Source organism: Schistocerca serialis, chromosome 2, assembly GCF_023864345.2.
Source record: "Schistocerca serialis cubense isolate TAMUIC-IGC-003099 chromosome 2, iqSchSeri2.2, whole genome shotgun sequence".
Classification (NCBI taxonomy): domain Eukaryota; kingdom Metazoa; phylum Arthropoda; class Insecta; order Orthoptera; family Acrididae; genus Schistocerca; species Schistocerca serialis.
The window spans coordinates 742,869,401-743,013,579 of NC_064639.1; the positions used below are offsets into that span (position 1 = coordinate 742,869,401).

General features: G+C 42.4%; 1 protein-coding gene, 1 long non-coding RNA gene and 1 other non-coding gene across 3 annotated transcripts; all 3 read right to left on the minus strand.

The window, feature by feature from the left end:
- Positions 1-15,061: 15,061 nt before the first annotated feature.
- Trnat-ugu (transfer RNA threonine (anticodon UGU)) lies at positions 15,062-15,136 on the minus strand. Its single transcript has one exon. It is a non-coding gene; the product is annotated as a tRNA-Thr (tRNA).
- A 32,026-nt stretch (positions 15,137-47,162) lies between these two features.
- On the minus strand, positions 47,163-102,462 carry LOC126457947 (macrophage mannose receptor 1-like). The gene is made up of 6 exons (XM_050094678.1): positions 102,382-102,462; positions 91,259-91,417; positions 81,911-81,941; positions 63,786-64,037; positions 59,107-59,499; positions 47,163-47,546 (listed from the first exon to the last, which is right to left on the minus strand). Exons 2-6 carry the CDS (start codon positions 91,394-91,396, stop codon positions 47,380-47,382), a joined length of 981 nt encoding a protein of 326 aa, XP_049950635.1. The 5' UTR covers positions 91,397-91,417; positions 102,382-102,462; the 3' UTR covers positions 47,163-47,379.
- A 7,557-nt stretch (positions 102,463-110,019) lies between these two features.
- LOC126455684 (uncharacterized) lies at positions 110,020-110,598 on the minus strand. Its single transcript, XR_007585354.1, has 3 exons — positions 110,474-110,598; positions 110,283-110,353; positions 110,020-110,138 (listed from the first exon to the last, which is right to left on the minus strand). It is a non-coding gene; the product is annotated as an uncharacterized LOC126455684 (long non-coding RNA).
- Between the last annotated feature and the right edge of the window lie 33,581 nt (positions 110,599-144,179).

Genomic DNA, 144,179 nt, shown 5'->3' on the forward strand with positions numbered 1-144,179 from the left:
TGAGAAAAATAGGGATCAGCTATAGGGAGAGGCGGATATACGTACAAGAGCCAAGACATAATAGTTTAGCAAGAACGAAATACTCGGATTAAGGAGGGTGTAGGACAGGGACATAGTCTTCCCCCCTACTGTTCAGTCTGTACATCGAAGAAGCAATGATGGAAACAAAAGAAAGATTCAGGGTTATAATTAAAATTCAAGGTGAAAGGATATTAACGACACGATTCGCTGATGACATTGCTATCTTCTGTGAAAGTAAAGGAGAATTACTGGATCTGCTGACTGGAACGAACAGTCTGATAAGTACAGAATATGGTTTCAGAGTAAATCGAAGAAAGACGAAAGTAATGAGAAGTAGCAGAGATGAGAACAGCGAGAAACTTAACATCAAGATTGATGGTCACGAAGTAGATGTAGTTAAGGAATTCTGCTACATAGGCAACAAAATAGCCAATGACGGACGGAGCAAGGAGGACATCAAAAGCAGGCTCACACTGTCAAAAATAGCATTCATGGCCCAGTGAAGTGTACTAGTATCAAACATAGGCCTTAGTTTGAAGAATAAATTCTGAAAACGTACGTTTGGGACACTACATCGTATGGTAGTGAAACATGGGCTGTAGGAAAACAGGAATAGAAGAGAATCGAACCATTTGAGATGTGGTGCTACAGACGAATGTCGAAAGTTAGGTGGACTGGTAAGGTATGGAATGAGGAGGTTCTGCGTGGAATCGGAGAGGGAAGGAATATGTGCAAAACCACTGACAAGAAGGGACAGGATGATAGGGCATATGTTAAGACATCAGGGAATGACTCTCATGTACTAGAGGGAACTGTAGAGGGCAAAAGCTGTAGAATAAGACAGAGATTAGAATACATCCAGCAAATAATTGAGGACGTAGGTTGCAAGTGCTACTCTGAGATGAAGAGGTTGGCACAGGAGTGGAATTGTTGGCGGGCCACATGAAACTGATGACCCAAGATTGGTGACTCAAGAAAAAAATAAGACTGGAATTCAGGATTTTGTAATCATCAAAATAAGCTAACGAAGAATTTGGGGTAGCTTCCTAGATCGCACTTCCTTACTGAGTGAAGAATTTTTTCTTCATTCTTTCAAATTTTACAAATCCTCACTCCGTAACTGCGTTTCAACGAGCACTGCGCTGACACACACTGAGGTTTCGAGTGAGGATACCTTTTCATAATGCGTCCAAAAGCTTAGCATCATTCGTTATTCATTGAAAAATTTTGTAAGAAATATAACAGCGTAACCGCTCTTGCTGGAAAATGAACATATCTTGAAACAACAACTGCGAGAAAACCACATAAAACAATTCATATGCTTCTGTAATTCAACATTTCTTCAATCCATTGTTCATGAACGAAATAAGATTCGCTGAAATAGGCATCCTTTCTATATTGTTAAAAGACGAAGAAGAATTTGGGGCGGTTGTGTGTTATCTTCGGCTGGTATGCAACTATATTTGTAGATTGCGCAATAATTGTTACAAATATTGGCAATGCGCGAAAATTTCATTCTGGATATGTCCCTCTACCGACGTGTGTTGGGCATGTAATGCGTCGTTGGCACGTTTCTTTGCTCGGGTCGAGAGCCGTGCATCTCTTAAAGGAGAACAGCTTACAAAGCAATACGTCGACATTAACTCGCAACGTTTATTTGTGTGTTCGTCTCTATTATACGGTTATCTCTCTGTCTGAAGAAAGGCACCGATCGTTGGCGGAGGTAGACCAAGGCCGTAACACAAACCTCTTCTTCTGCCGCTGACATAGCCATTCACAAAATTCATGGTACGTAAATGATTTACGAAAAGTCAGTAACCCTTTCTTGTTGTATTCGACTTCAGTAAGGTGTGACAACATACCAGCTTTAGTCTGTGAAAGCTGGCAGCCAGCGATAAAACTACAAGGGGATACTGACGTGCGCTTCATGTCGATGAACCAAAATGCGTACTCTAGCTTCCACTACCAATCTCAACCCAGTTACTGTCGTTCAGCATAACAAGAACTGAAGCATATCCCATTATGAAATGTTCAGATGACGGGCTCAAACTGTTAGCTGGACCGGAAGCGAAAACAGAGTTCCAGAGTTCCTGTCCTACTTTATCTGTTAGGCGAGTTGTGAGCCGAAACTGGATAGCTGAGATATTAGCGATAGTGATCTCGTATAGTGACACCTAGTAAGTATTCCGGTCTGGTACGCGGCCAGGGAGCTTCACAGCAGCGCGCGTTCCAATATGGAACGAAGGCTTTATTACAGAAATAAGTCTTTGTTACTTGGACGAAGAAGAAAAAGGTCGTTGAATGTTATAATTATGCTGCAATAATATCGGACACTGTGGTTCTGCCGGCACAGTTCCACTGTGGTAACATGTGAATCCCCGACTCATCAAAATAAACAGTGAGCCAGTCTTTTCCTGACTCTCAGTTCTGCTGTGGACACCAAATTTGGAACTACGTTGTGCCGTTCCCAACAGGCCACTAGTCGGTTCTAGATTCCAGTTGTTTATGACCGAAATTGTTTTAGTTTTTCTAAGGATTAGTTTTAATATTGATAATGATGCGTTTCTCTGTATATGATAAGAAAAACTGAGTTCATATGATAACATATTTCTTAAGCACGTATTTCACGTTACGAAGCCACCCGCAATGAGTACAGAAACAATTTTTGGGTAAAAAGAACCACATAAACGTTAATTATTCATCGTGGTACATTAAAGCATGTTCCATCTTCTCATCATAGAGTCAACACTCAACATTACACAACGACATAGTCATGTAACCCTCTGTGCATCACCTGAAGAAAACCGGTTAATGGAATGAACAAATATTTCAAAATAGTGGCTGGGTCCAGTTTCCCCTACTTATATTGAAAAAAACAGTTCTTAAATATCCATAATGGATATGCTTAATATATAGCACGTATTTTGTTTCCAAGTGCTTCCGGTATCTATAAACTTGTGATCGATTTGAGTCTCGCTCACACAATCATCTGAGTAACGTGAACGAATAGCGCGATTTCTCCCTGAAGATGACAGTGCTACAGGAGGTAGCAACGTTGATTACTTCTATGTCAGTAAATGAGACGCAGTGGCTGTGCTTCGTGTGATTTGGTTGGGATAGTGTTCTTTTTCCCCGTTGCAAGACATAGGTTCTCAGATGCATCTCTCTGAATAATCCTTAAATGTGTGTTATTAATGTCTTCAAGTCCAGCAATCGATTACGGTACCAGTCATCTGAAAAAAAAAACTATTTACTACTTTTGTCCGATTCTAGCAGACGTAGCATCTCCTACATACACAATCTGTACGAATACACGCAAGAGATTTCAGTGGGGAGACCATAAATATCCTGCAGCCGCTACGTGCTACCTGTAAGAGACGATAGCGTAAGATCAGTAGCACAGTTTGGAGGCCACAAAGCATTGCGACTGCTAATGTACGCTACAGCGGCTGTACTCACGTTCCAATACGGACTGAAGGCGTGTCGTTGTCACCTTCGTCGGATAGAATTCCCCTCGACGCTGAGCCGTTCTGGCGCACCGAGTTTTTCCCCGCCGTTTCGAAAGCGCTATCTCGCTACCTTTATCTCGTACTACGTACGTTCGGACTGTGGTCAGAGAGCTTCCTCTACGTGTCTGAGAACTGGCTTTATTGGGAATTCGCAGTAGTGAACATTTCTTTAAGCAGCCGAAGGTTTTCGCAATGTTCTTACTCATTTTATTTCTGTTTAGCAGACTGGTCACCTGTAGCGCTAGTCGCCAACACCAAATTTATTTTTCCGTCATGTCGGATTCCAGCGTTCCATAGCTAAAAACCAGTATTTGGCAATTTTCGTAGTACAGTTTGCGTACTAATAAAATGCCATATGTGGATACATTGACCTCCTAAGGTCCCACCGAAAGATCATTTTTAATTTCTTTTTAATTGGACAGAGTTAAAATTTGTAAACGCGACGTCGACATACCGGGTGATCAAAAAGTCAGTATTAACTTGAAAACTGAATAAATCACGGAATATTGTAGATAGAGAGGTACAAATTGACACACATGCTTGAAATGACATTGGGTTTTATTAGAACCAAAAAAATACAAAAGTTCAAAAAATGTCCGACAGATGGCGCTTCATCTGATCAGAATAGCAATAATTAGCATAACAAAGTAAGACAAAGCAAAGATGATGTTCTTTACAGGAAATGCTCAATATGTCCACCATCATTCCTCAACAATAGCTGTAGTCGAGGAATAATGTTGTGAACAGCACTGTAAAGCATGTCCGGAGTTTTGGTGAGGCATTGGCGTCGGATGTTGTCTTCCAGCATCCAGGTGTCGGTCAATCACGATATACTTGCGACTTGAGGTAACCTCAAACCCAATAATCGCACGGACTGAGGTCTGGGACCTGGGAGGCCAAGCATGACGAAAGTGGCGGCTGAGCACACGATCATCACCAAACAACGCGCGCAAGAGATCTTTCACGCGTCTATCAATGTTTTTTTTTTTTTTTGTTCTAATAAAACCCTGTGTCACTCCAAGCATGTGTGTCAATTTTTACCTCTCTATCTATATTATTCCGTGGTTTATTAAGTTTTCGAATATATACTGACTTTTTGATCACCCGGTATATCTTCAATCTATCGTTTTTGTAGTGCGACTCAAACTGTATTCTCCTTTAACCTTGTACACTACGAATCCTGCTCTGTCTCTTACATCACGATCATAAAATACCTCGAGGAAGCACTTGCAATATGTAGAACAAGTATTCTGTTCAATCGGAGCGGCACGATGTTCCTTCTTATTGTTTTTCTTTTAGTTGTCCAAATCTTTTTCGGAGCAGCTATGCATATCCAGGTGTTTTATGATATGAGAGATGTGACAGATGGCACTCGCATAATATGTTACAGATTGTATGTCTTCAGTTGACTGAAAATTAATGCTAACACCCTCACTCTCTTTCAGAGGTTTTACGTTTTGCTTATTTCTCTTACTCTAACATTGTTGACGACATATGTAATTGAACTAATTTGTAAAAAAAATGTAAAACCACTTACCTAATATACCTTTCAAATTCTCGCTAAACAAGGAAAACACTTTATTCTATGTTGGCAAATTTATAATGTAATTCCTTGGCAAAGAAGGGCTCTTTTCTATAAAAGAAGGTTTCTGTTATAAGAACGTAGGGAGTCATTTTATTTATTGTACTTCGAGCGCGAGCATTGATTTTTTTGCTGTTACTTCCAACAGACGTGGTTGTTCTCAGTACTTGTAGACATTGTCAATATTTGAAATAGAAGAATACTAGTATTGTCTTCTACATGCATCTGTTGGCAATGTATTGTTCACTGCGCTTTTCCGAGTGAGAACATCTGAGCTAGATGGAGAGAGCAATCACAACATGAATTATGGTGTTAAACCATAGTACAGTGTCAACTGTCTCCGATGACGTGCTGTGTTATGCACTGTATTACTCTTAATGTTTGTTCTAAGATATTAAAGTTGAGGGAAGTACTTCTGCAAATTTTCAAATTGAAATTAATCTGCTGCCTCATTAAATTTTCAGCATCCCAGTACAATGCCAGTCGATTATGCAGAACAGCAGCAGCAGCAAAACAACTCTTAGTGTGTGGTCCTTGCAAAGGTTTCAGGCACGGCAGGTGAAATGACAGAGAAGCATACCCTGCCGAGGTTGACACTGCATCTTAATGGTCGCCGTCGGCTACTGCGACAGAGCGGTTCTTAAGATCAAAGCCTATATCCTACTGGCCTCATGAAAATCGTCAAGGTTGCCATTAAACTACTACAGTGAGAAAGTAGTTTACTCATTACACTTTTAATGAGCAGAATACAAATCATCAAACACGCACAGTCGATAAATGGGAAACATTTGTTTATCCTCCTTTCACAACCTCCAGCAGTGGAAAAGTGTGCATTATACGAGACGCGTCACTCGGTCCAGAAGCCATTTAAAGAAGACCTCAGATGACTAGGAGTCGCCAAGTGTATGCTACCTGTATATACTTTACATACATTAAACATGTTTCTGCAGGAGGTCATGTGTGGCCTGGGGTTGGCGATTACTGAAGGGGAATTGCTAGTTTACTTTCTAATTCAGGGGTAGTCAAACTTTTTTACCTACCACCCACTTCTCTACCTTTGGTAACAGTTGACCGTTCTAACCGGCCATCGGTACCACTGTAATGGTGACATAAAGTAAGGTATTCGGTGAACTTGATGAAGTATGTAAAACAGAGTTACATTAAGTTAAAGGATATAATCATTATTATTTAACATAGACTTTATATCAAAATTTTATGAAAATCAAATGCAAAAAATTTTAAAACCTTTGCTTTATTATAATTCCAATCCTGGATCACAATGCTAATTTTTAATCATGTTATTAATTTTGATTGGTAATGACTATCTTCAGACGAAGAAAATTTAGGCATATAGAGGTAAAGTAATTTACTAAACACACATAACGACACGAATGTAAATCAGAAAAAAACTATAAACCACTGTGTAGCATGTCCATACCTAAGTAAAAACGTGTTATGTTATACATATCACGCTACTACATATGATGGAGTATTCAAAAGCATTAGTCATTTCGGCTTCGCAAAACAAATAAAATTAGATTTTGTAAAGAGCACCACTGAAGAGCACATACTTCACATGAAGAGAGAATAAGTTACACGCCTGTGCAGCAGCCAGGAAACGTGCCTCCATCCGATCCGGATGATGACGATGCTGTTATTTACCATTTTGTAAAGTTATCAGATGATCAAAACCAATTGTAATATGCTAACTTCCAGCATGCTCGAGTAGCTGTGGGTCAGGAACTTGTGTTAATCAGTAGAACAAAAAACCAGTCAAAAGTTGCAAATTTTAGTTTTCTTTATTCGCTCGATGACTAGTTTTAGGCAGAGAGCCATTTTCAAATCATCGTAACATAGTCGAAAGTGGCATTCCCTAAGATGTCAAAACCATGTCAAAAACGTGCAACGAACAGTTACATCGTATACAGATTCTGCCAATTGTAAAATGATTTTGACCAGATATCTCAATGGTGCGAAAAGTGGAAATTGTCTCCAAATAACGCAAAGTGAGTGCCGAAATGAATCCACTAAATTTCGGTTGCGCGATATGTCACACAAATCTAAACGCTGCGATTCAACTACTCTTAAATACTTTGGGATTACAATTATGAATATTCTGCAGTCCAACAGGCCAGATTGTTTGCTAAATCTACTAAAGAGATCAGGAGTACCAGGGCCTTTTAAAACATCCTTGGGGAACTCCATATATTACATATGTATTAGTCTTTGACTTTCCGTCAATTACAACAAACTGTGAGCTTTCTGACCGGAAATCATGAATCCAGTAGAACAGCTGACACGATTTTCCGTAGGCACGCAATTTGGTAAGAACTCGCTTGTGACGAACGATGTTAAAAGCCCTCTGGATATCTAAACATAGGGAAATTGATCCAGTGTCAGCACTTAAGAAAGAAAAAAGAAAAAATATCTGCAAAACTGCTCACTCTCATCTGTCGTTGATTATGACACTTCTTGACACTAACAGATCTGCTCGAATGGATGAATGGCTTTAGTGGCTACCTTTGCTGGCTGGTGTTGTAGAATTTGCAGGTGAATTCATGATGACCACTTCAGACGTTCTGTGATGGAAACAACCTGTTTCACTCAGCTTCTTGAAGAATAGTGAGAGCTAATTTCAGTAAATAAGCTGTGGTATTGAGGCAAAAGTTTCCTAATTAAGTGGCATCAAGTTTAAGTGTTTGCAGTAGGCAGGTCGCTGTACATTTAGTTATTTAACTGGTAAGGTATATCCTTCATGAGAAGATTGAATCTTTTACTATAGTGAATGCGTGGACTGGTCTGAAGATAAACAGAATTAGGTTGTGACTTATCCACAATGCAAAAATTTTGTAGTATCCTTTGTAATAGCATATAGTTCACTGAGTAATTAAGGAAAATGGAATTTCTGCCAGAGAAAATAATTTTCAAAAAAAAAGAAATTTTTTGAAAGCAGCATTTAAATTCACTGATATGTTATCTGGAACTGTATGTATTCCGAAAACAAAGGAAGTAGGTTACAGTACACTTGTTCGCCCACTGCTTGAATACTGCTCACCGGTGTGGGATCCGTACCAGATAGGGTTGATAGAAGAGATAGAGAAGATCCAACGGAGGGTAGCACGCTTCGTTACAGGATCATTTAGTAATCGCGAAATTATAATGGAGATGATAGATAAACTCCAGTGGATGAATCTGCAAGAGAGACGCTCAGTAGTTCAGTGCGGCCTTTTGTTGAAGTTTCGAGAACATACCTTCACCGAGGAGTTAAGCAGCATATTGCTCCCTCCTACGTATATCTCGCGAAGAGACCATGAGGATAAAAGCAGAGAGATTAGAGCCCAACAGAGGCATACCGACAATCTTTCTTTCCACGAACAATACGAGACTGGAATAAAAGGGAGAACCAATAGAAGTACTCAAAGTACCCTCCGCCACACACCGTCAGGTGGCTTGCGGAGTATGGCTGTAGATGTAGATGTATATGAATCAGTTTGACATCCCATGCGTTAGTGATAGGAAGAGATTTTAGAGAATTTTCGTTTGGAACAGAGCATTGTATAGCAGTGAATGATGGAAGGTGGGAAAAGGGGAACAGAAGAGAAACGAAACGTTTGATGTGAGGTACTAAAGTAGAATGTTGAAAATAAGGTGGACCGATCAGGAATGAAGAGGTTCTCCAAAGAATCGGTGAAGACAGGCACATTTTTTTTTTAATTTTACTTTTATTTGGCAGGGAGAAATGACAGAACGATAGGACACACGTGAAGGCATCTGTGATTAACCTGTGTGGTACTAATGTGAAGTGTAGAAGGTAAAAAGCGTAGGAGAAGACATAGATTGAAATACATTCAGCAAATACTAGAGGATATGTTTGTGAAAGTGATACTCTGAAATGAAGTGATTGGAGCAGGAGACGAATTTGTGGCGGGCCGTACCAAACCAGTCACCTTCTGACACACAAAAATATTCTAAATGTGCCACTTGTTTTCAAACTGTGCAGCTATAGTTAAGATATCTCACACTAGTTCCCACGGCATTACTTTCTCATTCAACTCTCCTGTAAAATCTCTCAAACCTCTCTCCTCTCTCTCTCTCTCTCTCTCTCTCTCTCTCTCTCTCTCTCTCTCTGTGTGTGTGTGTGTGTGTGTGTGCGTGTGAGAGAGAGAGAGAGAGAGAGAGGTGCGATTTGTGATTTCAAAATTATTGCATCGGATCGTTTTGTTAAGTACCTGCGTTGTGGTGAAGGCAATATTTAAGCAGGACGTGCAAATTCAGTCTCATAAAATTTCCGTCCACAGAATAGCAATTGGGACTGCCCCGTCTTCCGAAAATCTGCTACAGTTAACAGACTCCAAAGGCTAAATACACTGCCTGACAAAAAAAGTGAAGCACGCAGAAGGTCAGGAGAAACGGGAATCAAACTTCCGTTCTTCAGAGGGTACCTGATGTTATTTCGTTGATTACAATTTAAAGTCAAAATTACAAATAACTTGGCAAATGAGCCCAATATTATCAGTATGAGAGTGCACCCTTCGTGGCCTGAATGTAAGTACTGGTTCGGTAGGTGACGGTGTCATGAAGTCGTTGAATCCTCTCCTGAGGCAAACCACCCCACAGCTGCGGTAACTGGTGCTTCATGTGCTGGATACTGTTACTGGGACGGAGTCGACGTCCAAGCAAGTTCCACGCATGCTCTATAGGTGACAGATCTGTTGATCGCGCTGGCCACGGGAGTACCTAAGACAATTCACAGACAAGCAATTCATGTGTGGACAACCACTGAAAAATTACTCCACGACATTATCAAATGTGAGCTAACCCATGACGACGCAGGATGTCCACGAAGTACCACTGTGCCGTCACAGTTCCCTCGGTCATTGCAGTCATGACATCTCCATTACGACTATTCAGCATTAAAAGAACAGGTACTTCTACTCATGAGATGGCGTCTTTACATATCCGACGTCCAATCTCATGAACATCGAGTCCTGTTTATTCTTTTTATGTTCAGCCGTTCTTTTGGGGCTGTTTTACCTTACTGATACGAGATCACATTATACGTAGACAATATACGAGGGTAATTCCAAAACTAAGTACTCCTATTTTTTATAAGTACATAGACCTGTTTATTTCTACAGTGGTTTACATCAGTTTACAGCTTGAACATTTGGCTATTTTTCGACGTAATCAATATTTCTGTCGACGCATTTTTGTAGACGCTGTGGCAGTTTTTGTACGCCCATGTCATACCAGCTCGCCGCCATGCTGTTCAGAAAGATATGAACCTATTCTTTCACCTCGTCGTAGGAGCTGAATCGCTTTCCGGCCAAATGTTCTTTTAACCTGGGGAACAGGTGATAGTCACTGGGAGCCAAGTCAGGACTATCGGGTGGCTGAGTGATTATGTTCCACTGAAACCCAGGAGAACAACGGTTTGTCGAGCGATGTGTTGGCAAGCGTTGTCATACAGAATTTGTACGCCCTTGCTCAACATTCCTCTTCTCCGGTTCTGAATTACCCGTTTGAGTTTTTTGAGAGTCTCATAGTACCTGTCAGCGTTAATTGTAGTCCCAGCGATTCAGCTCCGGGGCATACACAAACTACCATAGCGTCTACAAATGTGAACCGACAGGAATGATGATTATGTCGAAAAATAGCTAAATGTTCAAGCTGTAAACTATTGTAGAAATAAACAGGTTCTTATAAACAGGTACTTACAAAAAAACAGGAGATCTTACTTTTGGGATTACCCTCGTATGAACTTTTATACCATGATGATGGCTATGAAACTAACCTGGTAATGGGTCAATAGGTACATTACTGGCATTCGAATTCAACCGATGGCGGTACTCTCATCAGGCACATTTCCGACAGTCTTCTTAAACTGTGCATGTACAATAATTATATGCAGACGACTTGCTACGGAAGAATATCCGAATTTCTGTTTGTCGAAATTATTGTCTCAAGCCCATTTACAGACGTTAAAAAGTATTGGTGTTCATATGGAGTACTCGTAATCAAGTCAGAAGGAACAGGGCCTGTTCTGGGTCTCAAAGGGCTGTATAATTGGATAAATAAAGCATCAAAAACGACTGGTTATGCTCCTGGAAAATCGAGAATCTTGTATAAATTGGAGTGAAAAATTTGCAGCACGTCTTATACGACAGCTTTTTAGTGAAAACCAAGAAAATTGAAGCTATCTTACAAAATCAACAGTGTCGGGCAAACTATGGAGTATTAGTTACATACGAACGTCATACGTCTAACTAATGGCTATTTTGCTCAGAAGCTTTGCCGCGACTAACAGAATCACACCTGCTGTACAACACAAGCACATGCAGAACTGAGTTGTCTCCAGGCGTCCTATCGGTACCGAACAATGGCGGTTATGTGGAATTGTCAGAAAATAAATTGAGGTTTCTGTTTCAGCGCAGTTCTGGTAAGGTCTGCATTTCCTTTTAGTGTATGGCACAGTAAGGAAGCGTCTGTGAAGAAGAAAGCAGAGTAGTTTCCACTGAACGGCGTTACAATCAAACAAACGTTAAGTTATGCAGCGGTTGTTGTGGCCATAGTACTTCTCATTGAGGGTGGCCACGTTATACTAGAACTTCCTAAACCTGCGAATCATGTACTGTTACACCAACAAACGTACGAATCATAACTCTGTTCTCCAGTTTCCAGTGGGAGCATACGAAGGGGGCGGGGAGGACACAGAAGCCTCCTCCTCCCCCTCCTCTTTCCAGACGTCCATGTCTTCAAACACTGTTATGATGTTTGGTAACAGACGAGAAAGGCTTGTATTGTTATGTATATTGTAAGCTGTCTACTATGCCAACTGATAATAGGCATGCAAAAATTAAGGGGGAATGCATCAACACCACAGGTGCGTAAGCGGAGATCTCAATACCGCGGCATTGTAAACCTATGGAGTATTCAGCGTCCCACAAGCGACGGAGTAGGGAGCGATTTTCAACAGGCCAAGATTCGGCTCCTATGTCCCAGAATCTACTACGGCAGCGACGGCAATAGTGCCTCCGCCGACTGGGTACCGCAGAGTGGCGACTCTTCCCATCAACTTAGCATATCACTAATTTAAGTTTTAGATATACAGCCGTGACACCAGAGTAACATACATTGCTAGCCACATTTCATGAGGCCACACTCAAACAGTTTCTGGAGTAGGGACTCTAAAATTGCACAGTCAGTTAAGCTGGTTGGCACCAGGACAAGTCGAGAATATTTATCCACGCTCACCCCGCCATCCTCTCTTCTCCCGATGACACTAGTTGCCTTTTCTTGGGCGCTTGTTGAGACATTTAAAAACAAACCTAAATCTAGTGATCATGGAAATGGGTTGTCTTTCTCCTTAAATAGATCACAGAAATAAAGTTCTGAATCTGATTCTAGCTATTCTGTATGAAAAAGCAGTTCATTTCCATCTCATGTAGTTCGTGAGATCTTTAAAAGCTTTCAGTAAAATCAGAAAGAATTAGACCTCTTACGACGCTTGTTCAAAAAATTCCGGAACATTGTTAATTTCACGCCAATAGTGTGTTGGAGCGATATGCGGTTGGCAACCCTGCAGACGCCTAAGTTTAATGTGTAATTGTCGGGAGTTTCATTGGTGTATGTCTGGTTCAAAATAGTTCTAAGCACTATGGGACTTAACATCTGAGGATATCAATCCCCTAGAACTTAAAACTACCTAAACCTAACTGACCTAAAGACATCACACACATCCATGCCCAAGGCAGGATTCGAACCTGCGATCGTAGCAGGCGCGTGGTTCCGGACTGAAGCTCCTAGAACCGCTCGACCGCAGCGGCCGGCTAGTGTATGTCTGTTAGTTATTGTCCAGTGCTGTGTTGAGTACAACGATGTTCCGCGCTGTTTGCGAATCTTGAGATACCAGAGTTAGAGGAGCAACGCGTCTGTCTTAAATTTTGCATGAAACTCAAGAAAACCTTCACAGAAACACACGAAACGAAGCAGGAAGCCTACAGTGATGAGTGATTAAGCCGTACTTGCTGTTACGAATCGTTCACCCGCGTTAAAAATGGCCAACCGGAAGTTATAGAAGACCCTTGTTCAGGACGCCCTTCGACATCCACCGAACACACTGAGGTCAGGAACGGCAGCGAAACTGTGCGTCCCAATCGAAGACTGACTGTCCGTTCAGTTGTATCATGTCATGAAATTCTGACCCAGCATCCTGAAATACATCGTGTTGCCGCCAAGACCGTCCCACGGCTCGCAGGTCAACACTAGAGAGACCTTCGCCTCGCAACCTGCGAAGAGCTTTTGCATCGCACAAAAGAGAACGAGATGTTCCTTAACAGAAACATGACTGGTGATGAGACTTCGGTGTACGCTTATTATGCTGAAACTAAGATTCAGTTTTCACAATGCGTCGGAAAAGGTTTCCCGAGACCAAAAAACGCTCATCAGGTCAGGTCAAGTGTCAGAGCCACGTTGATTCATTTCTTTGACTTTGAAGGATTAGTTCATCACGTAGTCGTGCCACAGGGACAAACTGTTAACCAGTGGTACAATCGCGACGTGTTGGGACGCCTGCGTGGAACTGCGAGAAGAAAACGGCCTGAGTGAGGCGAGACAATTCATGGCTCTTGCAGCACGCACCCGCACATTCATCCCTGTTGGTGGGTGACCATTGCACAAAAAACGAAATCACTGTGCTGCCTCATCCTCTGTATTCTCCAGACCTGCCCCCTGCGGACTCTGTTTTTATTTCTAAAGTTGAAAAAACCATTGAAAGGACGAAGATTTACAACGATGGACGAGATAAATGAAATTTCCCAGACGGCGCTTCGCGCGATTCAGCAAGAGGAGTACCAGGACTGCTTCCGGAGCGAATGTTTAGCCTGGATTGAATGAGATTGTTTTGGAAATTAAAGCTTAGCCGTAAATTCATTTTTAGCCGTTAAAATAATTTTTTAGATGGATCACTACAGCCGATTGTTAATCTAGGGCTTATCAGCGAAGTGCAAAGGAGGACAGCTACCCGCACACTCAAGGCAGGAAAAATTTTGATCTTCATAAACAGAAATCGCACCATCCGCCGCCCCACAGTTCAGTAAGAGTCTGAAGTATCTCACGCTGTCAGAACACGTAATGAATGAGGTCTGGTAGCAAGCGTGTCCAGAGTAGGATTGTCATCCGTCCAGACACATGGGACCGTCACCGTTGTGGACCTTCTTGTCCCGCCATTCCGACAACAAGCAATTTTTTTCCCGATTTTGCAAAATATTGTTGCGAGCTTGCTCAAGTACTGAAGTAAAGCCATCAGTTAGCACAATACGTAAATAAAGCCTCAATTTTATTTAAGTCAACAAGTTTATGTTGACAAGGCCATCTCACAGATGACGTTGCATGCTGCGTATCCTGTAGTGACGATGCAGTCGTCTTCTAGATACAGCGCCATTCTTCGACCAAATACCAGACTTCTTCAGCTGTACGGGACTGGACTATTTAAGGGGCGAGGCGTGGAAGACTCGGGCAGTTATGTTAAGTCGATTCCTTCTAAACGTAATACGAACAACGTGTACAAGTTAGTAAGGTTTGAAGTGTTTCCTGCTGGTATATAGGGCGTGATAGGTACAGTGACGTGTAATGCGGTGACTAAGTGCTATTGTCAACTGTTTATCACTAAGAAATTATCATAGCTTACGAAAATGTCTGATTGAAAGAGAAAGTGTCACTATTCGAATGATACACAAAACAGTGGTCTTTTGTCAAGAGAGGACGTACGGATCAGGCAGTGTCGTGTGTCATTTATAGTAACTATATATATGACGGTAGTATCTGTTCCCGAAAGAACAGTTACCGTGGATGACCATGCAGCTTTGCTAGAAATGAAATGGTAATTAAATAGACACCCTAGCTGCAAGCAGGCGTTGATACACTTCATTGGGGACATGTTGAATATGTGTGCCCCGACCGGGAGTCGAACCCGGGATCTCCTGCTTACATGGCAGACGCTCTACCCATCTGAGCCACCGCGGGCACACAGGATAGTGCGTCTGCAGGGACTTATCCCTTGCACGCTCCCCGTGAGACCCACATTCTCAACATGTCCACAACACTACATTTGTAGTGCGCCTAATAGATGTTTGCCCATCATACATGTGGGTCTCACGGGGAGCGTGCAATGGATAAGTCCCTGCAGACGCACTATCCTCTGTGCCCGCGGTGGCTCAGGTGCAGTTGGCCTTTGGCTGTGCTGCGGTGAGGACGCGCTGTTTGTGTTCCTGCCGCGGAGCGAGCGCTCGTGTTGTTTACATAGTACTCGGCCGTTTCGCGCGTGCCGTACTCAGCATATAGATCACTATGGCGCACCAATACAGAAAATCGACGCTCAAATTTACGTTCCGCAACGAATTTGCACGGCCCAAAGCACTCGAAGTCGAACGATTTCTACGAGAAGAAGTTAAAATCCCAGCGAGCGACATTCTCGGCATTCACTTGTCCATTGTGAGTAGTATCGTATATGTGAAGATCATCAACGACGCAACATGTGAACGGATCCTTCGGGACACGAAACAGGGCCTCCGTTTCTGCCATGCTGATGGCAATGTGGGGACTGTGCACGTCGATTATTCTGGCATGGGACTTCGCACGATCAGAATTTTCGAACTTCCTTTCGAACTACCGGCGGAGGACGTCGTGACAGCGCTGCGCCCCTACGGCACGGTCCATGATCATGTTGCGGAAAAATGGACGCAATTCCAGACATATCCTGTGCTGAACGGCGTCCGCCAGGTCCGAATCGAACTTAAACGACATGTCACTTCATATCTGACTATCGGTGGCTGCCGTGCCATCGTCATCTACGATGGGCAACCGAAGACCTGCTCTGGTTGTGGGAAGGAGGGACACCTCAGATCAGAATGTATGCAACGTCGCATCACTCAACTGCCGCCGGCTGAAGCGGACCCGCCATCGCAGCCGACGCTGCTTCCTGTGACTTATGCAGCAGCCCTCACGACAGCTACTACTTCACCACGACAGCCGACATCCATTGCTGTGTCGCGGCTCCATGCTCCAATACAGGGCGATGATGCCGCACCCGTTCCACAAGCTACGGATTCAACTCCGACGCCGCCGCCTCCGGCATACAGGAAGATAGCATGGCCGTCGATTCGCTTATCGTGCCTACGGCTGCCTTTGTGCCGGAACGTCGTAAATCTTTGCCATCGTCTGACGCAGAAGAACACACCAGGAAGCAACGCTCTCCGAAGCGACGGAAGCGGAGGCGTAGAGCAACTTCCGAACGGGATGCGACACCGCCTCCAGAGGATGACGATTCCACCTTCAATGACGACGCTACCACAGAGGCAGCCGCCATTTGCTGCAGTGTGGCACCATCCAACGATACTGAGGACCAACCACATATATCTACAGTGGCACAATCGGATGCCGAGATGCAGGACAGATGCTGCCCACCACCTTCTGGAGTGCAAGCACCAATGCCGTGTCCTAAGGACGCTAGGGAAGCCGATCTTGCTTTCAGTTCCCCGACGTGGGCGGATGACCACGACGACGAAGGAACCATGCAAGTTACGCCAACAGGGCCCACGGCGTTGGCGCCGGCTCTCTAGAACAGCCTGCAGGTGAGGTTTGGGGTGATGCGGAGGTGTCAATACAGTCAGAAGCGTCATAGGTAATTCCAGTCTTAATGAATAACTTAACACCTGCGGTTCGTCAACAAGCTTATCGTATCGCCACGCTTAACCTCAACACGATACGAACGGCAGTGAAGATCCAGTTGCTGCGTGAGATGCTTCGTTCTTCGGATGTTGACATTGCCCTGTTACAAGAAGTATATATAGCGGCCCTCCCCGTTTTCTACGGTTATGTGACATATGTGTCACCGGCGGACCGGAATGGCAGCGGTACGGCAATACTAGTGCGCGACGGCATTGCCATCGAAGAAGTGACTTACCTTCCGTCAGGAAGGGGGCTGGCGATCACAGCACTGGGCACGCGCATCATTAACATTTACGCTCCATCAGGAACTGACCAACGCCGCGAACGATCGCTGTTCTACTCGGAGGATATCGCCCCCCTCTTCATCAGCCGCGTCGATCAATATATCTTCGGCGGCGACTTTAACTGTGTGCTCCATCCCAAAGACCAAGTCCCACATTTCTCGACTTGTCAAGAACTTCGGCTCCTGGTTCGAGACCTGCTCCTCACCGACACGTGGGAGACAGTGCACGGTGACCGTCCCGGGCCGACATACCTTACTAGTCACTCAGCCAGTCGCCTAGACCGCATTTATATCTCACGAGCTCTAGCGCCGGGAGTATTGGACGCTGAACGTTGGCCGCTTGCCTTCTCCGATCATAGCGCTTTCATATGCACACTCACTCTACAACAGCAGCGGATATGGCGCAGCCGAGGACCCTGGAAGCTGAATGTGGCACATCTTCAAGCCCCGGAATGCCGTCAGATTATCGCCAACACTTGGCTGGATTGCGAACGTCGTCTTCCCCGATACCCATCGACTCTAGCATGGTGGGTGGACTGTGCAAAACCAGCTTTTCGGCGTGTGCTAACACAATTTGGAAAAGATACCGCAGCTTGGCATCGTTACACATTGGACTTTTATTACACGATGCTTCGCGAACTCGACAGCCAACCACCATCTCCAAACCGACAAATGGAAAGCCGCCGAATTAAAGGTAAAATATTGTGTCTTACGAGGAAACGTTTGGAGGGGGTCGTAGTGCGATCGCGACGTCAAGACCGAGTGGAAGGAGAAAACCCGTCTATGCATCACATCGTGCTCGACAGCCGCCGACGCCGACAGCAGCTGATCACGGACCTCGTATTGCCGGGTGGTAGGGTCGTAACAACTCAGGCGGCGGTTACAGAAGCCTTCGCAGATCACTATCGCCGGTTTTACGACGAGGTGAATACAGAGGACGAGGAAGCGGACGATCACGACATACTGCATCACGTGTCGCACACCCTCGACAACGCAGCAGCGGCGACGCTTTTAGGTGGAATTACACGAGACGACATCGAGGACGCGCTTAACAAGGGAGCACTCAACAAATCTCCCGGGCCAGACGGACTGCCGCTCGAGTTTTATCGTACTTTCCGCGATCTCATGATGCCCCGATGGATCATCATGTACCAAGAACTGATGACCCCTGGTTCCCACGTGCCACCTGCATTCGTGGAAGGTCTCCTTATACCGATACACAAGCCTTCCAGAGGTCGGACGGTCGAGGACTACAGGCCCATTACAATGCTTAACTCGGACTATAAAATCTTCGCCCGATTACTCGCCAGCCGCATAAAGAAGGTTCTGCCCCTGCTCCTCTCAATGGAGCAAACGACACAGGGCGGAGTGACCAACATGCAAACGGCAACCAGTGAATGCAGGGATTTAATAGCCATCGCCACATCCTGTCGCCTTCGAGCTGCATTGATCTCTATTGATTTCGACCACGCCTTCGACAGAGTTCACCACAAGTTCCTTCTGTCCGTAATGGCCCGCATGGGCTTCCCGCCTGACTTTATCGACATCTTTTAGCGCCTTTTCCGTGGAGCTGCATCCCGTGTACTGGTGAATGGACGGATTGCGGGTCCCTTTCCGATCCGACGGTCAGTTCGCCAAGGATGCCCACTCTCCATGATTCTTTACGCGATCGCACTCGAACCACTTGTCGGAGGGTTGAAAAACAGGCTCTCGCGCATTTCATTGAGGGATCATACCTTTCAGTGCAGAATATATGCTGATGACCTTCTATTACTTGTCCGATCTGATGACGAGGTACGCTCGGTGATACAATGGGTCAATCGCTATGGTTTGGCAGCGGGCAGCCTCATGAATGTGGCCAAGTCGGCAGCGATGCCGATTGGGAGAGGTCTACAGGAGGACGCTTTAGCCCCACTCCCACTAGTTAACAAGATCCGGTTCTTGGGCATAACATTTACACAGGATGTGCGCCGCACGGCTGCCATGAACTATGCGCGATTACTACAGGCAATACACACAGAAGTTCGCCGGAACTTACTTCGACGGATGGACCTCCAACAGCGTGTGGAATACCTCAACCTTCACGTGGCGACTAAGATGATCCACATGGCCCAGGTCCTACCGATATCGACAGCGATGGCACACAGACTGCAAGCAGCGTTTGGATATTACCTTACCGCCGGACACCTATTCAAAGTCCACTACGAAACACTCACCCTCCCTCCGCTTGATGGCGGACTGGGACTTATAAATGTACGAGCGAGGGCTACAGCATTATACTTGTGCACAATGATGAAATTGTGGACCCACCAAGATGCTTCCCTTACGGGTCGTTTGTTAGAGGAATTGCTGCCGGCGTCTCTTATGCCACCTGTCACGGTTGCACACATTACACCCACACTCTCGCACCTCTCGGCATTTATTCTTGAGTATAGTTACGTGCACCCAGACCTTCCCAACACTCGCACTCCCAAGGCGAGAGACTTTTACAGACTGCTGCTAAGGTCCACATCTCGCAATGTGATTGAGAGGAAGAGCCCTACGACCCTATGGCCTGCAGTGTGGAGAGCGGTCCAGAAGTCGTTCCTCCCCACGCGGGTACGAGCCGCGTGGTACCAGGTGGTGAACGGGAAGGTTGTAACACGACAAAGGCTGCACGCTATTGGGATGGCGGATTCCCCCCTTTGCCCACGTTGCCACCTCGTGGATACTGACGAACACCGTTTAACATGTGGATCGGCGTTAGAGGTATGGCTGCTAGTGCAGAAGATCCTCGCCTGCTACCTCCGTATCGCGCCTCGCACAATTGAGCCACGGCTCCTCCTTTGTCCAGAGGATACTTATTTCCCACCTGCGAAGACTCACGCTCTCACATGGTTTAAAGGCATGTCCATATACTACCTCTTTCGAGATGATGAGAAGATGGTGCTTGATTACTGGCAATTCTCCAGGACAGTCATAGCACACTTGAGTGTACACCCCGATACCGACAACTATTTGCGAACTATTTGCGCAGTGTCTTCGATAACTCCCTCACAGTTGGGGAGTACCGGGCAGAGGATGACCGCCTTCAAGGGGCTCCACACGCTGCGAAATGTTGTACCAATTTGGAACATGGAATCTGTACACAGATGGGCCATGCACATGGAATGGCGTGCGGGATTTGGTTACTTTTTTCTTTCTTTATTATCTATCATCACAGTCTTGGTTTCAAATTCTATTTCATAGTATAGAAGGAACTCTTGTTCTGTTGTTGCTACGGATGTACATTCTAATTTTGTTTGTCAAAGAAAAAAAAAAAAAAAAAAAGGTGGATCGAGCGTCTGCCATGTAAGCAGGAGATCCCGGGTTCGAGTCCCGGTCGGGGTACACATTTTCAACATGTCCCCAATGAAGTGTATCAACGCCTGCTTGCAGCTAGGGTGTCTATTTAATTATCATTTCATTTCTAGCAAAGCTGCATGGTCATCCACGGTAACTGTTCTTTCGGTAACAGATACTACCGTCTTATATATAGTTAAAAATATAGGTTCCCGGCCTTTGACCTTCTTGTGCGAACGCACACGCTGTGCCCGAACTCGTACGGGACTTGGTAGATTAATCTGCACGAGTAATGAGTATGATGGGCAAACAACTATTAGGCGCACTACAAATGTAGTGTTGTGGACATGTTGGGAATGTAGGTCTCACGGGGAGCGTGCAAGGGATAAGTCCCTGCAGACGCACTATCCTCTGTGCCCGCGGTGGCTCAGACAGTCAGCCTTCGGCGGCGCAGCGGTTCGGACGGTGTTTACGTCCCTGCCGCACGTCTGCGCGAGAGGTGTTTACGTTACGTGTGTAGCGGTGTGTCGCGGTAATACATAGAACGAATCATGGCCTTGTCCTTCCGCAAATCGACACTGAAATTTAGTTTTGTTAACGAATATGCTCGACCGAAGGCTTACGAGATCGAACGTTATTTACGGGACGAGGTGAAAATCGAACCTGACGTTCTAGTTGGAATCCACTTATCTATAGTCAGCAGCGTGGTTTATGTCAAGCTTATAACTGAAGCGGCATGTGACGAACTACTACTTCGACACCGACAAGGACTTTGTTTCTGTCATTCGGACGGGAATGTTGGAGCGGTAACAGTTGCACACGCCGGCGTGGGACTCAGAACGATCCGCGTCTTTGAGCTTCCATTCGAAGTGCCAGAAGAATTGGTGACAGACGCCCTGCGTCCTTACGGAACGGTCCTATCCCACGTGGCTGAAAAATGGGCGAGCTTCAAGACGTATCCTGTCCTCAATGGCGTCAGACAAATACGGATTGAACTCCGAAAACACGTCCCGTCATACTTGTACATCGCCGGTTGTAGGGCGATTGTCATTTACGACGGACAACCAAGGACGTGCTCTGGATGTGGGAAAGAGGGACACATACGTTCTGAGTGTGCTCAACGAAGGCTATTACAGCTGCCACGGGATGATCCGCCCCTCACGCCGCATCCGACTGTGCTCCCCATGACTTACGTTGCCGCATTACGCGATGACGTGGGCCGCGAGACAGACGCGTACCAGAACACACAGACAGCGGGGGATCGTGGCGAGCCACAGAAAGACGACGTTGCGCTGAACCGCCTGCAACAGTCACAGGACGCCCTCTCTTCGGTTCCGCTTGAGGCCCCTTCAGATAAGGCACTTGGAGACGTCGAAAATACGACGGCGCACGATTCTGACGTCCCCCACGAACAACTGGAGACCATGCTGACCTCTGATTCCGAGGCCCGGCAACGTAAACAGCGCTCACCAAAACGCCGGAAGAAGCGCCGCCTCACGGTGGAGAACGATCACTCTGATCTAGTAGATAATTCTGAGAAGTTTACGGGTACAGAACAGACGACCATGGATACAGAAGAACAACCTCGCGTGGATGCAACGGTGGCCAGCGGGACGGCGGCACGACCTAATGCTGGCGATGCTCCAGACACAGCGAAGGAGCTCGATAGACGGCAACAGGATACTGAGGAGGCTACGGCGCCTGCATCGCACGACAACGATGGGACACTAGGGGACTGGTCAGAAGAGCCACCCCCTTGGGGAACAGATGATGCCGGAGGAACTGCTCCCACGCACTCTCCCGGTGTAAGACCGGCAGGGTGCACGGAATAATGGCAGACTATATGAGGGGACGGCGGGGGACGTTAGTCCGACAGCAGCCTATGTACGGCAAAATTAGCGACCGTACGGTACCCTATCTACGTTGACCGCCATGCACCAAGCTTATCGGATAGGGTCTGTTAACATCAATCGCATTGGGACGCCGGTGAAAATCAAGATGCTCAGTGACATGATAAAGGCTGCGGATTTAGACATCGCACTATTACAAGAAGTTCGGGTACTTCCCCCCTCGGACTTTTACGGTTACGACATTTACTGTTCCCCGTGTGACGAGAGAGGCGTTGGTACAGCTATACTATTAAAGGAAGGGATACGTGCAGACGAAGTAGAGTATTTGCCTTCTGCCCGTGGTACGGCCGTGACCATAGGAGGAATACGTTTGATCAACATATACGCACCGTCAGGTTCGGATAAGAGAAGGGACAGAGCAGATTTTTACGCCCATGAGGTTGCACCGTTGTTCCAGGGACGATACGATGGTTGCATCCTCGGCGGAGATTTTAATTGTGTGCTTGACAGAAAGGACCAACAACCTAACTATACTACTAGCCAAGAACTTAGGGAGCTGGTCAACGGGATGGAATTAGTCGATACATGGGACCTGAAGTATCGCAACCAACCAGGATATACATTTTTTACTAGCCACGCCGTGGGCCGTTTGGATCGAATCTACGTTTCAAGGGCGTTAGCAGTGTCGACGGTGGACGCAGAAATATGGCCGACAGCGTTTACAGACCACGAGGCATATATTTGTACACTTAACCTTGATAGACAGCAGGTGTGGAGACGGAGGGGTAATTGGAAGATGAACGTCTCCCACCTGCGAGATGCAGAATGCCGACGCATGGTGGAGGACGCGTGGCATGGCTGCCTCCGTCGACGAAATTCTTTCGGTTCTATCCTGCAGTGGTGGATCGAGTGCGCGAAGCCAGCTTTACGGAGGACGTTAATAGGTTATGGGAAGGAGGTTTCTCAATGGCAGCGCACGACCACTGAGTTTTACTTTACGGCTCTCCGGGAACTGTTAGCTCAACCACCTACACCAGAACGCCAGACGGCCGTCCACCGAGTTAAGGCGAAGCTGGTACAACTTGCGACGCAGAGGATGGCAGGTGCGATGATACGCGCGAGGTCGCAGGATTTCCTGCCCAACGAGGTTCCCTCGATGCATTACGTGATAAAGGAAAGACGAAGAAGACGCAGGAATTTAATACATGAGATCGATCTCGGCGATGGACGTCGTTATACAACACAAAGGGGCATAGCACAGGCGTTCACGGATCATTTTAGCAGATTCTATGCGAGCAACGGGGAGGGTCAGAGGGAGCTGGGGAACGTCCTGGAAGAGATCCCTGACGCGACGACTGTGAACGGGGAAGCAGACGGGTTATCCGAAATTACGTGTGAAGAGCTGGAAGAAGCGATTACACGAGGTGCTTGCAACAAGTCCCCAGGTCCAGATGGATTCCCGTTGGAATTTTACCGTGCCTTCGTGACCATTATGACACCGATGTGGCTATGTATGTTTAATGAGCTTCTGCGGCAAGAAGTACCGGTTCACATTCAGTTCACGGAAGGACTCATGATACCGATACCGAAGCCCCGTGGTGGCAAACGGCCTTGTGATTATCGCCCCTTGACCCTCCTTAATAGTGACTACAAGATCTACATGCGCATCCTGGGAAGTCGTATCAAAAAGTCGCTGGAGCATCGAATACATGCCGATCAGACTTGTCTTGGCGGCATCAGTAATATCCACACAGCCTTGGGAGACTATCGTGACGTCGTCGCCCTCGCGGCTGCATGCCGCCTCCGAGGGGCCATGGTTGCAGTAGAGTTCGATCATGCTTTTGATCGCGTGGATCATGTGTACCTCGCGGCGGTGATGAACAGGATGGGTGTCTCGCCATTATTGACCAATGCTGTGATGCGGCTGTTGCACGGCGCCAGATCAGCGATGGTGGTCAACGGAGGGAGAACTGAGTATTTTAAGATCTTAAGATCAGTGAGACAGGGTTGCCCCTCGTCGATCCTCCTTTATGCGATTGCCTTAGAACCGTGCCTCGCAGGCCTTCGCCGCCGTCTTACCGGGATCTCCCTACGGCATTTATCATTCAAATGCAGAGCATATGCGGATGATATTGTGTTCCTCGTACGGCATGAGAGGGAGACTCAAACAGCACTGGATTGGCTACAGACGTATGGGATGGCAGCTGGAAGTGTGGTCAACTACCGAAAATCACAATTCATGCATGTGGGGCGTGGCCTAGAACCAGGAACGGAAGGACCCTTACCTGCGGTGGAAACCCTTCGCTGTTTGGGTATCACCTTTCATAAAGAGACAGCGGGAACGGCTGCGGACAACTACCGAAGATTGTTACTCAGAGTCCGCACGGCAGTACGACTAAACGCCCTACGGTCGATGGATATGTTGCAGCGAGTGTTACTCGTCAACCTTTATCTCGCGCCCATGATGTGCCACCTGACACACCTTCTCCCCTTGACGCGTACGATGGCTATGAGGATTCAGGCGGCTTTTGGGTACTATGTGTGCCTGGGACAACTCTTTAAGGTAGAGTACAACACGCTTACCCTCCCAGCGCGAGAGGGGGGCGTTGGTTTAGTGAACGTGCACGAGAAGGCGCGTGCCATGTTTATTAATACTATGCTCAAACGGTGGCGCAACAGGGACCGCTTGCTTACGGGGACGATCATCGAAGAACTAGTACCAACATCGCATCTTCCTCCAGTCAGTGTCGGCCACATATCGCCCCCGTTAACGTATGTGCGCACGTTCATCGTGGAACACAGTTACGTTCGAGAGCGTTTACCGACGACCCGACAGTCGACATCGAAGGACGTGTACCATCTGCTCCTTCGACAGATCGCCCGGAATAGGGTGGAACGCAAACATCCAGCTGTTAATTGGCACGTGGTGTGGCGCACGGTCCACCACCCCCACCTACCTACATCAGTCAGATCAACATGGTACCTTGTCGTCAACCGAAAATACCCTACAAATGATAAAAAGTACGCAATACATTTGGCGGATTCGCCCTTGTGTCAGCAATGCGGCGTGCTGGATACGGACGACCATCGGCTGGTCTGCGGCGAGGCATTGGCTGTCTGGACTCTCGCAAGAAAGATAATAACGTTCATGCGGCGCACTATCTATACAGCAGTCTCTTCTGACATAGTATTTTTTCCAGAGGAAACGTATTTTCCGCGTCATAAGACGAACGCGGTGGCGTGGATCACAGGTATGACGGTCCATTACATCTATAGAGACACACGTACGAACTTACTGAACGTGTTGGATTACTGGCAATACTTGCAAGATGGACACACAAAACTATTACGGCTACAAAAGTACAAGGATTGGTATGCCAATTTCCTAGTAACGGTTTTTGCGGACCCGCCACATACCTGGGGTGTGCCGGGTGCGCAAAGATGAGCGGCGGTGCTGTCTTGTGAAACCGACCAAGTTAAAGTGATCGACTAAGGACACTATGCGAGTATGCGACTTGCGAAAAACTCGCGCTTGAACAGTTATCAAATGGATGTATTTCAAATTTTGTTTTCATATCCAAAATACTTTTCTTTAGGGTGCCGGAGGTGGCCCCACTTCGATTTTGTTGTTATTTCATGCTGCATGGTAGGACGGCAGCAAGGATCCTTCCAGAACAGTTATCATGTGACAGGACGTACTATGTTTATTTTGTGAATAATAAAGGTTTATGTTTCTCCTACCTTCCTTCATATAAATAAATAAAAAAAAACCCTCACTCAAAAAAAAAAAAAAAATGGATAGACCGTCTGCAATCTTTCTAAAAAAAAAAAAAAAAAAAAAAAAAAAAAAAAAAAAAAAAAAAAAAGATGGGTAGAGCGTCTGCCATGTAAGCAGGAGACCCCGGGTTCGAGTCCCGGTCGGGGCAAACATTTTCAACATGTCCCCAATGAAGTGTATCAACGCCTGCTTGCAGCTAGGGTGTCTATTTAATTATCGTTTGATTTATAGTAGTTTCATTCAAGTAACTCACGGAGGTAAGGCAGATGTGAGGCATCACATTTCTGCGAAGAATACTAAAAATAGATTCACTGTAGCATCTACATCAAAGGCTATTTACACAATCATGATTAAAGAAGATCCCCAGGAAGCACTGCTCCTTGCTGCAGCAGAACTAGCAACTTATAAATTTGTCAAGCATCTACAGTCCTTCAGTTCTCTTGACTGTACCGTAAAACTGAATGCCGCAATGTATTCTGACTCCGAAGTAGTTGATTGAAGCAGACGGAATCCAACAGAAGCTGATGAAGTTTGATTCACTGAATCACGAAACATCAGAGACAGCTGCAAAGTTTTCCCTAGACGCTTTAAGATAACTGCAGTTTCCATTAGATGAACAGTTAAAAGCTTTTCGTGGAGACAATACCAACTTCGGAGGGCTTCACCAAATTAAAGAAGAACTAGGAAAAAATATTGAAGGAATTGGATACTCTGCCCACATTCTCCACAATAGTATATCAAGCGGAGCAGGAGGCTTAACTGCCGACATTAAAATAATAGTCATGAAAATATTTTTCAATATACTCGAAAAGAACAGAGAAGCTGAAAGCTGCTTAAGCGTTGCTGTCAGTCATCTGACGCTTCCATCTCACTCAAAAGCAAGATGGCTGTCGTTAGTGCCCGCAGTTTACGGTTTTCTTTAGCTCTGGATTCCATTAAAAGAAATTTTGACGTCGAGGACAGGCCACCTAAATTAATTTCAGATTTTTTCAGTAGTCTGATCAGTGAAATTTACCTCAGGTTCCTGCAGTTGGTCCTGTTTGAACAAAATATAAAGTGTGGAAAAGAATAAAGTCTCGATAACTTAAATAAGAAATATATTAATATACACATGTCTCAATGAAAATAAGGCACCCAATTTATTGGCATGCAAACCAAGATCAATTTGAAGAAATTAAAGAATGAGAACCTTAATCAAGAAATAATTAATTTGATTTCGAAATATGAGGGAGAGAAAATGGCTTTCTGTACCACAGAAGTTGATTACTTAGCGAAATGGGCTATTTCTGTTAACAAATATCAAGTATTTGATTGGATGATGCTATCTAAACCCCATACTGGGTGGTGACTAAAAACACTTTTATGCAACTGACTAAAAATGGTGTCAACATTTCAGACTACAACTGTTTACAGCAGTATATGTATCTGAAGAGATGTTTAAAAAATAAGCGTGACTCGATAGAAGAGAAGTCTAAACACTACGTGGAAGGATGGTGGATGTACTTCCTTAAGGAAACCGAAAACCCTGAACCTAAATGCCAACTACTAAAATTGTCCGAGCACTTGTTTTCTAGCCGGCCGCGGTGGCCGTGCGGTTCTGGCGCTGCAGTCCGGAACCGCGGGGCTGCTACGGTCGCAGGTTCTAATCCTGCCTCGGGCATGGGTGTGTATGATGTCCTTAGGTTAGTTAGGTTTAAGTAGTTCTAAGTTCTAGGGGACTTATGACCTAAGATGTTGAGTCACATAGTGCTCAGAGCCATTTGAACTTGTTTTCTATTCCCGCACACAACGCCGCTGTGGAAAGAGTACTTCCGCAGATGTCAGACCAGTGGAATTATGAAAGAAATCGACTTTGTCAGAGACTAAGGAATCAATCTTACAGTGCAGTTTAACTACAAGCTGACTTGCATTGAGTCTTATAAATATGTAAAACCGAAAAAAGATTTGTTGAGAAACGTGAAATCTTTCGAAAAATGTGATGTACCAACTACTTCTGCCGCAACAAGTTCTATGTAATTGTATTCTAAATAAAAAGTAAGCACCTTAAATAAATATTTTACTTCATTTCTCCACCCCCATCTCAGTGTCTCGACGGGGCCCCAGCTAGATATGGCAACCCTGCTTGCAGACGTTGCTGACTAACATCAATTGATCACGTCCAGTGTCAAAGGTAACTAGCGCTCACGACCGTTACAACGTGCATTGAAAGCAAATTTTATTTGCATCCTCATAGTGGTGCTAATAGCGCCACTCTTAAGCGACTGTCGGAAATCTGAATAAATATCATGTTTCAGATGTAGAAATACGACGACCAACTTTAGTTTATGTCGCACAACTCCTTCTTGGTGTTAACGTTTTTCTCGTGTGTGTAAAACAAAAAGCGAGTTAGGCTCAACGGTTTGGTCTATTGTGTTCTGAAACGAATTCGTAAATTGGCATGTTTACTGGATATGGAAGAAAGTTTTGAAGCTATTGCTATACTTACGGCCCACCACTTGCGTGTTAGTTTTTCCAGGTTTCTTGAAGAATGTGACTCGAATAACGAGCTTATTATCAAGGTTATTAATGTTAAGAGGGCCATTGGTGCAATGAGAAATGTGTATAGTCATACCATTTCTGAAAGTATATTATTCTTGTCACCAACTTGAATGCATGAGCAGTTAAGCTGATTGTGCGATAATTCTCGCACTTGTCAGCTCTTGCAGTCTTCGGAATTGTGTGGACGATAATTTTTTGAAAGTCAGATGGTATGTCGCCAGATTCATACATTCTACACACAACCCCAACATGAATAGTCGTTTTGTTGTCATTTCCCAGAATGTTTTTAGAACTTCTGACGGAATGTTAATTACCCATTCTGCCTTATTTGATCTTAATTCCTCCAAAGCTCTCTTAAATTCTGATTCTGAATCCCTTTTCTCTTCTAAATCGACTCCCGCTTCTTCTCCTATCACATCAGACGAATCTTCCCCGTCATTGAGGCCTTCAGTGTATCCTTTCCAGCCTTCAATGTACTCTTTTCACCTTTCTGTTCTCTCCTCAGCACTTGCCAGTGGAATTCCCGTTGCACTCTTAATGTTACGATCCTTCCTTTTAATGTTGCCGAAGGTTGTTTTGTCTTTCCTATGTGCTGAGTCGATCCTTTCGACAATCATTTCTTCTTCGATTTCTTCACTTTCTCCTGCACCCATTTCGTCTTAGCTTGCCTGGACTTCCTATTTATTTCATTCCTCAGCGACTTGTATTTCTGTATTCCTGAATTTCCCTGAACATCTTTGTACTTCTTTGTTTCATCGATCAACTGGAGTATTTCTTTGGTTACCCATGGTTTCTTCAGTTACCTTCTCTGTACCTGCTTTTCCTTCCAACTTCTGTGACTGCCCGTTTTAGAGATGTCCATTCCTCTTCAACTGTACCGCCTACTTCGTATTTTTTCTTAGCAGAACAATGGGCTAAGGTCATGAATAAATCTAATTTGTCTCTGAATGTATGTTGGTTCCTGTAGTATGCAACCTGCACTAACAAACTGTGCTGGAATTGGCTTTTCCCTCCCCCTCTCGCCCCCCCCCCCCCTGCCCCCCTACTGGCACTAACCCCTACTTAGTGACAAAGACCGCTGGGTTTCGTGAGCTTCCATCAGTGGCGACTTGACATGCACAAGCTAGCACAAAGCTTTGAATGCCCATGACACACCCTCCGCATTCAGAACAGTCTGCAGGCTTTGCATTTTTCACATATTCACAGATTGTAACTATTAGACCCTTTACAGAAGACCGTAGAAATCTTATAAAATACATTTCTCTGTAATAAATCTAAAAAATGAGACATTAAGTGGGCGTGTCCTTCCTCTCGCCAGTCGTGACAGGGGCAGATAAATTTAGTACCAATAGAGGGAGACAAGGCAGATAGCTTGTAATCTTCAAATGTGTGTGTGATGTTTACTGAATAATACAGCCGGCCGGAGTGGGCCTGCGTTTCTAGGCGCTACAGTCTGGAACCGAGCGACCGCTACGGTCGCAGGTTCGAATCCTGCCTCGGGCATGGATGTGTTTGATGTGCTTAGGTTAGTTAGGTTTAATTACTTCTTAGTTCTAGGCGACTGATGACCTCAGAAGTTAAGTCGCATAGTGCTCAGAGCCATTTGAACAATTTTTGAAGTAATACAATGAGCAATATCTCTCATGCAAACTGCTAAACGTTGAAACTTTATATCTGTGATCCCAAAGATATGTAAATACCGGAAAGTCAGACTTCGTCCTGAACATGATTGTGCTTGCAGATTTTTAGCGGCGTCTTCCACGGATTTCTTGGAAGAATCTGGGACTTAAATATCACTCAGGACAACCGGAAACGGTAGCCTCATTAATTGACCAGTCCACAAAAATCTTTGGACATGGTCAGTATTTCCCCGTACTCGACGTTGAAAGCCATATTTAAACCCCGCTTGCACATCTGTAATTGCCACTTCTTTTTACAGCTACACCGTATATGCTAGTTCGCGTTTCATGAGTTCTATGTCATGTAGCTTTAGTTTTCTTTTTCACGCACGTAGCACCTCAACTGTACTTAGAGGAGGAATTTCTTTATTAGAGAGTGGTTTAAGTCTGTTCGACACATTGGTTCCTCTCGTTAATACTTGCAGGAACAAACAGTTTTTGCTCTAATTCGGTGATATCTACATTCGATGGTATAGTGGAGAACATTGTCCTGGGTTTGGCGGAAATATATATCACCTGTTTTAATATACACTTGTATATTGTTGTAGTCGGTGTTATGAATCCCAACGTCGTCTACAGGTGGAGAATTAAAACTGAATACAGACAGAGCATAATTTATAATCTTTTCTCGGTCTTGAGTGTCTGGAAGGATGACGTTGTATCAAAAAGCTACCAAATCGCATGAATATGTCTATAAAAATACATCCGAACTGCAGTAAACTGTTTCAGTCATCACAACTATCGGCTCTTCCACCACTACAAGAAACTGCCATACTGAATTGGTTTTTCTACAGTACAGGTAACAAAACTTAACACAGCTCTTCGATACATATACGAAAACGATTTCTGTCACAGACCCATACATGCAGCATGTTAGGTAAAATCCCAAGCAGTTATTCTGTGAGCTGACATATTTTCACTACACAGCACCGTTGGGCTATTTTGTGTGTTGGATCCCCAAACAGGGACCTGCTACACCCCTCTCCCTCACTCCATTGACACCTGAGGTGTCTTCATCCTCGTCATCTGCGATGCATGCAGCTCGCAGATGAGTACCGAGAAGGATCCGCCAGTGTTATGCATGACTTTGGAAATATTTTACCTGGTGGATCCGTGGATCCACTCGGGTGTACTCTAGGGTAACAGTTGGGGTAGGTACATCCGTTCAATGATTCACAGATAATGTTTAGTATTGACCCATTCCACATATGATCCGCGGCATTGCCAGAGAAGTGGCTCCACCAGTGTTACGTGTTCGGAAATATATAACGAGGAAGATCCATCTGCATATACACCGGGGTGATGATTGGGGTGGATCCATCTGCACGATAATTTGCGGATATTGTTTAATCTGAATCCACCCCATGTATGATTCAAGGTATTGAACGAAAGGTATATGCCTTTACATTTGCTCTGATGACTCAAGAACCACCACCGACAGCCCCAATGATGTCTACACAACAGTAATATGTGCATATAGTTCTATATTCATCGAATGTGGGATGTTATCAAGTAATCTAATTATTTCTTTCAGCTGTGTAAGTTTTTTAGTCTTCTAAACTTTTCGTTTTTATTATGCCCGCTCATGTCATACCTTTACCACTTTTATACCCAGAATATAATGTACGAGGGTCACTCCAAAACAAATACACACAATTTTCTTTAAAATCCATCTTTTATTCCACATGTTTGAAAGTTTTACAATGTGTAGATACATCCTTTAGGAACAACATTTTCATTTCTCCACACAATTTCCATCTGTCTCAACTGCCTTACGCCATCTTGGAACCAGCGCCTGTATACCCGCACGGTAAAATTCTGGACCATTAAGTTGGAGCCACTGTTTGGCAGCGTGCACAAGGGAGTCATCATCTACAAACCCTGTTCCACGAAGAGAGTCTTTCAGTTTCCCAAAGAGATGATAGTCACATGGAGCCAGGTCAGTACTGTAAGGCGAGTGTTTCAGTGTTGTCCATCCGAGTTTTGTGATCGCTTCCACGGTTTTTTGGCTGACATGTGGCAGTGCATTGTCGTGAACAGCAAAACATCCTGCTTTTGCCGATGTGGTCGAACACGACTCAGTCGAGTTTGAAGTTTCTTCAGTATAAGCACATATCCATCAGAATTTATGGTGGTTCCACTTGGTATGTTGTCGACAAGCAAGAGTCCTTCGGAATCGAAAAACACCGTAGCCACAACTTTTGCAGCAGAAGGAGTGGTTTTGAATTTTGTTTTCCTTGGGTGAATTTGCATGATGCCACTCCATTGATTGCCTCTTGGTCTCTGGTGAAAAATGATGGAGCCATGTTTCATCACCTGTCACAATTCTTCCACCTCCACCATTCTCGTACAATTCCAAAAGGTCGCTGCATGCCATTTTTCTTCTTTCTTTGTGAGCCACTGTGAACATCCTGGGAATCCACCTGGCACAAACCTTTTTTAATGCCAACACTTTCAGTATTCTGCAAACACTTTCTTCCCCTAGTGCAGCGTGACAATACGTTCACTGTGATGCGTCTCTCACCAGTCACCAAATCGTTAACTCTCTGCACATTGTCTGGAGTGTGTGCAGTATGAGGTCTGCTGCTGAGAGGACAATCCTCAATATTGCCGTGCCCGCTTTCATCAAGTAACGTGCTTACCCACCGACCAACTGTACTGCGATCGACAGCAGCATCTCCATACTCCTTTTTCAACCTCTTGTGGATGTTTCCCACTGTCTCGTTTTCACAGCACAGGAATTCTATGACAGCACGTTGCTTCTGACGAACATCAAGTGTAGCAGCCATCTTAAAGACATTCTGTGACAGCACCACTCACGGGAACAGGTTGAACTAAGTTTTAAAACATGCGGGAAGGATGTATCTACACACTGTAAAACTTTCACACATGCAGAATGAAAACTTTATTTTTACAAAAATTGTGTGAATTTCTTTTGGAGTGACCTTCGAATGTATTTTCTTACTTACTGTAATATAACATGACATTCGAACTTCCATCAGGCAAATTAATATAAAGGCAAAATAAAAACAAAAGACAAGTTGAAACTGTTGTATTAGAGAACCAGGAAACGCATAACAGTTATTTTGAAAATAAATGTATCTTACTAAGGAACATCAATTAGGTACAATTTAAGGAACACAATTTACAAAAACATAGAATCGTAAGTGGACTTACACAATATAGAAATAGTTTTCGCTGAGAAAAGGGATTAAGTATGAATTTTCTTTACAGCAGATTCTTTTTCTTTATTTTTTTATTTTTAATTTTTTTTGTACGCTACAATGCACTATATTTCGTAATATTAAAACAGCGGTGTTATGTAACGTAAGACACTGTATAAACACAGACACCATAAGAATCAGTGATATTAAAAATTACATTCAATGTATTTTATAAACGTAAAGTTTCACAACTCATAATATGCCACTCGTCTTGAACGACCCATGCACACCTGACAGTTGCAACGCTGAAGTGTCCCTGTTCTTGAAGCAGCCCTACAGTGAAACTTGCACATCTGTCCTGAACTGGACAAACTGCGACACAAAGACGTGGTTTTTCTTGCACGGTGAGCCACTTAACATTCATTTTTCATGACAAAAATTAAAAACTGCTTGTATTTTCTTGTGTCACTTTTGTTGTAGTGATGCGGTGTCGAAACGTGAATCTTTGTAAGATTGTCTGAATACTTTGCTTTGGACACCTTTTATAAATTGTACTACTCACACTTCTGACTTCAATAAGATCGACGAACACGATGAGACACTTGACTTCAGTCCACTCTCCACAACAGCTTAAGCAACTTCCTGATCATAGATAGAAAATAGGCGACACAACGCAATTATTCTGAAATGGTTAAGTCCATATTGTGAATTAAAACGAAATAGGGGAAGAAGGTAGATATTTCTCATTTTCTAAGAAGGGAAATGGGTGCACAATACTGAGAAGTGTAACGTGGAAGGAAGAGTTCTCAACAGAAAATTATTTTACTTCTTGCAAGAGTGAAAATCTAACCGATATTACTCACTAAAATGTTATCTGTCAGAAAGAAATTCCCATATTTGCGTAAATAACTTAACAAATGGCAATTAATGTTATTTTTCGTAACAATAATTTATATGTATTTAAGGAAAACCGTATGCACTATCATAAAAATCGTAGTCGTAGTAATGAGAGTGTCAGTGATGTTTGTTGCTGGGTTCTGCCGCTTGTGCCATTCAACCTGCATAGTTGCTAGGTGCGATGTTACGTTTGCTTACAGTGTGCTTGACTGTTACTTGAGTGCATTAGGTCGTGAGTGGACGATGGGACTTAACCAATGCAGAAAAAGCTGACATGCTCGTGGTTCATAGGGACTGTAGGAAGAATGCAGTTGATTCTCGTACTGTGTATGCCACGAGATACCCCAACAGATTTCAACCATCTAGTGAATTATATGTCAACCTCTTCAACCACTTACGTTAACGTGGCAATGTAACACCTAGACAAAGTAACAGAAGAAAACAAATAACGACGGAAGATGGGGAAATTAATGTTCTTACTGCTGTTGCAGTTGATCTGCAGGTTAGCTCCGGCGCGGTCGCACGGTACGAGTCAGGCAAGTGTCTCACTCATTCTCCATCGACTTAGGTTCCATCCCTATCACGCCGCCGGCCAGAGTGGCCGAGCGGTTCTAGGCACTACAGTTTGGAACCGCGCGACCGCTACGGTCGCAGGTTCGAACCCTGCCTCGGGCATGGATGTGAGTGATGTCCTTAGGTTAGTTAGGTTTAAGTAGTTCTAGGGGACTGATGACCTGAGATGTTAAGTCCCATAGTGCTCAGAGCCATTTGAACCTATCACGCCTCTCTCCATCGAGTGCTGCTTGGAAACTATTATGTGGTAAATGCTGTACATCCCCATCAAAATAGAACACTCCAGACGTATCACGTGTCTTGTTTAGTTGTGAAGGAGATTTACCAATCATGGCCAAGTAAACCGCCGAAACATGCACTATTGGTCTGTTGACATTCGCCCTTGGCTTTTCAGGTGTAACGTCAGCGTCCATAGAGTGTAAGCGTATGGTATGGGATAGTGAACTATCAGCTCTTGGGCTCGTGCTTCATAGACGGATCACCGTGCGTGCACAAGTATTGCAGCCTCTTAACATACCGACTTCCAAGGATGATAGAAAACGTTCCTGTGCAGGCGAGGAGGAACCTGCGCTGTCAATGTGATGGCAGCCCAGCCAATACTGCACTAAGTACTACAGCATGTCTTCACGAATGGGAAGGAGAAGACCTGTTCCTTGTGCGGCCCTTTCCCTGATTTGACACCTGTAGACATTTTTGTGGGTCAAGTTGAAGGACGCTTTCTACAAGGACATATTAACTACACGCGATGATACGCTACGTCGTATTACTGCAGCCTGCTCGGACATCTCCGTAGAAATGGTAGCACGTGTGCAGCAGTCTTCCCATGCTGGACTAGTAGTCTCTATTACCGCTGCCGTGGTTAATTTGAACACAAACTGTGATGGCCGACTGTCTCGTTAGCAGGGTGTATATTTGTGTTGTTCTTTAGTGTGTGCTATCACTGTTCTTATTAGACCTCGGACTTTAAGATTCTAAAAATCTTAAATTAGGTGCCTAAAATAGGTTCTATCACTTACAAAAATGGGTTATAAAAATCATAAAATATGTGACCAAAATCTTATTGTCTAGAAAGATAAACATATAGACAAAAATCCACATTATATTATTGTCCATGTCCATAGTCACTGTAAATAACTACCACTTTCTCCTGTTTTTCCGTTGAGAAACAGCATCTCTTGTCTGTTAATAGCACCTTATATGCCCAGAATGAGCGTTCCACGTCAACAGATGTCACTGGAGCGTATTTAAATGACAGTATTAGGCACAATTAGACCGCACATTCATGTTCTGTTGATTTACCTGATAAGATGTCAGCCACTGTGCAGAGGGTGGTCAGTCCTGGATTTTTCTGTAGCACTGTCTTTAGTTTCTCAATAACTTTCAAACCAAGTTGATTTTTTTCTGCCGCGCGGGATTAGCCGAGCGGTCTTGGGCGCTGCACTCATGGACTTTGCGGCTGGTCCCGGCGGAGGTTCGAGTCCGCCCTCGGGCATGGGTGTGTATGTTTGTCCTTAGGATAATTTAGGTTAAGTAGTGTGTAAGCTTAGGGACTGATGACCTTAGCAATTAAGTCCCGTAAGATTTAACACACATTTGAACATTTGATTTCTTCTGTCACCTCTTCTGTCAATATCATTAACTTGTAGACTGGTTTCCCTGAACACTCCAGAGCTTTAACAGTAGGGACTAAAAATGCGTAATGAGATTTTATGTATGCAATGTCGCTGGAAATTGTTGGGCCCTTTAGAAGATCTTTAGCTGAATTAATGCTCACTGCTTCCTCCCGCAATTGAAATGCAATGTTCTCAATGTCTTCCAAATCCTTCCTGTAATATTCCACGGCCTCTAACCACGTTCCCCAGCGAGTAAGTATGGGTTGTGGCGGAAGTGGTACGCTAGGAAGTTCCTCTCGAAATAACTGGATTCTTGTAGGTGCTTTAATAAAAACCTTTTTGACGGTTGAAACTAGCTTATACACATGTGGAAATTCGAGACGTATCGTGTCAGCTACACGATTCATGGCATGGGCAAGACATGTGGTATGGAGCAAGGCTGGGTAAAATACTTTCAACAATTTAACAGCAGCAATCATGTATGCAGCTGCATCAGTGTAGACTGCAAGTACTTTATTTTCATCTAGACTGATGGGGCAAGTATTTTCAGGGATTTATTAGCAAACTGAGCAATTGTGGAAACAATTAGTCTTTAACTCCTAGCTGCAGATCAGATGAGGTACAAAGCGAGTGTCAGGATCTAACTCTCCAACAAGCAAATCAGCCACATATCTACCTTGTCTGTCAGTTCTCTCGTCGACAGAGATCCACATGTATGATTCACCTATATCGTCCCTAATCCTGCTCAATGTATTTTCATATAAAGTATCCAAATAGTTCTTTCTCAGTGTGGATTCTGATGAAATGGCTGGTTCAAATGGCTCTGAGCACTATGGGACTTAACTTCTGAGGTCATCAGTCCGCTGGAACTTAGAACTACTTAAACCTAACTAACCTAAGGACATCACACACATCCATGCCCGAGGCGGGATTCAAACCTGCGACCGTAGCAGGCGCGCGGTTCCAGACTGTAGCGCCTAGAACCGCTCGGCCACCAAGGCCGGCTCTGATGGAATGCTGCGGTGACAGTATTTCTCTACAAAAGTTTTGAACTGACTGTTTTCAACTGCATTGAATGGCATGTTTGCTGCAACAATGGCTAGACACAGGTCAGGATGAATTTCGTTTTTGTTTGTGGCATTTGATTCAATTACAAACTTTTGTTTCAAGTCTGATTTATTAAATTTGCCTGCAACATGTTGACTTAAGTGCGACCTCTGTACACAACGTACCTAAAAACAAAAAGAAATGAGAAATTCTTTGTGGAAGAATTAACGTACGAGATCTACTTAGCAAAATTAACCTATATTAAGTGTTTAGAAACATTATTTTTGGATTCGCATGTGTCTGGTCCAAGTTAACCCGGGAAAATCAGTGGCATCACTGTTCTATGAGTGGGCGTAGTAGATAAAAGGTTAACACTTTAGTTACGCCTTTGTAGCACACAGTGCAGTGAATAACTCTTCCTTCTGTAGAGAAATCATAAAATTCTTGTAAACACTGGCGAATCAGAGATTATTCAGAGTTGGCTACCTTCGGCATGCTTGACTTTCCACAAATATACTGCCACTGTGAAATATTTCACCACATCTAAGCAGCACGTTCCCACTGAATGGAGACAGTGCATGTGTTTTAAATAGGCTGTTCCGACAGGAGGGGAAGGCGCCGGAGACAGATCACAAGGCTCGTCAGTGGCCTGCCGGCCCATTTGGCGGTGCACAGCGAGCGACGAGGCTCTGTGGAGCAGGTCGGGCTGGAACAACCTTGCTTATGGTGTCGTCGTCTGACGCACTATTGGCGTTCAAGCATGCAAACAAACCGGTTATCATTCCATTACTGTTTTCTTAAGTATCTGGGCCGGCCGGTGTGGCCGAGCGGTTCTAGGCGCTTCAGTCTGGAACCGCACGGCCGCTACGGTCGCAGGTTCGAATCCTGCCTCGGGCATGGATGTGTGTGATGTCCTTAGGTTAGTTAGGTTGAAGTTGTTTTAAGTTCTAGAGGACTGATGACCTCAGATGTTAAGTCCCATAGTGCTCAGAGCCATTTGAACCAATCTTAAGTAGCTGGGAAGACCAGAAGAGTAGTTTTAGTCGTACAAAATTTTATTTGTCTGTATTTTTAAAAATCAGATACAGTCAGATTTTAACATGAAATTAAGTATTTTTAGGACTTTTAAAAATGAAGTACAATCACGAAATTACATATTTTAGGTACTATAAAATTACAACCTTCGATTAAATATTTGGGAAGACGACGAGAGAATGTTAGCCATAAAAAATTTATTTAATTGGATTTTTAAAATTTAGGTACAATCAGGTACTAACCTGGTGGTTTTTTTACGTGCTATAAAACTATAGTTTTCGATATTAAACTGGCGTATGTACAATTTCATTGCCTTTACTTAATAAGGAACAAAATAGGTTTTTACTTTAAATCCGATGTCTAGTTATTATTCAAGTGGCAGTGTGAAATCTTTCAAAATACGGGATCTCGTAAACGACTCGCAAGTGAATCCTGCAGCAGACGCTGATATTATTATTCACCCCACTTTTAGTTTGTCAACATCAGTAGACATTGTCCCATTTACACAAGAATTACACTTTCTAAGTATTATTAAAGCCTGGTGATTGGCTAACAATAAGAGCCCCTGACTACCAGTCATTCTGTGTAAACTACCTGTGCAGTACGTTTTAGGTGATTTACCCTGTGGTGTCTATTTTTTCAGACTTGTCCATGCTCGAACTCTTAAAGAATCGGCGAGATTTCGCTAATAACAAGGCTAATGAATAGGAGCAGTACATCAATAGTGTGCCGTATAAGCTGAGAATCTGGGTCTGATTTGAGGCGTGCTAGGGTAGTCCATGCGGTTGTGTAGACCAGTGCGTCCGGATGGTATAGTGGTCAGAACATCTGCCTAGTAAGCAGGAGAACCAGGTTCGCATCCTGGTCCGCCACAAATTGTCAACTCTCCGCTTTGTTATAAACCAATGCCCACTGGCCGCTGGCCGCTGATGTCTTTAATTCCCTTGCATCTTTATGTTTTTCATTCCTGTTTTGCTTCAAACTTTTTTTCGTAGATAAATATTCCAATTAGAGTAATGGTTTGTAAATGCTACGAATCTAGAAAAGTACTTCTGTTGTGTCCGTTTCATTTAAATTCATTTTATTCATGTTAATAGTCGTGCCATAATATAGGCAGGTATACCGTAAATTCTCCTTTATAATAAGGTGTATATCAGATATTTTCTAATAGTTAATAAATTGAACTCATTGTTTTAATTTTTTGTATTCTGTTTCTCGTCTACCTGTCGTTATCTTCATAAACACGCTACCAACTGTAACAAGTCTTGCACTATCATCTCCCAGTTTCCCCTAGCTGATTTCACATATTCGTGCCATGTGTTCCAGACGCATCTCTAAGCGCATTACCATTGACAGTTCTAGATTTCATCGGAGACAGGACTAATCACAATGTCAGCTGTCCAGGTATATAGCGCGTTTCCCTGTGACCACGTTTCTCACTGGAACATGCTACCACAGCCAGCATCAATGAACGACGTTCAGATCACGTTACAATGCGAAGGAGAATAAGGTCGCCTTCCACAGTTGAAAGTAACAAGTGTTCTATCAGGCCGCGCGGGATTAGCCGAGTGGTCCAAGGCGCTCCAGTCATGGACTATGCGGCTGGTCCCGGCGGAGGTTCGAGTCCTCTCTCGGGCATGGGTGTGTGTGTTTGTCATTAGGATAATTTAGGTTAAGTAGTGTGTAAGCTTAGGGACTGATGACCTTAGCAGTTAAGTCCCATAAGATTTCACACACGTTTAAATTTTTTTGTTATATCAGGCATAATGGTAGGTGATGAAAGATGTAAAATGTGTAGGGGCGGTGGGGGGAGGTGCGGTACGATTCCTACTCCAGAATAAAGGCTTCAAATGGCTCTGAGCACTAAGGGACTTAACATTTGAGGTCATCGGTCCCATAGAACTCAGAACTACTTAAAACCTAACTAATCTAAGGACATCACACACATCCATGCCCTAGGCAGGATTCGAACCTCCGCCGGGACCAGCCGCACAGTCCATGACTGGAGCGCCTCTATTCCAAGAATAGAGGGACACGAAGTTTGACAGTGCTGCAGGCATATATGTTGCCTCCTACACCATTTTTTTCACAAGCGTCGGGCTGAGCCCTTGGAAGTATATTTTTTTGTATTTATTTTTTATTTCGCAACCCCTTCTTTGGACCACGCCACACAGTAACAAGTCGACACCGGCAGAGGTGCTTAACATTTGCGTTAAACAATACATTACGGATGAAAACGCTGAACAAGTGCATTGAAATATAGCAGACAAACATACTATAAAGGTACTTTGTGTCTTAACACGAAATTCGCAAAATAAACGTGAAACAGGACCACAAAAATAACTCTTAGTGAACAAGATTACCACTAACCTTAATTAAAATGCTTAGCAGTTAACGTCCTTTGGTTCAATGGAACATCAATAAACAATTTTAGGTGAACATTGTTGGAATGTGAACTCTATTATGGCGCTAGTTCTTAACGTATCCAAATTCTTCCATGTACAAATAAAAAACGTTTTTCCGGAAATACTGGTGGAAATCATTAATTATATTTGGGACATATATCAATTATAAAAATTGTTATTTTTCCAGAATAGCATTAGTGTCTTAAAATAATAATTTTCTATCATAATGCTCACATTGTCAAAAATAAGAGAAATGACAAGTACACTTATAGTGTTTTAATTTTAGTTGTAATGTATAGTGTGCTTATATGCTATTAGACCAGACAATGTCCATTCGAAGCATTCTTCATTACCGAAGCACATTTTACGAAATGGAACAATGTATTCCAAACACAAGAATTTACTGCACGTCTGGCACCGAGTTTAGTTTTTCTATCTATGGGTCTAGGACATGTCACAAACATGCTTTCTGCTGTTCGTTAGAGGAAGTTACATTGGAATATGGGAAATTAAAATATGAATTTGTAAAATTATGGGAAACAAATTTAGATGAAAATTCCATAAACTATATAAATTTTCTCTGTCAACTTTTTTGAGAAGTTAGCGCTCAAAACTACTTACTGAACGACGCACTTATAAATAACCAACACAGTTTATATTACAATTTCAACTCATCACATTTGTGAAAACAGAGAGATAAACCCCAGGCAATAACACGCACTTTCTTCGGCCGCAAATTAAGCTAACTGGCGTTACCTACAATAATGCAATCTAGAGGCTGCTAAAGTAAGCTACCGAACCGTGCAAGTACGAAAATTGCCTTTCGCATGACAACTTTGTGAAATACATCGACTGGGACCATGTGTAGGCCAGCAAAGTGACGAAGGGTTCACAATGAACAGCAGACCACAAGCAGACCACATTCCAGCAAAAGATGTAGATACAACACTCTTTACAATTTTGGTTTGTAAAATATTGACTGAGGAAGTAGCATTACAACGAATTTATTCTTCGAACTTTCGTAAACATCAACTTAAATGCAAGGATGGCGATTATCGCTGAAATATCGGGTTTTCGTTATATCGGTTTCTCTCCACGCCAATTGCTCAAAATAACCGGTTTCTGAAATAAATGATTTTCGCTTTTTTATGCCGACTTCGGTGGCCGAGCGGTTCTAGGCGCTTCAGTCCGGAACCGGGTGACTGCTACGGTCGCAGGTTCGAATCCTGCCTCCGGCATGGATGTGTGTGATGTCCTTAGGTTAGTTAGGTTTAAGTAGTTCTAAGTTCTAAGGGACTGATGACCTCCGATGTTAAGTCCCATACTGCTCAGAGCCAACTGAACCATTTTTTCACTTTTTTATTGCTACAATTTGTCGTAGTAAACACAGAAACTGAACAAGCGTTGAAAAATTTTGACTCTGTTTCACGATACATAGAATTAAAATGCTACATAAAATAGGCAAATGAAAGAAAACTTAGTGCGTCCTGTTCGCTGCTGATTTTCTCGAAAAGTGATAAGTGGTTGATTACTATAAAAAAATCACCGTTATTCTCCTATTGACTCTAATGTCTTGGAACTCCGGTCAAAAACAATGATGTAATCGGCACTCATAACACTATCGGGGCATTATCTACATTGAATGTTAAGGAGTGAAAACTGAGTTTGAAGAACTCTGCTTTTCTTGTTGCTTCGTTCTCCTTTTTCAAGGGCAACAAACAGCTAAAGGCATATTACGTAGACACAAGTAGCAAGTCAGCTGCTTTCTATTTTTATTGTGTACTGTTAATGAATTGTTATTAAGTTTTTGATTTATTAATGTCACGATAATTTCCTCTGTCTTTTAATATTTCCTAGAATTTGCAGACAAATCTTTAAGCTTCTAAAGCAACTGAAGCATAGCACTTTATTGCAACTCTACTTCGCGAAGTATTTCCAGGCTAGCGTTGGTCTCATCCTGCAATACAACTGATGTGCAGCAACGACAGCGATGAAGTACCGTACAGACAGGGCGAGGCGTGTCTTGCACACTGCAAGTAGACGCGTGTCTTAACACTAGAATGCCCATTCACTAGAATGCCCAATGGAGGTCAATTGACTGCTGAGGTTTTTGTCACATTTTAAAAAGCTTCATTTTACAAAATGTAACAGAATTTGGTATTTCTTGTTCTTAAAAATGAATTTACTATTTTTCATATCAAATTATAATGTGGGCACATTCTTATCTGAACCTAGTAAATTTTATTTTTATGTTACACAATACAAAAATAAGTCAAACCGTATTAGTGTTAGGTAAAATTACTTAAATTTTCAATGCTTGTGTGTTACTCGGTATAACGATGGTGACAAACGTTATTATCTTAGGATAGCTTAGCTATTCACTGATTATACTTGTATTCTGTAACAGTGCTAGACAACTCAAGTGCACTTTTTGCTTATCCTTTCACTTGGACATGAACCACACAAAAATTTTTTACATATAAAACAACTATCTCCAGTTTTCTTATTGTCGCACATTCCAGGCTGGTAAGTTTTGCATGTAGTTCTCTTGGATGTTCCTTCCTGTCAGCAGTGGAGTCTGAGGTTGCTGAGGGCGACAATTTCTGACATATCACTAATTCTTCTACGACGTTCATTACAAAATACTATCGAGAGATGATACAACCAGTTATCAACTCGTACAACGTGTGCGCGTTGGTCACAGTCAGGTCCAGAATGTTACAGAAGACATGTACTGGTCAGCGCCTTGTTATGGTTTTGCACTATATTTGCGTGACATTTGATCTACCGCGTCTCTGTCGAATTTGTCATTCCAAAAATCGACTGTTTCTGGAGTGTTCGTTTCTGCAGCCTCATTGGCTGCTGCATTGGAGTGCATGGAACTAATAACAAGCAGATTTTTCTTACTCTTCCCTGGGTAAGATGTTATGGCAATGCCGTCACATTTATAAACAACACCTGAGTGAAGTACATCTTGTCCCTTCCTCACACGTGGTGTCATTTCCCTTCAGATCCTGTTCAAGGCGCCAAAAATGCTCGTATACCTCTTTTTCAGCTCTTTTGCCCGCTTGACAGAAAAGTTCTCCCCTTTTGCACAAAAGGTTCCTTGAGATGTAACGTTATATGTTCATCCAGGCTAGTACCCACAAGTATCGTTTCATTTTTCCGCAAATAAGGAAAAACCTTTAGAATATATCTAACCTTAGCGTTATGGGCAACAATACTTAATGCCGTTATTATCAGGTTTGTCACTCGTGTAGTGAGAAAATGGACATCGGCGTTTCGTCGCATATAACTTCTCATTCACAGTAAGGAATTCGGCTGGTTTGTAACATGCAATACGGTCATCTATAAACATGTACCAAACTTCAGATGCTGAACAAAATTTGTCTGCTTCTTTACGTTGTTTACGGGTAGCTATGATGTCACATGATTCCTAAAAATCTATTTCTTGCCATGTTTGAGCAAAACAAGTAGTACCCACTCACGACTCCACAAAACTCTTAAGACTCGAGCAGCATTTGCCCCTCCAGCAAACAATACAGCTACAAATGCTTCCACCTCCTCCAAATTCAAGCCGGCCTCTGTGGCCGAGCGGTTCTAGGCACTTCAGTCCGGAACTGCGCGACTGCTACGGTCGCAGGTTCGAATCCTGCCTCGGGCATTGGTGTGTGTCATGTCCTTAGGCTAGCTAGTTTTAAGTAGTTCTGAGTTCTAGCGGACTGATGACCTCAGATGTTACGTCCCATAGTGCTCAGAGCCATTTGAACCATCCAAATTCAAGTGCCACAAACTGTCGTTGAATACAATGCGTTCTTTTGTTTCAGTGCACTTTTTCAACAGACGCAACGTATTTTTGCTAATGAACAGACGAAGTGCACTGGCTGGGGACGTTTCCGTAACAGTGCGTTTTGCATACCCTGAAGGTCCAGCAATCTCTCGAATAACATTTTGCAGACTCTTCCCTCTTCCAGAGTTTGGAGAAGTAACTCGTGTCCGTGACGTTCCATCAGTCCCAAACTTTCGTTGACCAATGTAAGCTCTCATTCGAATATTCTTTTTTACTGTAGCACCTGCAAAAATTTGGATGCTATGAGATAAAATCAACGTAAATACAATAAAAATAGTTTATAATTATAGCTAAGACAAAGAATAAACGCGTGTAATATTAATAAACCTTTATATTTGACAATTATTCATACTGAAAAATTTTACTAGCCTCTTTTTCTCCCCCTGCGACGAGTCGCTGTACTTACATTTCGAAAAGCAAAGCCACATCTATCTACAGGAGTTACAGCATCATTGTGGTCATAAGAAACTCTGGGTTGGTCGTTATCATCACTGCTTTGTATTGAGACACTGGTGAATGCACATGGGGACCATATTCATCGTCCGTTGTGCCACTTTCATTGTAATTAACCTCAAACTCTACTACTTTGGACTGTGTTGGTAATATCCGAAGAGTTTCTATAATTCCAGTTTCAGAAACTTCGCGACTACGATAGCAAGCCATTATAGCTGCCAGTCAGTATACCCCTGACAAGTAGCAGAAGTGTAATACCCGTTATACGCAAACTGATCAGTGTTGGCTAGGAAAGGAGCCAAATAAATTGCAAATTGCATAGTCGTGAGAAGTGGTCAATTGACCGCCACTGGGAACTAAAAGATATTTGAATAAATTGTAGTTCCAAAGCAAAATTATTATGGAAAATTAAACAGTGTCTAAAACTATTAAAAGTCAGAAAATACAGGAACGGAGTATTTTTAACACCGATGACATTTACATCTCAAAATTTAAAAATGGTCAACTGACCTCTGTGCGGCATTGTGGAGTTACGCCATGACACACGGCAACAGGGACAACAATGCTGTACCAGTTCTTACGCCGTGTGTTCGTTGCTCGTTTCTGTCATCGTTATCATCAAAACAGCACCGATCATTTTTCCAATTTTTTTTTTTATAATGATACCATATTTCAAGTTACTGCAAATTTTATGAACAAAACTTTCTCCTTTTTTCAAAAATAAGGCTTTTTAGAATGAAAATTGAAGCACTACTGCTATGGCTAATTGATATTTCGTTTCTTTACTCGGTTATTACTAAAAACTGCCTGTTATAAAGAAATACTGAAAAACACCGCTTATTCAGAATTAAAATATGGGTTCGGTTTTAACTAGTCGGTCTTTCTCATTCCTACGTCAATGTCGATAGCGTATTACTTCCAGTGCCTTAAAAGTAGCTCATACGCATACAATCGTTAACAATATTATTATCAGCCACAGAGACCTAATTATTGTTTCTATCGAATAGCATCCGTGACCTGTACAGTATTAGTTTCTTTCCCTGTTTTTCATGATCAGAAATGGCCCGAACGATTTCAGAACTGTTATAAAGCAGAAGTTATTTTTCATAGTTTATTTTAATTGATAGAGGTCCCCATAATGTAACCAAGAAGGAAACATTTAAAAAGATAAAATCAAACATTGACTGAGATACCTTTCTAGAAAAAATAAAGATATGTTCAGGCATTAAACTTTTCTTAATTCCTCGCGTTGGATTCACGGTAGTTTAACAACTATTTTCTGTGCTATAGTGCAAACATTTGATCATCCGTAGAATTCTCTTAAGAGCTAAGGATACGTTTCATCGACCCGCGCAAGTGCACTTATTTGACGTACACCACGCAACTATACACCTCGCAACTGCTAAACAATAATGAGGTATCTCTTTGTTGATACTGCCGTTGGAGAAAATTTACAATAATATCACGAGATCGTATCAATATGTTTACTTCGGACATACAAATGTCAATACAACATCTAGAAGTAAAATAACATGTTGGAAACAGCAACAATGTTGAAAACAATTTGCTTAACATAGTGTCAATAAGATCTACGACTTTTATAAAAAACTTTTGATAATAAAAGTCAAGCTGAAACAAAATTAATTTAATAGCCTTTTTTGTTGGCAATTAATATCTTTATAGAAATACGGAGTTTTCTATGTGTGTTCGAGAGCGAAAACTATTACTTCTTCCTGAGAAATCCACAGAATATATCATACATACAATTCGTACTTTAATATTTCGACTTATATTTTATGGAATTAAAGAGGGGCAAAGAATATTAGTAAAAATGAGGTAGCTGATACAGCGGATTATATTTCACACAGTCGTAATATGAACACTGCACGCGATACACAGAGCTAAGAACGTGCTACAGATTACTGAGATATAATTATTCTCATTTCAGCTGTACAACTGTTCCGTCCTTCACTCGGCTTCGCAGCTTTACCGAGATCGGGACGGTCCCTTCTTTTCATTGGTGATATGACCTGTGTTCTGGAAACACCAACTTATTATACGGGCGCAATCTCACAGATGAAGAGGAACTTCTTGTCGCACAGTACGTCATTGTAGTAGCCTCTGCCCGTCAGAGTTAGGCAGTTCTCGGGTTTCCCACCGTCGACGTTGTTCGGCTCGTTAACGCCCCAAACCTGGAACTCCATGTCTTTTAGGTGCCTGCCTGTAAGAAGTAAACGAAGAGTCACAGACTGTAGTAACCACTTCTGTTACTGCACAAAGATGATATCACTAGGATGCTTCGAAAACGATTGTTATCTGCAAATTCATGAATGTACACAACACACACACACACACATACACACACACAAAGTCAAGAACGGAAAGAAAGAGGAGCACAGAAGAACTATGAGACGACACGCATACTCTCACAGTAGCTACAGTCAAGATATTACAAACATCAAAATGCAATGAAATAGCAATTACATCATCACATTTAAAAAAGTATGGAAAACTTATTCTTAGTAATTATAAAGTATTTAATAAGACAGGTAAGAAAAGCCATCCTGATGTATAACTGCATTAGATGAACTATGGGTGCCATCAGAGTTCTTTTCCCGTATTTATTAAGTTACTCTTCTTAGTAATCTTTGCAAATACTTCAAACGTAGCTTACTGCCTACTATCAGCGATGCAAGTAATAAGCTAATATTGGAGGTAATCGACATTATCATATTAAGACAATATTAATTGCGAGTCGCGATAATGATTGATCGAAAAGCTAAATATTCCTTCTCATTCGCACTGTTACATACGTTATTACTGAAGTTAACTTTCGTCACTGAAGGTATGTTCAGTATTCTACGTAATTTCATACCTCTAAATTTATATAACCTCGATTCAGCAGTTACCTTATGGCCAACATAAGACTTATCATCAGTTTGTAGTATAAACAACAACAAATGTTGGTATGATATTTGTGAAATATTTTGACTAAGTTCGGCCATCTATGTCTGCTTATGTACCAATGAATTTGACACAAGAAATAACACGGAATATTTATACTTGCTCATGAATAATCTTCAACACATACGAATTTACACGCATAATGAAATGCAAATTGTCGTTAACATGAACAATGGCCGAAATTAGGTACTTAGCGTTAATTATCGACTTAACATTAATTAACTGCTTAGACTACCAAAGAGATGCTTTCCTTAGTCGAATTAGTGACACAACATCAACGGCGTCGCAGAAAGCTTCAGATGTTCAACGAAAATAGATACTTAATAACGTATGGCACAATGTAACCAAAGGTGCTCCTCCCCTGTTGAGTCATAATCGCTTTTTATATGTGAATACAATTATTACCGGTGAACTGTAGCGAAAGCCACCTACAAAGCTTGAACGATGTAGTTCATGCAAAATCAGTGTGACAACTAAAAGAATAAGCGCACTGTGGAAGAAGACGCTTGCAATAGCATTGCCGTTTCGATATATCCCGAAGAGATCAGAACACGGAGAAGCTATGAAATATTTTTCAGCAGCTTACTGTAATGTGCCGTTGATATTCTCCTCTCCTTGTCATTGTCATGAGAGATGTAGAGACCCAGAGAAGACGGGGCTTATTTTGCCACAAACACACCCCACGACGGAAGGGAACCCGTTTGGAATGTCAGCAGTTTCAGACGAAGTACTACATGCTTTCACGTACGCCTTACTGAAGTTAGATGTTTACTGATACCAAAGATCAAAAATTCAAATCTGCAGTTACACATATGACATCGTATGTGAGAAAAAGACACAACCTCTTTGTATTGTCTTGTATGCTAGTTGTAAAGCTTTTAAAGAATCTGCGAAACTATTAGTAGGATTTACAGTCCCTGTGCTCAAACATTTGAAACATACCGACATGCAGAGACGGAAATGCGTCAGAAAATGTAGTAAGATACTTGAGTTTAAAAAAATCGTGTACTACTCGTCCGTGAATGATTTCATTTCCTGCTCAGGTGGACAGGGCGGTACCAATCTTTTGTAGAACATCAGTTCTACTTTCCCTGACCAGGAAATGACTGTGACAACCGTAATTCCGTTTGGGATAATAAGATGAATTAGAGATTCAGAAATTTCTTGACAAAGGAAACACTCGGATCGTAATATTTCATTGTGGATTTCCATTCCTCGCCGAATGGACAGGACTGACCATTACAGCTCTTGATCTCTCTCTATCTCTTTTTTGTGTGTTTATGTGTGTGCGTGTGTGTGTGTGTGTGTGTGTGTGTGTGTGTGTGTGTGTGTGTGTGTGTGTATGAACTTAAAAAACTGAGAGCTAGGCAGTGGACTTACGAAGAAGAACTAATTGAAAAGGAATTTCATACGATGGCTATTACCTTCAAATCACGTATAAAAACTAAAATTATCGTCAACTCGAAGATTGGCTTTAAGACGACAATGCTTTCCTAGGCGTAGTCATATTGCAGGTGGTACACCGTTATCTTCCTCTGACCTGACTTACGCAGCCAGTTGTAGGAGGAAAATACAGATTAACGTCAGCTTCAAACCACGTCCTGACTGGCAATTTTCCACATTAACTGTCATTTTCACAGATGAAAGATGCGATAAGTGACAAAAATCCTCGATTCACAGGATATCGAACACGAGACGCTTGCATCCGCATTCTGCTTTTTGCCAACATTCTCCTCTACATCTTTGGCATCACATACGTATTGCGTTCGTCGGCCTAGCCTGTGAGGGCTTACACTGATCAGTGACAACATTATGACCACCGACCCATTATCGATATAATTCCGTCCAGGCAATAGCAGCGTCACCTGACGAGGAATTACTGCTAGTCAGACACACGCACGGTGAATTTCCCGCAGTGTGAGTGAACATGCTGTTCTGTGTAGAGCGGGGAAGGGGCACGTTCTACCTGATGGCCCGGAGGCTGGGCACGAACATTTCGGAAACTGCACGGTTTTTCGACTGTTCCAGGAGTGCTGTGGTGAGTATTTTCAACACATGGTGAAACCTAGGTCAAACCACGTCCAAACGTCGTGGGGCTGGGCGGTCGCCCCTCATTATAAATGTCGGACGTCGTAGGCTCGGCAGACTGGTAGAACAGGACAAACAGGACAGGCTGCGAACTGTGGAGAAACTAGCATCAGATTTTAGCGCTGGACAGAGTACGAGTGTGCCTGAACACATAGCGCACTGAATACTCCTAACTACGGGCCTCTGCAGCCGAAGACCCATGCATGTGCCAATGTTAACACCATGACATCGGCAACTACGACCGATATGGGCATATGACCATAGGCAATGCATTTTGACACAATGGCAGAGCGTTGCATGGTGTGATGAATCCTATTACCTTCTTCGTCATGACTATGGGAGGGCGTGAATCCGTCATCTTCCAGGGGAAAAGCTCCTTGACACATATACTGCGGAACGGAGACAAGATGTCAACGGCTCCATTATGCTCTTGGGAACTTACACGTGGACATCCGTGGGTACAGAGGAGCTCATGCAAGACACCACGACGGCCAAGGAGTATCGCAAAGTGGTTGGGTTGCAGACCACGTACACCCCTTAATGACGATCATGTTTCCCGAAGGCAGTGGCATTTTTGAGCAAGGTAATGTGCCATGTCACAAGACCAAGAGTGTGATGGAGTGGTTCGAGGAACACAGTGGCGAGTTCCACTTGATGTGAAGGTCATCCAGAGTGCAAGATCTGAACCCGCTCGAACACATCTGTAATGTTGTAGAACGTGTTGTCAGAGCTCATCGTCCCCCTTCTCGTAATTCACGGAATTAGGTGACTTGTGTGTGCAAATGTGGGGCTAGCTCCCTCCAGCCACCTATCAAGGTCTCATTGCTTCCATGCAGCGACGCGTCGCCGCTGTTATCCATGACAAAGATGGACATACTGGCTATTAGTTAGGTGGTCATAATATTCTAGCATATCAGTGTACCCTTCATTGGCGTTACCTGTGCAGTTATTCCATCCGTTAAGTCCTTGTATTGCTTAGATATTACGTAATAAATAAAAGTAAAATTTCATCTTTAAAACCTAATGACTCCTAGAAACTCAGAGGTCTCCTTAAAACGGTTGAAAAATAAAAGTTTTCTAGTAAATAAAATATCATTCGAAGATTTATCTTTGAGGTTTCGCTATGAAAATAACACTATATTCCTAAACATTAAGGGGAACTTTCGTTTATTTCCTTCTTTTGCTTGTGCCGTTTTTCCCGCAGGGTCGGCATGGTTAATCGGATATGGCATTGTTAGTTGAAGGGATGGCCGGATGCCCTTCCTGCCGCCACCCCGTACACCCCCCCCCCACCCCCCCCCCCCCAGGGGAAGGAATTAGTGTACTCCAACTGTCTGCGACTAGTGCAATACATGAAATAGTGCGAAAGTGTGCAGATGTCTGCGAGCTGTGTAACTGAGGTGGTACGTGGGGACCAGCCCGGTATTCACCAAGGGGGATGAGGAAAACTGCCTAAAAACCACATCCAGGCTGGCTGGCTCACCGGCCCTCCTCGTTAATCCGCCGGGCGGATTCGATCGGGGGCCGGCGCGTCTTCCCGAATCCAGGAAGCAGCGCGTTAGCGCGCTCGGCTAACCTGGCGGCTAAACATAAAGGTGAATTATAGGTTCTTTATTCCTAAAATACCTGGGAAAACTAACCACTGAACCATCAAGCCACATATCATTCCAAAATCTTAAATAACAAGTCTCATTTGTTGAGCAACATCAAGAAAGATGTTGACTACTATTGTGGTGTAAAAATTTGACGATAATTGTACAGGGTGCACATAACGTCCGGGAACACTTTCAATTATTTATTGCACAGGAACCAAAGATTGTACAGATATCAACATATTTCGTTTTGAAGAGCAACTCTGAAAGTTTTTTTCCGTGTATACCGCTACAGCGTGGATTGGTAATTTGCCGATGGTCAGCGATAGTCGCAAACAAGGCGAGTCCAGGTGTGCTAGAGTTCGACAAAAACAAGTCTGCTACAGCTGTTCAACGGATGTTTAGAACCCAGTACTGTAAGGAGCCACCAACAAGGAAGCCTATTTACCACTGGCACAACAAATTCGTTACGGCGGGTTGCTTGTGCCCTGCAAAGAGAAGCGGACGTCCCAGTGCGAGTGAAGTGAATGTGGAACCATGTTTGCGACTGACGCTGACTATCGGCAAATTACCAAATTACGCTGTGGCGATATACACGAAAAAAAATTCAGGGTTTATCTTCAAAATGCAATATGTATGACATCTGTACAACGTTTAGTTCTTGTGCAATAAATAATTGAAAGTGTTCTCGGGCTTTACGTACACCCTGTATTTTATGACTTAAAACAAATGGATAAACACATTCAGCTACATGAACTAAAGATATTTGCGTCGGCAGCCCTTGCTTCGTTTAAGTAGAAACTCGATACTTAGTAGATAGGCATGGTCTTCATCTCCAGGAGAAGAAAACAGGTACGAAAGGAAGGTAGAGCATAATTATTTCAGAGCCATCCATTTTTCTGTTTAAACATCCACCAAAGTTCTCTTGGAAGCGGCGTCTTAATAAAAAATAATGCACTTCAGAATTTTAGAAATTCAAATCAAATATCGTTAAGGAACAGGAGCAGTTACTGAGGCTATCTCTCCAGTACATAAGCATGTGTTGTGTCATAAAATAAAGATTCTACAAATTGTGTTTTGCAATAGCAGAACGGTTAACCTCATATCGTACAAGCACGCAATCGATACCCCAACTAATAACCTCCACGATGATGATGTAACAAGGTTTACGCCTTTCTCTGAGTCCACTGGAAGTATAAACTTTGTATAGTAGATATTGATACTACGCATAACTTTCTTCACTACTGGAAGTGTGTTACCTCAGTGTAATAAACACAAGTAATACTTATTCTCTCCTCTCACTGCTGCTGTTGAAACCTAATGGAAAATTTAATCGACATTGGATTGACCTTATATGTCAAACAGTTCAACTAACAACAACGTTATTGCCCCAAGATGAAACGCATTTCTTTGAAATAACAATTGGTTTCGTTAAGTTAGCCCAAGATTACTTTGTTTAAAGAGCTGCTGTGATTTATAAAGACTTGTCTGTTTGTTATTCCCACAAATTTCAGACTTTTTTCAAAGTGAAACTAGTTTGTGCCTTTTTAGGTTGAGCCTATAAATTTTTATTATTGAATTCCAGATTGAGCCCGACACATACGTTTATAAAAAAAACATTTTTCTCGAAAATAGGTAACTATTTTTTCTGGCAAAATTCCACGAAAATAAGGAAAGATAGTCCTAGAAAGTACCAGAATCATTTCAAAACGAATGGCTCCCTTTATTTTCATGGAAACGACAGCTGATACAGCAAAAACAATACAAATAACAAACTTAAAGTAAGATTTCAGGTACGTACTGTTATTTATCCACATAGTCACCACTATTCGTTACGCACTTTAGACAACGCTCAGTAAGAACGCTTCATGCCGCGCTCATAATAACCTGAACCAGCTGAGGCTAGCCACAGCTTTGTCGACAGCAACCATGCAGGGAAAATTTAGGGGATGTAGTTTGTCTTCCATGAAGCCAAAGAGAGGGAAGTCTGAATGTCCCAAATCAAGAGTGCACCTTGAATGTTGTACGACAGTCTAGCTAAATTTCGTATTGAATCCAACGATATCAGTACTGCTGTGTATCTTCTTCTTTGTCATGACTCTGGAAATTTGTGCTTTACTCTTAGTCATATATGCCTTGTATCATTTTAAATTGACATTTGTCTTATAGACTAAGAAATCCGAAAGAAGAAAACACCTCCTGTTTCAGAGGACTGTGCACATCACGTCGCCTGCAGCGGCGTGGGTATTGAACTTCTCAGTTACCACAGAATTCACATATCGTCATTGCATGGACTGTGTTTTGGTCTGCAATGGAGCCACGCCGACGCATATCCAGTGATGCTGACATTGAGATAATTTTCACTACTAACCCCATATTGGTCCAGCAGGTCCAGATAAGTTTTAGTTCGATGAATTTTTTGTCGCTTGTTATAACTGAGGGAAAGTAACACACTAGCTGAGGTGTTACAGATGACAATGATCTGTTCATAACAAATCATCCTAAATGTTTTGAGACTGGAGTAAAGAACAAGAGAAAAGTGAAGGTGCTTCTGGTGTTCTACGTAGTCTCCCCCTCCTTCCAAAGAATGCTTACACAACTACGTTAAAAACTATCTAAATTTTCGTCTGGGATGTTTATCAACACACAGGTCACATTAATATGAACGTCGTTTATGCCACCTAAGCGCTGACTCGACATGTGAATTTCGGAAATTTCATCGTTTTATGGTAGCTTCGTGTTGACAACAGAGTCTACATCTACATTTATACTCCGCAAGCCACCTAACGGTGTGTGGCGGAGGGCACTTCACGTGCCACTGCATTACCTCACTTTCCTGTTCTATTCGCGTATAATTCGCGGGAAGAACGACTGCCAGAAAGCCTCCGTGCGCCCTCGAATCTCTCTAATTTTACATTCGTGATTTCCTCGGGAGGTATAAGTAGGGGGGAAGCAATATATTCGATACCTCATCCAGAAACGCACCCTCTCGAAACCTGGACAGCAAGCTACACCGCGATGCAGAGCGCCTCTCTTGCAGAGTCTACCACTTGAGTTTGCTAACAACTCCGTCACGCTATCACGCTTACCAAATAACTCTATGACGAAATGCGCCGCTCTTCTTTGCATCTTTTCTATCTCCTCTGTCAACCCGACATGGTACGGATCCCACATTGATAAGCAATACTGAAGTATAGGTCGAACGAGTGTTTTGTAAGCCACCTCCTATGTTGATGGACTAAATTTTCTAAGGACTCTCCCAATGAATCTCAACCTGACACCCGCCTTACCAACATTTAATTTTATATGATCATTCCACTTCAAATCGTTCCGTACGCATACTCGCAGATATTTTACAGAAGTAACTGCTACCAGTGTTTGTTCCGCTATCATATAATCATACAATAAAGGATCCTTCTTTATGTGAATTCGCAATTCAATACATTTGTCTATGTTAAAGGTCAGTTGCCACTCGGTGCACCAAGTGCCTATCCGCTGCAGATCTTCCTGCATTTCGCTGCAATTTTCTAATGCTGCAACTTCTCTGGGATGATTCTTTCCCAGAAAAGAGTTGTTTGTGTTTTGCATTTCTATCAGACTGTGTCAGACTCGTTCGGGAGCCAAGGTGTGCAAGGCAAACTTTGCACAGACTGTTCTTTTCTTCGAAACACAGTTGGAGAATTCGAACACTTCGCTTATAAATGTTGTTCCGTCGTGATTTTTTACACGACAACGTTGGCACACTACAGTCACACGTCCACTGCCTGCTCACATCTGACGGGTGGACCGTGTATTTGTTGTTCATACAGTCGTTAGTTCAAACTGCTGTAGGTACTGCGCTGACGTCACTTCTGCTACAGGAATAAAATCAATCTCGGAACTATTTGAACAGACGGTGTACAATTCCCTTATCGTAATCTGGAAGATAAACTGATCTAGACGCCGTTCATTACGAGCCATGACTGTTGAGCAAGGCAGACTGGAACGTGGTTTATCGTGCACATCGTTTTCACCGCTATAGAAGTGTCATTTTGGAATCCTCTGCTGCTTCTGCTGCTGCTGCAACACTACACTACTGGCCATTAAAATTGCCACACCAAGAAGATATGCAGATGATAAACGGGTATTCATTGGACAAATATATTATACTAGAACTGACATGTGATTACATTTTCACGCAATTTGGGTGCATAGATCCTGAGAAATCAGTACCCAGAACAATCACCTCTGCCCGTAATAACGTCCTTGATACGTCTGGGCATTGATTCAAACAGAGCTTGGAGGGTGTGTACAGGTACAGCTGCCCATGCAGCTTCAACACGATACCACGGTTCATCAAGAGTAGTGACTGGCGTATCGTGACGAGCCAGTTGCTCGGCCACCGATGACCAGACGTTTTCAATTGGTGAGAGATCTGGAGAACGTGCTGGCCAGTGCAGCCATCGAACATTTTCTGTGTCCAGAAACGCCCGTACAAGACCTGCAACATGCGGTCGTCCATTATCCTGCTGAAATGTAGGGTTTCGCCAGGATCGAATGAAGGGTAGAGCCACGGGTCGTAACACATCCGAAATGTAACGTCCACTGTTCAAAGTGCCATCAATGCGAATAAAAGGTGATCGGGACGTGTAACAAATGGCACCCCATACCATCACGCCGGGTGATACGCCAGTATGGCGATGACGAATACACGCCTCCAATGTGCGTTCACCGCGAGGTCGCCAAACACGGATGCGATCATCATGATGCTATAAACAGAACCTGGATTCATCCGAAAAAATGTCGTTTTGCCATTCGTGCACCCAGGTTCGTCGTTCAGTACACTATCGCAACGGTCCTGTCTGTGATGCAGCGTCAAGGGTAACCGCAGCCATGGTCTCCGAGCTGATAGTCCATGCTGCTGCAAACGTCGTCGAACTGTTCGTGCAGATGGTTGTTGTCTTGCAAACGTCCCCATCTATTGACTAAGGGATCGAGACGTGGCTGCACGTCCGTTACAGGCATGCGGATAAGACGCCTGTCATCTCATCTGCTAGTGATACGAGACTGTTTGGATCCAGCATGGCGTTCCTTATTACCCTCCTGAACCCACCGATTCCATATTCTCTTAACAGTCATTGGATCTCGACCAACGCGGGCAGCAGTGTCGCTATACGATAAACCGCAATAGCGATAGGCTACAATCCGACCTTTATGAAAGTCGGAAACGTGATGGTACGCATTTCTCCTCCTTACACGAGGCATCACAACAACGTTTCACCAGGCAACACCAGCCAACTGCTGTTTGTGTATGAGCAATCGGTTGGAAACTTTCCTCATGTCAGCACGTTGTAGGTGTAGCCACCGGCGACAACCACGTGTGAATGCTCTGAAAAGCTACTCATTTGCATATCAGAGAATCTTATTCCTGTCGGTTAAACTTCGCGCCTGTAGCACGTCATCTTCTTGGTGTAACTACACTCCTGGAAATTGAAATAAGAACACCGTGAATTCATTGTCCCAGGAAGGGGAAACTTTATTGACACATTCCTGGGGTCAGATACATCACATGATCACACTGACAGAACCACGGGCACATAGACACAGGCAACAGAGCACGCAGAATGTCGGCACTAGTACAATGTATATCCACCTTTCGCAGCAATGCAGGCTGCTATTCTCCCATGGAGACGATCGTAGAGATGCTGGATGTAGTCCTGTGGAGCGGCTTGCCATGCCATTTCCACCTGGCGCCCCAGTTGGACCAGCGTTCGTGCTGGACGTGCAGACCGCGTGAGACGACGCTTCATCCAGTCCCAAACATGCTCAATGGGGGACAGATCCGGAGATCTTGCTGGCCAGGGTAGTTGACTTACACCTTCTAGAGCACGTTGGGTGGCACGGGATACATGCGGACGTGCATTGTCCTGTTTGAACAGCAAGTTCCCTCGCCGGTCTAGGAGTGGTAGAACGATGGGTTCGATGACGGTTTGGATGTACCGTGCACTATTCAGTGTCCCTCGACGATCACCAGTGGTGTACGGCCAGTGTAGGAGATCGCTCGCCACACCATGATGTCGGGTGTTGGCCCTGTGTGCCTCGGTCGTATGCAGTCCTGATTGTGGCGCTCACCTGCACGGCGCCAAACACGCATACGACCATCATTGGCACCAAGGCAGAAGCGACTCTCATCGCTGAAGACGACACGTCTCCATTCGTCCCTCCATTCACGCCTGTCGCGACACCACTGGAGGCGGGCTGCACGATGTTGGGGCGTGAGCGGAAGACGGCCTAACGGTGTGCGGGACCGTAGCCCAGCTTCAAGGAGACTGTTTCGAATGGTCCTCGCCGATACCCCAGGAGCAACAGTGTCCCTAATTTGCTGGGAAGTGGCGGTGCGGTCCCCTACGGCACTGCGTAGGATCCTACGGTCTTGGCGTGCATCCGTGCGTCGCTGCGGTCCGGTCCCAGGTCGACGGGCACGTGCACCTTCCGGAGACCACTGGCGACAATATCGATGTACTGTGGAGACCTCACGCCCCACGTGTTGAGCAATTCAGCGGTACGTCCACCCGGCCTCCTGCATGCCCACTATACGCCCTCGCTCAAAGTCCGTCAACTGCACATACGGCTCACGTCCACGCTGTCGCGGTATGCTACCAGTGTTAAAGACTACGATGGAGCTCCGTATGCCACGGCAAACTGGCTGACACTGACGGCGGCGGTGCACAAATGCTGCGCAGCTAGCGCCATTCGACGGCCAACACCGCGGTTCCTGGTGTGTCCGCTGTGCCGTGCGTGTGATCATTGCTTGTACAGCCCTCTCGCAGTGTCCGGAGCAAGTATGGTGGGTCTGACACACCGGTGTCAATGTGTTCTTTTTTCCATTTCCAGGAGTGTATTTTAATGACCAATAGTGTATGTCCCACGAGAACAAAACCAGCGACCAGATTAGTCCTGCACCGACATAATCTGGCTCGGACAATCAACGTCGACGCTAAACGTAGGAGGCATCGATTCGGGGTGACCTCTATGCGACAGAGGTTTTCATTTTAACATTTGGAGATGTATACATCAAGAAACGAACAGTGTACGATGTGTGTTTATGGCAATAACTCCGATGCGACAACTTTAACGGACACTGAATGTGGTGCTTACCTGTTTCGGTGACGAAGTCGCCTTCAACAGCTTCATCCGTGAAGCCTATGAAGTAGCCATCATACTTCGGCTCGACGAGTCTCAGCAACGCCTCACCGCGGCGCCACGTGTCAGTGACAGCGAGCGTCGCGTTCTCTGAGTGACACACCTCTGCTGCGTCCGCATATGCTCTTTTATCCGTGTGCACCTTGTAGAAGCGCCCTGCGTCCGCCGACCATGTGTAGCCATCGGGAAGGCCCACCGAAAGCCGACGCTCACACAAGAAAGGCGCTGGATTCTCGCAATTCACGTCGTTCAGCAGTCCGTCGTTGCGGACGTCGACGCAGTCTTCTTCTATACCATTACCGTTGTTGGGCTCATTAGGCTGCCATGGCAGGTACCTCACTGGACGACCTGGTACAGTACAGGGGGTTCAATAAGAAACAGGATTAGGTTAACTATATCGTAAACGGATCGGCACGTATTACATTAGAACCAGCCAAACTTGGGCACAGTGTAGAGGAAAAAAATAATAACGGTAAAGTGCACATACGGGAAGTAGCTCATTAAAACTGTAAGTAGAGTCCGTTTTGCAGACAACGCGAAGTAAACATATGCATTTTGTTTGAAAAATATCATAGGTTGGTTGGTTGGTTTGAGGAAGGAGACCAGACAGCGTGGTCATCGGTCTCACCGGATTTGGGAAGGATGGGGAAGGAAGTCGGCCGTGCCCTTTCAGAGGAACCATCCCAACATTTGCCTGGAGCGATTTAGGGAAATCACGGAAAACCTAAATCAGGATGGGCGGACGCGGGATTGAACCGTCGTCCTCCCGAATGCGAGTCCAGTGTCTAACCACTGCGCCACCCCGCTCGGTGAAAAAATATCATATTATCGCCTTGAGTTTCAGTAGGTTCAATAGTCTGGCCATCATCGGGTGCATAAGAATATTCACAGCATCATGTTAGTCAAAATATAATCATACAATACTGGCCATTAAAATTGCTACACCACGAAGATGCCGTGCTATAGGCGCGAAATTTAACCGACAGGAAGAAGATGCTGTGATATGCAATTGGTTAGCTTTTCAGAGCATTCGCACAAGTTTGGCGCCGGTGGAGACACCTACAACGTGCTGACATGAGGAAAGTTTCCAACTGATTTCTCATACACAAACAGCAGTTGACTGCCGTTACCTGGTGAAACGTTGTTGCGGTGCCACGTGTAAGGAGGAGAAATGCGTACTATAACGATTCCGACTTTGTTAAAGGACGCATTGTAGCCTATCGCGATTGCGGTTTATCGTATCGCGACATTGTTGCTCGCGTTGGTCGAGATCCAATGACTGTTACCAGAATATGGAATCGGTGCGTTCAGGAGGGTAATACGGAACGCCGTGCTGGATCCCAACGGCCTCGCATCACTAGCAGTCGACATGACAGGCATCTTATCCGCATGGCTGTAACGGATCGATCCCCGAAGCAACAGATGGGACGTTTGCAACATAACAACCTTCTGCATGAACAGTTCGACTACGTTTGCAGCAGAATGGACTATCAGCTCGGAGATCATGGCTGCAGTTACCCTTGACGCTGCATCACGGACAGGAGCGCCTGCGATGGTGTACTCAACGACGAACCTGGGTGCACGAATGGCAAAACGTCATTTTTTCGGATGAATCAAGGTTCTATTTGCAGCATCATGATGGTCGCATCCGTGTTTGGCGACCTTGCGGTGATCGCAAATTGGAAGCGTGTATTCGTCATCGCCATACCGGCGTATCACCCGGCGTGATGGTATGGTGTGCCATTTGTTACACGTCCCGATCACCTTTTATTCGCATTGATGGCACTTTGAACAGTGGACGTTACATTTCGGATGTGTTACGACCCGTGGCTCTACCCTTCATTCGATCCTGGCGAAACCCTACATTTCAGCAGGATAATGGACGACCGCATGTTGCAGGTCTTGTACGGGCGTTTCTGTATACAGAAAATGTTCGACTGCTGCCCTGGCCAGCACATTCGCCAGATCTCTCACCAAATGAAAACGTCTGGTCAATGGTGGCCGAGCAACTGACTCGTCACAATACGCCAGTCACTACTCTTGATGAACTATTGTACCGCGTTGAGGTTGCGTGGGCAGCTGTACCTGTACACGACATCCAAGCTCTGTTTGACTCAATGCCCAGGCATATCAAGGCCGTTATTACGGCCAGTGGTGGTTGTTCTGGGTACCGATTTCTCAGGGTCTATGCACCCAAATTGCGTGAAAATATAATCACATGTCAGTTCTAGTATAATATATTTGTCCAATTAATACCCGTTTATCATCAGCATTTCTTCTTGGTGTAGCAATTTTAATAGGCAGTAGTGTATATAAATACATCGGATTACAGTTTTGACATGAATGAGTACACTACCGAGCACAGTTTTTATAGATTCACGACGTATTCTATGTTATCATGTAATGATAGCGTAAAATTCACTGTTTCATCACCTGACAACAACGAATTCATATTTCGCCTAACATGGTGCTGTGAATACTTGTATGAACCTGATGATGGTTAGACTACTGAAACTGACCGTGGAAATAAAGTACTTTATCAGTAGATCAAGGCTATAATAAGACGTTTTTCAAATACATAAGAGCCGCGGGGCATCAGTTGCTGAAACTGTATTGAGATACATTTACAATGACAGGAATAACGAGTACTGGGACATTTACCATTTGTCTTACAGAAAAAAAAAATCATTTGGAAAGGAACTCTCTATTCTAAGCCCGGATTAAATTGTGAAAACAATTATAAGGTTTTAATGTACCTTCATTGATGAGGTTGTAAGAAATGAAGCACATGCTCATATTAGACGAAGAGGTGCCCGGGAAAAAGCCGTTTCCTTTTCAGTGGTACCATGCCGACATTCCTCTGAAGTGGTTTTGGGAGAGCGAAGAAAAACCCGTATCGAGGTGGTGGTACGAGGATTTGAACCCTGACCCTCCCGAACACCAGCCTCGTGTCTTAGGCAGTGGGCCATCTCGCCCGCAAAAAAACCGTATGAATTATGATCTCTATAGTATGATTAAGAACAAAACCCGTGATATTTGTGTTATTTCCCGAAAGGTGTTCGATATGCAGGGTGAACATTAATAAAACCGACAAACTGCAGGGATGGATCCCTGGCTGGAAATAACGAATAAACGGCCCATGAACATGTGTCCGAAAGTGCATCGTTGCCACGGTAAATGGCGCTGACGAATGACAGTTCTTCTGATCACGAGCCGTGTGTTTTTTGCGTGATCCAGGCTCAGTTATTGACGCAGCGTATTGTAAGCAGCCACATCTGGTAAAGGTTGCTTCGTCGGTAAAGAGGGCTGTCGACAGAAATCCCATTATTGTGACAGTCGGGTGCAAAACCTTCGACTCATTCCCGTAGAAGGAAATCCGATGCTGCCGGCCGGAGTGGCCGTGCGGTTCTAGGCGCTACAGTCTGGAGCCGAACGACCACTACGGTCGCAGGTTCGAATCCTGCCTCGGGCATGGATGTGTGTGATGTCCTTATGTTAGTTAGGTTTAATTAGTTCCAAGTTCTAGGCGACTGATGACCTCAGAAGTTAAGTCGCATAGTGCTCAGAGCCATTTGAACCATTTTGAAATCCGATGCTGATGATCCTTGCTCTCATTGCAGATGATAGGTATTGTAGCGGTTGTGATGCAGGATACAAATCATCGTACTTTGGCTCACACTGTGCTGGCGGGCCACTTGCCTGGAACTTGTACTAGTGTTCGCCTCAACATGCTATAGAACCCAATGCTCCATATCTTGTGTACGTATAGTCCTCCCTGGGCGTTTGTCTGTCGGAAAAGAATCATGTTCACAAAAACGCCCAAAAAGGGCTTGAAATGTTGTGTGATTTTGTTGGTGTCTGTGAGGGTACCTACTTGGCCGTACACAAACACCCTTTCGACTTGTTCCTGACATGAATATCGGACTATTCTGCTGCTTACAGTACACCGCGTTAGTCACACAGCCAGCAACACACAGGGAACACGCGGTACTTGGTTAGAGGAACTGCCTGTCATTCATTAGCTCCACTTACCGTGGCAACGACGTATGTTCACAGGATCTTTTTTCCTCCAGTTCCTGTCGGCTCTATTAATGTTCAACCTCTACTCTTTCTGAGCAACCCGTATTCAGGAATCTGATAACATCTTTTCAAATCCCAGAAACATTTTCTACACTGTATTATTTACTTAGCGAATGGCAAATGGAAATGATCGTGTGGCATTGTTAGCCGGGAGGCCCCATTCGGGGGACTTCGGTCGCCGTATTGCAAGTACATCTTAGGTGAGTCCGCATCGGCGACTTGCGAGTCAATGATGATGAAAATGATAATGAAGGACACACAACACCCAGTCGCCTGCCGGGAATCGAACCCGGGCCTCCTGCGTGGTGGACGGTAACGCTACCGCTACGCTACGGAGGCGGACATTGTAATTCATGTGATGTGACAATTTTGACATGTTACTGAAGTGATCCGCACGGTTAAAAATGTATGGCAGAGTAACTCAGAAATAAAACACAAGAAAATATGAATTTACATCGAAGGAAGCAATGGTCGGATTTTAAGCTAAATGAGTAATTATTGTTTTTAAACATCAAACAAGCCAAATATAGAAATTAAACTATAAGTGATATTACCATCCATTCCTACGAATACGCCCTCGCTCACTCGATCTGAGATTCCAACGTAGGCGTACCATATCCCCTTCTCTTTGGGGAAGATCTGCTTCAGGCCGTCATAGGCGTAGCGGTCCGGTGGCACCGCCAGCTGCGCCCCCTCGTCTTCGCAGAACTTCTTGGCGGCCGCCCACGGTTTGAAGGTGCGGTACAGCCTGATGAGCCCGTAGCCCGGCACGTAGTTGTAGCCCGGTGGGATCTCCGGCACCTCGGCTGCAACAACACGTTCACCCTACTGCACAGAGGTTTACTTTGTTACGGAGAAACTGTCTTATTTGAGGCTGCGACCTTACTCCGAAACGATCAATATTCCACGGGTCTCCTAGTTACCGGATAATTAGCTTTTGAAGGATCCCTACAGCTGAACAAATGGACATTTAACTGGATGAATATTGAGTACGCCACTTAAGTACCTCCTATAACTCTCGGGATTGCTGCCGCATGACGTCGACTTCTTGCCACGGTATTTCGGTTAACAATAATTCAGCCATCTTCAGGTGAGTGTTTTGCAGTGCCACAAACTTGGCTAGAAGTCGACGTCATGCGGCAGCAATCCCCAATATTCTTTACTCTGGAAATGTTTCAAGAATCGCAGATTCGCACCTATCTGTGAAGCATTGCTAGCACAAGCTGATCATTTTAGTACCCCCATAAATCCAGGGATAGGCTCATATCTGGAGAACATAGAGATAGGATATTTCTAAAATTTTGCATAATGATCGTTAAACTAATTGGGAGGTGTACTGTAGACCTGGTTAACGGGAAACTGTAATTCCCATGGACTGCAGAACTGAAAATGTCAACGGATAAGCGCCTATTTCATTGTTCACTCTGAGTGTAGCTACAGAGTAAAGTTACTGCATACAGAAATGTTTCGAAATTCTGTCGTTTTAAATCGATCTCGGTAAGTAATGCGTAACGGTGATGCAAAGCACTTAATGAGGAAGCGATGTCATATGTTTGCGGACCACTGTGGCTTGTTGTTAAGGTGAACGCACGGCTACAAGTCGGCTGCAGCGACTGAAAATCAACCATCAACTAGAAACAAAAGGTAACGTAACGATTTGCGACTCGCTATGGCCACCTGGAAGAAGCCGACAACACTGCAAAGAAGTAAGGGCAGTGGTATCGCTTGCGAGGAATTGGGCTTGAGATGACGTAAGCCGTACTAACTTAACATTTGCTGAAGACGTACAAGCTCACATCTACCGGCTTACTTGGTAGTTTCGCAGACAAGTTCACAACTGATTACATCACAGCTCCTATAACTGAGGTATCTTATTTCCTTTGCAACGAACTTCTCAGGGATCTACCACCCCTGATGTTACATTAAATACCGTTACAGTGAGTCCAAAACGTATTCGTCTACCTGCATATCTTTAAGAAAACAAAGTCTGTGTAACGTGAAAAGATATGTATACAAAATCTCAAGAGCCGTCACGTAAGAGGTAACTCGGTAAGTCATTTTTGTTGAAAAGTAAGGAAAGAAAATCATCCAAATCGACAGCAAGGTTAACAAAATAGGAAATATAACTCAACAGCTAGTTCATAAACTATTCGTACACCATCTAAATATGCCGAAATTCTGCGCGGACTGATTAAAACATAACTCTTACCAACGGCACACATTAGAGTCAACCGTGCGCGGCCCCACTCTATCGCCTGTTGTGGTTCTGAAAGGCGCCGATACAGTGCAATTAGCGCCATGGGCCGTAAGCGTAATGAGACAAAGCTGATCGAAAGAAAACTTATTCTGCGATTACATAATGAGTGCAAATCTTCTTACGAGATTGCTAAAGCAGTCGGTAGACCTAGATCGACGGTTTAGTCGATAATAGATCGATTTTGTGCAACAAAATCATTAAGAAACCAACTACGTACCCGACGTCCTCACACTTTCACTGATGCATACTCAGACGACTACAGGCAGTAATAGCTGCAAAGGGGAACCCCACTAAAGATTAATTTTTGTAATTGAAATCATATTTTCAGATTGTAAATTAAGAAAAATATGAGTGGACGAATACTTTTTGAAGTAGCCCTTGAATAAACTCTCCATTTTGTCAAATGTGTTATCGCTATGGATGTATTTATTTCTTTGTCCATCAATAACAATGACATACCACGGTTTGTTGCATATGACTGGATGTTCATATTTTATGTTCCCTTCCTTTCACGTGACAAATACTTAGTTTTTTTAAAAAAAATTACAACTAGACGAATACTTTTTGGACTCACTGTATGTGGTGAGTCCTCTTAACACTGTGTAGTAACTTTGTCATTCGGAAAATTGTTCTTTTATTACTATTAGCATTTCTTTATTTCTATAAATGAGGCGTTCGGTCGTAAAACATGGTAACCAACAAAATGAAAACTTACGGGAAATCGGCTGTTAAGTTTTGAGGAAAATATCAAATAGTTTGCTCTAACAAAACTCACATAATTATGTTGCGCAGATATTCTATGTGTACTGAAAAGTAAAATTCGTCTTAGCTGCTCCTCATAACATTTGGTTTGCGAATATAAGAACTAAAATCAGAGGAAAGATGCCCGTAGATACCTTATTTTTCATTCACGTATGAGACATTGCTACCTTGTTATCTACCAGATACCATGTTTTACAACAACTGACGTTAAATGTTGCTTCTGTTACTTGGCAGTTACCACATAGATGGAACCTTACCAGGATGTTTACAGTGCAGTGGTGTAACATGATAATCACATTGGAAATAAAATAAAGTAGCCAAAAGTTGCATTACCAATTGTTTTATTAGTAGCTTTTAGGTACAATAATTTTACATTTAATGCCCAGGAACTAAGCTCGTGTAATATCCGTGATATGCCTTTGGAATATACTTGAACAGGCTGAGGACATCGCGCAATTTTTCCTTATTGACTGGTATTGGTGTGTTATACAGCAGTGGAAGGGGTGCGTTAAATTTCCCCAGAAAATCTTCTATAAGAGGACGACCTTTCAGCTTCAATGATATTTCTTCACCAGATCCGAAATATGATCTAAAATAGTCAGAGAATCTGGGTCTTTGCGGACCAACAGAAGTTTGACAGACGCAGAAATTACATTCTTGGGTGCTCTAAACAATGCCTTCAGTGAAGAAACTTGAAAGAAATCTCCCTGCTGCATTCTGAACACATTACAGGGAGGTGAGCGTTGGGCGTTTTTCAAGATCTGTCCCCATTCCTACGGGCAGTGCATATACTGAATGTGATGCCTCACATACTGCTCTAGTCGACCGAAATCTCTATCTGATAGCAACATAGTATGTCCAACTACTGGAAAAACATGTTCAACACGTTTTACACGGCCACTTGCCAATAATTTAAGCCAGAGAGCGACTATTGTCCAGTTTTTATTTTGACCACAGCAGTTATCTGCTATTACTATCGATTTCTTGCACTGTATGACATTCACGGTGAAGTGTTTCAATATGCAACTTGCAATTTCATCACTTCCTTTCCTAGCAGTAGCCTCGTCCCAGTAATGAAATTACCCACGTTATTGGAGCTATCATGAATGGTGAGGTTGTAGCAAAACAATTTTCTTTTGTAAAATGCAGGTCCAGTGGATAATTTTGGAATGGGCAACGCCTGTTGGAGATCAAATGTTAGAACAAGGGCTTCTTTGTCCTCTGGGGCAACTTGGCAAAAATGTTTGGCCGGTAGCAGCATGTAGGTGGTGTCTCTCGATTTTGTGTCCAATTTCTTGGACTTTAACGTCATTTTTATCGTTTTCGGCTTGTTGCAGTTCAATTCTCATTGAGTCGCAGTCTTTACATGTGTCTGTCTTAGGAGAGTTGAATCCTATATTACATTCTTCCGTAAATATTCTTCTGAACTTGTCTGAAGATACAGGACTGCTACCACTTTCTGAACAGAACTGAGTATATTCTTCAAAACAACGTTTAACTGTGTATTCCATAGACATAAACATCTTATAAGGATTTTTGCGCCTGGTGTAGTGACTTTCGTATTTGGGAAGTTTTGATATAAAAGTATGCAAATTTTTTATATCGTCGTCTGAATACTTTTTCTTGTGGTGCCCATGTGCACCTCTTTTATCTGATGGTGGAGTATGAGCGCCATTGTTTTTTTTTAAACCAAAATTTCGACTCTCCCCCTACTTTTTTGCAGTCCGTGGATGTTGAGGAAAGCAGTTTCACATACTTCTACTTTTTGCCCTTCAACCAAGATATTGTAAGTAAAGGTAAATTTGCTTCGAGAGGGACTTCCACTCTTTTTCGTACTTCATGCAGTTTTTTTAACATCTGTTAGACCAAATAGATAAGCGTTTTGGATGTTGCAGTTTCCCATTCTATTGAACTCTTCAAACACCGAGTGTCGTTCGTCAGCATCAATCTTCGAAAAACATTTTTTTCTTACAAAGGCAATCTGGGCCTGCTTCTCGAGGTGCTTGTGGATTTCCTTTTCCTCGATAAGACAAATAGCTTTTACCTAAATTTCTTAATTTTTAATTTTTTTTCCTGTTGGTTTACCCCACGTTTCCTTTTTCTACCTTATTTGTTTGATTTTTCCTGATCATCTACAGTTTCCCTTTGTTCAAGAGGTACCGACGATCCTGCATAACGGACTCTGTTAGGCGGATTAGATTTTCCAGAAGCAGTAGGTGACCTTACATCTGCATTGTTTTCATCATGACTGTTGGTTGTAGACCTACTGGTACATGGTTCCGATTCACAATCCTGGTTGATATTGCGTGCGGTCGATTTCTGAATACTTGTATCGAAAAGCTCATTACCCTATTTTCAAAAAAAAAAAAAAAAAAAAAAAAAAAAAAAAAACAGCAAGGGATAATAATAAAAATCTCGTGTGTCTCCCGATTCTGTTGCTAGTCTATCAACTTGAAGCCACTTGGGAGGTTCCCGTATCCCCAACCTGCAAGAGAAGGGATCTTCAGCTCATCGCGGAAGGCGATCCGCGGCTGTATCTGGCGTAATTCGTATCTTATTGAAAACAATCAGTCCGAAGATTAACTGAAAACGCTTCGTCATCCGACCAGGATTCAATCTCGTGACCTTTGGCTTGGTAGACAAGCGTTTAAGTCGCTACAGTACAGGACGTAAGGTAAAGGTGTTGTGTTTACGTTTCAGGTAAACATTTCTTCTGAAGAGCTGAGTTACACCATGACAATAGAAAAAATCCTGAGTGATTTAAGCTAGTGGGTGTAAAACATGGTAAGTCTAGTAGATACCATGGTCACCTTCACACATATTTATAATTTGCGAGTCAAAATGAAACCTATTTCGGTTATTTCTATATAATGCATTGTGTTTGTGTTTAACGAAGTTTGGTTACACGTACTCAGTTCGTATTTGATGAAAGGAACGTTCAGAATTTCCGTTTTTGAAAAGTTTCAATACGGAACAGGCAGTAAAACTTGGTAAGTGCAGTACATACCGTCTTTTACTTCAAACAGATTAAGAAATAAAGGCATCTGTTGTTACCTTTCTAAGGTGTAATTTGCATCCGATTTGTTTGCACTCATAAACAGGATAATTGTCTGGGCTTTCATCTTCGTCATTACAGGAAGAACTGAAGTCAGAATTATTGTTAGCGCTCGAAACTTTCGATTCAAGTTCCTCATCACTATGGAACAGACTGTGTCGGGCCGCCATGTTTGTTACTTACAATGTTTTACCTGCAGTCAGCTGTCACTTACCATAACATAATACCAACATAATTTCTTACAACGTACACATCTCCCACAGATTCCTTCACCAGCCTATGAAATCAGCTGTAAGGAGTCCGACGTTGCCAAAAACGCCAATTGGCAAAAATTGTTAGATAACATGTTTTACGACCGAGTGCCTCAAATAATCTCTAGAAACCTCTTAAAATATGAAGTATTTGTTAGTGAATCTAACGTTTCTACGTCAGTTGATCGGTTGTTTATTTTTTAAGAGAGACAGAGGCAGGTTCAGGGAGCTCTTGTTTTAGCTACTGCTTTGTTGGAAGAAAAGTAGTTTATTAGGTTAACGTCCTGGTGACGACGTGTTCTTTCGAGCTAAGTTCATAGCTGTGATGAACAAGAACATATCCGAAAATACGTAATGACCCTCTTGGCAGAGGCACACCTGAAGTCCTCTGAGATGATTGTAGGAAGTGTTGGGAAACCAAATGAGGCTGGCCTTACGGGAGTATGGGTCCATCCATAAATTACGTCACACGTTAAGGGAGAGGGAAGGGGTCAACAAAGTAGTTTGATATCGTGTTACAAGAGGGGGAGAGTGGGGGATGAGTCTTAAGCTTAGTGAGGCTACATATATATAGTTTTGTTTCATATCACAACTCTAACGAATAACATTAAAACACAAAAATTCTTTCATTATTATTTATTAAGGTTTAAATTTGCTTGTACTACTTTTTGGCACACGGCGGCCACGCGATATGGCTGTTTCTCACGTACGCTGCACCACGGTGTAGCTCGTCGGCCGCCTTTGACATACGCCGAAAGGCCAATACCGCCTTTGTGGCTCTGACAAAAACCGCCACCACTCTGATTAGGTCTATCCCGAATTGTTTATGTCATTCATTCAAAACTTGACTTTCGCTGAGCGACGGATGTTATTCTCTTGGTTCTACGAGTTTGAAAATGTTGAAGATGACAGTGTTGAAGATGAAGTGTATTCGACAATCGGAGAATTGCAAATAAAACTGAGGAAAAAGAAAATTACAACTACAGACTTTTTCCGAAAATTTCTTCGTCGTCAAAATAACGAAAACAATTTTAACCCAAAAGGTCACCTCCCTTAGTCTCGTTCACCACCTACTCTATGCGGCTTGTTTCGCCAACTAGCAAAGCTCAAGTCATTCGCAACCGTAATGACATTCGCAATTCGCTGTGCGTTTTTACTTCAGCCCCAAGGCCTCATTGTAGGTACGTAAACAACGTGAAAGGATATAGGACCGCTTCACGCGAGCCACCGAGCAGCGCTTCTCTGCAGCGCACCCTGCCTTCACACAGCACTTCTGGAAAGAGAAGCGGCTACTTTGTCTCCGCGGTGCACCGATTTCATTTGCCATGCCGCCTTGTTTCAGTTCCCTCATGGAGTTCGATGAGTACGATACCTCTCTTTCCCTCCTATTTATGAATAATAAAATCAAAAAGAGGTAATTTCAATGCAAATCCTGCGTGCCACTATATCTCGAAGGAAGAGTAGCTAAATGTTTACGAAATAGGTGGCCAATTTACCCAACTGTGTGGCGGCAACAAACGGTAAACATATGCATGTTAAAAAAGGCAGCTGACTGTGGGTCGTTTTACTGTGGCAACGAAAACATTTTCTCAATATTGTTTTTGGACATGCGTGATTCCCACGGCAGTCTCATGTTCTTTAAGGTTGAAGCACATATTAGATCGCCAGACAGACCTGTCTTCAAGAATTGATTGCTTCATAACAAGTCAATTGACAAGGAAAGTACATGACCTCAAAGTAGGCAGTTTTATGAAGGCTCTGATTACTTTTCTCTTGTTGTCGTCAAGGTTTTGGCATGCCATCTTTCTTAGTGCGTTAATAAGGAGACAATTTCCTCTCAAAGAGTTTTCAGTACTTTCTCTGAGGGGCTAGAAGATATGTTGAACCTGTTTTTGGCATTCTGGCAATAGATTGCAGAATTTTTGATCGGCCTTCGAATTTATCTCCAGAATTTGGTGCACATATTAAAATATTTGCTCTATGTTGCACAGTTTTGTTTTTTATCGAGACAAATACATATCTGAAGATATTCTGAGTACTTGTATGATACATGACACGTTAACACACCCCACACGAGCTGGAAGAAATCTGAGTGACGCTCACCAATCTTCGTCTTCTCTGAAGAGTGTTTGCCTCAACGTCCGGTGAATAATTTGCTGTAATTTATACGAATATTCCTCATGCTCCATGTTGCATATCAATGAATGTTTTTCAGCTTCACAGTTGAAGTCTTCTGTACTGCCATCTCAAGCAAACAATACTATCTACAGGACAGTTCTACGAAACAAAAATGAGTAGCAGTTGCAATACCTTACGAGCCGACTGTTAACATGCGGCGTGACCCACTGCTTGGGCGGCCAGCAGCGCCACCGAGTTGCGTCGTGTAATGTTCCGCAATGTTCCGCAAACGGTGGTCCAGTGGCGCGTTTGTTCCCCACGGTGGCGGTAAGTTGTCACTGACACACAAACCTCCAGATGTAAGACAACTCAGATCGGTACCAAACATTGTGTCAATAGAGTATCAACCAAAACACCGATTTAGTTTGTGCTGTGTGCTGCCGTCCAGTAGAAGATGCGGAAACGGTAATTAATAGTAACATCGGCACTACGGAATATTGTTGTTGTTGTGGTCTTCAGTCCTGAGACTGGTTTGATGCAGCTCTCCATGCTACTCTATCCTGTGCAAGCTCCTTCATCTCCCAGTACCTACTGCAACCTACATCCTTCTGAATCTGCTTAGTGTATTCATCTCTTGGTCTCCTTCTACGATTTTTACCCTCCACGGTGCCCTCCAATGCTAAATTTGTGATCCCTTGATGCCTCAAACCATGTCCTACCAACCGATCCCTTCTTCTAGTCAAGTTGTGCCACAAACTTCTCTTCTCCCCAGTTCTATTCAATACCTCCTCATTAGTTACGTGATCTACCCACCTTATTTTCAGCATTCTTCTGTATCACCACATTTCGAAAGCTTCCATTCTCTTCTTGTCCCAACTAGTTATCGTCCATGTTTCACTTCCATACATGGCTACACTCCATACAAATACTTTCAGAAACGACTTCCTGACGCTTAAATCTACACTCGATGTTAACAAATTTCTCTTCTTCAGAAACGCTTTCCTTCCCATTGCCAGTCTACATTTTATATTCTCTCCGACCATCATCAGTTATTTTGCTCCCTAAATAGCAAAACTCCTTTACTACTTTAAGTGTCTCATTTCCTAATCTAATTCCCTCAGCATCAACTGATTTAGTTTGACTACATTCCATTACGGAATATTGGTAAACCATATCCGTGAACTCTGAATGTAGAGACGTATGGTAGGTGAGTTCAGCCGGCACGGTAGCTCAGCGTGATCGATCAGAGGGTTAGCTGTTTTCTGTAATAAAAAAATGCGTGAATAGATGAACGACGAATTGAACGGTCGTCATTGAACGTCTGCCCCGAGCAAAGGCAACGAAAATTAACAAACAAAATGGGATCAACAAAAATAAAAAAAAATGGCAGAGCGTGAAATTATTATATGGGAGAACATTTTCAACTAACGAAGCGAAAGGAGACTGTCAAAAGAACATTGCTACAAACCCTGAAATGTCCATTTACATGGCAGAAAAACGTTCTCCCATATAACAATTTCACGAGTAATCTGTTAAAAAAATCGCCTTCAGAGGGTGTGGAACTTGCGACCCTTAGTAAGACGACCTGACGCTCTATCATCTCACCTACCACAGATCTTCAGATTCTGAGCTCACAGATACGGTTTGCCCGTACTCCGTAGTTCTGGTGTTACTTTTAATTAGCGTTTACGTATCTTCTACTGGACGACAGCAGACAGCACGAACTAAATCCGTGACTTAGTTGATACTCTGTCGACGCACAATTTTTGGTACCGAACTGAGTGTCTGACATCTGGAGGTTTCGGTGTGGCCGGCCGAAGTGGCCGAGCGGTTCTAGGCGCTACATTCTGGAGCCGTGCGACCGCTACGGTCGTAGGTTCGAATCCTGCCTCGGGCATGGATGTTTATGATGTCCTTAGGTTAGTTAGGTTTAACTAGTTCTAAGTTCTAGGGGACTAATGACCTCAGCAGTTGAGTCCCATAGTGCTCAGAGCCATTTTGAACCTTTCAAAACAGTGATCGTGCAGAAGATTCACGACCGTGATTATGGTGAACGGGGACAGTTTTGTGAGAGAATGCTTGATGTTCTTACTGCTGTTGATTTGTTGATGATGAGCGATAAAGCGCACTGCCACTTAGATGGTTATATAAACAAACAAAACTGTCGCTGTTGGGCAGTAGACAATCCAAAAGAAGTGCATCAAAAATCATTGCACAATGAAAAAGTGACAGTGTGGTGTGGAGTGTCGAAACTTGGAATCGTTCGGCCTTATTCTTTTTTTAAGAAGGCGGTGTTAGTGTAAGAGTGAATGCTGCACGTAATGTTGAAATGTTTCGCAATTTCGTGCGATCGCAACTGGACACTATAAGGATAAACATGATCTCACGTTATGGCGATGTCCACTGGCCAGCAAGCTCGTCGTATTTGTCGGTTTGTGATTTCTTCTTAAGAGATTACCTAAAACGTAATGTGTACTGCAACAAACCTCGTACACTCAATGTCCTGAAAGTTGCAATAAGTCAAGAAATTGCTGCTGTTTCACATGACGCGTTGACTAAAGTGGTGCCAAACTTCGAAGAAAGACTTTTAATGTGTATTCACAAAGTAGGCATCCATCTGCCTGATGTTATCTTTAAAACATAAAAAAACGTGACAATTCATGAATTTGGGACATTACCAATTCTAGTGATTAAGTATAGTATGTAATCAAAATAGAGCCAATTATACTAGACTGAAATCCATTTGGTCCTTTTGGGCCACCCTTTATATTAACGCCCTTGTGGACAATATTGACTGTAATCTCACACTTTTTGGCGATGATGCAGTTATCTATAATGAAGAAACTTCATAAAAATTCATTACGATCGTGGTAAGATTTCAAAGCGATGCAAATATTGTCAACTTGCTTCAAATGTTCGGAAATGAAGACTGTGCACATCACAAAAGAGAAAAAAAGTGTAGTATCCTGTGAATCGGTTGGGTCATACAGTATCTGAGCGTTCATGAAATGGGATGATCACGTAGGCTCATTCGTGGGTAAATCAGGCGGCAAACTTCGTTTTATCGGTAGAATACAGGGGAAATGCAATCAGTTTACAAAGGAGATTGCTTACAAGACACCCATCTTAGAATATCGCACAAGAGTGTGGAACCCATACCAGATAGAACTAACATGGGATATGAGCGTTTGTATTGAGAATGGCAGCACGAATGGTCACAGGTTTGATTGATCCACAGAAGAATGGCGTGAAGATGCTGAACAAACTTAACCATTAGACTCTAGAAGGTAGACGTAAACTTTCCAAACAAGTTTCAAGAAACGTCATTAAATTATGGCTCTATGAATGTATTAAAACCAGCTACGTATCGCTCCTGTAGGGATCTTGAGGACAAGATGAGAGTAATTACAGCATGTACGGAGGCATTAAAAATCATTCTCCTCGAGCTCCATTTGTGAATGGAACGAGAAAAACTCTAATAATTCGTACAATTGGTACGTTCCCTTTGCCACACACTTCACAGTGGTCCGGAAAGTATAGGTGTAGATTTAGATGGAATTCAGTGACTTACACATGCCGATCCACGCTGAGACCATTGCGCAAAAACAGTGACCCTCACTGTCAGAAGAGCACAAACTGTACCCAGCTTCCTGATGACAAGTTCTGCTGTTGCATGACGGGATGCGAGCGAAATGACAGGGCAATTGTAAGCATACTACAAAGCTGAAGTACACGGGACAGCACGATTCTTGTGGAGGAAAAATTTGTGAAAAAGAAAAAAAGTAAACATCAGTGTTCTCCTGCGCGACAATGCAACACTCCACGCCCGCATCTCGTGGTCGTGCGGTAGCGTTCTCGCTTCCCACGCCCGGGTTCCCGGGTTCGATTCCCGGCGGGGTCAGGGATTTTCTCTGCCTCGTGATGGCTGGGTGTTGTGTGCTGTCCTTAGGTTAGTTAGGTTTAAGTAGTTCTAAGTTCTAGGGGACTGATGACCATAGATGTTAAGTCCCATAGTGCTCAGAGACATTTGAACACAACACTCCACACGTCGCGCACATCGCAAGCTTCGCTTCAACGCTTTCGATGGGAGATTTGGAAACATGTTCCATACAGTGCACTGTGCGATTTCCAATTGTTCGGCTAGCTAAAGGGACACAGTGTGAAAGAGATTTGCCAATGATGTGGATGTTCATACAGCCATTCTCGAAAGGGTTCGTGGCCAATGTGCGAATTTTTCTCGTTGAGGGACTGAACGGTTGGTAGAAGGCTCAAACCGTTGTTTATTGATACTAGGCGACATTTTTGAAACAGGGTCCTGTGTCTATGTCAGAAACTCTTATTTGGCCTGTCATAATAATATGTAACTTACTTTTGAGATTCTTTCATATAATCATTCATTGATTATTAGCCATTTCGGGAGTCTGTAAAATGTAACTTAATGATTAAGAAATGAGTGAGGAATGAAGACCTCACCAATAATCACAGCCAGCTTTTCAGTCACATATTGTTTGTGGCGTTTGTGACAGCTTCGCGTTTATCACAGTGCGAAAAAAAAATCTGTCATTACATACTGACAGACTTTCACATTAAATTGTATGAAGTGACTGCAGGAAACCGTGAAATAGTTAATCATTGATCGGTCTACTGTGTGGGACGGAACTAGAGACGCAGAGGGAAGTAGACCGAGGCTGTTACTCTCGAACGTAGGGCCAACTCTGTACGAGGACGACTACAAAAGGTGTTCAAAAGCTGTTTTGGTCACAGTGTACATTGTCAAAATACAGAAAAATGTAAACAATTTACAGAACAATGAGGGACAGCGAAAAGTATGCGTTTGGGGCGAGAGTCTCATTCAGTGCTAGTAGAACCAACAATGTGGTGTAACTGACTAATCGCTTAAAAGTTGTCAACTTGAACAAATGTCAGTAATGGACACAAATGGTTGCACGTGTTAGCCATTGCTGCACACGTGTCACGGGTAATGAGTTACCACTGGAGGAAAGCTAGTTTGACTGGTTAGGCACAGATGATACGCCATAGTTTGGCATCTGATGGTTTAAACTTTGAGTAAACATCCGTGGCCTACGTAACAGAAATCTGTGCTTGTACTGAGTAGATCTGTACGTGACAACGCCTGATCTGCTGTACCAGTCGAGAAAAACAAGATTTCACATGCTGCTTGTGTATTCTGTGTGTTCGCCAAAATGGTTTCTCTTTATGCGAGACGAAATCGCACATATCTGTCACGCATGTCCTATTAACATACGACTTCTCTTTAGTGTTTTTGGAACCACTCAGTGACTCATAGACTCGCTACATAGGTCATCAACATCCATTACCAAATAGAACAAGAAGTCACAAAATGCAGTAAGGTCGCACAAATCAGATCTACAGCCATTAACGGATCCCAGCAGCGCCACGTCGACTGGCTGCTGTATGACAGTGAAATGAAAAGCTACACGATACCAAACACTATTAACTTATGGCACAATATATCCGTATGTGCTTCAGTCATCTTGTCCCGACCTCGCTTCCTTTTTTATCATGTTGTTGTTGTTGTTGTTGTTGGGAACTTCAGTCCAAAGACTGGTCTGAGAAAGCTCTCCATGCTACTGTCATCTTCTCCGAATAGCTATTGTAACATGCATCACTTTGAATATGCTTATTATACTCGTCTCTTTGTCTTCCTCTACCATTATTACCGTCCACACTTCCATCCAGTACTGAATTGTTGAGCCTTTGCAGTCTCAGTATTTGGCCTATAAACTCATTTCATGTAGTCAGGTTGTGCCACAAATTTCTTTTCTCCCCATTTATGTTCAATACCACCACATTAGTTACGTGAGTTACCCACTTATCTTCAGTATTTTCTGTAGCAATACATTTCAAAAGCCTCTGTTCTCTTCTTTGCTAATCTGTTTATCGTCCAAGTTTCACTTCGATACAACGCTACACTCCAGACGAATAGCTTCAGGATGATTCCCTAATACTAACAAATGGTTCCAATGACTCTGAGCACTATGGGACTTAACTTCTGAGGTGATCAGTCCCCTAGAACTTAAAACTACTTAAACCTAACTAACCTAAGGACATCACACACATCCATGCCCGAGGCAGGATTCGAACCTGCGACCGTAGCGATCGCGCGGTTCCAGACTGTAGCGCAGAACCGCTTGGCCACCCCCTAATACTATATTCGATGTTAATAAATTTCGCTACTTCAGAAACACTTCTCCTGTCATTGCCAGTCCAAATTTTATATCATATTTATTTCAACCATCATCTGTTATTTTGCTACCCACGCAGGAAACCTCATCTACTACTTTAAGTGTTTAGTTTCCTAATCTAATTCACCCAGCATCGCCTTACTTAATCCGTCTAAATTCCATTACGCTCTTGCTTTTGTTGAAGTTCATCTTTTATCCTCTTTTCAAGACACTGTCCGTTCCATTCAGCCGCTGTTTACATTCTTAAGCTGTCTCTTCACAGAATTACAATGTCGTCGACCAACCTCAACATTTTTATCCCTTCTCCCTGAATTTAATTTCAACTCCAAATTTTATTTTAGTTTTCTTTACTGCTTGCTCAGTGTACAGATTGAATAACATTGAGGTCTTCCGTGTGGTTTCTGTACAAGTTGTAAATAGCCTTTCGATCCCTGTATTTTACCCTGCTACATTCAGAGTGTGTTCCGGACAACATTGCTTTGAACATAGTTTTGACTCTCCTTAACTTATCTCCTAAGAGAATTCGTAGGGTCAGTAATTCCTCGCGTGTTCCTACATTTGTCCAGAGTCCAAACTGATCGTCCCCGAGGTCGGCTTCTACCAATTTTTTCACTCTTCTGTAAAGAATTCGTATCAGTATTTTACCCTCCCGCCTGAGGGTCTAGTCCTCCCTCGGGCATGGGTGTGTGTGTTGTTCTTAGCATATGTTAGTTTAAGTTAGTATTAGTAGTGTGCAAGTCTAGGGACCGATGACCTTCGGAGTTGGTCCCTTAGGAATCCACACACAGTATTTTACCTCCACGACATACTCATAGGCTCTGAGTAATAATATTCACAGCTGCCAGTACCTGCTTTCTTTGGAATGTTAATTATTACATTATTCTTGAAGTGCGAGGGTATTTCGCCGCTCTCATACATCTTGCACACCATGTGAAATATTTTTTCATGGCTGACTCTTCCATGGGTATTAGTAGTTCTGACTCCTGGGGACTTATATCGACTGATGCCGTTCAGTGCTGTCTCAAATTCTGCTTGCAATGTATAACTTCCCATCTCATCTTCATCGGCTTCCTCTTTCCTTTCTATAATATCGCCTTCAAATCCATGTATCTCGTAAAGCTCCTCTATAAACTTCATCTTTCAGGTTTCCCTTCCTGGCTTAGTACTGTTCTTTTTCTATCCATGCTCTTTATATGGGTACAGTAGCTTCTGTTTTCTCCAAAGGCCTTTTTAACGTTCCTTTAGGCTGTATCTATACCTCCCATAGTATGCTTCTATATCGTTACAGTTGTCTTCTAGCCATTTTGCAGTTCCTGTCAGTCTAATTTCTTTAGATGTTCATGTATCATTTCGCTTCCTTAATTTGCTGCATTTTAATATTTTCTCTTTTCATCAGTTAAATTCAATATGTCCTGTGTTATCCAATAGTTTCTATTATCTCTTCTCTTTTTATCTATTGTTGATCCTCTGTTGCTTTCACTATTTCATCTCTTCTACTGTACCCTTTTCCCTTGTTCTGGTCAATTATTGTCTAATGCACCCACTGAAATTCTCAAAAACCTCTGCTTCTTTCAACTTAACTGAGACTCACCTCACTACTTTCTTACCTTTTTTCAATTTCTTCAGTTTTAATCTGATGTTCATAACCAATAAATTGTGGTCAGAGTCCACACCTGCTCCTGGAAATGTCTTACAGTTTAAATGTGATTCAGAGATTCTGCCTTACAGTTACATAAACTATCTGAAATCTTCCGATGCCTCCAGATCTTTTTCATATCTACATTCTTCTTTCATGGCTCTTAAACCAAGTATTAAAGATGATTATGTTAGGGTCTGTGCAAATTTCTATCGCTCGGCTTCCTCTGTTTTCATTTCTTCCCCCGATTCTCGAACTACTTTCGCTTCTCTTCCTACAACTGAATTCCAGTTAAATTTTCTTCTCCCTTAATTATCTAAAATATCCCTTTTGTCTCATTTTTTAAATCTCTTCATCTATGGAGTTAGGTGGCATATAAACATATACTTCTGTGGTGGGTTTTGGCCTTATGTCTATGTCGGCTACGAGGCTGGCTTTTAAACCTGTACTATAGTGATGGGTGTTAGCTTTGTATCTGTCTTGTTTACGATTAATGCATGGACTATGTTGCTCATAGGAGCTCACCCGCGTTCCTATTTTCATATCCATTATTAGAACCAAAGTCCTATTTATTCTGCCACCACCGACAAATCCCCACTATGTGGAACTTCAGTCTGTCCACTTCCCTTTTTAAAATTTCTAACCTTTCTGCAACATTAAGGAACTAACATTCCATGGTCGAACCTTGGAGTGGCAGTTTTGTTTTTCCTGATGACGACACAATCCTGAGCAGCCCTCAACCGGATATTTAATGTGGGACTAATTTACCTCAGGAATATTTTATCCAAGAGAATGCCAGCATCATTTAATTATACAGTATAGGTAAATACCCTCAGGAAAAATTGCTGCGTTTGTTTCCCCTTGCTTTCAACCATTCGCAGTACTGGCGCAAAAAGCCATTTAGGTTGATATTACAAGGCCACATCAGTCAATCGTGCAGACTGTTGCCCCTATAACTACTGAAAAGGTTGCCGGCCCTCTTCAGGAACCTCAGGTTTGTTTCGCGTCTCAACAGATGCCGCTTCCCCCCCCCCCCCCCCTTCCAACCCCCACCCCATCCCACTTTGTGATTGCACCTACGTATGGTTGTCTAATCGTAGACAAGTTCAAGTTGTGCCAACGCTACTAGGTCCATGGTTCATGGTGGGGAGGGACTTTTGGCTTAAGAGTCAGCATATTTTAATATACAGCAGTCAATGTAGAAATAACTCAGCTAAATGGTTGCAAATAAATTTGAATACATTGTTTATTACAAGGTATACGGACCACACTCTGAAACTATTTAGTTTTTTACTTGAGCATGTGTGCTCATAGTTTTGACTATGGACAGCTCGCAATATAACTGTACGGTTGTTAAAATTTGGTGCTGATGAAGACATTCTTAGAGATGTCGAAAACTAGGTCAATGTATTAAAAATTATTTGCAACCTGTTGGCTGAGTTATTTCTCCGTTGAAATTTGTATACAGTTGCTGAGAGACTGCCATGTTTAAAATTGTATATACGGCATTGGTCATATACCCTTGGTAATAGATTCAAGTTTCGGTTTTTATCAGTATTTTGACTTCTCCTAGAAAAATGGGAGCGTGTGATACAAAACACGCGAACAGTAGATACAAACGGATTCAAGTCCATTTGTATGAAATTAGGTTTGTAATGTAAAAGAAATGCATTTGTTGCATACTAACATCACAAGGTCTTGCCATTTATGGACTGTTTTCGAGGACGAATATTTTCATTACATTTTCTTGTCCCATATTGTTGATAGCAAAAGCGTTTCACTCTTTTAATCAAATTGAGAGATTTTTGGCAGGTTATACAGTTGTTTATGCTATCACACTGTACAGGACGAGTGTTTAAGAGTGATAGTGCAAGTCACAGAAGGCTTCAGTTATCTTTGTATTAGCCGACTGATGTCAGAACACGGGACTTCAGGTATGAGAAAGTGTACAAGAATGTGGAAGCACACTACATAAGGTAATAAGAATAACACCTTGGATAATGAAGCTAAAAAATTACTTCAATAATAATTATTTGCTACAGTAACTTAGAAAAGCAGTACAGTGAAACAGTCGACAAGGAAAATGGCTTGTTCCTTACATTTACATAGATATAAGTAAGCTTGCTTAATCCTATGATAGTCGACAATTTGTTGTTACTTTTTGTGACTAGGAACATGCTAACGTTACAGTTACCGAAAGTATTAATCGTAAACAATGTTGGGAAGAGATTTGAATAAAACCCAAAGCGCTTACCTATATAGATATTATAAATATTGAGACTTACCTAAATATCACAATTATAGAGAATATCACCATTTCATCGTGACTGTAGTCGTGTTATTATATGAAATATTGTCACAAACTTGACTCACCTTTTCCGCAAGAAACACCAGAGGGCTCATTCTGCAAAAAGTACAAAAATACAATGAAATTTAATATTGTTTGTTTTCTTGCAAACTGGTTCACATAACACTACAGGCAGGGATTACAGAGTGTTTCTGAGTTACACTCACATAAATGAAAGCTTTTAATCGGGCCACAGTAGTATAAGTCTGTACGGAATTAATGTCCAGAAACCTACCGGTACCGTACTGCAGGAAAGATAGTGAAATGACGCATCCAACTATTTCGTGTCAGCTGAATGATATACGTTTGACAATTCACTGTTTGATTTGTTTGTTATCAATAACTTAATCTAATGTCAGTTTCTGTTTTATTAGTAAACCCATATTTTTACATGATCTGTACAGTAAAGCGTAATAGTAAATAGAAATCTGCATTAAGTTTAATTCCATTACCATAAATGGTAATTTACAGTAAAAGAGAAAATCTAGGATAATAGTGTAAGTTGAACGAATTGATTAAATTTTGTGCCATGACTGGGACTCGCTGACCATTACAGCACTGCAGCGCTATGGGTAACATTCCTGCATGGACTACCCAAGTCCAGTGCAACTCGAACTTCCATTCATATCTTCAGCTTATTTTCTCCTAAATTGTCACTATTGCCAGGACTCTCCAGGACTGGAACAACAGCCATCGTTGGATATAATGGGGAAATCCTGTACCTCAGGTGATCGTATAGATCTTACAATTACATTTTCCTCAAGGCATTTAAGTTTCATCTTTATATGCGGAATGGTGCAGCCTGAATAAATAAATTAAATTTGTGCCATGGCCGGGGCTTGAACCAAGGTCTCCTTGTTTTCTTTTAATTCATATATTCAGCATACACCAGCAATAATGACGATGAAAGGGGAAAACAAGCTGAAGATATGAAATTTATGTTGGGGAGGGCATTGGACTGTAGTAGTCTGTGCAGCAATAGCCATAGTGCTGCGGTGGTGTCATGGTTGCCGGTACGGTAGATCAGCGTATTCGGTCAGAAGGTTAGCTATCCTCTGTAATAAAAAAAAACTGAATGAACGGATCAACGACGAATCCGAAAGGGTGTCATCGGACGTCCATCCCGAAGGAATTCAATGAACAGTATAGAACAAAATTAGATAAAAAAATAAATGGTCAGTATTTCTGCTTAGTAAGCAAAGAAACTTGGGTTCAAGTCTTGGCCATGGCACAAATTTTAATTCATTTACTCAGCTTACACTATTACCGTATAAAAAGATGGCACTTAAATGTCTCAACGAGACTGTAAATATACTATTTCTTCATGAGAAAATGTTGAACGCTGCATCGGCACTAGAAACAACAGTGGTATATCAGTGGCCAGAAGAAAAGATAAAAAAGAGGAAGAAGTACAAGAGGGTATTTTGCACAATCATCTGAGAAGTCATCTGGAAACTATTAACGTGGCTCAGGAAGAATAGGGCGGCGCACTCAGTCAAAGACGTTTTGTTCCTCACCCTTTGATTTAATAAAGCAGGTCTTCATAGTGAAAATAATGGGGAAACTAGAACAAGTAAGTGAAACATATTACAATCACACTCATAATCTTCCACATAGAATTAGTTAACATTAAGCATAACCATAACATTCCCAACTGCAAAAAATTTCGAAGAAAATAACTGAGCTACATTAAATTCTATATGGTCTCAGATGACAAACAGGAAGAAAATAACTACAATAAAAAACATAAAAAATCCAAGAAAACTACAGCATCTAGTAACAAGTCATATATATGTATATATATATAAAATTTTGTATCTTTTCAAATTCGTAAATTAAAATACCAGATTTATGTATGTACAAATAGTAAAGAGCATTTTTCCTGTTTTATAGACAGATGATAAAAGACCACTGATTATGCTGAAACTTTAGCGAAACATGCCGGCGAAATATAAAGAGATAATATAGCGGTTTATTCAAGGCGGACATTCTCTAAAAACAAAACTGTCGGAGAAAAACTTTAGGTGACTGAATATTGTAAGTTTCCCCCGAGTTAAACGATTTAAGCAGCAAACGCCACTTGCCGGAGGACTTCAGCGCCTATAAAGGGTGATCGAAATGAGCAAACTCAACTCGCTAACAATACGAGCCCTGCAACAAAGGCGCCGCCCTTTCGCGGCCGCTGACGTATCGGCGGGCCGGTCCAGCCAAACCGCCGCAAATATTAAGAGTCCTACAGTAGCTCCACAGAGATTGACCCCTACGTTGAGACAGAAGCGAGCAAAGAACTCACGAAGGAGAATCTATATATTTATGTATAAGTATGGATTATCATAATCACGATAACAACAATAATAATAATTATAACAATAACGATAATTTCGTGTGGCTGCATTCCCCGTGCAAGTCTCTCAATTGGACGTCGCTTTCGCGACTAAAGTGCGCGTCATATATCTTGGCGGCCGAGTTTAGGTTCGTTCTGCGCATCTCACGTCACAAAACGCAGTCAGCCAATGAACAGAGAACGACGTGGCCAGATCTCGACAGCAGTGCAGAGCACGAACGAGTGTCTTCAGTTTTAGAAACGTTCAGTCATAAATAAAGTAATAGAACAAAAGCAATGTCTTGATAGCAGACTTTCTTTTACAGAAAGTTTGGAAAAAGCATTCTTTATACCAATTGCTTCATATTCTATTAATTAATTAAACGCCGGCCGCGGTGGTCTAGCGGTTCTAAGCGCTCAGTCCGGAACCGCGCGACTGCTACGGTCGCAGGTTTGAATCCTGCCTCGGGCATGGACGTGTGTGATGTCCTTAGGTTAGTTAGGTTTAATTAGTTCTAGGTTCTAGGGGACTGATGACCATCGATGTTTAGTCCCATAGTGCTCAGAGCCATTTTTTTAATTAATTAAACCAAACAAGCAATAAGACTCCTAATTCAGGCGATAGCAAGGAAAGGTGTTTGTTTCAATCTCATGAACTGCTTTTTCGCAATAAAGAACAGCGGTAATTGTTTATTTCCTATTGTACTTCGACGAAGCGTGAGTAATTCATAGTCATACCAACAGTGTTTATAAGTAGTTGCGTGAGGTGTTAGAGTCCTTATGGAGATACACTGTTCGATGAGTTGAGGTAGCGGAACGGTTAAAGTGTTGGGCTGCCAAGTGAAAAGTTAAGAGTTCAAACCTTGTGCGGTATTTAATATTTTCATTATTTAAAAACAATATTGGAGTGCCTTACTTCACGAATTTTATTCGTTTGAATGAAATTTCTAGTGGTTTGCCTCTTCATTAACTTTCTCGCTGCTGCAGACACGTGCTCCCCGCATTCCGCGCTGTGCGCGATTTTCTCATCACTGCACTTCTCGCCTGTGCAGACACATGGTGTTCCCACTGCTTTGACACCCTTATCATTCGATTTCACAAAACCTATTTGGCAAAAAATTTGATTTTTACACGTCTTCTTGCCTGATACCTTCCCCCCATAAGTGACTTAATTTTGTTTTGATGTGCAGCATTAAATGCAGTAAACCATTGCACGAAATTTTGAAGAGTTTCAGAGGTAAAAGTCCATAGCGTATACTATCCGTATGGTCGATTTTAGTTGCCACAATGTTGAGAATGAAATGTGGACAAGATACCTAAATTTCATGTAATATTTACTGTATAACAGTATCTCATTTAATTTAAGTACCACATAGGTGTCGTATGTAATATTGAGAAATATTCCGTCTTTCGCGACTGTAATAAAAGTTTTATATACACACGGCGCGTTTGGCTTTATTTTAAAGCACTTACATCGGTGAAACGTATGGCACATACACAATGGTATTCATGTTCTATTTCTTGTTTTTGTTCCACAGTCGCAGTTTTACCAATGGTATTGAAATATATCCCTCTTCTGCAACTGTAATAAGCGACTTATTTAGAGCAGACGCGTTTCTCTCTTTTCAAGCATCATAAGAGGACTGTATTTTGTGTCCTCCATTGCCAAGTCACCTTTCGTAGTTTTGTGCTGCGGTAGCACAACATTCAACGTTTGTGTTGGCTCATCAGTGTTTTAGCAAATAAATGCTGTTTGTGTGTGGCACACACAAAATTATATTTGACATAGCTCTGAGCACTTCACTGACAGACGGTATATTCAAGTCCTAATGTTTTTGTAAGTCCACAGTTTTGTTTAATGTATTTTGTCTACTTCCTTTTGATTGATTGAAGTGCTTTAAAATAAAGCCAAACGTGCCCAGTGTAAGTAAAACTTTTGTTACAGTCGCGAAAGGTGGAATATTTCTCAATATTACATACGACACTTATGTGGTACTGAAATTAAATGAAATATTTAGGTATCTTGTCCACATTTCATTCTCAACATTGTGGCAACTAAAATCGACCATACGGAAAGTATACTCTATGGACTTTTACCTCTGCAAACTCTTCAAAATTTCGTGCAAAGGTTTACTATATTTAATGCTGCATAATAACTGCGTTGAACATCGAAACAAAATTAAGTCATTTATGGGGGGAAGGTATCAGTCAAGAAGATAGGTAAAAATCTAATTTTTGAGCCAAATAGTTTTTGTGGAATCGAATGATAAGAGTGTCAAAACAGTCGGAACACAATGTGTCTGCACAGGCGAGCAGTGCAGTGACAAAATCGGCCACAGCGCGGAATGCAGGGAGCACGTCTTTGTAGCAGCGAAAGGGTTAATACGGCCGTGGTGGCTTTACTTCATGAACTGCGCGCTCCCCCCTAAACGTAAGCTTGCGAACTATGCTATACTATGGCGCTGCTTCTCTTGACGCGTGCGTCGTGTGCAACTGGCAACGCAGCAATCTCAAGCGTCTGGGCGGGCTTGCGCGAGCCGCCAAGGTAAAAAACTGAACTATAGCGTCTCCGTACCCAGTTATCCAACAGGGAAAAGGAGACCTACAGCTGAACGTGGCCTCCAAAACAAGTTTCGTTTCTGGCAATTCTCCGCCATCATTGAGAGGTGTTTGCTAGGTTAAAAACAGGCACAGAAGTCCGTTGTCCTACGAGGATTCGTTCCCGCGATCTTTCAGTTGTCGGGCATGACTAGACCACCAGGACCGACTCGGATTCTGTTCAAGCCTCGGTGCTGCTATCCATCAGCCCTAAAACGTTTGTTAGAACAATTAGAATCTGTTGCTGCTGCGAAAAGCTGAAGTATTTAGCGCGATCACAATTACCATCTTTCGTTGGGAGTCTCTGGCCCCAGACCTGTGTTCGGGAGAAAGTGCTTTTCGTATCTTTCTTCAATGGTGTGAACACTATTCTAGGTGATTTCTTAGATGAAGTCCTGCTGGACTTTCATTTTCTACATCATAGGTATTTAGTCAGTGGTGGATCTGCGATTTACTATTCCTTCTAATATCATAAGAACTGAGATGCGAGAACAGCCCCTACCTTGGCTGACTGTCGAACAGCGGCAATGTGGCGAAGCTTAGACATGATGCGCAGTGCGTAACATCGCACAATGAATTTGTATGCGCTAGAAGCGAAAATAGACCAGCAAATCTGCTTTACCCATCGTGTGAAGGATAACACAGAACTATTGTCTCTAAAGTTCCAAAACTGAAGTTCGGCAAATATTCCTCGCATCTAAGTTTTCTTAGAGGTTCACGATACGAAAGCTAGATATCTAAAAATAAATATACACAAAAACGGGACAAAAATATGCTGTTCTTGACATTAATATTTCCTGTATATTAAAGAAAGACTCCATTCTGACAACAGTTTGAGGATTAATTTGTACAAATAAAATGACCACATGTCTGGTAACACGGGGTAAATTGTAGTGAATGCCAAGCTTAGTAATTGGAGCTAAAAACTAATGCTCTTAACTGAAAACTTAATTTGTTTTTACCACAAATAATTTACAATTTATAGTGACAACGTAAAGCTCATAATATTTATTAGAAATGAAGGTCGCTTGTCTCAATGCAGTTCTAACAACATATTCCATTGCCAGAACTGAACACTTCGCTCGGCTGAATGTACACGTTGTTTTTGCTGACAGGAGAGTTATTATTGCTCCGTCAATATTACCCACAGTGTATTCGTCGACTTGTACATTTCACAAGGTGGTTGACGAGTGGGGGCCGAAGCGTGCAATAGCCCTGGGTTCGGTGTGGGGCGGCGGTGGGGTGGGTGGACTGCTGTGGCCTGTTGTGGGGTGTGAAACACCGAGGGCTACGGCGGGACGAAGCCTCTCCGTCGTCTCTAGGTCCCCAGTTCAATACACAATACACACAATAACAGATAAAAATAAAATGTTTATGAACCCAAAAAGAGTCATGCCATAAGTTTAAGTAAACGCAATCAACAATACAACAAGAATCAGCTTAATTTTTCAAGCAACTCCTCGACAGAATAGAAGGAGTGACCCATGAGAAAACTCTTCAGTTTCGATTTGAAAGCCCGTGGATTCTGCTAAGATTTTTGAATTCTTGTGGTGGCATATTGCAAATGGATGCAGCAGTATACTGTACATCTTTCGGCACAAGAGTTAACGAAGTCCGATCCAAATGCAGGTTTGACTTCTGCCAAGTATTAACTGAGTGAAAGCTGCTTTTCTAGAATAAGCTGATAATGTTAACAAGAAATGACAGTAAAGGATATATATATATATTGAGAGGCCAATGTCAAAATACCCAGACTAGTGAACAGGGGTCGATAAGAGGTTTGCGAACTTAACACCACTCATAGCCCGAAGTGCCCGTTTCTGAGCCAAAAATAACCTCTTAGAATGGAAAAAGTTACCCCAACTGTACGGCATAAGCAAATAAAAATAAGCAAAGTAGACAAATTTTCGTGTGGAACGATCACTTACTCCAGATACCGTTTGAATAGTAAAAATGGCAGCATTAAGTCTTTGAATAAGCTCCTGAATATGGCGTTTCTACGACAGTTTACTATCTGTCTGAACACCTAGAAATTGAAACTGTTCAGTTTCACTAATCATATGGCCATTCTGTGAAATTAAGACGTCGGGTATTGTTAAATTGTGTGTTAAAAACTGTAAAAACTTAGTATTACTGTGATTTAGCGTTAGTTTATTTTTTACTGCATGTTCTACACAACATCCTTCACTAATAAGCTAGCGCCATCAGCTAACAGAAATATTTTAGAGTTACCTGTGATACTAGAAGGTACATCATTTATATAAATAAGGAACAGGAGTTGACCCAGCACTGATCCCTGGATCAACCCCTATTTGACTGTACCCCACTCAGACCACACATCACAGCCATTCTCGACACTGTGAATAATGACCTTTTGCTGCCTGTTGCTAAAGTATGAAGTGAACCAGTTGTGAGCTACTCCCCATATTCTGTAATGGTCCAACTTCTGGAGCTATATTTGGTGATCAACACAATCAAATGCCTTAGTGAAATAAAAAAATATGCCTAGCGTTCGAAAGGTTGTGTTTAACCATCCAGTACCTCACAGAGAAAAGAGAGTATAGCATTTTCAGTTGTTAAAGCACTTCTAAGGCAGAACATTTGATAGCAAATTGTGTGATATAAAATGATCGAATATCTTTACATACACAGCCTTTCCTATAACTGTGGCAAACACTGATGGCGTAGAAATAGGTCGAAAATTGTCTACATGATCCCTTTCTCCCTTTTTATAAAGCGGCTATACTTCTGAGTGCTTTAATCGTTTAGAAAACTGACCATTCCTAAAGGAAAAACTACAGATATGGCTAAATACAGGGTTAACATGTGCAGCACAGTATTTTAATATTCTGCTAGGCACTCCATCGTATTTCAAGATTTTAAACATGGCTGCAACAGCAACTATTGAAATTCTCCACGATAAAGGATGACAGCCAAAACAGTTGCAGGATAAAAATTTTTATTAAAATTCTTGACCAAGGTTTCGGTATATATAAATATACCTTCATCAGAAGTAAAAAATCTAAAATTACATCATGCAATGGAGATTAATAAAACAATTGCGACAAAGGCGTCGTCAATAACTATCTATGAGAGTCCTTAGTCTTCAGAGATTTAATTATTGACTCCGTCTCCCCCCTGTCAGTATCACCTTGGAGTATTTCTGACATCAAACTCGGAAAGGCATTTGCCAAGAGACTTATATGATTCCCTGTAGAGACTAAATTTTTATTTAATTCATCAGCAATGCTGAGAAAATGATTGTCAAATACTGTACATAGATCTGATTTATCAGTAACAGAACTATTTTTGCTACGAACTGACTTTATATCACCAACCTTATGTGGCTGACCAGACACTCAAAGAATATGAGTAATGTGTTAAAGAAAGCATTATATTTATCATCTATGTTATTGGCACTACAAACATACTGCCACTATTAGTCCTTGACGTGGTTTAAAAAACTCTCAATTGTCGTTGGATTAACTTTTCTACATCGTTTGTAATTATATGTGGCATTTGTTTGAGTACAAAAGCATTTTAGTTTTAAAATATGTGCATCATGGTCTGAAAGACCATTCACCGTTTTACTAACAGAATACCCATCTAGTAATGAAGAATGACTAAAAATATTGTATACCGCTGTGCTACTGTTCCTCTGCGCCCTAGTTCGAAAAAACACAGTCTGCATCAGATCATATGAATTTAGGAGATCTACCAACATCCTTTTTCTTATACAAAGTTGATACTGAAGTCACCACATATAACTAATTTCTGGTACTTCCTACAAAGTGAATCAAGAACACTCTCTAGCTTGAGCAGAAATGCTCTGATGTCAGAGTTAGGGGACCTATAAATAACAAAAATTATAAGTTCAGTTTCACTAAATTCAACTTCCCCTGCACAACATTCAAATATCTGTTCAGTGCAGTGCCGTGATACTTCAGTGGACTCAAATGGAATACGGTTTTTTTTACGTACATGACCACTACCCCACTCGGCAAGGAACTTCTTGAAAAACAGCCAGCTAATCTGTATCCTGGTAAATATGCCTCTGAATTGTCAAATTGCCCAGCCTGGGTGGCCGAGCGGTTCTAGGCGCTACAGTCTGTAACCGCGAGACCGCTACGGTCGCAGGTTCGAATCATGCCTCGGGCATGGATGTGTGTGATGTCCTTAGGTTAGTCAGCTTTATGTAGTGCTAAGTTCTAGGGGACCGATGACTTCAGAAATTAAGTCCCATAGTGCTCAGAGCCATTTGAACCAATTGTCAAAATATTTAAGTGGTGCTCCGATACAACAATAATTTCAGTCAACATCTATAAGCAATTCACTAACTTTATTTCTAATACCTCTTATATCTTGATGAAATATGATAATTCCTTCTCTGCTTTGACACTTGTCCTCTGAAGGTGATCTCTCAGTTAGAGGGACTTCCTGTAAGCAGGTGTACCTTGTTTCTGGTGCAGTGGAGGGCATACGTCCAGTCCTGGTGGTGCTGCACTCGGCAGCCGCAGAACAGGTCCACATCGGCCAGGCCACTCGGCACTGCCGTTGCCGCCAGCACTGCCCACACCGCCAACAGCTGCATCTCACCGATCCACTACTCCTCCTGCAACGACACACGTCCTCTTAATTAGCTCATTTATAATTTGACCAAATAGACAGCTGCAACCATCCAAGAAATCAAAAATGTAAGTTTCTACTTATACAACAACCAAAATGCTTACACTGTCCACAACATATTCGTTTCCTCTCGATGCGCAAAGGTTGTCTTTCTCCGCTGATGTCATTTGATGTTGATGTGATTTTCTCGGTGCATTAGCCTTACCAAGTTATTTTTAAAACTCAAGCCTTTTGTTTGTTGTTACGACTGACTTCATTGTAAGGAGACAATAAATTTGAATGGCGCATTGTACTCTTTAGAACAGAATATTCGCCAACGTCTTTTCTGCCACTACCAGGTGTTCTCTAAAGCTTGAATTTTAAATTAATCTGATGTAGGTAATATAAGAGCACTTTATGTCAGTGGTTGCTGCTGCGAAAACTCAATGAGCATTTCTTATGATTCGATATTTACTGACTTAACTGGTTTCTTGATGAAAATAGTAAATAATAACGCAAAACAACATGGATGTGTGTGCTGTCCTTAGGTTATTTAGGTGTAAGTAGTTCTAACAAGGGAACCTCCCCATCGCACCCCCCTAAGTTGGCACAGTGGATAGGCCTTCAAAAACTGAACACAGATCAGTCGAGAAAACAGGAAGAAGTTGTGTGGAACTATGAAAAAAATAAGCAAAATATACAAACTGAGTAGTCCATGTGCAAGATAGTCAACATCAAGGTTAATATGAGTCTCGGAGCGCGGTGGTCCCGTGGTTAGCGTGAGGAGCTGCGTAATGAAAGGTCCTTGGTTCAAGTCCTCTCTCGAGTAAAAAGTTCATTTTTTTTATTTTCAGAGAGTTATCAAAGTTCAGGCACTCACACATAATCAACTTCGCTCTCCAAAATTCCAGGACATGTTCAGATTTGCTTGAATACATGCAGGATTTGACGGTCTACACATGGAAAAATTCGAAAACGTTAAAAACATATGTTTTGACAGAGCGCAGGGAAAACTGTGCGACCGTGAAACTGTTGCATTCATTTCTTGCAATTTATGTGACGAAATCTTATGTTTTCATCACTTTTTTGGGAGAGATTATCACATCCACAAGAAAACCTAAATCGGGCAAGGTAGAAGAATCTTTTTCCCATTCGCCAAGTGTATAAGTTAGGTGGGTCGATGACAGATTCCTGTCATGTGACGCACATGCCGTCACCAGTGTCTTGTAGAATATATCAGACGTGTTTTCCTGTGGAGGAATCGGTTGACCTATGACCTTGCAATAAAATGTTTTAGGTTCCCATTGGAGAGGGACGTCCTTTCGTCTACTAATCGCACGGTTTTGCGGCGCGGTCGCAAAACACAGACACTAAACTTATTACAGTGAACAGAGACGTCAATGAACGAACAGACAGATCATAACTTTTCGAAAATAAATAAATTAAACTTTTCGCTCGGGGGAAGACTTGAATCAGGGACCTCTCATTCCGCAGCTCTTCACGCTAACCGCGGGACCACGGGGCTCCTTGCTCACACAATCCTTGATGTTGCATATCTTCCGCATGGACTACTCAGTTTGTATATTTTGCTTATTTATTTCATAGTTGCACACAACTTCTTCCTGTTTTCTCGATTGATCCGTGTTCACTTTTTCAAGGCCTATCCATTGTGCCAACTTATAACTAAATCTGAGGGGGGTGCGGTGGGGGGGTTCCTTTGTAAGTTCTAGGGGACTGATGACCTCAGATGTTAAGTCCCATAGTGCTCAAAGCCATTTGATTTTAGCCACTATTTTATAACTATGATTCACAAAATTTTATTTTACATGCTCTAGGCTATAATGCGTAAAATACATTTTTAGTATTATTCTTTCACAGATGTTATTCACATCCTCTGAAGTAATTTGAAACGAAGAAATTACGAAAACTATTTCAGAATACCGAAGTTCTTTCAGCGTTCGACATGGGAATGAAGTGAAGATGTGAGGCACTGACGGAATGCTATGTAAAAGGCTGTAGGTTTATTGGTTAAAAATAACGTTACTCACAACACAATATTGAGAATAGTTTGCTCATTCCTAAGTAACTGATAGTTAAAGAAACTTTTCGTAGTATCTACGGTTGGAGTTTGGTTACAAATTATTAACTGAACATTACGGAATGTGTGGGAGAGGGGAAGAAATCAACCCAGTTCTCCCTTCAGCTGTTTCCGCATTATTTGGACGTGGCGAGAAAGCATGCTCCGTTTGCTCGTCCAGTTGTAGTTCCAATTATTTTAATTTCAACTACAATGCTTCAAACTTTGTAATCTTAACAATGCTGTAAAAAGGTGGAGTAGATATACTACAATTTCCAGCGTGTATGATATTAAATGTTTCATTTTCAGGCCTAGGTTAACAGCACATGTATTTGGAGAAATGCTTAACACAATGCTGGCTTGTAATTCGTATGTATTGCAACCGGTTATGGTCTTTGACTATCCGTCACGTAAGAATGAACACCATCACAACATCACATGTCATACATGCCTTCACGTACGAAGAAAAATCTAGACCTATAAAAAAAAAAAAAAACAGTTCCAGCGTCAGTCATATTTATTTTGTCTATACGCGTTTCGATGGTTCACGTCGTTATCTTAAGGCGGAGAACTATTTAGTTACATAGCTGGTGTTAGTGAAAAGAACAGATCCCTTCACACAGCAACAGACCTAGTAAAAGGGAGGTTACGATGCACCCTGGATTAGGGAGCGCAGTGTTACAGATAAAAAACAGCAATTTTAGGGAACAAAGTATAGTTAAAACGAAATACAGTCGAAAAAGGATAGTCCCTTCCTGCTTGGGTTGCAAGTACTCTCCACTGTACATTATTTTTACAGTGTATCTTTAAAGATGTTAAAGATATCAGAGATATTGAGTACAAAAATAACTGAAAGGTGAAATTGGTGGATTGGCCATTTGTTACTGCACTTCATAATTCCAATAATTTATTAAATTGATATGAACGTAAGTATGTTTATGTTTCATTTAAATTATATACATAGGCTACAACACAATACAGACAAGGGCACGAATCAATTATTATATTAGATGGTCAGCTTCAAATAAATATGTTTTCCTTTTATTTAAAAAAATATAATAAGTTCCAACAGAATCCAGTATTTATGTTGCAGTGCTTGTATATAAATCCGATTTCATACAACAGAGGGGCGTTCAGTAAGTAAAGTGACACGTTTTTTCTGAAAGCAGGTTGGATTTTATTCAGGTTTTTAATACACCATGTACTGAGGTGAGAAACGTCACGTGATTCCTCCTCATATCGTGTCGGACATCATTTTGTCCAGTATAGTGCAGCAGCTCAACGTGGCACGGACTCAACAAGTTGTTGTAAGTCCTCTGCAGAAATATTGACCCATTCTGCCTCTATAGCCGGCCCTAACAGCGGAAGTGTTGCCTGTGCTGGAATTTGTGCACGAACTCAGGCTCTATTTTGTCCCATAAATGTTCTATGGCATTCATGTCGAGCGATCTGGGTCACCTATCATCCGCTCAAATTGTGCAGAACGTTCTTCAAACAAATCCCCAACAGTTGCAGTTCGGTGAAGCGGTGCATTAACATCCATCAAAATTCTATTGTTGTTTGGGAACGTGAAGTCCACGAATGGCTGCAAATGCTCACCAGTTAGCCGAACATGACCATTTATAGTCAATGATCGGCTCACTTGTACCAGAGGACCCAGTCCATTCCATGTAAACACAGCCCTCACCATTGTTCAGCCACCACCTGCTTGCACAGTGCCTTCTTGACCGCCTGGGACCATAGTTTCGTAGGATCGTCGCCACGCTCGAACCGTACTATCAACTCTTACCAACTGAAATCGGGACTCACTTGACCAGGCCGCGGTTTTCCAGTCATCTGAAGTCCAACTGATATGGCCACGAGCCTAGGAGAGGCGCTGCAGGCGATATCATGTTCCAGTAAAAGCACTCGTTTCGGACGTCTGGAGCAAAATCGTGTACGACCGCCGAGTTCTCTGCAGGCATGCACGATCTCGCCGCCGTCACCACCATGTGTATCGCACTGCGAGTACAGATCCTTGAAGTACCGGTAAACTGCAGTAAGAACATCACTCTGTCGGGTCAAACGGAGTCCATCATCTGCGTCCAGCTCCCCGATAAAAGCTCGCTTGCGATCGGCACGATGTTTTATAAGGTGGTACAACGATGCAAATTCGTCCTCTTGAAGCGATTTTGCTTTAGATCTGATCTCCAGTCCTTCAAGCTTCGACTTTGTTTGCTGTGTGTTGGTGACACAGTCGCGTACAACTCTCGCAGAACTGACTGGTAAAAATCAGTCGCGCGTTTGACATCTTGCGCCCGTTGCCAGCTGTAGTTTTTTAAAGGATAATCGCATTTTCCGTTTGACCACAACATTCCACCAGGCTATCTTGCTCGGATATCTGCAGCATTGATTGAGACAGTCCGCCCATGTCGTGGAGATTACATCTCGTAGTGCGGCATTGGCGAGAATAGAAACATTTAGGCTCCACGGAATCCTATGCCGTTTAATATGCTGTTTGGCCAGATTTATCGTGACACAGAGGGCGCAGTGGTCGGAGAAAGTAGCCGGAATGACATCGGCGTCCAGAACATGTTGGCAAATATTCTCAGAGATGTACAAATGGTTTAGACGGCTACATGCGATGGAGGTAAGGTATGTATACTTTACCAGGGTAAGAAATTTTAGTTCCCACGTATCTTTCACCTGCAGGTGAGGCACCAGATCATGTAACCCCCTACAGTAATTAAAGTTTGGCGATTGATCTTGCCTCTGGATCACACAGTTAAAATCACCACTAATTATCACCTGGATTGGGTTGTGGCGTAACAAGCAGATGATGTCTTATTTAAAGAAGTTAGCTCTTTCTGATTTTAGAGTCGTTCCAGTTGGAGCATAGATATCGACGACGGTGACGTCAAAAATTTGGCAACATTTCGATATTGCTCACTGGGATTCCGTCTCGTGATAGAATGGCCGTACCTGTACCCTCGTCCGCTGCGGTGTTTACGGTACTACGCGGAAGTACCGGCACGTCCGGTCGATGTCGCGTCCCAAGCGGAACTAACCATTGGGCTATCCATACACGACAGACCGCACACGAAAATTTCCATATGTCATCAACCATTTGTCAACAACCTGTACTCGTGCATCCATTATGTGTATTCCCCTACGGGCGAGACATTTTACTTGAAAGTCGCTTGCTCGGTGTCGGGGGATGCATGCGACAGTGCAGTACCTGTGTTATCCCGAATGTATGCATGTCCAAAGAAACCTTGCATCGTATTCGAAATAACACAGGCACAGCAGTATCGTGTTATCTGTTGGTTTCTGTATCGGTTTCTTCGGCCGATGTTAGTTTGGCGATTTTTCCGACGGTTCGCCAGCACGAGTGGCAGGCATCGTCAGCGTCTCCCTCAACCTCCTCCACCAGCAATGGTTGGTGAAGTTTTTACAATGCCAGCCACTCGTGCTGGCGAAATGTCAGACAAATCGTCAAACGTCGGCCGAAGAACCCGAGACAGAAGTCAATAGGTAGTTTGGATTTACACAAACCAGAGGATGAATATTTATCTTGTCTATTTTTTAGGATGTGAAGAAGTCTGTGCTAATTTTAAGGCAGATTTTCGTACCATATTTTCCCCGGCTCGAAGTTTATCGCCAGCTCACTAGGAGCAATACTGTCGTTCTCTGCTACATTATCGTAACATGGGCAGCACACTGGTTATATTTTAGTCTTCTATGGCCCGCACTAAAAGAGCATCGGTAACAGAGCATCTCGCTTGGTAGGGTTTTCCGTGTTACTGTATGTTGAACTCATTGCTCTTCCTCAAGAGACGATTTACTTAACGGATGATACGCGCAGTGTGGTTAGCAGTCCGCTGTTTCTTATCCCGCACTGCCTCTCCGCGGTTATTCCCCAGACGCGGTCACGTGTGAAGGTCGCTGACAGCAGTTGGCAGCGGATCCGCAGCAGGGCTTTCTAAACAACAACGTGTGTCTCCCAGTTTCTCCTGTAAGTTCGCCAGAGAGCCTCTCAAGTCCACGATACACAAAGCGAAAGCTTGGCTAGTTATGTTTTATTTAGTGTTTCATCTAGTAAAGAGTTTAAGTCAGCGGGCAGTCTTGTCGTGTGGGGAATTGTAGGACGCTTCTTAAAACGTGGGGCGTGAAGCGTATGCGGGAAGCGGCTTCCAGGTAACACAGAACATATGGGTTTAAGAAGGACATAGAAATTCTTCCACTGGCCCAATATATTACGTTTTGATTTCAAAGGGAGATAAATTTCGGCTTATTAATAACACATAGTTGAATTCGCCGTAGCAGATCGGGGCAGGAGCGTCCAAGGAAAGGAACCAGAACTTGTTTGCTTGTCTCGTGAGCTCTTAGCTCACGTAGTACTAGAGGAAGAATCTGGATGAAACAAGATATTACAGCAATAACAGTTTGTATCGCAGAGATAATTTGGCTGCCTGTGGTAGAGATGTGTTTATAGCCGTAATTAATGCAGTAGCTTCTTCTGAGGGTAGGTTAGAATCTAAGTATTAAATAATTTGGACCGTGTTAGAGAGGGTCAACCATTGTAATCACATGTCCTGCCTCAAGGGGAATAGTGGCAGATTTGAGGGAAATCTTACAGAGAATTGTGTGTCTTCCTGATCATGTTGTAGTACCTGGGTGAGATTTCAGCTAACCCTTCGTAGATTGGGAGACTCAGGTGATTTTTGGTGGGTAGTAGGGACAAAGAATCGTGCGAAATTTTTCTAAACACCATATTCTAATGTTACATTGAGAAGTTAATAACAGAACCGTTTCGCTATCATAACAATTTGAACCTTCAGATTACGAGGGTCACTCCAAAAGAAATGCACTCAATTTTTTTTTAAATCCATCTTTTATTCTACATGTTTGAAAGTTTTACAGTGTGCAGATACATCCTTTAGGAACAATATTTTCATTTCTCCACATAATAACCCTCCCTCTCAACTGCCTTACGCCATCTTGCAACCAGCGCCTAGATACGCGAACAGTAAAATTCTGGACCAAATTGTTGGAGCCACTGTTTGGCAGCGGGCACAAGGGAGTCATCATTTTCAAACCTTGTTCTACGAAGAGAGTATTTCAGTTTTCCAAAGAGATGATAGTCACATGGAGCCAGGTCATGACTGTAAGGCGGGTGTTTCAGTGTTGTCCATCCGAGTTTTGTGATCGCTTCCACGGTTTTTTGACTGATGTGTGGCCGTGCATTGTCGTGCAACAGCAAAACATCCTGCTTTTGCCGATGTGGTCGACACGACTCAGTCGAGCTTGAAGTTTCTTCAGTGTCGCCACATATTCATCAGAATTTATGGGGGTTCCTCTTGGCATGATGTCCACAAGCAAGAGTCCTTTGGAATCGAAAAACACCGTAGCCATAATTTTTCCAGCAGAAGGTGTGGTTTTGAATTTTTTTTTATTGGGTGAATTTGCATGATGCCACTCCACTGATTGCCTCTTGGTCTCTGGTGAAAAATGATGGAGCCATGTTTCATCACCAGTCACAAATCTTCCAAGAAATTCATCTCCACCATTCTCGTACTGTTCCAAAAGTTCGCTGCACACCGTTTTTATTGTTTCTCTGTGAGCCACTGTCAACATCCTGGGAACCCACCTGGCACAAACCTTTTTTAACTCCAACACTTTCAGTATTCTGCAAACACTTCCTTCCCCTGTCCCAACCCAGCGTGACAATTCGTTCACTGTGATGCATCTGTCAGCAGACACCGATTCGTTAACTCTCTGCACATTGTCTGGAGTGTGTGCAGTACGAGGCCTGCCGCTGCGAGGACAATCCTCAATATTGCCGTGCCCGCTTTCATCACGTAACCTGGTTGCCCACCGGCTGACTGTACTGCGATCGACAGCAGCATCTCCATACACGTTTTTCAACCTGTTGTGGATGTTTCCCACTGTCTCGTTTTCACAGCACAGGAATTCTAAGACAGCACGTTGCTTCTGACGAACGTCATTGTAGCAGCCATCTTGAAGACATGCTATGACGGCGCCACTCTCGGGAAAAGGTTGAACTAAGTTTGAAAACAAGCAGGAAGGATGTATCTATACACTGTAAAACTTTCACACATGCAGAATGAAAACTGTGTGCACTTCTTTTGGAGTGACCCTTATACAAACAAACTTTCCCATTCAGTGAATGTAGAATAGCTAATCCATTGTTGCAGGACTGTTGTAGCATAACTGGTTACGGGTGTCCTTAGGAATGTAAAAGAAAAAGTAGGAAGGAAATTCTGTTTTGTAAGTGCAACGAGAAGCAGTTTTCAATGAACCAGACAGTCAACACGAAACATTAGTCTCTGAGTGTGAAAATGTTCTGTATAAATGGAAGAAGTTCAACAATGTCGTGCAATAACTCCTAGACACCTATGTACATAGCAAAATTTTGTGAAGCACCCGAAGGTCTCGCCGTCGATCGACAGCTGTATGAGAAAGCCGCTTCACTGCAGATTGAAACGTAGCCAAAGCCTCAGACAAACAAATACTGAACGAAGCCAACTTGTGCGTAATGACAGACATGCATGAAGCGTTAGACAAATTCGAAAGTAAATTTCTACCTCACAGTCTGTCAGAAACTCCTAAGCTGTTTCGGAATTTTAATAAATTAATAAAGGGATCAAAGCCATTTGTCCAGTGATCATAATGGCATCGAGACGGGGAACGACTGACAGAATATGCTAAATTCCTTTTTCCAAAACCATTTCATCGAAGAAAATCGGACTGCGGCTCCCCTTCTCAAGCGTAACACCAATGCAAAACTCGCAGATACAGAAACAAGCGATCATGGGCAGCAAATAGAACAGAAATTTCTAAACAGAGGAAAGGCCACTGGACCTGATGTGACACTAAGATGAATCTACACAGAGTACGGGAAAACGGTAGCCGGAGGAGCGACGCGTTCCTACTATAGGAGAAAATTTGCAGCTCCCTACTGGCCTTCTTCCAGCCAGCGGAGTGTTCGGTAAAAACTGGGTAAGTACTGCGCAAAGTACCTTCCGCCACATATCGCAAGGTGGAATTTAGTGTAAACGACTTGCTCTTAGCAATTTTGCAAAAAGCGGAGATTGATGACGAAATACCACAGTGCGGCATATATTGATACTGAAAGCGCCAGTGACGAAGACTGCGTGTCGATCCTGTTTTGTGACTTCAATCAAGTATTTATTCTCACATGCGTCTATTTCAGTACTACCTTGAAATACGTATCTGTTTCACAATTCTACATAAAGCTCCTTTCAATGTTTACATTGGTGAAAATTATACGCCGTTCAACTGGTGACTTATATTGACATGTCCCTTTCCCTGTGTCTGTTGAATTGTAGAAATGTCATCACCTGACAGCTGAAGCTGCTGTTACATTTGTTATTAATTGTGTGACCAGCTTCGACCAAAGACAAATATCCAGTACAGAATTTTGTTAACAGCGTGAGTTTATAACACAGTGTCAAAATTTTAATTTTTGTGAATGTTATAAGTCACTTATAAATATTAAGTTTGACATTCGCTTGGCCTCTTCCAGCATCTAACGTTAGTAAATCTGATGACAGGTTTACTGTTTCCCGTAGCAACAAAAAAGAAAAAAAAAGAAGATTCTGCTCATGACAACCTTTTTTTTAGCAATGACAACAAAACAATTGTGCTGACATTGCTCGTTAACAGACTGTTTATGCTAGAGGAGTGGCGAGCTTGGTTGCACAATTTTGCCATATTGTTACTATCCGAATGTTTATAGAAGATATGTGACCAGAATAGCAAATAATATGCAAACCAAGGTCTTACAGTGCGCTGTGAAGACCACAAAATGTCGATTAACAACTCTGCTTACACTTCTCTGTTCAGTTTCAAATTGACAGTATATCTAGTACTATCCTGATTTGCAGATGAAGGACATACACTGTATCGAAAGACGGGGTAAATCATTTGTAAGGTAATTAATCGAGACCGCAGTAAATCTAGAGAACTGACTGCCGAGACCACAACGAAGTACTCGTACGTACCCGAGCAGTCGACTGGTTTTCTACTAGATGAAAGTAATAAAGAAAATGGGTATGGTATGAGTGCAAACAATAAGCGACAAATGTTGTCTTCAAACGTTCCTCTACGTTTATGAGCTGAATTACATATTTCACATACCAGATGGTTCAAAATATTATGCACAGATATTAATTTTCCTGAGGCTGATCAACCTACAGGTCTGGTAAATTAGACAAAAGCTGTATTAACGAAACTTTCTTTTCGGTATCATGTGATGCCACTAGGAGCCATCAACGACAGTTGCAGATTTAATTTGGTAACTGCAGACAGAAGATTCAGACAAGTAATGTCAAGAAGCAGATCAGTTCAAAGACATAAGCGAGACAGTAATACCGGGTAGTTTTGCTGCGTGTCTTGAAATAATTCTACACAACATTTTTCTGAAGCAAAAAAGAACAGATGTAATGGAAATGGCCGGGATTCAAACACAACAGGCAATCGCAAAGCGCTGAGATTTGTAAACAAGCTCTTTCTAAGGATGTTTTGTTGGGTATCTGGAACCTAATGCCATACAGGTGTGTTGCCATTTGTGCACTATAATCGCAAAGTGAAGAAACAGACAAAACAAATAACTGCCACAGCTATATTTGATAATAAGTCGACAGTGGTCAGAATGAAGAAAATTATTGTTTTTTTCACACTTAGTCACAAATAGTTTGCAGAAGCAAACAGCGGTGCTTTGAAGAAGTGATGTTTACAGCTGTACTGAAAAGACGCATTGCTAAAGAAATCAGCTCTGATGCAGATGAACGCTGAAGACAGATGTGACAAGTCGCCGCTTGCAAGACAATGCAGCAGCGCGAGTGAAAGCGGCGTGGAACGGTACTCACTTGCCAGAACGCACCGCAGCGATGCCCTCCAGTCGTCGTCTGCTGGCCTCTCCGTTAGGACGTGCTGACGCGCGCTGCGGCTGCCCCCCCCCCCCCCCCCCCGCCATCTCTCCCATCCCTACATCATCCCCGCCGCGCCGCGCCGCGCCGCGCTTATCTCATCCACGAGTATTCCGCTCTTGTCTTTGGTCACAACGAATTCTGTGAACTTTAACGACCAGCCACTTCCGTTGCCGAGTGGGAAGCACCTGTGCTTCGTGGAATATTTTCTCCGACTCCGTTCTCTGCAACCCTGGTGCGTGAAGCGGTCGTTAACAGGTGTTCACTTGCCTGAATAATGCTCGCGTCAAAGACGCGTTCATTGACATCCACTGGAAACGTACCAGAATTGTTCAGTTGCGTGTTTAAAATTCTCGAATCGTCCATAATACTGCATGCTTTAACGAAATGTTTTTTAATCAAGGGACAACAGGACGTTTTAACACGTAGCTACACAAGAACCACTTCTCTGATTTTGCTCGTTCTGAAAATAGCCGCGCTAAACAGCATAACACTCAGCACAATTCATTCTTAGCCATTAACATCGTATTTGTACAGCCAGTAACTGAGGTATTATAAAGGCACATTTGCATGCCGAGCGTGAGTTTCCTTGGAAACGCGAGATATTAATTAAATAAATAATCAGTGACAAATAAATAAAGCCTATGGCACACAACTGCAGCGCTGTGTCGCTGATAAAACAAAAGCACAATTACGTTACTCGTATGTTTGATTAAGAAAGGAGAGGTCTGGTTGAAGTGGTGCGAGAAGCACGTATTTTAGTTTATTGTCTGGCACACCGCCATATTTCATGTTATAGAAAATTACTGCGAGTTGCAACCATACTAGGCACTCGATTCTGAAAAGAATTTATATTTATAAAAGTAAGTAGGATTATGAACTGTAGGCTTATTCATTGAATATATCTGATTTAACTAACTGTGTAATTTTTTGTTTAGTAGACAATCACCTCTGTACGACGTTTTGGCATGGCTGGCAAATTATTGTAATATTGAGATTTAGTTTATGAGTCCGCACCTACCGCAGCAGTCTTTGGAAACGATTTAATTACGAAGTCCGATTATTTCAGTTTTATTTCACGGTCAACTACGAGTAACATTGCCTTTACGAAAAAGCCATTGTCAAGCGTCTGATACCGAATAATTAAAACCTGACGACTCATAGGAGAGACAATCATACAGATAAAATAATTAATATTCTATTTATTTTATTTTATTTATTTTATATTGGCGACTGTGACAGGACTTGTTATTTTGTCATTTGTTACATTGTTCTCTTTGTTTCATGTGAAAAATCAACTTTCTGGACCTGGACTTGACTATATGAGAAATAACAAAAATCAGAAGATATTTGCCAATTATAAAATTTTTGCGGGAAGACGCAAAGAAGCTTCCAGCAAAATAAGGTAAGACGCAGCATCTTTGCATTAGCAGGCTTGACCAGACGTATAATTCAGTGTATTAGCTTTTCAGTAAAATTCTGTAGTGTTTCTTTTCCGCATAACAGTTTCAGTGATAAATTTCATTCTCAGTACTTTTCCCTAAACAATAACGTATGCAACAATACCAATACACGAGTGTACAATATGGCCGACTTCTGTACGATATCATGTAACATGGCCAGCAGCCATTACCAATAATCTCAAATTCAGTTTATATTTTTAAATTAACAGACAGCCATTGTTGCTACGAGCGATTCATGCTCAACTGCATTTTATTTTAAAATCAGTGTCAAATATTTTCTTGAAACATATATCACGTGTGGCATGGTAATAACTAGAAAACAATACGCAAAAATGGAACAGCAAAGACGTACTATTCAGACGCAATCCGACTCGGACGAGAGACAAATGTTAGAAAATGACTTTACGACGGCAACCGGTAGTGACGATTCATCAAACATTGACGCGAGTGTTGACGAAAATTTTGACAATAGGCCTTCCACCACAAAAATTTCAAAGTCTTAATCAGAGCCCATGTTAATGCATGACGTCACGTCTAATGACGCGGCGGGGGCAGAGACCTTGCAAACGGTAAACATTGCCGACATGTTACAAATGCTAATGAAACAAAACGCCGAAAACATGGCAACCTTACAGACGCAAAATGAACAGTTAAAGACACAAAATGACGGAATCAAATCTGATCTCATAGCACTCAAGACAGGTAATGACACTTTATGTAAGCGTGTGGAACTTATAGACGCCACACTGACCAAACAGATGACTGAACTCAGTGCTAAATTTTCCCTGCTTAATACGAGACAAGAAAAGACTACAACTGACGTAGCACTTTTACAGACACAAGTAAAAAACCTTAATGTCACGTGTGAAGTTCTTACTGAACAAATTCAAACATATTCTTCAGTACATGACAACCTTGAAAAACGAATTACTGACGTACAGAATAAATTTGACAATGTTGAACAACACCTGACTGACATCTTACAATCTGATGCCACAGCTCATTTTCAAAATATTAATAAAGAATTTCATGATTGGGTAGTCAACAAAGACAAACATTTTGATAGATGCTTACGTGAAAATTTACCAACAATTGTGCACGACTCCGTAGCGCAATACATTACTAATAACAAAACAGCTGATCAGTGACGCAATACAATCCGTCACTGAACCCATGAGACAATTCACCGATCGACCACAGTCTGAATGTAACGAAAATATCAGTCAAAATGCACAGTTCAGGAACCAATATACATTCGAGTATGACACACACATACCGCACACGACAAACACACAAGAACAAAACACACCACAACTACAACACATACCACGATGTGCAAACACAAACACAAGCTATTATCATGGTAAACCACAGCAACATTATCGTAATTACTCGCCAGCTGGACATAGCAGTAATTACAGTGGGACAAATCCATATCATAATGCAAAGGAAGACGAAAGCTTAATGAAACACAGGCAATTTCAGATTTTTATCCCAGAAAAACGAACCATTCATCCGGTGATTTTTCTCAAATCTTTTAGTAACGCATTTCCACGCACTTGGAGTGACCGGAAAAAGATTTCATATATTGTCGGTTACATCCAAGGCGATGCAGCTGTCTGGGCATACAGTCAAGCTGACGTATGTACCACGTACAGTGAGTTTGAGCGTGCTTTTCTGAACAAATTCTGGTCGCAATCCGTTCAGGAGCGACTCAGAAGACAAATTTTAGAACCTGAAGCTTTTAACAGTAAAAATGGTAACTTACGCAGATATTTTGAAAAATACTTGAACATGGGACACTTTTTAGACGAACCAGTCGCAACGCGAGATATACTCCGTGCGTTGAAGACCAAATTGCCTTTCAACATTAAAGAAAAACTCCTACATATCCCGGATGACGATTCAGATTATTTTTTTAACAGCTTTAGATTCGGTTGACATGTTACTTGAAGATCAGCGCTTCGCGCGGCAAAACAGCAGCCACAATGTTTACACTAGTGGTATGCAAAACATGCAGGCTTGCCAACACAATTCTGGCGCGCCCACAGTTGGATACGCGGTACAACAAAAACAGCAAACTCACATGCCGTCTCAGTACGGAAATCAAAATCAACACGCGTATTCCAATACAAACAATAGTTACAACAGTAATAACATTTCATGCGGCAATCCATACAAAAGGCACCGCGGTAATAACTACAACGGTAACAACGGATACAAAGGTAATAACAAAAACACAAACAGAAATAGAAATAATAATAACTACGAGCCAAGACAGCATCAAGGTTGGACTCGTAACGATCAGTACTTTCATTCAAACTCTGCTTTACCACAGCAGCCACCAGGTCAAAATTGGAGCATACCTTACGACCGACAGGTAAGTTATAATGCGCAACAGCAACAACAACCGCAAAAGTTTGGAGATCATAATAGGCAATATCCGAATGTGAATGTAATAAAAATGACACCTGATGCACAACCTCAATCTGTGTCAGTACCTAGTACAAATGCTAATCCAACAAACTAGAAACAGTCACTACTTTGCCCCAGGTCGTGGCTGAAGAATCCTTGGGGGGCGGCTTCAATGTTAATCAGTTATTTGACACCACACTTGAACAACAGAATAATGATATGCCGAGTAATTCTAAACAAAAACTACCTGTTTTATTTATAAGATACAACCACAATAACAATATATCAGATGAACTTTTACAAGACAGTACACAATGTCGTTTAAACACAAATGAAATTGTTTTAGCATCCACTACTGGTGTAGTAGGTGGGATTCCAACTACTATTATCCTAGGTACAGGTGCAGCTGTGAGCGTTTTATCTTTTAATTTTTATAAAAAGATGTGTGAATTGGAACCTGTGCCTGAGTTTCCTGCCCAAAACTGTAAAATAACTACTGCACTAGGTAATAAGTCATGTAGGGTTACGAAGCAAGTTTTTGTAAACGTTAAAATAGGTAATGGAACCGTACAATGGCCATTCCTGGTTGTACAAAACCTTGTGACAAATTGCATGTTAGGAATAGATATTATGAGCGAGAAGGACTGCATTATAGACTTCTCCAAAGGTAAATGTATTTTAAATGATAAAAGCAGGGTAATTATTATTGATTTGGACAGGAGAACTCTAAAGCATGACAAACACTGTACAGGGTACAAGGTTCAGTTAGTACTTGACAAAGACATTCAAGACATGCAAACACGCTCATCTGACGCAGAGCTAATGGGCTTGAAAACATTGCTTGATCATAAGATAAGTGAAGCTACAGCTCTCAGTGTACATGAACGTATAAAACTACAGGAAGTGTTATCCAAATATTTACAAGTTTTTACCAAACGATTAGGTGTTATCAACACGTATGTGTACAAGATTGAAGTTAAGCGTCTCAAGATCTTCTACCATAAGACATATAACGTACCGTTATCTCAACGACCTGCTGTGTGGCAAGAATTAAAACAAATGTTAGACTGGAAGGTCATTGAACCATCCATCTCACCTTACTGTAGTCCTCTACTTGTTGTCAAAAAATCAAATGGAAGCATTAGGTTAGTGTTAGACGCACGAGCTATTAATGAAATAATTTTACCGGTTCACACAAAACCTGAAAATTTAGAAGAGCAATTACAGAAATTTCTAGATGCAAAATATTTTTCCACAATAGATCTCGCTAATTCGTTTTGGCAGGTGGGTATCACTCCTGATTCTCGGAAATATACTGCATTTATGTTCGGGGGGCGAACCTATCAGTTTTGTGTTCTACCCTTCGGACTGAATGTCAGCTCTGGGGTATTCATTACAGCCCTGGATACCGTGCTTGGCGACGATTTAGTTGAGACAGTCACACACTATGTAGATGATATACTGATAACTACACAATCCTGGAATGAACACGTTGACACACTTCAAGGAATTTTAGAAAAATTTGCACAAGCTGGAGTCACAGCCAATCTTAGAAAATCAAAGTTTGGTTGCAGTGAGATAAAGTATTTAGGACATATCATTAATTCACAGGGCATACGTCCGGATCCCAGTAAATTAGATGCTATCAGTAACTTTCCTAGCCCTCGAACTAAAAAGCAGTTAAAATCATTCCTTGGGCTATGTTCATTTTTCAGACGTTTTTTGCCACAACCACTTTTGAACAGTAAACATCTGCTAAATCTACTCAGAAAGAATCAAGTTTGGATCTGGCCGGAACAGTGCCAGAATGACTTTAATACAATTAAACATGCTTTAGTGAATGCTAACATATTGAGCCATCCAGATTTCAATTTAGATTTTTGTATGACTTGTGACGCTTCACGTACTGGCTTGGGCTGTTGCTTATTTCAAGTTGTAAAGAATAAAGAGGAGGAACAGATAAGAATTATTGGGTTTGCGAGTCGCACTCTAACTGAATGTGAGCGTACATACTCCACTACTGAGTTAGAAACACTTTCCATAGTATGGGCATTCAAGAAATTCAATTATTATTTATTTGGAAAACATACAGTAATTTACACCGATCACCAGGCCCTGACATTTTTGTTAACTTGTAAACTTGTACATCCTAGACTATCACGATGGGCAGTTACACTTCAGAACTACTCTTTTGAAATTAAGTACATAAGAGGTAAGGACAACACCACTGCAGACACTTTGTCTAGACTTCCACAAGGTATGAATGATACCAACAGTGACTTAGAAAATATAAATGACTACGCTGACACATCACGCACAGATACGAAACAAACATCACAGAAACATAATAAAAAGAAAACAAAAATTCGAGGTAGGAATGCTTGTACTACTTCATACTCATCATAAATCTGTTGCACTCAAACGACGCAACGCTAAGTGGCGTCTGCTATATGAAGGACCTTATATAATTGTTAACATACCGCACCCTGGTGCGTATCTGTTACAACATCGTAGAACTAACAAAATTATTGGGCTATACGCACACCGAGATCTTAGAGCATTTCATGCTGAATAATGTCAAAGTCATACCCATCAAAATATTGCTAAGCAACTCGAAAAACTCTGTTGCTACAACACAGATAATAAGTAGTATAGAAATTTTCATTTCAGCGTTCCAGAGTCGCAGTTGAAGACAGAAGAACTTTTCTTTCAACGCCGCGGCTCCACCGAGGAGACTGAATATTAAAGTAAAATTTATGATTACGTAGCAGTGAATGATATATTAATTTTTCACGGAACATTTGTTATTGTAGGTACCACTGACTTGGTATGACACCTGACGAACCGACAGACGTCATCTGTGAAGCGATCTTTTACTTTGAGAAATAGATTAGACGCACATCTCTCAACACGAAAAGCATCTATCAGTAGTCAAGGCCACACAGACACTCTCCACACACGCACAAAACGCGAGGAATCGAACATTTTCTCTCTCTTACTATTTTGAATATTTATTGCGTAGTGAAAACGCCTGGTCTTGCCTACTGATGTAATGAATGTTGTGTCTAACCTATCTTAATTTCAGATGACATCACAAAAAACATCGATAATATCCCAGCAAAACCGCTAAAGAGGATGTAAATATCTGCAATTCATGTAATCAAATGTGGCACAATGTAATAACCTATAGCTATGTAATGATGATGTAAACATGTTTATGTGCAACTGTATTATGTTTATGCTAAGAAAATATGTGACGTGTGTATGTATAATTACTTATTTTTTTAACTGATGTATCATGTAAAAATTTGAACAAAACGAGTGCCAAAAAGACATTGCATAGTGAACCTCTGTTCACGGACATTAACGAACATTACTAACTCTGCAACTACGCAGAAACCTATGTGAAGGAAACGGTTAATGCCATTCATTATGCATCGTACCTATGTAAACGCGATGAACGATTTCCTTGATTAATAACTTCGAACATTTAGGTGAGCTATATTCAGCAAAAAAACTGAAAATGTGAAGTGAATAATTCGTGCATCGTCTAGTGACATTACTACAGTACCCAACTTCAAGATGTTAACTGGATTAAATGGACACAAAGTGCCTGACCAGAAAACAACACGACGGGTGGAAGAATTTTGGTTGGAACTTCAGGGAATGAAATGTTCTCGAAATGTGACGGACACTCTTACCTGGACTGTCCAAGGATCGACGCCAGCTATGTGCCGTCCGAGGTTCTGCAACCAAGCTTCCACGGAATGTAAAAAACGAACTGCACGTGGACCAATTACTCGACGGGTCACGTCTGATCTGTAATAAGCAATGCTTTTACTCACTACGAACTGCATCACAACGACTATAATGGAAATAGGAAATGGACACGCTTATGTATTAATCACGTTGTTATACAACGATGTTACTGTGATCAAAAAACTTTACCACGACGATACTAACCTGTAAAAAATTATTGTGCAGCAGATGAATATGAACTGTAATAACGACACGATGTGTATTGGTCAACGCACCTGCAAAATACGGACATTTTTCTTTGAAGTATTTCAAAACAATACTATGTAACTAAGAACATTCAACAATCTAAGTTGTATTGTGTTATAACAAATATTGTAAATTTAAAACTAAGTTACCTGTCATAGAATGTAGTCTTCATATGTAATCTTGGTTGAAAATTTTCTTTGTGCAACGACTGAGAAACGCGGGCACACGAACAATATGAACTGCAATACTGTGCCGCGTGATCTAACTGTACGACATAACGGCAGTCACACAGACGCTTCTGCGCATGCGCGCACTCTATCTGCCAACATAAGAACTTTTACGGCGCACCCGCGTCATTCAAAGTTGTATATAATGTGTATAATGTGTATAATGTAGGTCATGTAAATAGTTGTAGATAACTTAGATTTTCTTGTGCCTTTAGGTGAATTGCTCGCCTGCAGGTGTGTCCTTTCGCCTCGCAATTCAGGGGGCAATATAAAGGCACATTTGCATGCCGAGCGTGAGTTTCCTTGGAAACGCGAGATATTAATTAAATAAATAATCAGTGACAAATAAATAAAGCCTATGGCACACAACTGCAGCGCTGTGTCGCTGATAAAACAAAAGCACAATTACGTTACTCGTATGTTTGATTAAGAAAGGAGAGCTCTGGTTGAAGTGGTGCGAGAAGCACGTATTTTAGTTTATTGTCTGGCACACCGCCATATTTCATGTTATAGAAAATTACTGCGAGTTGCAACCATACTAGGCACTCGATTCTGAAAAGAATTTATATTTATAAAAGTAAGTAGGATTATGAACTGTAGGTTTATTCATTGAATATATCTGATTTAACTAACTGTGTAATTTTTTGTTTAGTAGACAATCACCTCTGTACGACGTTTTGGCATGGCTGGCAAATTATTGTAATATTGAGATTTAGTTTATGAGTCCGCACCTACTGCAGCAGTCTTTGGAAACGATTTAATTACGAAGTCCGATTATTTCAGTTTTATTTCACGGTCAACTACGAGTAACATTGCCTTTACGAAAAAGCCATTGTCAAGCGTCTGATACCGAATAATTAAAACCTGACGACTCATAGGAGAGACAATCATACAGATAAAATAATTAATATTTTATTTATTTTATTTTATTTATTTTATAGTATCGACGTTGATTTCCAGTCACTTCAAACAGCCTACGTATTTAAGACACCTCTAGGTCCCTTGTCACACTATTCGAAGCACTCCTACGCCTGTTATTTCTGAGGATAAGGAGGCTACATACGGAACATTTCTGGAAAAAACGAAAATCGATATGCTGATCAACCTCCATAGCTCCCGTACTCGACTAGTTTCACTCATCAGATACCCATTGCTCTAGCGACATCACGTCATAGGTTTAGGCACGATAGTCAACACGTAGCGGTGCGAGTTAGATCTCAAATGTTTAATTCCAACGCGCGGAACCTGATAATTGAATTAAATGACGCGTGCCGGCTTCAAAAAATTGTTCAAGTGGCTCTGAGCACTATGGGATATAACACCTGAGGTCATCAGTACCGTAGAGCTTAGAACTACTTAAACCTAACTAACCTAAGGACATCACACAAATCCATGCCCGAGGCAGGATTCGAACCTGCGGTCGAGCGGTTTCAGACTGTAGCGCCTAGAGCCGCTCGGCCACCCCGGCCGGCGGTGGCGGCTTATTTGTAAATTATCAGCATTGGTTGCAGCGCTCCCTCCAGGTGTTGTCTGCGTTTGCTAAGAAACGAGAAGTTAGTCATGGCGCCAAAAGTGTTGTAACCTCATCACTATATTCTTTTCTGTATAAAATTTAGCCCAACTGTACCTCCCGCTCTAGAAAATTCTATGTGTTACCTAAACTATGTACCCACAAAGTGTTATCCAACTTAAACTTGGATGCTAACCTTCGACTAAACAGAACCTAATTTGAACTGAACTGGTCTGAATACAACTTGCCTTCGTATTAAATGCGCAACTGAAATAAAACAATTATCTGGCCCTAATCAAAATTTCTACTTACCTTGCGTCTTGAGAACATTGTGGCAGATTTCTTGAAAGCGCAACAGCGACCAGCAAACAGGCAGCTACTAAGCTGCGTAGATTTATATTTCTAGATAAAATTTCCAATTGTTGTATACAACATGCGGTAATATGTAACGATAGACAATGGGGTCGGGAGAGTAACTATACCTATGAAATGATATTCCAGGACAATGATTTTAGATTGAAGTATATTCAAAAACACAGAGTACAGCTTCTTGTGAACTTCACAAATAACATTGAACTGAATAATAATATGCTTAACAAAGTGAACAATGATTTAGAAAGGGTACCACGTTGACAGAGAGTTCCTATAAAAACGAAACAGGTTTATCAGTTTATATGTTAATACATGACTCAGGGCAGTGGGGTGGTCTTTCTCCTGTGGTGGTCTTTCTCTCAGCTCTGAGCAAGTGGTAAAAGTTAACTATCTCCCAATAATCATTTCTACAAATTCGGTGCGCAGTGTTGCAGTCTTATCTCAGACTTCTTCTCTCCAAATATAATAACATTATCCAAAATTTACATTCTCCTTGCTTTCTAATAAAGGGTGATTAACGAAGATATGCAAATATTTTAATACGTTATTCTACAAGTAAAACTAAAGAAAAAATTCATATAAACAAAAGTCCACGAATGTTCAGTTACGGATTTTGCCTGAAATTTAGCAACTTCGCTAACATGAAACCATCGCGAAACTGTACGAGGTTAATGTAAGGCACGATTTCCATTATTTTGTTGTTATTGATGTGGTGAATCTAATAAAACATGTCCCAGACGTGTATCTGCGTAAGTTTTCCAGAACATCCAGAGAAGCAAAGATTATTATACACACATCCTTGCTTCACACCGCTACAACTGCGAATACTTCCGATGCCTTACCGATGAAGCAGATTTTTGCCTGCGGTTTCTCACGGAAAGGGATAGTTAAGTGGGCATCCATTCTTCTGCAGCATCTTAAATAGCTCATTTGGTTCACGAAATCAGACTCATGGCACTTCTCTTGCAATTGTCGCAGAGAGAAGATCATATCGATGATAAATCGGCAAGATCTGAGGCCACGTTAAGATTCTGGGTAGAATCTGGATGCTAGGATTTGTAGTCGCATTAGGATAACTCTTGCATATGCCATCATGGCTGCACTTAGGAGTGAAATGCCTCGGTAATTGGTCAAGTCACTTCCCATCCCTTTCTGTTTATACAGAGCAACAGTCTTAGAATTTGGCTTAATCATTGGGACGTAACGTCTTCTCAGCTGGTTGCGAAAAATGAGTTTAGATGTTTGAGAAGGACAGGCTTGTTATACTTAATAACCTCTGCAGGGATCCCATCTTTACATGGAGCCTTTACATTAGCAGTATAACCTTTTGCTTCACTCAGTTCTTCCATAGCAGGCACTGCATCTACTTCTTCCATAACTGGCATTTGTTTCATGGTGTCAAGTGTATCCCTTCTAACGTCATTCTCAGCTGCATACAATTTGAGGTAGTGCTTGCCTTTACCTGTCTTGGACTTCAGAGGAACTGTTTTTCTGACAGTTGGACCAATTTCTTTCTTAATTCCATTATGCATAGCCGTAGTATCCTCAGAATCGGCAACTTTATGTATACCTGCACATGAATTCAGCCAGTAGTTACCTACGCATCTCCTGGAAGTTTGCTGTGCCCTGTTCTTTGGTTCTCGCCAGTCACCCCGAGATCTTCCATTTGAGTTTCTTTTGTAAGAAAGCCAGACTTCCCGTTTAGCTTCAATGACTGGCTAAATCTCTTCCAAATTTTGATCGTACGAGTCCTTTTACCTGTTTTCATTTATTCCATAAGCCAATACTGCCAGTTTGTAAATAATGCCAGCAAGTTGTGCCAGTTTGTTATCAACTTCCTTTCTGCTTTTCCTAGTACAGCTCTTTCAGAATTACTGTCAAATTCCTGTTTTCGATGTTAGTCATGCGCTTGATTTGCGCTGATACGAAGGGGACTCTCGGTTTGATGTGGTGATATTTTTTAGAGGTGACCCTCTTGATGCACGCCACCAGAGCGTAGTCAGTGTTTCAATCAGCACTGTGATAGCTTCGCGTCAGTAGGACATTTTTGAGATCTGCCAGTGATGAGGGCGGGGCTGTCTCCAGGACACCTTGTTCGATCCTTAAGTAGAAAATATGTGTTTGTATTGCATAATCCATAAAAACAGCAGGCTTTCAGCTGTCTCTCGCCATTTTTATTCATTTTACCACTCCATGATCACCCAGGCAAGTTGGCTACATGTCATTATCTGATCCAACTCGAATATTGAAGTCCTCTAGAGTATTTAGTGACTCGGAGCCGGGTACTTCTGCTATTCTGTCATTGAGTAAATCGTAAAGCACATCCTTCTCTTTCATGTTACTTGATAAAGTGGGAGCGTACACATTCCAGATATTGATAGTGTGACTTGGAAACCACATACATAAAATCAGAATTCGCTCTGTTTCATCAGATGGTGAACAATAGAGTTCAGGAAGGCGTTTTTAGCTGCGAATCTTACTGTGTGAAGTCTGGCTCGTCTTACGACTTCGTCCGCAGCTCGTGATGGTGCGGTAGCGTTCTCGCTTCCCACGCCCGGGTTCCCGGGTTCGATTCCCGGTGGGGTCAGGGATTTTCTCTGCCTCGTGATGACTGGGTGTTGTGTGATGTCCTTAGGTTAGTTAGGTTTAAGTAGTTCTAAGTTCTAGGGGACTGATGACCATAGATGTTAAGTCCCATAGTGCTCAGAACCATTTGAACCATTTCAACCAGCCTACGACAGGTGGAAGCAGGGGGAGGTGGACGAAAATTTATCGAGACATGGAAAGGTGGAATGGGATTTAATAATGACCGTCATTTGAAGAGTTTTAAAAAAAGGGTCCAAATTTAGAAGACCTAATAATATGGCAGCAGAGAGAGCGTATAATTAATTTGGAGTTCGATTTCTTTGAGGTAATTATTACTGAATTAAGGAAACTTGCTACCAGTTTGTTGAAACGTTTCATCTACCACATCGCTTCAATAAAGAGAAACAGGACGCGGTTTTATAAAGTGCGTGTTTGTTTTTTGTTAAATTTGAGGAAATACCAGGCGAACATAAGTTTACCGCCGACCAAATATATAATGTGAATGAAAACACATTGTCCAGAGTTCACAAACCTTGTAAAGGATTGCCCCCAAAGGGATACACCAAGTGGGCGCTATCACAAGCGGAGAAAGGGGTCTTACAATTACTTGCATATGAGCAGTGAATGCAGCAGGTGAGTTTACACTTCCCACGTTAATAATTAAGCGCACCAGAATGAATGACGTTTTGCAGAGCCGAGCGGCATTAAATACAGCATTGGGATGCCCAACAGATGGCTGGATAACATCATAACCATTTGTCCGATAGCTAGAATACTTGACAAAATGTGCAGAATTAGTAAAAAGGGGCCAGAAACATATTGTGCTGTTACTGGATGGACATAGCACACACACTAAAAATTTAGAGCCAGTTCATTTGGCTCGTGATTATGGTACAACCATGCTGTCATTTCATCATCTACAGCCATTGGACAGACACTAAGAAACAGCTACAATGAAGCGGCAGCTTTATCTCTACGTTCAAATTCTAGCACTGCCGTAAAACAAGTTAACGCTGCAGATTTCCTGCGCAATATGTAGGTATGGACATAGCACTAAACTGTCTTAGGCGACAAGCTTGTGGTTAAATGAAAGAAATGTCGTCAAAGAAGTTGTAGCCACTATTGGTGTGTACTGTTGATCAGTCAGACCAAGAAACGGTTGATGGCACTGAAGCAGCAATTCTAAGATCGGTAAAGCCGCCTAACGTTGCAGGGCAGATCAGTGAACAGTGTGTATCTTTTACAATGTCTCAACAATGTGGACCGGAAAACAATATTGCAACAGTTGCCGACATTAACAGCCAATAAATAATGTTTATCTTGGACACCTTACCTCCTACCCCACGTGTAACAACAGTTAACAAGGAAAATCCGAAACGACGTAAACCAGTTCTGCAATAATCATCAAGTCGTTCCAGAAAGGCAATATAAGCCAAAAAAGCCAAATAAAAAGAAGAATTCAGTGCGGAAACCTATATAAAAGAGACAGTTCGATAAAACCTTAACAAGAACAATATATGTATATATATATATATATATATATATATATATATATATATATATATATATATGACAGAGTTGGTTACGTGAAATATCTAAGGAAGATCGAGAAGAAGACATGATTCAGTGTATGAAATGTAAAGGTATCTATGGAAGTTTATAGTTTGTAATTTGTTATTGTGACCTTTCGTTACGTTATGCCATGGATTTATTATGTCGTGTCAGACTTCTTACCCAGATACGAGTTAGGCTATTGGGGATACGGATTAAATACCATGTGCCTTAATCGTACCAAAGACACAGATTTGGAATGGGATTCAAATTCATTTTGGGGAAAGATTTTTGTATTTGTGTAGGAGCCGGTTGATAGCTTTAAAAATAAAGATTCGGTGTACCTAAAACAAATTGCGTTATTTACAATACACCATTAAATACAGCAATTCTCCCTTAACGTACTCTGCGACGAAGGTTGTTGACATCAACAAGCCCGCCTTCATAAATCACAGATTTCAGGTACAGCGTCTCCGCGACCAAACCATTTGGAAGGGAAAGAATTGTCCATAAGGCATCGCACTGTGCCGTTGAAGTGAGGAGGGGGGACTCCACCATACATGTTCTACAGTTTCTTTTTTTTATTTTTTTTTTATTTTTTTTTGAGTCATCAGTCTTCTGCCTCCTTTGATGCGGCCCACCACGAATTCCTCTCCTGTGCCAACGTCTTCACTTCAGAGTGGCACTTGCGACATACGTCCTCAATTTTTGCTGGATGTATTCCAATCTCTGGCTTCCTCTACTGTTTTTACTCTACAGCTCCCTCTAGTACCATGAAAGTCATTCCCTGATGTCTTAACAGACGTCCTATCATCCTGTCCCTTCTAATTGTCATCGTTTTCCACATATTCATTTCTTCTCAGCTTCTGCGCAAAACTTCCTATCATTGCTTATCTCATCATTCCACCTAATTTTGAACATTAGTCTGTAGCACCACCTCTCAAATGCTTCGATTTTCTTCTGTTCCGGTTTTCCCTCAGTCCGTCTTTCACTACCATACGATGCTGTGCTAAAAACGTATATTCCCAGAAATTTCTTCCTCAAATTAAGGCCTATGTTTGATACTAGTAGACATGATCAGGAATACCCTTTTTGCCAGTGCTAGTCTGCCCCTGATATCATCCTTGCTCCATCAGTCATTGGTTATTTTGCTGCCTAGGTATCAGTATTCATTAACTTCATCTGTTTCGTGACCATCAATCCAGATGTTGAGATTCTCGCTGTTCTCGTATCTGCTACTTCTCATTAATTTCGTCTTTCTTCGATTTACTCTCAATCCATATTTTGTACTCATTAGCATATCATGTAATTCTTCTTTACTTTCACTCAGGATAGCAATGTCATCAGCAAACTATATCGTACCTTGAATTTTAATTCGATTCCTGAAACTTTCTTTTATTTTTATCATTGCTTCTTCGTTGTACAGATTGAACAGTATGGGCGAACGGCTACATCCATGTGTTACACCCTTTTTTATCAGAGCACTTCGTTCTTGGTCGTCCACTCTCATTATTCCCTCTATGTCACTCGTCCTCTCCTATAGCTTACCCCTGTTTTTCTCAGAATTTCAAACACCTTGCCCCATTTGACACTGTCAAACGCTTTTTTCAGGTCGATAAATCCTATGAATGTGGCTTGATTTTCCTTTAGTCTTGATTCCATTATCAGCAGCAACATTAGAATCGCCTCTCTGGTGCTTTTACCTTTCATAAAGCAATTTTTCGACGTATTTATCATGTCAGAAAGTTGGCCGCCGGAGCTGTTAAGCTGATTGTGCGATAATTCTCTTGAAGTCTTAGGAAATGTGTGGATAATGTTTTTCCGAAAGTCAGATGGAAAGTCGCCAGACTCATACTACACACCAGCGTGAATAGTCGTTTTGTTGCCACTTCCTCCATTTATTTTAGAAGTTCTAATGGAAAGTTATCTATCCCTTTTGACTTATTTGATATTTAGTCCCGCAAAGCTCTCTTAAATTCTGATTCTAATATTGGCTCCCCTATCTCTTCTAAATCGTCTCCTGTTTCTTCTTCTAACACATCAGACAAATCTTAACCCACTTAGTGGCCTTCAGTGTACTCTTTCCACCCATTGTCTCTCTTCTCTGCTTTTAACAGTGGAATTCCTGCTGTACCCTTAATGTTACCACCCTTGCTTTTAATTTCACGGAAGATTGTTTTGACTTTCTTATGTGGTGAGTCTGTCCATCCGAGAAACATTTCTTATTCCATTCCTTCACATTCTTCATGCAGCCATTTCGTCTTAGCTTCCCTGCACTTCCTATTTATTTCGTTCATCAGCGACTTGTATTTTTGTATTTCTGAATTTCCCTGAACATATTTGTATTTCCTCCTTTCATCGATCAACTGAAGTATTTCTTCCGCCACCCATGGTTTCTTCACGGTTACCTTCTTTATACCTATGTTTTTCTTTCCAACTTCTGTCTCGGCCCTTTTTAGAGATGTCCATTCCTCTTCCACTGTACTGCCTACTGCGCTATTCCTTATGGCTGTATCTATAGCGTTAGAGAACTTCAAGCTTATCTCGTCATTCCTTAGCACTTCTGTGTCCCACTTCTTTGGCTACTGATCCTTTCTGAATAATCTCTTAAATCTCAGCCTACTCATCATCATTACTACATCGTGATCTGAGTCTATAATCGTTCCTGAGGTCACCGTGAAATCCGATACCTGATTTCGGAATCTCTGTCTGACCATGATGTACTCCAACCAAAATCTTCCTGTATCATCTGGCCTTTTCCAAGTATACCTCCTCCTCTTGTGATTCTTGAACAGAGTATTCCCTGTTTCTGCCATAAATTTATTACATATCTGAATTAGCATTTCACATCTCTCATTCCTTGTCCCAAGCTCATATTTCCCGTAATCTTTTCTTCTAATCCTTCGCGTACTACTGCATCTCAGACACCCATGACTACTAGATTTTCATCTCCCTTTACGTACTGTATTACCCTTTCAGTATCCTCATATACCTCCTCTGTCTCTTCACCTACAGCTTGCGACGTCAGCGTGTATACCTGAAGTATCGTTGTCGATTCTGATATGAACAATCCTGTCACTGAAATGTTCAGAGTAACATACTCTCTGCCCTACCTTACTATTCATAACGAACCCTACTCCCGTTTTACCGTTTTCTGCCGCTGTTGATATTACCCTATACTGATCTGACGAGAAATCCTTCTCCTGTTTCCAATTCACTTCATTGACCCCTACTATCTCTAGATTGAGCCTTTACACTTCCCTTTTCAGATTTTCTAGATTCCCTACCACGTTTAAGCTTCTGACATTCCACGGCCCGACTTGTAGAACGTTATCCGTTTGTTGATTATTCAGTCTTTCTGATGGTAGCCTCCCTCTTGACGGTCCCCTCCCGGAGATCCTAAGGGGGACTATTCCGGAATCTTTTGTAAATGGAGATATCATCATGACTCTTCTTCAATTACAGGCCACATGTCCTGTGGATAAACGTTACGTGTCTTTAATGCAATGGTTTGCATTGCCTTCTGCTTCCTCATGCCGCTCATGATAGGTGATTCTTCCGCCTTTAGGGGCAGTTTCCCACCCTTAGGACAAGAGAGTGCCCCGAACCTCTGTCCGCTCCTCCGTCCTCTTAGACAGGCCATTGTCAGACTGAGGGTGACTTCTTATGCCGGAAGTCTTTGGCCGCCAATGACGATTATTTATTAAAATGTAAGCGGCGGCGGGTTTCGAACCTGGGACCGAGGACGTTTTGATTACGTTTCAAAAACACTACCCTGCCCCCTCCTTTTTTATGTCATTTTGTTCGTTGGATTTGTTCAGGGCGGAGATCACATGACACCCATTCAAGCTCGCCGTTGATTAGTACAATCACTTCTTTTTATTACAGAGGTCAGTTATCCCACTGACTGAACATGCTGAGCTACCGTGCCGGCGTCCCCTACACCACGTATACATCTACCGGTGCAGTACGGGTAGAATTTCATACGAGAGGCCAAACTAACGTCTTCCAACAAATGCGCCAATGCATCATACAGGAAACGCATATATCGCCCTCCTCTCAGTCTGGGTGGTAACATATGTGGCCCTCTCCCTGTGAGATGCCGATCGATGATACCATGCCCGATAATGACATCGCATCGTTGTTGGTACACTCATACCGTTGAGCTGTGGCAGTTTTCTTGTGCCCACTCGTGCCAATTATGCCAATTCATTATACCCTCCTTCGTGGAATAAGCTCCGTCGGCGAATAGTATTATTTTTGAAAAATGCTGGTTGTGCCTCTGACGCCATAGGATGAATTTGCGGAAGTCAAGCCTCTGCTGGTAGTCTCCTGGCCTTCTGCATGCGCAAGGGACAGGTAGTGGTTTCTGTGCATAGATTAGATTAGATTAGATTAGTTTAGATTAATACTAGTTCCATGGATCATGAATACGATATTTCGTAATGATGTGGAACGAGTCGAATTTTCCAATACATGACATAATTAGGTTAATTTAACAACATACTTAAGTTAATATAACAACTTTATTTTTTTTGTTTTTTTTGTTTTTCTTTATTTTTTATTTTTATTTTTTTAATATTTTTGTTTTGGTTTTTTTCTTAATTTATATCTAAAAATTCCTCTATGGAGTAGAAGGAGTTGTCATTCAGAAAATATTTTAATTTCTTCTTAAATACTTGTTGGTTATCTGTCAGACTTTTGATACTATTTGGTAAGTGACCAAAGACTTTAGTGCCAGTATAATTCACCCCTTTCTGTGCCAAAGTTAGATTTAATCTTGAATAGTGAAGATCGTCCTTTCTCCTAGTATTGTTGTTATGCACACTGCTATTACTTTTGAATTGGGTTTGGTTGTTAATAACAAATTTCATAAGAGAGTATATATACTGAGAAGCTACTGTGAATATCCCTAGATCCTTAAATAAATGTCTGCAGGATGATCTTGGGTGGACTCCAGCTATTATTCTGATTACATGCTTTTGTGCAATAAATACTTTATTCCTCAGTGATGCATTACCCCAAAATATGATGCCATATGAAAACAATGAGTGAAAATAGGCGTAGGAAGCTAATTTACTAAGATGTTTATCACCAAAATTTGCAATGACCCTTATTGCATAAGTAGCTGAACTCAAACGTTTCAGCAGATCATCAACGTGTTTCTTCCAATTTAATCTCTCATCAATGGACATACCTAAAAATTTGGAATATTCTACCTTAGCTATATGCTTCTGATTAAGGTCTATATTTATTAATGCGACATACCATTCACTGTACGGAACTGTATGTACTGTGTCTTATCAAAATTCAGTGAGAGTCCGTTTACAAGGAACCACTTAGTATTTTTCTGAAAGACAGTATTGACAATTTCATCAGTTAATTCTTGTTTCTCAGGTGTGATTACTATACTTGTATCATCAGCAAAGAGAACTAACTTTGCCTCTTCATGAATACAGAATGGCAAGTCATTAATATATAATAAGAACAACAAAGGACCAAAGACTAACCCTTGTGGAGCCCCATTCTTGATAGTTCCCCAGTTTGAGGAATGTGCTGATCTTTGCATATTATGAGAACTGCTTATTTCAACTTTCTACTCTTTCAGTTAGGTACGAATTAAACCATTTGTGCATTGTCCCACTCATGCCACAATACTTGAGCTTGTCTAGCAGAATTTCATGATTTACACAATCAAAAGCCTTTGAGAGATCACAAAAAATCCCAATGGGTGGTGTTCGGTTATTCAGATCATTCAAAATTTGACTGGTGAAAGCATATATGGCATTTTCTGTTGAAAAACCTTTCTGGAAACCAAACTGACATTTTGTTAGTACTTCATTTTTACAGATATGTGAAGCTACTCTTGAATACATTACTTTCTCAAAAATTTTGGATAAAGCTGTTAGAAGGGAGATTGGACGGTAATTGTTGACATCAGATCTTTCCCCCTTTTTATGCAAAGGTGTAACAATAGCATATTTCAGTCTATCAGGGAAAATGCCCTGTTCCAGAGAGCTATTACACAGGTGGCTGAGAATCTTACTTATCTGTTGAGAACAAGCTTTTAGTATTTTGCTGGAAATGCCATCAATTCCATGTGAGTTTTTGCTTTTAAGCAAGTTTATTATTTTCCTAATTTCAGAGGGAGAAGTGGGTGAGATTTCAATTGTATCAAATTGCATAGGTATGGCCTCTTCCATTAACAGCCTAGCATCTTCTAATGAACGCCTGGATCCTACTATATCCACAACATTTAGAAAATTATTATTAAAAGTATTTTAAACTTCTGACTTTTTGTTTGTAAAGTTTTCATTCAATTTGATGGTAATACTGTCATCCTCTGCTCTTGGTTGACCTGTTTCTCTTTTAATAATATTCCAAATTGTTTTCATTTTATTATCAGAGTTGCTGATTTCATACATGATACACATACTCCTGGATTTTTTAATAACTTTTCTTAATATAACACAGTAGTTTTTATAATTTTTGATAGTTTCTGGGTCACTACTCTTTCTTGCTGTCAGATACATTTCCCTTTTCCGGTTACAAGATATTTTTATACCCTTAGTAAGCTATGGTTTGTTACAAGGTTTCTTATGAGTATATTTAACTACTTTCTTGGGGAAGCAGTTTTCAAATGCGTTTACAAAAATGTCATGAAATAAATTATATTTTAAATTGGCATCAGGTTCACGGTACACCTCATCCCAGTCTAACTGCTGTAGGCTTTCCCTGAAATTTGCAATTGTTAAATCGTTGACTGAACGTACTACTTTGGAGGACTGTTTAGTATTGCTGAATGGAACTGTGTCATATATTGTAACTAGCTGTGCACCATGATCAGAAAGACCATTATCAACAGGCTGAGCGTTTATCTGGTTAAACTTATCTTGGTCTATAAAGAAGTTATCTATCAGTGAACTGCTATCCTTTACCACCGGAGTAGGAAAATCAATAACGGGTGTCAAATTGAAAGAACCGAGTAATACTTCGTCATTTTTCCTATTACCCTCTTTCAGAGAATCTACATTGAAGTCCCCACAAATAATAATTTGCTTCCCCCTGTCTGACAGATAGCACAACAAGGAGGTCAAATTTTTCAGAAATAGATGAAAATTTCCTGATGGGGACCTATATACAGTTACAATTATAAATGTGCCTTTATTTAATTTAAGCTCACAGGCACATGTTTCTATATGTTTCTCTACACAAAACTTTTTTGTTTCTATACTTTTTGCACAATGATAACTTTTGACATATATGGCAACTCCTCCTTTCTCCATATTTTCTCTCATTACATGTGCAGAGAGCTTATAACCACTTACATTTACCTTATTCATATCAGTAACAATGTGATGCTCAGACAGGCATAGTTTATCTATTTCATTCACAGCTTCTAAATCTTCTAAACAAACCAGAAGCTCATCTACTTTATTCTTTAAACTCCCAATATTTTGATGAAATATACTTACATTATTTTTAATTATACTTTTATGAGAACCTTTCCTTATTCCAACATTTGCAGTACTCTCCTGTCTGCGTTTCTCATTGTGCTTAGGCCTAGTTCCTATACCAGTGGTCACATGGTGTTCAGAGAGGCAAAATGTGACACAACTGGGTTGGGTGGCTTTAATTCATCAATGCAATTACCTAGGACTGAGGTACAACTTGGTGGAGATAAAATTTCTGGTGATTGGTGAAAATTTATAATTGATAGCTGTGATTGGTGATCCAATGTGCTAGAATTGTGCTGTTTAATTTCTTTCCTAAACTGAAGATTTGTTTCAATCCTGACCTCTCGTAGAACTTGACATCTTTCTGTCTTACCTATCCTAAAAAAGGTGCTGCTCCAACACCTGTAACCACTGGTATTTTACCATTGATGGCAGTGCCTCCCCCCCCCCCCCCCTTAAATTTCCTGCTATTACCCCAGCCAGTTTCCCCTTCCCTTTCCTGTTGAGATGTAGGCCGTGCCTGGTATAGTCCCACCTATTGAGATAATCAACAGGAACCACACCAATATGAGCCCCCGCACCCGACCCAAGCAGCCGTTCCAACTCCAAATTAACTCTCCCAACAGAAGAGTTCAAATGAGACTGGTCATGGCGTCTCAGGACAGATACAAATTCAACATTGGTGTGTCTCGATGCCGACGCAATCTTTACCAGGTCACACTCAATACTGTACCCAGGATCTCTGTCGATGCTGTTCCCTGGCCCTCCCACAATAACCACAGTGTCTTCCCTGGCAAATCCTTTACAGAGTGAACCTAAATCCTCTGTCACCTGATCCAGACTAGCACTTGGTTTGAAAAAATTTGTGACCTGGTATTCTGGTCCTAATTCCTCCTGCAGAAGTTGGCCTACACCTCTGGCATGAGAACTGCCTAACAACAAAACTTTCTTCCTTTTCGATGACTTTCCTACATTCTTTTTCAATTTCCTATTGAAAGTTTGTTGTGTCCTGTCTACACCTACCTCTGCTTGAGGCTCATCAGTTTCTAACTGAAGCAACAGGTCAAACTTATTTTTGACATTCACCACAAAACTGTCAGACTTAGTGCTAGGCCTGTTCCTTCTACTACCTGTTGCCACTTCCCACCTCTCTTTGCCCTTCTCCCTCCTTAACCTGTCCAGATCTTCCCTAGCTTGATCTAGCTCAGCCTGAAGGGCAGCAATTTTCCCCTCTTGTTCCACTATCTTCCTATCTCTGCTGCAAATCCTACATAACCACTGATGAGCCTGATCCACTTTCCCAACACCCACGCCACTGCAGTCCCCCCAGTGAAAAAAACTACTGCATCCATCACACCAAACCCCGGAACTAACAATTCTACGGCAAGTCAGGCACTTCTCACTCATGGCAAAAATAATACTTTAGCTAGAATAAATCAATTAAATTACCGAAAATCAAAAAAGACGTTACAAGAATTAAGCCTATTCACAAATATATACAAGCAAGTTTCTGATTTAAAATTCCGCTGTTTTTCTGAGATCTGTATTAAAACAACGAAGGTATACGCTATTTATTATATATATCACTCGATGGAATGAAAAAAAGGACAATTAAACGAGATACTTTAACTTTAATTCTCCAAAAACGTTACGAGAATTAGGCCTATAAACAAATGTATATAGGCAAGTTTCTGATATAAAGTTACGCTGTTTTTCTGAAATCTGTATTAAAACAATGAAGGTATACGCTATTTACGGTAGTTTACTTATTTGTTACCGAGAAACTAGTTAAATTACCGTGAAACAAGAAACAAACACGTTTACAAAATTTAAGCCTAAGCGCGACTTCGCGAAGTTACGATCTTTTCGTGTTTTCTGAAAAAATACGCAAAGAAAAGTCAAACCTTTAACGGCAAGACTAAACGATACACTAATGCACGTATTTAATTTGTTGTCGGCGTTAAATTAAATTATATTCCTGTCTAAATCACTTAACTTTCTGGAAATGGTTTCTGGCGTCACTTACTCGGCGGCCATCTTGGAACAGTCATAGCAGTGCATAGCAGTAGATTGTGACACTTGGGCCGTATTGGCGAGAGATCTGGTGCTTTTTATTCGGTCGTCCACAAAAATTCGCAATAAATTCTCTTCGTCATCCGCCCAGTAGTCTACTGTCGGCCCCCACCACTAAATCCTGGAGGCGCAACATATGGACAATACTTCATCAAGCGCCTATCCACAGAATAAAATGCTTTTGCTGTTGGAAGGCGCCGATAAGGAAACCTATCGTGATAGAGCTGTCTTGCAACGTTAGCTCTTTCATGGGCAAGCCCGTATGTGAAGTGCATGTCGGCGTGTTCCTTGTTTGTGAAACTTGCCGTGGGAGTAACATTGCGACACGTCCGTCGGCGTCTGTCAGCGCGGCGAGCATCGGCTAGAGCGGACGGCGCAGAACTGCAGTGAACACGTCATGCACGCCGCGGTTTTCCTTCCGCGAAAGACCGCTCTTTCCGTTTCCAGGAAAAACATTCCCTGACATGAGACTGTACACTCTGTCACCGGCGGAAACGCGTGGTGCACTGCTTTTGATGAAGTTCCACATCCACAACGATGGGATCTGCTATTTCTCTTATTTTTAAGACCCTGGCAGATTCAAACTGGCGCAATGGTCTGTCATGTGATTCATCTGTACACATGTACATCTGTTTTATGTGCAAAATTCAACGAAAAGAACAAAATTAACATCGTTCGTCACTTTTTGCGTATAGCAGCATGCAGTCGTCAGAATATTTTTCCTCAATTACGGCATAATATTGATGATCCGAAACAATATGACCACTGCCCATTGCGAGACTGAATACTGCCTAGTCGCAATGCGCGAGACGCAATGAGGAAAGCATATAAACGACACAGAGAATGTGCACCTGCCACCCACTCGTCGCAGGCAGTTTGGGTGAGTGGATTGGGGGCCATTTAAAGAATGCATATATGGCTCTCTTGATGCTATCCCTGTTCGTGACAACGCTGGTGCTGATGATGCTATCAGAGCCTTAACTGATACCACGCTACGTGCGATTGACGAGACGATACCCAGGATGCGGCACTCTCGCAAGTGGCCCCTTGAAATAATGAGTGCCATAACACCCAAAACAGAATTTTCAGAGAGTAGCAATTGACAAGATTCCCTGCCACCAAACGTATCCTCAACCAACTGCTCCAATAATACACTACTGGCCATTAAAATTGCTACACGAAGAAGAAATGCAGATGATAAATGGGTATTCATTGGACAAATATATTATACTAGAACCGAAATGTGATTACATTTTCCAAAATTTGAGTGCATAGATCCTGAGAAATGAGTACCCAGAACAACCACCTCTGGCTGTAATAACGGCCTTGATACGCCTGAGCAAGGAGTCAAACAGAGCTTGGATGGCATGTACAGGTACAGCTGTCCATGCAGCTTCAACACGATACCACAGTTCATCAAGAGTAGTGACTGGCGTATTGTGACGTGCCAGTTGCTCGGCCACCATTGACCAGACGTTTTCAATTGGTGACAGATCTGAAGAATGTGCTGGACAGCGCAAAAAATAAATAAAAAATAAAAAAATGGTCAAATGGCTCTACGCACTATGGGACTTAACATCTGGGGTCATCAGTCCCCTAGGCTTAGAACTTCTTAAACCTCACTAACCTAAGGACATGACACAGATCCATGCCCGAGGCAGGATTCGAACTTGCGACCGTAACGGTCGCGCGGTTCCAGACTGAAACGCCTAGATCCGCTCGGCCACAGCGGCTGGCACTGGCCAGGGCAGCAGCTGAACATTTTCTGTATCCAGAAAGGCCCGTACAGGACCTGCAACATGCGGTCGTGCATTATCCTGCTGAAACGTACGGTTTCTCAAGGATCGAATGAAGAATAGAGCAACAGGTCGTAACACATCTGAAATGTAACGTCCACTGTTCAAAGTGCCGTCAGTGCGAACAAGAGGTGACCGCGACGTGTAACCAAAGGCACCCCTTACCATCACGCCGGGTGATACGCCAGTATGGCGATGACGAATACACGCTTCCAAAGTACGTTCACCACGATGTCGCCAAACACGGATGCGACCATCATGATGCTGTAAACAGAACCTGGATTCATCGGAAAAAAATGACGTTTTGCCATTCGTGCACCCAGATTTGTCGTTGAGTGCACCATCGCAGGCGCTCCTGTCTGTGCTGCAGCGTCAAGGGTCACCGCAGTCATGGTCTCCGAGCTGATAGCCCATGCTGCTGCAAAAGTCGTCGAACTGTTCGTGCAGATGGTTGCTGTCTTGCAAACAACCCCATCTGTTGACTCAGGGATCGAGACGAGGCTGCGCGTTCCGTTACAGCGATGCGGATAAGATGCTCGTCATCTCGACTGCTTGTGATACGAGGCCGTTGGGATCCAGCACGGCGTTCCGTATTACCCTCCTGAACGCACGGATTCCATATTCTGCTAACAGTCAGTGGATCTCGACCAACGCGAACAGCAATGTCGCGATACGATAAACCACAATCGCGATAGGCTACAATCAGACCTTTATCAAAGTCGGAAACGTGATGGTACGCATTTCTCCTCGTTGCACGAGGCATCACAACAACGTTTCACCAGGCAACGCCGGTCAACTGCTGTTTGTGTATGACAAATCGGTTGCAAACTTCCCTCATGTCAGCACGTGGTAGGCGTCGCCACCGGCGCCAACCTTGAGTGAATGCCCCGAAAATCTAATTATTTGCATACCACAGCATCTTCTTCGTGTCGGCTAAATTTTACGTCTGTAGGACGTCATCTTCGTGGTGTTCAAATGGTTCAAATGGCTCTGAGCACTATGGGACTCAACTGCTGAGGTCATTAGTCCCCTAGAACTTAGAACTAGTTAAACCTAACTAACCTAAGGACATCACAAACATCCATGCCCGAGGCAGGATTCGAACCTGCGACCGTAGCGGCCTTGCGGTTCCAGACTGCAGCGCCTTGAACCGCACGGCCACTTCAGCCGGCCATCTTCGTGGTGTAGCAATTTTAATGGCCAGTAGTGACTTTATAAGTACAATAATAGTTCAAATGAATTTTCTTACATGAATTTAGTAGGTTAATTTTGTCATGTTACTAGTGTTAAAAATTTATTTCAACTTTATGTGGAAGGAGAGAAGTTACAGTGACAGTGGAGCACCACAGGAATAGAAATAGGGTAGAAAAATGTAGATGATTGGTCTGCCTGGAACATGACGAATGGTTTTCCTTAGGAAGAAGAAGCGACTCCCTGCCCTCCAAGTCGCTAGGGAAGTCGTCTCCGAGCCTGATGCAAAGACTAACGCCCTGGCTGACACGTTCACAAACAACATCACACCAATACAGGATCCCATAGATGTCGACACGTAACGTGTATCCACAGGACATGTGGCCTGTAATTAAAGAAGTATCATGATGATCTCTCCATTGGCAAAAGATTCCGGAATAGTCATCCATTCGGATCTACGGGAGGGGACTGCCAAGGGGGAGGTTACCATGAGAAAAAGATTGAATAATCAACGAAAGGATAACGTTCTACGAGTCGGGGTGTGGAATGTCAGAAGCTTGAACGTGGTAGGGAAACTAGAAAATCTGAAAAGGGAAATGCAAAGGCTCAATCTAGACATAGTAGGGGTCAGTGAAGTGAAGCGGATGGAAGACAACGATTTCTGGTCAGATGAGTATCGGGTAATATCAACAGCAGCAGAAAATGGTATTACAGGTGTAGTATTCGTTATGAATAGGAAGGTAGGGCAGAGGGTGTGTTACTGTGAACAGTTCAGTGACCGGGTTGTTCTAATCAGAATCGACAGCAGACCAACACCGACAACGATAGTTCAGGTATACATGCCGACGTCGCAAGCTGAAGATGAACAGATAGAGAAAGTGTATGAGGATATTGAAAGGGTAGTGCAGTATGTACAGGGGAACGAAAATCTAATAGTCATGGGCGACTGGAATGCAGTTGTAGGGGAAGGAGTAGAAGAAAAGGTTACAGGAGAATATGGGCTTGGGACAAGGAATGAAAGAGGAGAAAGACTAATTGAGTTCTGTAACAAGTTTCAGCTAGTAATAGCGAATACCCTGTTCAAGAATCACAAGAGGAGGAGGTATATTTGGAAAAGGCCGGTAGATACGGGAAGATATCAATTAGATTACATCATGGTCAGACAGACATTCCGAAATCAGATACTGGATTGTAAGGCGTACCCAGGAGCAGATATAGACTCAGATCACAATATAGTAGTGATGAAGAGTAGGCTGAAGTTAAAGACATTAGTCAGGAAGAATCAATATGCAAAGAAGTGGGATACGGAAGTACTAAGGAATGACGAGATACGTTTGAAGTTCTCTAACGTTATAGATACAGCAATAAGGAATAGCGCAGTAGGCAGTACAGTTGAAGAGGAATGGACATCTCTAAAAAGCGCCATCACAGAAGTTGGGAAGGAAAACATAGGTACAAAGAAGGTAGCTGCAAAGAAACCATGGGTAACAGAAGAAATACTTCAGTTGATTGATGAAAGGAGGAAGTACAAACATGTTCCGGGAAAATCAGGAATACAGAAATACAAGTCGCCGAGGAATGAAATAAATAGGAAGTGCAGGGAAGCTAAGACGAAATGGCTGCAGGGAAAATGTGAAGACATCGAAAAAGATATGATTGTCGGAAGGACAGACTCAGCATACAGGAAAGTCAAAACAACCTTTGTTGACATTAAAAGCAACAGTGGTAACATTAAGAGTGCAACGGGAATTCCACTGTTAAATGCAGAGGAGAGAGCAGATAGGTGGAAAGAATACATTGAAAGCCTCTATGAGGGTGAAGATTTGTCTGATGTGATAAAAGAAGAAACAGGATTCGATTTAGAAGAGATAGGGGATCCAGTATTAGAATCGGAATTTGAAAGAGCTTTGGAGGACTTACGGTCAAATAAGGTAGAAGGGATAGATAGCATTCCATCAGAATTTCTAAAATCATTGGGGGAAGTGGCAACAAAACGACTATTCACGTTGGTGTGTAGAATATATGAGTCTGGCGACATACCATCTGACTTTCGGAAAAGCATCATCCACACAATTCCGAAGACGGCAAGAGCTGACAAGGCTGTAGCCTTTCGCCCCTACTCTTCAATCTGTACATCGAGGATGCAATGATGGAAATAAAAGAAAGGTTCAGGAGTGGAATAAAAATACAAGGTGAAAGGATATCAATGATACGATTCGCTGATGACATTGCTATCCTGAGTGAAAGTGAAGAAGAATTACATGATCTGCTGAACGGAATGAACAGTCTAATGAGTACACAGTATGGTTTGAGAGTAAATCGGAGAAAGTCGAAGGTAATGAGAAGTAGTAGAAATGAGAAACTTAACATCAGGATTGATGGTCACGAAGTCAATGAAGTTAAGGAATTCTGCTACCTAGGCAGTAAAATAACCAATGACGGACGGAGCAAGGAGGACATCAAAAGCAGACTCGCTATGGCAAAAAAGGCATTTCTGGCCAAGAGAAGTGTACTAATATCAAATACCGGCCTTAATTTGAGGAAGAAATTTCTAACGATGTACGTCTGGAGTACAGCATAGTATGGTACTGAAACATGGACTGTGGGAAAACCGGAGCAGAAGAGGATCGAGGCATTTGAGATGTGGTGCTGTAGACGAATGTTGAAAATTAGGTGGACTGATAAGGTAAGGAATGAGGAGGTCCTACGCAGAATCGGAGAGGAAAGGAATATGTGGAAAACACTGATAAGGAGAAGGAACCGGATGATAGGACATCTGCTATGACTTGAGGGAATGACTTCCATGGTACTAGAGGGAGCTGTAGAGGGCAAAAACTGTAGAGGAAGACAGAGATTGGAATACGTCAAGCAAATAATTGAGGACGTAGGTTGCAAGTGCTACTCTGAGATCTACTACTATCTGCTACTATCAATCACTCACAGGAGGCTGAACATCAACTAACCCGTCTCAACACTTGGAAAGCTGGAGGCTACGATCAGGTCGAGGATGCTGTGTTCAGGCAAGCTCCACCTGATCTCTTTCAGAGTATCACTGATATTTTTAAACATATTTTAAGAAATTGCACTACCCGATGGCAAGGAAGCTTGCTGAAGTAGTTGCCATTATTGAGCAGGGAACTATGCGAGGATTCCGCAAAACTACAGCCTGATCAGCCACTCTGAACTATCAAAGAGTCTTCGAAAGGCGGTATCTTCGAATACTCTTGACACATATCGAACGTAAGAAGATCATACCGTCAGAACAGTTACATTCCCTGCGCGGACGTTCGATGCAACAACAACTTCTGCGGTTCGTAGAAGGCGCAGAGGGTGCCCTGGAACGTTGAGCGTACTCAGGGGCGATACTCGTAGACGTCTAAGAGCCTTCGACAGCATCTAGCATGAGATCCTCCTTTACACCAAACGAGCAGGCCCCTGCTTCTTGTCTGGAAAACCGAACCGTCCATGTCTGTGGCTCAAATGGTTCTAATGGCTCTGAGCACTATGGGACTCAACTTCTGTGGTCATAAGTCCCCTAGAACTTAGAACTACTTAAACCTAACCTAAGGACATCACACACATCCATGCCCGAGGCAGGATTCGAACCTGCGACCGTAGCGGTCGTGCGGTTCCAGACTGTAGCGCCTTTAACCGCGCTTCCACTTCGGCCGGCTCCATGTCTGTGCCAGCGACGTCATTTCTACAGCTGGGCCAATGAAGGCGGGAGTGCCGCAGGGATCCGTCCTGTGTCCACTGCTGTACCCCCTCTTTACTGCTGTCGTGTCCAAAACGGAGGGGGTTAACCTTGCGATTTACGCAGATGCCACACCGCCCTACTCACGCTGCCTGAGAGTTGACGTGTTCAGGAGCAGCTTACAAACAGCCTGGGACATTTTGGGGACATGGAGCCAACTGTAGACTAATGTTTAAGGCCGCTAAAAGCTAGACAGTAATCATAACACAACACAGAGTCCCCGTGGATCTTAGGTCAGGGCGGATGATATGAGATCCCACACAGCAAAGTACGTTGGCGTAGTCCTTGGTGCGCATACGAAAGCAACATATGGAAAAGGTCAGAGGGAAAGCAGTAAGTTCTCATGAAAGTGGTGTACCCTCTTTTACACCATACATCGACTTTTCCCTTGCTCTGCGGCATAACGCTATCCCTGATCCGGCTAGTGCTAGAATACGCAGCCGTAGTGAGGGGGAAAGCCGCCGATCGACATATACGTCAGCTAGAAGTGCTGCAGGCAGGATCGTTAAACTTGCCCTTCACCTACCAAGAGTCTTTCCGACGCCCGAGTTGCACTCACGGGCGGGAGTCCCGTACTTGGGCGATGAATTCAAATAAACTGCCGTATGTTTCTATGAATAGCTTAGACAGTCTCAAAATAGGTTAATAGCCTTTTTAGGAAACCAGGGCCACCGGCTAAAGACTGCAAAGTGGCCATGTCTGCTCTGGGAAAAGAATTTCCGCGAGCTACAGAGGAAGTACAACAGCAGGCAAAAATGAAAATTCTGGAGTAGAGAGGGCATCCAAAATTGAGAGGCCAAAATGAGCAATATTAGGAAATACAAGAAAAGCACAAAGCGCTTATTACCTCGAAAAGCCATATGACAGGGCTGTTTGTAAGAGAAAGCAGGAGAGAGACCTCTTAGCGACGAATGTGGGGTGAAAATGGGGAATTCCACTGACGTAAACGGCTTCGACAGAGGGTTGATTATTATGACGAGACACCTGGAAACGAGCATCTAGGAAACGGCGAAGCAGGGGCGGCTGAATGCCACTGTCGTGAAATTCTATGGAAAGTGGTTGAAGGGCGGTGAAACTACGAGTAAATGACATATTGTTGGATGTTCACACCTTCTTAGAGAATTTGGGCGTCGAAGGTTTGGCGTCTCTGTAAAGTAGTGTATGCGCCGGTCTGTGGTAGACTGACGACGGAGTATAATGTTGGTACAGGCGCAAGTGTTTCGAATTTCGGAGTACACCAATCAGCGTATATCTTTGAACTTGTGGCACCGCAGCAGATGACCCCTATGTGTTCTCAAGTTGACCAAACGAAATCGCCACTTACGATTGCAGTGGGACGGGGATCATCGACATTCCACTGAGCATCTCTGGAAACGTGGCACCTGGCCGGATGAGTCACAGTTCTTGGTACACCTGGTCGCCTGTCCTTTCCGAATACGCCGAAACGAGCATCGCGCCTCGGAGTAGGACAGTGCGGGCAGTATGCTGTGAGACACGTAACCTTGACTCCAGTGCGACTTGTAGTAATTGAAGGCATTATGATACCCGAGGACTACGTGAACAGCATTGCGGACTACCTGGATCCCTCCATTCTTGATACCCACGCGACTACGATTGCATCTTCTTGAAGAAAAGTGTCCGTGTTGCGAGGCAGAATCGCGCTTCAGTGATTTGATGAGCGTGATAGCGAACTCATTTAGATGTCTTGGTCACCCAGTTCGCCTAATATTAATATGATAAAACACATCTGGCACCAGCTCCGCGCCTATTATCTACCGCCCCGCAACGTGATTGATCAGTGCGTAGACATATGGTGCCGTGTACCTCCAGAAAACTACAAAATACTTGTCGAATCTATGTCACAAATAGTCGCTACTGTATTGAATTCCAAAGACAGACCAACACGCTACTAAGTAGCTGATCACAATATTTTGGTTCACTACTCTAAGTCGATGATGCTAATCTCCCTGCATCGTTTAAGGCAAATACTGAATAACGAACCAGGTGCAATATAGATTATACTTCCAAACATACGTAACTGGGTTAGTACTCTCCATTTGTTAGAATGTAGGGTGGTGTTGGACATTACACAAGTAATCTGAGTGGGGTTGTTCATAAATGGCTCTGAGCACTATGGGACTTAACTTCGGAGGTCATCAGTCCCCTAGAACTTAGAACTACGTAAACCTAACTAACCTAAGGACACCACACACACCCATGCCCGAGGCAGGATTCGAACCTGCGACCGTAGCGGACACGCGGTTCCAAACTGAAGCGCTTAGAACCGCACGGCCACACCGGCCGGCTGAGTGGGGTTGTCACTCATAACAGTAATTATAAGAGTTAAAGAAAATAAGGCCTTGATCTCACTGGAGATGTTTAGGAGTGATCAGATATTGTACAGGAAGGTAGTTCTTTTCCCCAAGTCTACTGTTTTTCGATTGGTTTGAGACTGTCATCTTTTGTCCACTTCTTTTCATTTCTACATATCAACATCCCCAATAATCGATTTTTCAGATTCTCGACTGGATTCGTGACAATTATTTTTCACGTCCACTGCTCCCTCCAGTGTTAGGATAATTATTCGTGGATGTCATAACAGATTTTCCACTTACATGTCCTTCTTGTGGCATCCACTATAGATCCCTATTCACATCCATCATATTTACTACTTCTTCATTTCGAGGTAATTAACTTGGATGTTAAACGCTAGTGGCAAATATTGTCTCTTGATCCGCGGTAGAAGATGGTATGCGTAAATAAGCAACGAGTACAAACAACGAGTACAAACACCTGAAACAGTAACAAGTCAAATTTCTACGGGTCACCATCTGGAGCTGCTTATTGTGAAAGAGTTAAATGGAGTGCTTTTAGGGAAGACAGACGGCAAATGAACAGTCGTAAGAATAAGTGTAACTGATCCACAATGGAGGTGGCAGCAAAGCCTTGTCAATTTATTCTTGAACAACGTTGGTCGCTGTAGTGCCCTGACCAAGTGGAGTAACGGAAGAGATAGACGTCACTCGCTGCGTAACTGGAGAGGGGGTGTCCAATCAGCGTGAGCGCGTCACAAAAAAGATGAACAAACTTTAGGGGTGAAAGCTACAAGAAACGATTTGAAGTATCGTTGAAAGGGTGGCTCTTACAATTTTGAGAGCCTACGATTAAATAAGAATTAATGAAAGACATTCTCACAATGTTTCTCGAATAATGAACATGACACTAAAATTATAGAAATTTTGTGATATGGACATAGGCAGCACTTCATACGGGTAGAATACTCTAGTGCAACGGTAAAAAAAAACTGATCTTCGTAGTACTTTTTCTGAATGGAACTAAAGTCTTTTTGAATCTGTTTTTTTCTGACGATTATCTCTGCAAGTATCTTGAATATGAATATGAGAAATTAGAATAGAGGTATGTTTTGGTTTTTGAATTATCTTACATGCTTTATTGCTATTCGTAAAGCAGACCACATCAGCTCCAGGCCAGGAAAATACAGACATCGAGGTAGAATAGGCAGGAAATAAATCAGTGGAGCAGTGGCTATATCTTTGAGAATGTAGCGGTCCCCGTTTCCGAATACACGCAGAGAAGTTGTTCGACGTGTTGCTTTGGCGAGGACAGCGAGCAGCAACCCGTTGACCTCGCTGTTCTCCTTGACCTCCACACACATATCAGCTCTGCAGGTCAACCTGATGGGCACAATGTCAGACGAGAACTAATAGCAGTTCAGCCTCTACGACCGTTGAGAAAAGACCACAAGCAATTTCTTCTTAATACGTTTTATAGAAGCAGAACGACAATGAAGTGCTGTGTTGTAGTTGTGTAGAATGAGTTGTTCGAATTGGGTTTTTCAATTAATGTCTCTACAATAATACAGCACCTTCGATACAGCAAAACATGTAGCATCTATACCATAATAAGAATGTCTCTCTCCAACTGAGTACGTTATTATGCACAAAAGCGATCACGGAACATATACGTTACAACATTCTATTTGTTCGTGTTAATCAGTAAATCAGAAACCGTATGCAGTTTCTGTATTTTATACAGTGTGGTTTGTATCTTGATGCTCTATGTTCTCAGACCTAATTATGGAATTCACCACCGAACAAAATGATGGTTCTTCTTTCTCTTCGAGTAGAAGAAAAAGAAAAGTAGGTAAATAATGAAATGCGCATCTAGTGTTTAGGACGAATAAGGAAAAAGAAGGGAAACTTACACTACCGCTTATTAGTATCAATAACCCTAATCCAATTCTCTGTAGGTACCAAACACAACAAAGGCTACGGTTGAGTAAGCAAAGGAACTGTATAACACTGATAAACAAGTCAGGTTTATGTGTTTGATTTCATCTACATGCAGTATTATGCAGAAGCGTATTGTGTGTATACAAAATACACTGACGGAAAAAACCGCAACACCAAAAAATGGTTAATGTAGAGTAATGAAATTTTGGGAACACATTTATGTAGATAACATACGTAAGTCACTGACATTTAGCAAGATTACAGGGAATATAAAAGCGATATTGCAAATGTGAAATCCTGGTATAATAATAATAATGTTGAATGTAAGTTGTACAGGTGCTGTATGTCAGTTCCTGGGTTGCAGTTCCAAGCTTGTTGCACTTGGTCAATTAAAACAGGGCGGTTAATGCTGTTTGTAGATGACCCTGGAGTAGTTGTCCAATGATCCATATGTGTTCGACTGGAGGCAGATCCGGTCATCGAGCAGGCTAGGGCAATATGTCGACACTCTGCAGAGCCTGTTGTGTTACAATACCGATATTAGGGAGAGCGTTATCCAGTTGGAAAATATCTCCTGTAGCGCTGTTCATGAATGGCAGCACAACAGTTCGAATCACCAGAGTGAAATGCAAACCTGCAGTCACGTTGCGTGTGAGAACCACGATCCTGTTCCTCCTCCTGTTGTGATACGAAATCGCACCCCAGACCAAGAAAAACGTACCTGTTACCACAGTAAACAGGTGACTTATTGACGCCAGCTTTAAAGCAGCGCAGAAACCATTTATGAAGCTCGTAAATAAAAAGAAGGCACTCGAATAGGTTAGGGAACACAGTAAGTGGACAAATGAAGAGCGGAAGAAAGTGTTATTCACATGTGAATCAAAATTAGAGATTTTTGGTACCAGATGGAGGACATTTCTTCGTCGATATGAAGGAGTAAGGGTAGCCCAACAGTGTTTTCTACATACAGTTAAAAACAATGGGCATTCCATTATGCCTTCGGTATGCTTTCCAGGAGATGGAGTTGGTGACATTGTGAAAATGGAAGAGTGGACGGCAGAAGCTCTGCCACGGGTACGTCAGTATCATGCGATACCACGCGGATTGTGCTTAATTCTGTGTCCTCCAAACAGGGCACAGCCAGGATAAAAGCACCATAGGCGCAAAATCGTGAGCTGGTGCCAATGCCGTAGGGAATCGCCACTTGCACGAGGCCGGCCCGTGTGACCGTGCGGTTCTAGGCACTTCAGTCTGGAACCGTGTGATCGCTCCGGTCGCAGGTTCGAATCCTGCCTCGGGCATGGATGTGTGTGATGTCCTTAGGTTAGTTAGGTTTAAGTAGTTCTAAGTTCTAGGGGACTGATGACCACAGATGTTAAGTACCATAGTGCTCAGAGCCATTTGAACAAACTTGCGCGAGTTCCACCAGCGCCACGCTCAGCGTCACGTGTGGCGCTGATCATGATGATATCGACTTCACTTCGGCGGATTGCTGGCCGAGTACAAGCCCCAGTGATCGGACGACAACGGACAGAAGCCTACTTATAGAAGAGCAGCTCTCGCCCGCTTGGTTATAGATCATCGTCCAGAGCTGACTTGGACAGGGAACGTCGTTTGGTGAACTCTTAGGTGTGAACAGTCAGTTGTTGTAAATTGCATTTGCTATGTACTGTGAAGTTTACCTACAATACATGCATTTATCCACTGGGGGCTTTTTTTGGTGTTATGCAGTATTACCTGCAGTGTTGCAGACTTTATTATTCAACATGTCACAAAGATAACTAAACCTTTTTTAACTCATTTGTGTGACTTTGTCACTTATTTGTTGCAGTGTTGTAGAACCTTTGTTGTCCTATTCTGTTACCTGACCCTTGGCATAGCTGTGAAATAGTTGGTTGGTTGGTTTGGGGAAGGAGACCAGACAGCGTGGTCATCGGTCTCATCGGATTAGGGAAGGATGGGGAAGGAAGTCGGCCGTGCCCTTTCAGAGGAACCATCCCGGCATTTGCCTGGAGTGATTTAGGGAAATCACGGAAAACCTAAATCAGGATGGCCGGACGCGGGATTGAACCGTCGTCCTTCCGAATGCGAGTCCAGTGTTGTGAAATAGTGGCACGGAGGAATTACCTTAGCGGTGTACTGCACCAGAAGCAGTTTTACGAACTCACATAGGCCTACCGTAACAACAGTGGCATCTCGGCCTTCACAGCAGTAGCAACGAGTCTTTCACAAAACTGACGACGAGGGTTTACAAAACATAACAGGGAAAAGGCTCATACTACAACATCTGTCAGCACCCTGTAAGAACTACAATCTATCAAAGGAAAACCAGAATTGAGTTGTTTTGGAAATCATCCTTATACAAACACAGTTAGATTAATTGACATGTTTCGACATCTATGAGTCCAATTTTTATTTGTATAAACTACAACCTCAAGTTTATAATAATTTAACTGTTTTACACCTAAGAATTTTATGCAACTGGCTTTGTTTTGTTTAGACGCTCACTGCATCATTATACACCGTTTTCCTATGCTCTTTTCCGTAGTTTTTTTTTTTTTTTTTTTTTTTTTTTTTTTTTTTTTTTTTTTTTGGCAGCGTGTCATCTGCAAAGTAGCCATGAATAAAATTATTGCGTATTTGTGAAAAACTGTTTCGTGGGTAGATGTTATCATCGTTTCTCTACTTGCAGTTTTCTTCGTTTCGTGTCTCTGGATCGTGTCTCGATCCACTGCTATTCAGCTCACTGTTTCCATACAGTTTTTCACAAAATTTTCGCTCACAACTTCACCTCACGCGCGCTCTTGGCGAAATGAGATCTGATCAGACACTTCTGACTCCATACTAGTGCTATGTTATTGTCGCTGCTCACTTATTCATCGTTGGTCTCGTGTTTATTGTGGCGCTAATTTTGGGTCTTTCGTCAGAACTGGTGTGGTATGGCCGCTGGGAGAGTAGTATGTATGTAATGTGTATGTGTGTGTTTAGATGTGTGTGTGTGTGTTTGAATGTGAGTTTGTGTTTGGATGTGTGTGTGTGTGTGTGTGTGTGTGTGTGTGTGTGTGTGTGTGTGTGTGTGTGTTTGTTTGGATGTGTGTGTACGTGTGTGTGTGCATGGAATGAGAGAGAGAGAGAGAGAGAGAGAGAGAGAGAGAGAGAGAGAGAGAGAGAGACAAAGAGACAGAGAGAGAGAGAGAGAGAGAGCGAGCGAGCTAGAGAATGTGGTGGGGTGAGAACCGAGAAAACAGTATTTTTTATTGTTATGTTTTATGTCACTGCGTAACTGTTTTATTCGGGTGTCTATTTTACCAATAAAGCAAATGATATCATCCACATATCGGCGAAGTACATCAAGAAAACAAAAGAATTTATAGAAAAAACAACATCATCAAATTATTCAATGATCCCACCATGAGGTACCAGAGAAACATAAAAACCTGTTAAAAACCCTCAAAGTCCTACACTATGGAGTTTACTTTACCCGACTCCTGAAAAGTCGATTTATCCGAAAAGATGAGACGTTCGGAAAAATGTGTCCTCTGCTGTATCTTGGAGAACTGAAATGCAAAATTCATACCTTCTGGTATGGCTACCGGGACGCAATTCTTCAGAGGCAGGACTCATATCAGAACACGCCACGCAGTTAGGCGAAGAAATTGAAGTTCCCGTCCTGCTCGTCTTGTGGACTTGCGTGGGCTTCGTGTCTAATCATCTCGGATGCGCTCGACATTGTCATCAGTCAAGCGTGGCCAACCAGCGTTCTCCCTTTTGCGAACTCAACCGACTTACATGAATTTTGTACACCAGCCTTAAATCTGATGGTGCAAACGTGGCTTCTTACTGAACTAATGGTGGAATGCACTTTGTACTTGGACAATGGACTGACATCATGCAAATACCAACACACAGAAAAACTTGTCTTGTGGTGCAGTCGTCATGTTGCTGCAAACAAATAACTATGAAACCTCCTCTACCCAGTGAAATGTGCAATGTGTCTCTATTTTTTATAATTTGTAACAACCAACTGAAATCTGTTCTTTGTTTTTGAATCGCCCGGTGTTTTCTGGCTGATGCAGGTAAAGAAGGATTATGTCAATCACGTTGACAGGAACTAAATCTGTAGCACGTTCCTTTAGAACACAAGTCAAGTGGGTTAGTCAGCTGTTGATACGAGTGGCTATGTTTACGGACGCAGTGGTACATTTTAAAATATATTATTTTCGTTTATTACACTACAAAAAACACACATATGAAGTGATGAGAGGGAGACAATGTAAACCACCTATCCACTTGAATGTGGAGTCAACTCAAAATTCTACTTTATCAACAAATACAAGTGTTCTGTAAGTGCAATAATCATCCCACCTTAATGCCTTAAAAATACAAATATAACATTCAGACCCGCAGTACTACATATAAGGTTAGTCGCTTAATACACTGTACTGTCAAAGATGCACTTGAAACCTTTTTAGCTTGCACGGTGCTGATTATGCAGGTTATTGATATTCTGCCGTTAAGATTCTTTATGATAACTTGATGGCGAAATACATCCGCGGTAGAGGTAGGCGACCATTCAGATTTGGCACAACTTTGAAATATAGGAAGGACATGATCACACAGTTCTTTATTAAGCGCTATGCGTTTCAGAATTTCATCAGACTGAATCTGTGGAATAAAGTGTACTAGAAAAATGACGATGTCGAAAATGTATATAAAAACAAAAGCATGCATTTCATTTTTCCATGTACAGCAATTTTAGTTCTTATCGTACTTACATTTAAATCAAACTTGAGTGAAAAGCTCACGAAAGCGAGTACGTAGACTGAATACAATACAGATCTCATATCATATAGGCATATTTGATAGTGCTGTTGTCTATTCGAAGGCAATCAGTGTCAAACTGATTGTGGCGATGAAGTTATTAAAGAAGTAAACGGAGGCCGGTAGGTGGCGCTAACATTAATCATAGAAATGAAGTCAAAGAGTAAATTACATACAATTAGAACATTTGCATTAACTATACGTCAGAACATCGTGAACAACATACCAAAGGTATATTTATGCTACTTTCGTCGAAGAGGAACTCATATATCGACAGCATCGTGGACAATGTTACAGAGACTGTCGTTAGTCAACAATCAAAACAAAAGACATACACTCCTGGAAATTGAAATAAGAACACCGTGAATTCATTGTCCCAGGAAGGGGAAACTTTATTGACACATTCCTGAGGTCAGATACATCACATGATCACACTGACAGAACCACAGGCACATAGACACAGGCAACAGAGCATGCACAATGTCGGCACTAGTAAAGTGTATATCCACCTTTCGCAGCAATGCAGGCTGCTATTCTACCATGGAGACGATCGTAGAGATGCTGGATATAGTCCTGTGGAACGGCTTGCCATGCCATTTCCACCTGGCGCCTCAGTTGGACCAGCGTTCGTGCTGGACGTGCAGACCGCGTGAGACGACGCTTCATCCAGTCCCAAACATGCTCAATGGGGGACAGATCCGGAGATCTTACTGGCCAGGGTAGTTGACTTACACCTTCTAGAGCACGTTGGGTGGCACGGGATACATGCGGACGTGCATTGTCCTGTTGGAACACCAAGTTCCCTTGCCGGTCTAGGAATGGTAGAACGATGGGTTCGATGACGGTTTGGATGTACCGTGCACTATTCAGTGTCCCCTCGACGATCTCCAGTGGTGTACGGCCAGTGTAGGAGATCGCTCCCCACACCATGATGCCGGGTGTTGGCCCTGTGTGCCTCGGTCGTATGCAGTCCTGATTGTGGCGCTCACCTGCACGGGGACAAACACGCATACGACCATCATTGGCACCAAGGCAGAAGCGACTCTCATCGCTGAAGACGACACGTCTCCATTCGTCCCTCCATTCACGCCTGTCGCGACACCACTGGAGGCGGGCTGCGCGATGTTGGGGCGTGAGCGGAAGACGACCTAACGGTGTGCGGGACCGTATCCCAGCTTCATGGAGACGGTTGCGAATGGTCCTCGCCGATACCCCAGGAGCAACAGTGTCCCCAATTTGCTGGGAAGTGGCGGTGCGGTCCCCTACGGCACTGCGTAGGATCCTACGGTCTTGGCGTGCATCCGTGCGTCGCTGCGGTCCAGTCCCAGGTCGACGGGCACGTGCACCTTCCGCCGACCACTGGCGACAACATCGATGTACTGTGGAGACCTCACGCCCCACGTGTTGAGCAATTCGGCGGTACGTCCACCCGGCCTCCCGCATGCCCACTATACGCCCTCGCTCAAAGTCCGTCAACTGCACATACGGTTCACGTCCACGCTGTCGCGGCATGCTACCAGTGTTAAAGACTGCGATGGAGCTCCGTATGCCATGGCAAACTGGCTGACACTGACGGCGGCGGTGCACAAATGCTGCGCAGCTAGCGCCATTCGACGGCCAACACCGCGGTTCCTGGTGTGTCCGCTGTGCCGTGCGTGTGATCATTGCTTGTACAGCCCTCTCGCAGTGTCCGGAGCAAGTATGGTGGGTCTGACACACCGGTGTCAATGTGTTCTTTTTTTCCATTTCCAGGAGTGTATTTGCAACCAATAACTGGTGAGGTACAATATAAAAGTAAAACCGATATTTGTCAGAAATAAAATATAAGTGTGAGAGAATAAGTTTACAACCATCACTAAATAATATGTTGCATAAGAGTCTCAAAAGGTATTCAATATTGTTACGTTACATATACATTACATTTTGTGGTTAACGTTAAGAAACTTAAACGTTTAGATTTCGCTATCAGTTCAACGCGCTTGTTTTATTAAATTTACTTCAGCGTTTCCGCACCGTTATACACTCCTAAAATTTAATTTAAATGTAAGTACGGCACTAATTGAAATTTCTGTACATTGAATACTAAGGTGCATACTTATGTTATTGTTATATTTAGTATCGTTAATTTTCTTGTACACTTTATTTCACAGCTTCAGTCTCATGCTGAAATTTTGAAAGGCATATCGCTTAATAAATATTTGTGCGACAAGACTTGTCTATATTTCAAAGTTGTGCAAAATTATTTTTAATAGAAAGGCATCTGG

Bases quoted from the DNA above. Each gene is read 5' to 3' on its own strand.
- LOC126457947 (XM_050094678.1), bottom strand. From the start codon at position 91,396: ATGCAGCTGTTGGCGGTGTGGGCAGTGCTGGCGGCAACGGCAGTGCCG. The intron at 64,038-81,910 runs GTGAGTCAAGTT...GTGTTGTTGCAG, and splicing joins TGGTGTTTCTTGCGGAAAAG to CCGAGGTGCCGGAGATCCCA. The intron at 47,547-59,106 runs GTAAGCACCACA...TACTTCTTACAG, and splicing joins CGACTTCGTCACCGAAACAG to GCAGGCACCTAAAAGACATG.